Here is a 123802-nt window from a genome sequence, read left to right as displayed (position 1 = left end):
TTCGGAGGGACATTAATTCATCTTGGTTTCCATTATATATCTCCTTATTGATACTTATATCGTAAAGACGTAAAGTATACATTCTGAATCATTTTATAATTGCCTTAAACAGCAAGGCGTATGAACGACTTCCTAGATTAACATTATGATTGCACTAGTATACCATTAAAGACAACTTTGACATCATTTTCATTGTTGAATGAAATCTAAATATTTGGTCACCTTTTACGCAACAACTGTATTTTGTTTTAAAGTTTGTTGCAAAGTTTCTTTGCCACTCTAACGTCTTAACATTCTTGTGGAAGATTACTTGCGTCAAATAGTGTAAGATGGTCGGTTCAATCTCAAGCCTAATTAAGGTCAATCTGATTGAAATGAAGATTCCGTGCGTGTCCATGGCATACTAACTGCCCTTGTAAGCGTAGCGTGGAAATAGTATCTGTATTTCAACCAGTTTGGATAAAAGCAAAAATGGCATTTGCTTCTTCTCCGTAAAGTATACAGTATCAAAAGTGAGATAGAAAATTGATCGGATCGGAAATAGAACTAGATTTGCCATTGCAAGCAATAGCGGATGTCACCCTTCCCCCATTGCCACTAAGTGGCAGCCATTTCAAAAATTGTTTAACAGTGAATGCACATATATGCATAGCTATACATCTTTCCGTAAATTTCCATTACATTCAGAGTATCAAAAAAAAAATCACATTTTTGCCGTTTCCATGGCAACGGCAGCCATTTTGAAAATTTCAAAGCCAAAAGTCACATCTATACTTGCCAGTTAACAATAATATCAAGTTTCATTAAGTTTGAAGCATTTTGAAAGTGTTTGACATTATTGCAGTTTCCATGGCAACGGTGGCCATTTTGGAAATTTCAAAGTCAAAAGTCTCATCCAGACTTGCCATTTAACAGTTATATGAAGTTTCATGAATTTTGGAGCATTTTGATATTTTTGAAATTTTTGGTGTAGTTTCTATGGCAACATAGTAGTTCCAATGATTGCCAAAATCATCCAAAACCAGTATATAGTGGGCACCTACATTGTATTAAAATCTAATGATTTTAAGTTTAAGCATTCTCAAATAATTCACCGAACTCCAAAATTATATTTTTTCACCATTTTTCAGTTTCCATGGTGATGGCAGCCAATTTTTTAGTTCCAAAGTTGCACTGCAACTCGGAAGTCAGGGTTCCTTGTTATAGTGAACCATCATTTTGATTGGTTCCTTTGGCTCTGAGAAAGCGGGCGGACAAAATTAGGTGGAAGAAAAATAATAATAATAATAATAATAATAATAGGGAAAAAGAAACAGAGGAAAAGCAATATGTCACCCGACATTGTCGATCGGGTGACATAATTATGTATCGAACCGGGGTTACATGTCTGCCTGAGGTCTGTTATCTCGTGAGCTATCAGCATTTTAAATATCCTCCTTATGCAGTTTGTCGGACTATTACAAAAATCATATAAAACATTACAATAATGAATATAGATGAAAGTTAATGAACCTTTGTGAGCACGCTCACATACACCATACCCCCACATTGTCACTGGACAAACAAAATATCACAGAGTCCTAAGTTCAAAGACTCATAACTGCCACAAAAGTCAACTGATAAACATTTCTTATGGATATGCACATCTATAAAGTATGTCCTAATTATCTACAAAGTTTCATGAAATTCTGTTGTGTGGATTCGGAGGAGTTTTGATGACAAACTGTATATATTAAGGCCAAGATTCTAAGTTCAAATGGGAATAACTACTAGAACAAAAACTTGAATCATAATTTCCTGTGGATATGCACATTACCATAGTATGTTCTTATTATCTACAAAATTATTAAAAATGTTCCTTCTAGATACTATCTTTTGATTGTAAGAAGCTTCTGTTTAAGTTTTGTAAAAATCAAGGATGGTTTATGAGTCTAATAAATGTTTTAAAAACTTTAACTGAACACTGTATGTAATGTTGACTGGAAGAAAGACTAAGCCCATTTATAAGTAATATACGGAAAACAGGATTTTTTGTACAAAATTTACTTCTGGATACTATCTTATGATCATAAACAAGCTTCTGTCCAAGTTTGGTAGAAATCCAGGATAGTTTGAGAAAGTTATTAAAATTTCAAAAACTTTAACCACAGAGTGAATATTTGTGGGCGCCTCCGACGACGACGACGGAATGTATAGGATCGCTATGTTTCACTTTCGCGACAAAAGTCGCAGGCTCGACAAAAATGAATCATAATTTCCTGTCGATATGCACATCTAAATATAGTATGTCCTTGTTATCTACACAGTTTCGTGAAACTCTGTTGTGTGGTTTCAAAGGAGTTGTGATGACAAGAACAGTACTGACGGACGGACTGACGGACAGACGGGTCAAAAACATTATACTCCACGGAACGAATCGTTCAGTTGGGTAAACAAATGTCAACCGTATGTTTAAAACACATCTACCAACCCATTCAATCATCTCCTTCACAATTATCGGATACTATAAGTAACAGAATCTTATTTACTTTCAAGGCAAGATTTTGCCAATTGCCAATAAAAAACTCATTACGCAGATTCGTGTACATCCTTTCTTGTAATGTTACTGAACGCTCAGCTCGTTCATTGGTAGCGGATTTGTGATAAAAATATTGGGAAATTTGCTCTTCCTCCATATGACATGTGTGATGCACTACCTTTTATAGTACCTTTCAAAATTCACAATCTCATCAATATAACTAGATAACAATCTAGGTCACCATGGTCACGTGTTCTTATATCACATGATTAATAAGTGTGATATAAAGCAACTGAAAAGCTCTCAATAAAACCCCTGTCAATTCCTCACAGCAAATAAAGACCTGTTAAACCATGATAATCTGAATGAGCGGCAAACGTTTAAATACTTGAGTTCACTGACATGCGCAATCAAATAAGAAGTGTTCAATGGTTTCTTTACATGCACGTAATGCTAAAGTGTCAGTTTGTATCTAATAAGTATGTTGATTTTGAAAAACAATTGATTTTGAATATAAAATATTTTATGTTTATGAAATATATAGATGTGGTTTTATTTCCAATGAAACCATTTTGAGACCAAACCAGTGAAAGTAAGTAACTATAAATCAACGCATGGCATCAATAGTGAAAATTTTCTTGTCTCTTTCATGACATATGGTGTATGTTCTTATATATTACATCTTTGTAGATTGAAACATCAGCGAAGCTAGCTGTAACTGTTGTCGAAGTAATCACCAATGGTCTGATGATTACAATCCTGGCAAGACACTATTTTTACAAATCACACTTTAATACTAATTCCCGGCCACCGTGATGGTTGCGGAAGTAATGTCTGACCACCTTTTAGTTCTGGTGAATGTCTATTATTCTGTTGATTTCTGAAAAATAGATATGTATATAAACTAGTGTTCTAATTAAGTTAGCTATTTAACTGGTATGTCATGTATATTGTTGTAAGAATGAAAAAAAAATAGATATTCAAGTGAAATTATAAGCTTTCTACGAATTAAAAACTCGGCTACGTTGCCTGAATAATTTAGGTAACATACGTATTCAATAGTGAGTTTTCCTTTTCTTAAATATACGTAGCTGCTAAAATGCAAAAGCATGCATGCATACGTACGAAAATGTAGCCTATACATTTAACTATATCTAAACATTTGAAATTTACAATGCCACCCATGTCCAATCATTTGTGAAACAATTACTTCCTTCGTTTGAATTTCCACATGCTTTGGTTTCAATTCTTCGATAATAAGCTATGAATACTCGTCAAATTCGAATAGACAGACAACAATAACAAAACTAAAGACTATAAGCAACACAATAAAATCCAGGATGATCTCATGTGCTCCGGAAGAGGGTAAGCATGTGCCCCGTCATGTTGCTCTTCTTAAACTTTGAATTGATTGCGGTTGCGAGAGCCTTGCAGATGCAACTTGAAATAGGGTAGTCAATTAGTGTGTCTCACTTTCTATTCTGATATTGGTGTCTTTGAAGACTTTTTAGTGGTCGAACTTACTTAATTTATTATATACACTGTATCATCGTTCGCTGATATAGTAAAAGTCGTACACTTGAGTTTTCTTAGTTCCCAATATAAAAATAAATTTTGCGATTTCCATACAAATGATGGCGCCACAGTATACTTTCTGGAGCTCTGTCTACAGTGTTAATGAGTCTCTTATGTATTGACTTCATCTCTTTTTTTAATGACAAATAATATATACGAAGTTCGTAACGTAAAATAATGTTACTGGATCACTGCATTCATTTGGCCATACGTACCTTACTAAGTGGAAATAATTAGGCATCTTCTGTAACATTGAATACAATATCAAAAAGATAATGTATAAGATGCTCTGTAGTAATCCTGAGTTTGCTGCTATAGCGTTATAAAATCCCTCAATTTTGTATCTATACATCCAGTTCATGATATGCAGAGCACGATATGATCCCATGGCGAACAAATAATAACCGATCATTCTTTCTACTTCGCCGTTCTTGATAATCATGAAAAACTGTGGCAGCATTGCGACAGACTCTAAATATATTGAAAAAGTCCAACAGAACTGCAAAAGTTGAACTGGTTATTAGTGACAAAAACAATATTATACAATCTGGCTAACATTAGTAAATACTAACATTGAAAATATAATAATAGTTATACGTACGAATGATATGAACATAAATGTTTATAAGTGAATAACAAAGAAGGTAACGATCTAATTAACCGCCGTAATTTCAAACATATCTGCATCAGCTTGTTTCGTACGTCATAGTCATCAGACGGGACTCGGGATGTGGCTGTTATATAGTGTTGACTCGTTTGCAATTTAAGTCTTTAACGTATATAGGAACTTGTCCTGTACTGATAAATTCGAATATTAGGAAAACCTAAATAGTTTTGAGTTTTCGACTTTGGAGTTGTCCTGTTAACACCTTTATTTAGGTCTTTAACTCCAACGCGACGGATGACACTAACTGGGAAATAAATTCGCGTACCCATCCGAAGCACCTATTTGCACACCGGTTGTCTGTGAGGTTCGTTCTGCGCAGTCTGTAGTTTTTTGTGTAGTGTTTTTTTTTTATCTTTATTGTTTTTATAGCGTGGTGTTGTCTGTCTCTCTTTCACACTATGAATTTCAACAGCTGTATCGTCTTACCATTTTCTTAGAAGCTTTATTAATGAACAACTGAACCAAAACATGCAATGGATTTTTAAGAATTGTCTGATTATAAAAATATGAGATTAATTTTTAAAATGCATTCATAGACTCACCTCTGATAGTGACAACTCATAATTAACGAAAAGAGCCAGTACACTAGACGACACCATGAGTATTTCTGCACGAAATGTATCATTACTTCTGTCGTAGGTATATCTGAACTTGATGTAAATCAAATATAAGGTGACATATGACGTAATGATGTAAATGACTTTTAAAATGGTGTTGTATACAGAAATAACACTGAAGAGATCCAAGTATCTTGTGGTGTATACTAAGGCAAATAAAATCAGACTTTTACCAGAAATACCTGAAAAAGATTAACAAAGGTCATAGATTTTCCATGTTTTTGACAGTGTAAAAAGCGTAAATATAGGCTTATTCATTAGTCTTTAACGCACAATTATAATTAAGAAATTTATAAATCATTTTGTTAATTCATTTTCTAAATTAACTTATTGTCATAGTTACGATCATAATATTATACAATGACTGTCTTTTGATAAGGTAAATATGTGGTTTTAGTGACTTTTGATATAAACTGATATTTTCACTAAGGCCGAAGTGAATATCAGATTTTCAAAAGTCACTAAAACCACATATTTACCGAACAAAAGACACTAATTGTTTTATTCCATATTCCTAAATAAAACGATGTATTTAATGACCCAAATCAATTGTACATCAAACATTTTACCATAACGTTACATGAAAAAAAGTTTAATCAAGTTATTGTTATGAGAAATTTCATTGATTTTTTTGTTTGTTCAAAATGGTTATTGTCATGATTGGTTTTAAACGATAGCAAAGATTTGCTTCGATTACTGAATGGTAAATTATATATCATAGTGGATTCATATCCCATCCCTTATTTTGGAGATGACAAGAGTGTTTTCGGTAGATAAACTCATCAAATTCCAGGCTTAAACTTTTGTATGCCAGACGCGCGTCTGATACAGAGGGGACAAACAAAATCACAAGCCAAAGAATGACAGAAAACGGAATTGTCAAAATAAAAAAAAGACAGAAAAGACAATTGAGCGACACGAAACCGACCACATACAATTTACTTCAAATGAAGACACTATTTCAAATTGTTTTGTGGACTATTGAAAGTGTATTCATCTTCAGCGTTTTAAATGTGTTTTTTTTTACATTTTATGAGTGAACTAAAATTGAGAATGGAAATGGGGAATGTGTCAAACAGACAACAACCCGACCGAAGAGCATAAAACAGCCGATGGCCACCAAAGGGTCTTCAACACAGCGAGAAAATCCCGAACCCGGAGGCGGGCTTCAGCTGGCCCCTAAACAAAAATGTGTACTAGTTTCATTGAAAATGGACGTCATACTAAACTCCAAAACATATAAATGAACTAAAATTTAAAACACATACAAGACTAACAAATGCCAGAGGCTCCTGACTTGGGACAGGCGCAAAAATGCGGCGGGGTTAAACATGTTTTGTGAGATCTCAACCCCCCCTTTATACCTCTAGCCAATGTAGAATAAACAAACACATAGCAATACGCACAGTAAAACTCAGTTTAAAAGAAGTCCCAGTCCGATGTCAGAATAAGTAACAAAAGAAACTAAGAAAAATGACAATGATACATAAACTAACAAAGGACTACTAGCAGTTACTGACATGCCAGCTCCAGAACTCAATTTAACTGATTGAAAAATTATGTCTTCATCATATGAAAATCAAGCACAATCCCTCCCGTTAGGGGTTTAGTATCATACCATCATAAAATATATGAGAACAAAATAATCCGTATTAAGCCAACAATTGGTTTTAGAATAAATGTGTTTATTTCCGATGCAAAGACCCTATGAGTGAATCAATATCAATACATAAATATGCCATCTTTAATGACCTGACAACAGTATCTCAACTATATCCCTTCTGAAAAAGTCTATTTAAAGGTTTGGTTAGCTTTTGAGGTGAATGCCGACATTTTTGTGCTTTGTATAGAATATTACCATAAAAGATTGGATGTGAAATACCTGAACGTATAAGATGTCTGCATGTAGATTTATATTTACGAATGATGTCCTTGAACCGATGATAAAGTTTAGTAAATGTTTTGACTAGTTTGCGATATCGAAAACCCTGGTGTAATAATTTTTCAGTAATACAGAGATTTCTTTCGTTAAAATCAAATACGTTGTAACATACACGAGCGAATCGAACAAAATGTATAAACACCATAAGATGGTGAGAAGGGAACGTCACCATCTAAAAATGGATAATTAACAATAGGAAATGAAAAATCATCTCTTTTATCATAAATGTTGGTATTAAGCTTCCCGTTTACGATATAGATATCAAGATCCAGGAAAGGGCAGTGATCATTGTTAGTATTAGCTTTATTTAAAGTCAGTTCAGCAGGATAATTCTCCTTAGTGTACATACTAAAGTCGTCATTATTGAGAGCCAATATATCATCCAAATATCTAAAAGTGTTATTAAATTTTTGTATCAGATGTTGTTTTGATGTGTCTTTGCTGATTTTAGTCATAAATTGTAACTCATAACAATACAGAAACAGGTCCGCAATAAGTGGTGCACAGTTAGTCCCCATTGGAATTCCGATAACTTGACGATATACGGAATCTCCATAGCGAACAAAAATGTTATCTAGTAAAAATTCAAGGGCAGTTATAGTATCAAAGCAGGTCCAATTGACATAGTTCTTTTGTTTGTTGTCACAGTACTAAATAAAATGCTCCGCAGGGCGCAGCTTGATACGACCGCAGAGGTCGAACCCTGAACAGTTGGGGCAAGTATGGATACAACATTCAAGCTTGATACAGCTTTGCATTTGGATTGTGATTAAATATTTGACACAGCATAGGTTTCTGACACAGAATGAATGTGGTCTAAGAACTTAAAAATTTTAAATTGGACATTCACCTATTATGGTCCAATATCCAAAATCTAAATACATGGTTAGATTCAGCATATCAAAGAACCCCAAGAATTCAATTTTTGATGAAATCAAACAAAGTTTAATTTTGGACCCTTTTGACCTCAATGTGGACAAAGTTGATAACGGGGCCCAAAAATCAAAAATCTAAATACATGGTTAGATTCAGCATATCAAAGAACCCCATATATTCAATTTTTGTTGAAATCAAACAAAGTTTAATTTTGGACCCCGATTTGGACCAACTTGAAAACTGGGCCCATAATCAAAAATCTAAATACATGTTTAGAATCAGCATATCAAAGAACCCTAAGAATTCAATTTTTGTTAAAATCAAACTAAGTTTAATTTTGGACCCTTTGGACATTAATGTAGACCAATTTGAAAACGGAACCAAAAATTAAGAATCTAAATACACGGTTAGATTCGGCATATCAAAGAACCCCAATAATTCAATTTTTGATGAAATCAAACAAAGTTTAATTTTGGACCCTTTGGACCTCAATGTGGACTAATTTAAAAACGGGGCCCAAAATCCATAACTAAATACACGGTTAGATCAGCATATTAAAGAACCCCAAAAATTAAAGAATAAAACCCCATTGAAATTGGTCAAGAAATAAGCAATTTATACGAAGTATCTTCTTTTGCACAATACTGTGCAATTAAATATTTCTTGCTATTGTGCAATACTGTACAATTGACAATTTCTTGCTATTGTGCAATACTGTACAATTGACAATTTCTTGCTATTGCGCAATATTGTGGTATTTGATATTTCTTGCTATTGCGCAATACTGTGCAATTGAAGATTTCTTGCTATTGCGCAATACTGTGCAATTGAAGATTTCTTGCTATTGTGCAATACTGTGCAATTGAAAATTTCTTGTTGCACAATACTTATTATATAATAATTTACACATCCGGTTTGGTGTGTATCTCCTACCATATCATTATTATTTGCTTTTAAATATAAATCAGAAATAACCAACTTAAAACTTATATACTCAATGTGGACTAATTTAAAAACGGGGCCCAAAATCCAAAAACTAAATACACGGTTAGATTCAGCATATTAAAGAACCCCAAAAATTAAAGAATAAAACCCCATTGAAATTGGTCAAGAAATAAGCAATTTATACGAAGTATCTTCTTTTGCACAATACTGTGCAATTAAATATTTCTTGCTATTGTGCAATACTGTACAATTGACAATTTCTTGCTATTGCGCAATATTGTGCTATTTGATATTTCTTGCTATTGCGCAATACTGTTCAATTGAAGATTTCTTGCTATTGCGCAATACTGTGCAATTGAAGATTTCTTGCTATTGTGCAATACTGTGCAATTGAAAATTTCTTGCTATTGCACAATACTTATTATATAATAATTTACACATCCTGTTTGGTGTGTATCTCCTACCATATCATTATTATTTGCTTTTAAATATAAATCAGAAATAACCAACTTAAAATGGAAAATTTTAAAAGAAAAAAAAAAGGAAAAAAAGAAAAAAAAAGGAAACCCCCCCCCCAATTTTTTGAACCCCCTTATGATTCATCACCCCCAAACTTAATCCCAGCCTTCCCTTTGTGGTATGGTACCTTGCAGTACAATTTCAGAGAGATCCATACACTTGAACACAAGTTATTGTCTGGAAACTAGGAAAATGTGTTTTTTGGCCCCTTTTTTGGCCCCAAATTCCTAAACGTTTAGGGCAATTACCCCCAAACTCAAACCCAGCTTTCCCTTTGTGATATGGAACCTTGTAGTACAATTTCAGAAAGATCCATACACTTACACACAAGTTATTGTCCTGAAACTAGAAAAATGCTTGTTTTTTGCCCCTTTTTGGCCCCTAATTCCTACAATATTGAGGCAATTAACCCCATCATCAATCCCAGCATTCCCTTTGTGGTATGGTACCTTGCAGTACAATTTCAGAGAGATCCATACACTTGAACACAAGTTATTGTCTGGAAACTAGAAAAATGCTTATTTTTGGCCCCTTTTTGGCCCCCAATTCCTAAACGTTTCGGCAATTACCCCCAAACTCAATTCCAGGTTTCCCTTTGTGATATGGAACCTTGTAGTACAATTTCAGAAAGATCCATACACTTACACACAAGTTATTGTCATGAAACTAGAAAAATGCTTGTTTTTTGCCCCTTTTTTGGCCCCTAATTCCTAACATTTTGAGGCAATTACCCCCAAAATCAATCCCAGCATTCCTTTTGTGATATGGAACCTTGTGGTACAATGTCAGAGAGATCCATACACTAACACACAAGTTATGTCTGGAAGTTACAATAAAATGCTTCGCTGGGGCGCAGCTTTATACGACCGCAGAGGTCGAACCCTGAACAGTTGGGGCAAGTATGGACACAAAATTCAAGCTTGATACAGCTATGACTTTGGATTGTCATTAAATATTTGACACAGCATAGGTTTCTGACACAGGATGAATGTGGTGTAAGAACTGGAAAAAATTTAATTTACCTATTATGGTGGAATATCCATAAACTAAATTGTTTGTTAATTTCAATATATCAAAGAATATGTAGAATTCAATGTTTGATGTAATGTAATAAAGTTGAAATTTGGACCGTTTTTGTTCAATGTGGACCAATTTGGTAACATGTATAAATAATCAAAAATCTAAATACATGGGAGCCCATTTAAATACATCATAAAGGTATTAAAATAGAAAGTGACATCATAGTCATGGCTAAAAATAAACAAAAATCCTTAATCAGCAACATTTAAAGTAATATCTAAAAATAAAATTCCTTTGTAACCATAAAAGCCCATTTAAATACATCATAAAGATATTAAAATAGAAAATGACATCATAGTCATGGCTAAACATAGCAAAAAACCCTTAATCAGCAGTAATATCTAAAAATGGAAATTACATCATAAAGGTATTAAAATAGAAAATGACATCATAGTCATGGCTAAAAATAAACAAAATCCTTAATCAGCATCAGCAACATTTTATAGTAATATCTAAAAATAAAATTCATTTGTAACCATAAAAGCCCATTTAAATACATCATAACAGATATTAAAATAGAAAATGACATCATAGTCATGGCTAAACATAGCAAAAACCTTAATCAGCATCATTTAACAGTAATATCTAAAAATAAAAATTTCTTTGCAACCATAAAAGTAAAATAGAAAATGACATCATAATCATAGCTAAAAATAAACAAAAATTTTTTTTATTGGCAAATTTTAAATGGAGTTTATTATACTAAAACAATAAATTTGCAACCATAAACATGATAAAACCCCATTTGAACACATCATAAAAGTATTAAATAATTCAACTACATCATAAGGCTATAAAAATAGAAAATGACTTCATAGTCAAGGCTAAAGGTAAACAAAAAACCTTCATCAGCAAAATTTTATATTGGCAAATTTCCAATGAAGTTTATTACACTAAAATTGTTGGCAAATTTCCAATGCATTTATTAACAATAAAGTTATTGGCAAATTTCCAATTTACATAATTTAAAAGCAGTGTAGATGAGATATTTAAATGAGTTTGAATTACCAACCTTACACTGCTTTTAAATAATGTTCTTTACTCAATTATTTGTCTATTAAAATGGAAACCCTTGTTTTTTAACCTTTTTTCCCCTTATTCCTTAAACATTAGAGCCATAACCACCACCCCCCCCCTCCAAAGCCAATTATTACTTTCCAATGTAACCTAAATTTCCAATATACATAATTTTAAATTTCAGTTCCTCATGATATATAACCGTATCATTATTATTTTCTTTCATATATAAATCTGAAACAACCATCTTTAAATGGAAAATTTTAAAGAAAAAAAAAGGAAAAAAAAAAAATCCTACCCCCCACACATTTTTTCAACCCCCTTTTGATTCATCATCCCCCACCTCAATCACAACCTTCAATTTGTGGTATGGTACATTGCAATACAATTTCACAGAGATCCATACACTTGAACACAAGTTTTTGTTGCAAACTAAAAAAATCCTTATTTTCGACCAATATTTGGCCCCTTATTCATAAATGTTTGAGCAATTAACCCCAAAACTCAATTCCTACTTTCTCTTCGTGATAAAAAATAACTAACTTAAAATGTAAATTTTAAACAAAAAAAAAAGGAAAAAAAAAAATTACCCCTTTTTTGACCCCCGCCCCCCTTATGATTCATCACCCCCACCCCCCTTTCCCCCCAAACCAAGCTCAATAACAGCCTTGCCTTTGTGGTATGGTACCTTGTAATACAATTTTAGAGAGATCCATACACTTGAACACAAGTTATTGTCTAGAAACTAAAAAATGCTTATTTTAAACCCCTTTTTAGGCCCCTTATTACTAAACGTTTTGGGCAATTACCACAACACTCAATTCCAGCTTTCCCTTTGTGAAATGGAACCTTGTAGTAAAATTTCAGAAAGATCCATACACTTACACACAAGTTACTGTCATGAAACTAGAAAAATGCTTGTTTTTTGCCCCCTTTTGGCCCCTTATTCCTAAAATTTTGAGGCAATTAACCCCAAAATCAATCCCAGCATTGACCCTTTGTGATATGGAATCTTGTGGTACAATGTCAAAGAGATCCATATGCTAACACACAAGTTATGTCTGGAAGTTACAAAAATGCTTATTTTCGGCCCCTTTTTGGCCCCTAATTCCTTAACTGTTGGTACCATAACCCCTAAAATCAATCCCCACCTTCCTATTGTGGTATTGAACCTTATGGTAAAATTTCATAGAGATCCAATCACTTAAACTAAAGTTAGAGTGCGAAAACCATTGTGTATTCGGACGACGACGCCGGACGACGACGCCGGACGACGACGACGACGACGACGCCAACGTCATACCAATATACGACCTCAAAATTTTTTTGCGGTCGTATAAAAATGCTTATTTTTGGCCCCTTTTTGGCCCCTAATTCCTTTACTGTTGGTACCATAACCCCCAAAATCAATCCCAACCTTCCTTTTGTGGTATTGAACCTTGTGGTAAAATTTCATAGAGATCCATTCACTTAAACTAAAGTTAGAGTGCGAAAACCAATGTGTCTTCGGACGACGCCGGACGACGCCAGACGACGACGACGACGACGACGACGACGATGACGCCAACGTCATACCAATATACGACCACAAAAATTTTTTTGCGGTCGTATAAAAATGACCTAAAAGAGTTTGAACATATATATTCGCATTCTGATTTTTTAAATGCCCATTTAATTAGGTGTGTGATTTTTTCTTAATAAGATTATGAGGCAAAGTGGTATATAGGGTAGAAAAATCAAAACTTTGAACAGATTCGAAATCACCAATTTATGCATGCAATTTATCAAGTACTTCCAACGAATTTTTGACACTCCAAAAGTAATTAATTCCACTATTTTCAAAGGCCTTATTTGAACAATTTATTACCAGGTTTTTGATTGTACCAAGTGTACTAGTAAGAAGAATAGACAGTTTAGTAGAGGAACAATGGCTTGAAGACGAAATAAATCTTAATATATATTTGTAAGGTGTTTTGTGCAGCTTCGGAAGCCAGTACATAGTTGGAACTTTCATTGTATTTGGTTCTGCTTGTAAAGAGGTAGCTAAAAGTTTATGTTTGTTACAGATGTCATTTTCCCATAATGGAGTCAGTTGGAATGTTGGTGAATTCGTGATTTCCTTTTGCAGAACCTCAATGTAAAATTTACGTCAAACAATAATGATATTATTAGCAGCCTTATCAGCCGGGACAAAAACAAATTCCTTGGCGAGTTTTTTTAGCTTATGTTTGATACGAGTTATATGGCTATTATGGCTGTTGTTAGGAGTAAAATGTTCTTTAAAATGTTTTATACGAATATCAACTATGTTCATTACTGAATTAAAAAAAGAATCTAAGGATTTCTCGTCAGCTTTTTCTCGTTTTATCCATTTCGAGCAGTAATAACGGAGTGAGTCGTGGATGACGTTACGACACACATTCCAATTAATAATTGACGGGGGACGATATTTATGTCCTTTACTGAGGAATGATTTCAACTCTCAGTCATGAACGATGTTAAGGTCTCCTGTTATAACATGGGAACTGGGGCCATAACTGTATTAGGAATTACTGCAATTTCATGACGTAGGTGTATTGTCACTGATATTAACATCTCTACACATTTCGCTATAATTAAACACATATTTCCGCGGGTATATTTTTTGTAAACATAATAAATAAGAGGGAGTTCAGTTTTATCAAAATAGCCAGGAATTTGTTCTTTAACAGAATGATCATTAAAAATACCGGCAATATTTACAAAATCAAAACCTTTATTGATATATTTGATTTTAATTAAATGATTTTATGATCTTCATGGCGATCAATTTTGGGAAACAGTTTAGAATAACAATATGCAATTATAATTTGGACGATTTCATACTTAGGACTGCAATATGGAATTGTGTTGCAATCCTCTAAAATTTGATGTAATTTATTAATAGGTATTAAAGAGCTTGGTTAGCAGATACTGTCTGCCGTTGTTTTTTGAAATAGTAATTAGGTTTTGTTGGTACGAAATTTTCTTTGATTGCGATTCATTCTACGCCCATGAGAACGGTTTTTACGAACAGTTTTAGAAACTATATCCAAAATGTTAACAGAATCGGTTCTTGATATGTAACCAATTCCCATGATATTATCATTAAGACCGAGAGGATAGACTGTCTGTAATTTTTTAATCCAATTTAATCAGTCAATTATTTTCCGTGATCGTACAAACTTTGAATGAGATTCCCCAGGCTGCTTATGTACTACTTCTAAAGGTTGAACTGTTAAATATTTAATAAGATGATTGTGCTTCTTAAGGTGTTGATAAATGATACTTTTGAATTTATTGTGTCTTTTAAAACGATAAAGATGTTCTTGCGTGCGTTTAGATAAATAGCGTCCAGTTTCACCTACGTACTGAATATCGCATCCCGGCTTGTTTCGTGTGAGTAAATAGATAATACTGTCAGTTTTTTTCAATTTATATCAGTTTCAAAATTTAAGGAAAATGTGCGACCATTAAACGTGGACCTTACCGTATTGTTGGAAAAGACGGGGACAGTATACTATAGCTTACACATATGAATAAAAGGGAACGAAAATGTCAACGAGTCAACAACCCCGAAACACAAGAAAAGAAAAACTGTTCATATGTCATCGTCTTACATGAAACACAAATGTCTTTGCCAAATGTCATGCTCTCCTTTACTCTAACTTGAGTTGCCGGGCTTCGGTCTAAATGAGGGTGTCTTCATTTCTATATTTCTTTAGTTTTTCAGGTCATTATTCTCTCTCTTATCTTTATATCAGAGGCACTTATTATTCTCTATTCTTTATTTGTTTGTCCATTTTTCTGAATTCTGTAAACCCCACCAAGACCCTAAGATATTGTTTGGGGTACCTGTATTATTCACGAAGTGAATTTGTTACTCGGAGAGTCCAAGTACTAGAAGCAGGCAGTATTTTAACTTAACTCTGCGTGCATACATGTACCTCAAATTCTAGATTCAAGATTCAAGATTCAAAGTTTTATTATCCTCAGACACAACAGTGTACAAGAGGTCAATATACATACATACATACATAAATAAACGAAATATCTATACAGTAATTATAATACAATTATGAAAAACATTACATGTACGACAACAGGAGCTAACACACATTTAACAATCACGTGATTCTCGTGGCACTTTCATTTGTATACAATACAGTCAGTTTAAAGTATATCTGTCATTTGGATTTAACACAATGTCATGAATTTGTGAGTATTTAAATAGGTATTAATAAGTGAATAATTATAAATACTTGATAATGTTTTTGATATATCTGCAAATATTACGATGTAACTTTACATTGCAATTTGACAGCATTCCAATCATCTTGATCTCTGATGGATTTGTATTGTAATAAGGTGGAATAAATTTTTTGCGCAGATCCACGATTTGTGGATATGTACAAGTAAACATATAATGATATTCATTACCAATGTTATTTTTACATAAATGACATATTCTATTGTGTTTAGGGATCTTTGCCCATCTTCCTGTCTCTATGGGAAATTTTAAATTTGAACATCTCAATTTACACATATATATTCTATCGGATAGAGCCAATCTAAGTAGATACGGTTCAAGTTTAAATTCATGTTTAAAAAGACCATAAAATTCCCCCCTAGATGAGTTATTTATTTGCGAAAACCAGTTTTGAATAAATTGATCAGTCAAGTTCTGTTTTAGAATAGACTTGAGAACAATGTTATCCATATGCATTTGATCATTCCATATAAAACTAAGCCCTGTTTCATCAAAAATAGATTTAACATAAGCAACCCATTTAAAATGTCCTTGGTTACTCTCGTGAAGTTTAAACATAAGTCTATACAAAATACTAGATATTTTGTTACTACTGGATAAAAGGTTGTTCCAAAATAAAGCCATTCTCAATTTAATGACAACTTCCATTGGAGAACGTCCGAGTCCTCCATATACCATATAGCTAGGAGTATTGTTTCTTAAATTGAGAATTCTCTTACAAAATTGCAAGTGTATTTTTTCTATACCCTGTTTATTTTCAAATCCCCATACTTCACTTGAGTAGACAAGAATTGGAGTAATAAGTGAATCAAACAATTTTAATTGCAAATCTAATGGAATTGACATATTTCTTGTTTTCTGCAATAAGGCATACAATGCTTTATTTGCCTGATCCAATAATTTCTTTTTTGCAGTACAAAAACTACCATTATAATTGAACATAACACCAAGATATGAATATGAATCTTGTACATCAATATTTTCACCATAAATGTTAAATACAATTTTTGGTTTAAATTTTCTCTTACTAAATATTACAATTTTTGTCTTGTTTGTATTAATACGAAGTTTCCATAAATTACAATATTGTTCAAAAGTTACCAAAGCCTGTTGAAGACCTTCTTCTGTTTCAGACAGTAGTACAGTATCGTCTGCATACAAGATAATTAGGAGTTTAAGGAAACAAGACAATTCTTCTTCACATTTTGCATAGACCTTTTGTAGACAATCGACTGTTGTCTAACAAGAAACTTTCAAGGTCATTTAAAAATAAAGAGAAGAGGAAAGGAGACAAATTCTCTCCCTGTTTTACTCCTACATCACAACTGAAAAACGCTGAAACTTCGTCTCCTTTCCTTATACATGTTTTAATATTTTGATACATATTATATATAACTTTAAAAATTTTACCCTGAATATTTGATTTCTGTAATTTTTGCCACAGTCCCATTCGCCAGACTGTATCAAAAGCACTTTTAAAATCTACAAACGAACAAAACAGTTTTTTTCCAGCAGAAAAATATAATGATATAAGGGCATGTAAAATGAATATATTGTCTACAGTTGAGAAGCCTTTTCTAAACCCTGCTTGGGCCTCAGAAATTAATTCAATTTCCTCTGATAATGTGTTTAATCTACAATTTAATACGGCAGTAAATGTTTTACTAAGGCAGGAGTTAAGAGTTATACCCCTGTATGCACTAGGATCTAATTTAGATCCTTTATTTTTGAAAATAGGAATCATAATTCCCATACCCCAGCTCTCAGGTATAAGACCCGTGTCCAATATGATATTAAATAGCAAAATATATATAGGCATCATATCATCTAATGTAGTTTTAATATATTCATTTAGTATAACGTCTTGTCCGGCAGATTTGCCATTTTTTAACTTCTTTACAACATTTATTATTTCATTAACAGTTATAGGATCATTCAATAATTCATTTAATTCTGGTGATATATCAAAAAGGTTTACATCTATATCATTACTACATTCATCCATATCATTCATATTTAAGTCTTTAAAATAATTGTACAAAGATTCCATAGATATAATGTTTGGATCATCGTTGCCCTTTTTATTAAATTTATTCAAGATTTTCCAGAATTCCTTGCCATTGGTTTTTGACGTATTTCTAATCTTGCTCTCAAGATTAAACTGATAGTCATTGTAAGCTTTATTGGTTATCTGCTTATATTTTTTGCTAAAGTCAAGTAATTTTTTATGATTTGTTTCATTTTTGTGTAAATTGTATTGTTTTCTTGCTTTGTGAAATTTTTTTCTAGCATCGTAACATTTTTTAGTATACCATGGTTTCTTGTTAGTTCTTTGAGTTGTAGTGCGAGGATTTTTAACAAATGTTTCGCTCGCAGATGATACGAGTATTTCGCCAATGTTATCAACGACAGTGTCAATTTCGTGTTGAGTACAATGATCACTCGAGTGTAAATTGTGAAGGTCGTTTAGTATTGCCGATAACTGTTCTTTTTTATTATGAACTGTATTGACAAACTGGTTTCGTTTGTTATCTTGCCACCTTGTTTTTGATGTATTGTCTGACGTAACAGAGTTGTTTTCATGTGACGTACTTTGTGACTTTAATGTAATGTGTATTGCGCTGTGCACATCAGATAACAATGGATCAAACTCTTGTATTTCAAATTTTTTGACTAGTGTAAAAAGCTTTGACGATAACAGTAAATAATCTACTACACTTGTATTTTTACAAGTAGTTTTACCAACACCTTTATCTACACCAATACGGGAATTAGCAATATACATATTCAATTTTTTACAGCAATTAAGTAATTTATACCCATAAGTATTAGGTTGACAACTACACTGTGTCACTCTTTGTAATGGAATATTATAAGACTTAAGATTTTCATAATCTAACATATATGAAATAATTTCGTTGTCAGTGTCTAAGTGAAAAAGATCTAAAAGAGTTTCATCAGCTAATACAAAATCATTCAAAATACCTGTCTTTGCATTAAAATCGCCAATAAGAGCCGTGTGTACATCTGATACTTTCTTAAAAGACATTAATTCATTCTCGATTTCATCAAAAGCTTCTAGATTTGAATATTTCGAACCTTCAGGTGGTATATAAATACAACCTACAATTACATCATTTTGCAAACCAAAAATGCTTTTTGATACTTTCATCCACTGTACAAATTGACTTTCACTCGTTATAAATGCTAAACTCGTTTTTAAGCTTTTCTTGTAAATAACTGCTATACCACCTGATTTTTTACACATTTTTTTTCTATTTTTTGTTACATATGTATAATCTTTTGGAACATCTAACACATCTAGATTATCAAGTTTGCTTTCTACAAATATTGAAATATCATAGTTTTGTATATTATCTGTAAATTCTTTAAATTTCAACTTAGATTTTAGTCCACACACATTTAAGAAAAATATATTAAGATCATTATTTACACATTTATTGTTTTTATGAGAGTCTTTGTTCTCAGTGTCAATACTCTGTCCTCTTGTACATCTGTCTTATTCACCATTACCATGATCCATTGCTACAGGAGGAGGAGGATGTTGACTAGATGTCCTAGGAAAGAAGCGTTTTTTGTCTATATACAATCGGTCTTCCTTTAGAACTGCCTCGTGTCCTTTAGTTCGGGCATCCTTCAGTATGGGAACTAGTTCTCTTCTCCGCTCAATGATTTCAATGGGATACTGTTCATGCACAACAAATTGCTTTTTGTTTTTCAGTTTTTGAATTGCAGCACTTAACACCATATTCCTGTCTTTTCGTCGCTCAAATTTAGCCACTATGCCCCTTGGACTCTTGTCCTTTTTTGGTTTAAGTCTGTGAACAACATGAAAGTTTATTTCCTCTTCTATTTGTATTTCACTCTTAATAAAATCTTTCAGAATTGCTTCAGTGTCCTCATCTGGATTGTAATCATCTGGGACACCTTTAAATATCAAATTTTCCCTCATAGATCTTGATTGTTGCTCTATTACTTTCTCTTTTAATTGTCTGTTTTCTTCAAATAGAATGTAATTTTGTTCACCCATGTCCTGTACTTTGTTTGACATTTCACTTAGCCCTTGATCAAGGTTAATGATATTATTAGTATGTGTCTTTATCTGTTCTTTCATGTTAGAAACTTCACAGTCTATTTTCTTGCAGTGTGTTTCCATGGAGACAACCCTTTGTAATATGTCTTCTAGCATATCTAATTTTTTCAGTCTTTCTGTCACTTCACTCATAAATTTATTTAAATCTGGATTTGTGTATTGGTATGGTGATGGTGTTAATAGTGGCATGGTGGACAGCATAGCAGGCAATTGTTGATGATTACTCTGCATCAAATTAGCTGGTGTAGTATGAGGGGCTGGTGGCTGAAATGGTGTAAACGGATAGCCGGGATAAGTCCCATACAATGTTTGGTGGGCAGCAGAATAAACATTACTGGTTAAAGGTGACTGGTTCGTTTCCTGATTAGTTTGTGGTTTTTGAGGTATGGAACAAGCTGGGCTTTGTTCTTTACTATTTGAGTTATGTGGGTTTGAGTTCTTTGAGTTTTTTTTGTCAGCCATCTTTATCTTTTTGTTTGAAAATGGCGACCCTGTTTGTTTTCGTTTTCGTTTACTTTTATTCTTCTTTTTCTTACTACTTGCCATCAATAAATATTGTTGTTGTTGATGAATTGATTTCAAATAACATCTGGGAACATAATATACGTGTTTGCTGTGACATCTTTCAGTTTAAATCCAAAAAAACACAAAAATTTCTACACTGGTAAAATGTTTCGACTAGCTCCTGACGCCATTATTTCCTAGATTGTACGAGAAACTAGGATGGGATCGAACCTTTAAATTAGACCGAAAAGCAAGTAAATCCTATAGGTTAACATGTTTCTAGCCACTAATATGATCTTATTCAATCTTATGGGGAAAATGTACATACATATAGCCTTAGGGAACACACATCTAGGAAAATTTTATGCTACTATTTTGTTTTAGTGTACTATATATCCGAGTAGCACTGACGAGCATTATGCTGACGAAACGAGCGACTGGCGTACTGAATAGTAAGCTTGGTATCTTTGATGATATTTTAAGATATGAGTTTGTATCTGGTCCCCATGATACACTTCTGCATCAACACATTTTCATTTTTAATAATGTTTGATAGTGAGAAAGTAAATAAATTCCACTTTAAGATTCCATCACTTAAAATAGTATTTAACAACTACTTCAAATGAAAGTTGAATATCTCTGGTACGCTTTGTAATTTTCAATTTATATATATTTAATAAAGTTTCAAACATTTTTGTCGTAGTTTTTAATATCACATTTTATTCATCGTTATCTTTAATTTAAGAATAAAGAAAATTAAAAAAATAATGTTTCACTGTATGATCTATTGATTTCATTGAAGGTTATTTAATTGTTTTTATCTCGAATTAGTGATGTCATTTTCATGTCAAATATTTATGCACTTTTGGGCCTTAATTGGAATAAAATATTCTTGGTTTTCTTAAATTAGTACTAAAGAATGAACAATTAAATACTGAATATTTATTTTGCGAAATATTATTGACGTGATATAATTAGAGTTATTTCCCTTAGAACTTTCGTTTTGCTTTGAAATGGAGAGGATGTTATTATAAGATTAATATTTCATCAACTGATTTTATCCTGTTTTTAAAATGTATTGTTCTCATGACACGTCTCTCGTTTTGACAAATTTTGATTGTATAAATGTAGCAATGTCCCTCGCTCATGTCATTGACCCTTTGATCAGTAGATTGGTGGTGTACAATGTATCTAGAATATCCTGGTATCCGATTTCTGTCAAAGAAAAAAAATTAAAAATAGCCTTTCATGAAGTCATAATTATTTTTAATTTCAGCTACTTCCTTAATAAATTAACTTCCCATTCCACTAAATTTGAAGTTGTCTCATTGGCAATCATATCACATCTCCTTATTTCAAGTTTTTTTTATATTTAAATTATATTGATAATTATTTTACATAAACGATTAACAAAAGAAATGAGTAAAATGGAAAATGAATAAAAAAAGATCGAGGGGGGTCATATGACTTACCATTCACGGATTGAGATTTCCATATATATCTCAACAAAATGAGGATAGCGACAACATGTAGCATGTCCCCACAAAATCCAAAACTGTTCAAATTTCCGATTATATTTACCATTTTTACAAATCAGGTGAAGAAGCCTAGCTCAGAGCTACATAGTGAAAGTTAAAGATAGATAATTCATAATAGACCTTTTCAACATCTCTCGACACCGACTAATGACACCTACAGTTTACAGGTAAAATGGAGGGGTCGTCTCAAAAATAGAAATCATTCATGAATAGTACTACGTTTGATTAAAGAACATATTTCAAACAAATATGGATATCTCTCTCGTTCATAGATCTTCATATGATATTCTTATTACATGTATGGGTCATGTATTAATACGACATTTCACCACGTTGAATTTATAAATTTCACATCGTGATCTGCTTTATTTCTTTTTAAAATGTATGATTATGAGTATTTAGATTAACGAGTCTGTCAACGAAGATTGTACCACATGCCGATCGTCACGTCACGTGGTGTACACATTCAATTTTGGGACATTATGGTTCACCCTCATATTTGATTCCTTGTTAGTCGATCAAAGATCGCTATTTTTTTTAATTTTTTTTTGGGGGGGGGGGGGGGGGGGGGGGAGTAAGATGAGGGTCTTTAACCATAATGCAGATCACAAGCGACGGCACCGTAAGCCGAAAATTTAAAGATAAAGAGTCGAAAATTGAATTGCTTTGTCGCTGAATATCGAATTCAAGTTGATCATCAAAATTGGCGAATTGAAAAGAAATAAAGTAGTGAGTACATTGAGGCACCCGAAGCCAAAATTAAAAGACATTGTAGAAATATGTGCCGCCCTAGTCAACAGACATAAAACATTGTTTAATTAAACCTCTAATACAAAAATACAGGTTTTTTTTTTTTTACAATTTCCATCTCGACGTCTAAAAAATGAAATTTCGAAGCCTTTCTTTTCATCAAAAATAACTTTAATTTTAATTAGCAAATACTTAGTAAACAAAACAAGGTACGGTACACAATAATTGCGTAAATACGCACGTGCACGTCATGTTGGATAGTTGTCTCATTGGCAATCAATATAATCATATGCGATCAATAATAATTTTTTCAATTTAATTTTTGAGACGACCCCCTCATATCTCACCTGTCGTAGTCGTTCTCAACTGTAGGTGTAGACAATTGTTGAAAAGGTCTAATAGTAGTGCCGGTAGAATGTTAACAGGTGTGTCTATTAATTCGTAACCATAACAAGCACACAAGTTGGTTTTAAAAAATGCAATACGTGAACCATAGAGGACTTTTTTGAGCGTGTTTTTAATTCAACAAAAATCTGAATTACGAAATTATGTCCATTACTGGTCACCTAGTAGTAGACTAGTTCTCGCCAGGTACTCTATTGAATTTCAGGTCAATTCACCAGAATTTTCGAATGAATTGTTAATAAATTTTAAAGGATATTCTTTGCAATTTATAAATTCATCAGTAAAGACAAAATTATGATTTTTTACCAACGATCAAGTACCATATCATTGTAGAACGGTAAACGTGAAAACGACGAAAATCGAAATTCACTTTTTGTTTAGTAGTATAAAACGTGTCATTTGAATTTCAATTAATTTCAAAACGTGTTAAAATAAAATTGAGAATGGAAATGGGGAATATGTCAAAAGGAACAAAAACCCATCCAAAGAGCAGATAACAGCCGAAGGCCACCAATGGGTCTTCAACGCAGCGAGAAAATCCCGAACCCGGAGGTGGTCCTCAGCTGGCCCCTAAATAAAATTGTGTACTGGTTCAGTGAAAATGGACGTCACACTAAACTCCAAAGCATATAAAGGAATTAAAATTAAAAAAAAAAAACATACAAGACTAACAAAGGCCAGAGGCTCCTGACTTGGGATAGGCGCAAAAATGCGGCGGGGTTAAACATGTTTTGTGAGATCTCAACCCTCCCCCTTTATATTAAGCTCTAGTTTAATGCCTATGATAATTCATTTATATGGTAAGTAATGACTGCATCAAGTCAGGAATATGGCAGTTTTTATTACATGTTCCGTCGATAGTGTTTGATTTTGTCAGTTTTTATGGATTTCCTCTTTTTGAATTTTCCTTGAAGCTCGGTTATTTTTTTTAATTTATTTTTTAAAATAGTCGGAGATTGCTTGTTCAGAAATCAAATAATATCATCATGAAGTCATCAAGCAGGTGACCATAACTATCTATTTTTCCATGGTTTAGGATTATTGTCAGTGTGTACAGTTCTTGAGTTCTTCTCTGATGCTAGTGACAGGGAATGCAAAAAGTTGATAATGTCAATTTGGTTGTTTATTTGATGTCTCAGATGTCTGTATAAAAAAGTGAATATAAAATCTAGCATTTCATTTGTTGTCTCAGATACCTATATAAAAAAAGTTAATACAAATTTGGTGTTTCATTTGATATTGTCTCAGATGCCTCCATAACAAAATACTTTGTTTATAGGGGGTAAAATAGCTTTCTTCCAAGAAAATTATAGTTGAATGGTGCAACCTGGAGCCAAACATATCATGTTCAAAGACTGTCCTAACAGTTAATCTTACTTAAAAACTTTCCTTCCGCTGTAGAAACATGTATATCCGATGTTTGATCTTGGTGTGTGTACTTTACAAATACTCACGGCCTACCTACAATCCCATAACTTAGATACACCTCAAAGCATGAGAGAGTATGACAGCATACTTACATTTCATGAGAACCAATTTTATTATGTCAAGTTTTACATTGGAATAAAATTCGTAAGGGTTCCGCGGAACCCAGTGTCTCGCCTACTTTTGCTGTTAATCGCAGGCTCAACAAAAATGAGATGAGGAAAAAATTTAATAAAAATATTCCTCTCGATACAATTTTTTTATTGTAAGAAGCTTCTGTCCATGTTTGGTAAAAATCCAGGATAGTTTATGAATCAAATAAATGTTTTAAAAAATTTAACTGCAAACTGTATGTAATGTTAACTGGAAGAAAAACTAAGTCCATTTATAAGTAAAATATGGATAAACAAGTACAAAATTTTAATAAAAATTTCCTTCTAGATACTAGCTTTTGATCATAAACAAACTTCTGTCCATGTTTGGTACAAATCCAGGATAGTTTAAGAAAGTTATTAAATTTTAAAAACTTTTAACCACAGAGTGAATGTAATGTTTCCTGGCAGAAAAACTAAGTCCATTTATAAGTAAAATACGGAAAAATAGGATTTTTTTTTTAAAATTTACTTCTGGATACTATCTTATGATCATAAACAAGCTTCTGTCCAAGTTTGGTAGAAATCCAGGATAGTTTAAGAAAGTTATTAAATTTTAAAAACTTTTAACCACAGAGTGAATGTAATGTTTCCTGGCAGAAAAACTAAGTCCATTTATAAGTGAAATACAGAAAAACAAGATTTTTTTTACAAAATTTACTTCTGGATACTATCTTATGATCATAAACAAGCTTCTGTCCAAGTTTGGTAGAAATCCAGGATAGTTTAAGAAAGTTATTAAAATTTCAAAAACTTTAACCACAGAGTGAATATTTGTGGACGCAGCCGACGACGCCGACGGAATGTAGGATTGTTATGTCTCGCTTTTTCGACAAAAGTCAAGGCTCGACAAAAATGTAACCTATAGCTTTATGTCATGTAATTTGAATGATGGATTATTTGTTGCTTGCTTAACGTCCAATGCCAAACTTTTCAGACACATTCAGGACAAGAACAAATTAACAATCAATACAATATAGATAATATAGCTAGATAAAGAAAATGATACAGGAATCTCATCAGTAGTCATCTTGTGTCATATATTAGTCACATTGTGTCATATATTAGTATTCTTGTGTCATACATTAGTCACCTTGTGTCATATATTAGTAGTCTTGTGTCATATATTAGTCACCTTGTGTCATATGTTAGTCTTGTGTCATATATTAGTAACCTTGTGTCATATATCAGTAGTCTTGTGTCATATATTAGTAGCCTAGTGTCATATATTAGTGGTTTTGTGTAGGGATGTCAACGAGTACTCGAGTATCGCTCGGTAGTACCGAGTATCGAATACCACAATGAAACTCGACTAATTGGTTTTCTGTTAGATTGTTGTTGTCTTCTTAAAGAAAAATATTTTTATTAAGAGCGCCTCCCGGGAAATTAAATATCAATCAAAAATTTGATTAAAATTAAAATACGTTTCAAATGTTTGCGTTTAATTGTCATTTAAAATCCCCTCGAACAGAGGTAGGCTATGAACAAGAACACCTTTCCGGGGCTTACACTTTTAGCTGAACATATGTTAGTCATTCCACCACCTCTGTACCATCATAGCAAATACTTTCATCATTTTAGAAATCGACTCGTCCCATAAAAAGTTGACAAAATAATATTTCTAAATAAGAACAAATTCGTTGCACCCTGTGTCGACCCTCAGAAAATGGTTAAAGGCATCAGTAAGTTCTAATCATCACCCCTTTGTTGATCATTAAATGTGTTTTTTTACAATTCCCAAATACTGTTGTTTGAGTAATCATTTGTCTATAGATGTTTATTGGTCAATTGATTAAATAATTGCCAGTTTATATAATTAGTACTTGTAGTAAATGAACTATAAATTATGGAACGAAATTCTTGGGACTGTTATCTAGGCATTAGGTAATAATGTTGAGGGTTTTACGTCCATAAGACAACGATCCACAATACGTAAAATGGGTATAATTTTGTGTTTCTATTTTGTAGATGTTGTTCCGAGCGAGTACTGGAGTATTGCTCGGTAAATCCAACGAGTACTCGATTACTAAATCTTCACCGAGTTGACATCCCTAGTTTTGTATCATATTAGTCGTCTTGTGTCATATATTAGTAGTCTTTTGTCATATATCAGTAGTCTTGTGTCATATATATTAGTAGCCTAGTGTCATATATTAGTAGTCTTGTGTCATATATATTAGTCACCCTGTGTCATATATTAGTAGTCTTGTGTCATATATATTAGTCACCCTGTGTCATATATTAGTAGTCTTGTGTCATATATATTAGTCGCCCTGTGTCATATAATAATGTTTTGTAATTTTGGAGAATTTGGTGTTGATAGCAGATCTTAGATATAGTATGTTTACTTTATTTACATTTGTTTGCCTTGAGGGAAATTAAGAACCTTATAAATATTGCACAGACATACAAAAAATTTGGGGAATGTACTAGTAATGGGACATTTATTGGTAAAAGAAATACCGACAAAAAAATGCCCCCCAAAAAAACCATGAAAAAGACAAACATACTTCTTGTGGTATGTTGTTTTTGTATATGATTATTCTCTTTTAAATTGCTCTTTTAAAATTTGTCAGGTTGCGCCTCCCCTAGCTTGCTATGGGATATGGGTTTTGCTCATTGTTAAGCCTTACTGTGGTCTCTGGTGGAAAGTTGTTTCATAAGTATTCATAACTCATCTTATTTTCATTAAAAAATAAAGACACTACATAGAAAACTAAAGACTTAGCAACAGGTACCCCACACAAAATTAAGATTACGTCTAATTCTAAGAACTGTGTGTTGACCTCTAGGTGTATTTTGATTTATTGTGTCTCAGTGAACCTTTGACCTTGGTGAAAGACTCAAAACCCTAATGTTGCATATTTTTTTTTAAAGTTCACATTGTCATAATGAACATGTAAACTAAATTTCAAGTTGATGTGGCCACAATTGCTTGTTAAATTGCAATAAACCAAAACTTTTACTTGTTATGAGATTGACTGACTGACAGATGGACAAACAGACTGAAAACATAGTGCCCCCTACTATTTTTAGCAGGGCATAATGAAAAGATTTATTATACTCTCTTTTGGTGTGTATAGTATGCAGGTTTTTACACTCGGATATATTTTTGAAAAGGGTGTGTGTATTATGTATGGCTACACAGTTCTTTCAACTTTTTTTCAGGTCCAAATTCTGACGTGGAAACCAGTTAGTCAGGAGGAAAATGAAAATGAACACTAACTTGATTGTTGCTATGTTTTCATGTATATTTGTATCTGATTTGTAATGTTATATGCAAATAAAAATCATTTAAGGTAGATGGGGTGTCTAAATTATAATCCATAGAATTTTTTAATAATTTCTCAAAATGTAGTTTATATCATGCTTTTAAAAAAAAAATAATAAAAAGAATGGGTCACTGGGCTTATTTTCACGCTACAGGTTGTGCAAAATTGACAGATTTTGTATGGATTATGCATGGAAAACCCAATTTTCTGCCATAAAACAAAAACTACACCATAGAATTTTGAGATAAAATATGAGAAGATAGCTTTAATAGTATGCTTTCAGATAAGAAAAAGAAAAAATGGGGTCACGGGACCCGTTTTCTTGCTACATAATAAAATAGGTAAATTCCTAACACATTCCATTGTAAAAGTAACTTTATCTGAATTATCTGCCCTTACATTTGAGTTGCCTCCCCTTATGTGGCAAAGTTGGAAAAAATAGAATCAAACAAAAATATTCTGTTTTTTTGTAAAATACAACCATAAATATGTCATTTCCTATATTGAAATGAAAATTCTTACAATGAATTAACTACTACTCTCAAAATTTGCACCTTTTATTAAAGATCCAGACCGATTGTTTTCTGGTATTTCAAAATCCAAGATGGAGGAAGACACCCTATCTACCTTAAATGCTTCAGTAGCTGTTTTTTGTGTTTTCTTGTGTCTCTTCTCTGTGCCACAAGTAATCATGAGGTATGTTATTATAATATAAACTGAACAATTACAAAATATTATTTAATGATAGATTTGTTTAAATCACACAGAATAAAGATTACTAACGGAACGTAACAGATATAAATAAGTAAAATAACAGTGAACAAACTTGTCAATTTCATTCAACAGTGAGCAAATCTATTTTACTTTTTACAATTGTATTATCCAAAGAAAAAATACAGAAAAAGGTAAACAATGACCAATTAATTCATAAATTATAATTTTTGTTAACAAGAACTAAAGGTTGAAAGACCTGAGCTAACAGGTAACAATATTCATCAAAAGAAAATTGGAAAAGAATTGTGTTTTAATTAGGCAAAAAAAAAACTGTTACAAAAAACAAAGCCAACTTCTAGATATAATCACAAAACAATGTTAGGTCTTTTCCTATGCATTTTACTTCATTTACAGTATGGATAACATTCCTTAAATTAATCTTAAAACAGAAATCCATGCAGAAATACAAACTTTAAATTAAATACTTATACAATTGTAAATGATTATATTTCACATCTCTTTTTTAATGAAAAAACAAGTACATGTAACAAACAAAAATAATTTGACTACCATTCTGAGGTTAGTAACTAAAAATATTTTTGTTTTGACCAATGATTGTTGTTCTATGCTGTAGATGAATGTTTACCCTACATGAGGCTCAATTATATGTCTTAATGCCATTAGTCATATCCATTATTTAGGACATTTTTTCCCAATCGTACGATTTTGAAAATGCGTTACCATAGTGCATTATATTTTGAACTGGTGAACTATTAGACAAATCTTTGCATTAGCGGTGGTAATTTTTTGTTTATAACTTATGAAAATAAGCATGGCAGCATTTACAATATATAAAACATATCATACAATAACTGCTTCCTTTATCAAAGCCTAAAAATTAGATATGTATATACTACTACAGAACCAAAGAAGAATGGTGAATTCTGGTGGATGGGATGGTCTTATGAGTAGGGTGGTTTTCATTTTTTTTTTGGGGGGGGGGAGGAGAGATGGGTGGTCTGAATCAATTTTCACCTACCAACCATGCATAAAATCTAAATTGATAATTTCCTTTTCCGCTTTCAGGATTATTTTTTTTAAGAAACAAGAATCACCCATGACTTTTAATTGAACTGTATTCAAGTCCCCTATAAATCTACTTCTATAAGAACCTTAAAATGAAAACTAATTTTCAAATAAAGCAAACTAGATATATGTTTTTCAATGTAAAGCAAGTATATGTATATAAGCTTATTTTTCATATATAAAATGATACAATATTTTGAAATCAATAGACTTTATTATACTACAGAAATGTTTACAATCTACATCCTTTTTTTTCATGACATTATAACACCAAACTGACCAATAAGATGAAGCCATGAATGTCACATGTGTGATTATGTTCAATTGCAGAAAAAAATCTAACATTTTCCCACCATTTACAATCAGAAATTCCAGAACAAATTAAAAATTGTTTGAACATAATGATGACAATAAACTATTTGTGTGATCCTCGAAAATAGAAATTTCGCCTGAAAACATTTAGTTTACTGCACACAACATAAAAAAGGCTCATATGTTTCCCTGGCATATACAAAGAGTTATTGAATTACAAATTGATAACTTTCAAATAAGATGAAAAAAATACAGTGAAAACATTGCAAATATACAACATTATGTATACAGTAGGTATTATCACAAATCAGTGTTTATCTTAATTGTCTAAAGGTTTCAACATTTTTCTAAAATACTTAGAAAGACTATTCAAAAACCTTTCATACAACTTGAGCAATTTGCCAAGATAAATGGTGAATAAGCAAATTGGACAAATAAAAAAATGCTGAAAATCCATATACAATACTGTTTTGATATGTTTTGAAAAGAAAGACCTACATCTATTCCTTTCAATTTTTCTAATAACTTTCTTCTTCATAAAAGCATTGGTTAAACAAGAAGCACTAATCTACCATCACAAAAAAAGCACTATTTATTCTCTCTCTCTAAATTCATGTAAAGCAAGAGTTATTTCCCTTCATGGCAAGTATTTTGATGGATAAGTTTTAGCTGTTATTTTTTTCCCTGATTTATTTCGACTTTATTTATTTTCAAATAAGTTTTATTTTTTCCAGGAGTTTAACCTTTCACATAAAAAGAAGACAAATGTTACAAAAGTTTGCAAAAGAAACAACTTCTGGAAAACAAGGATATAGTAGCCAGTGAGTTGGCAAGCCAAAGTAAATACTAAGTAACTTCCCTTCCTATGTATCAAATGATTTTCTTTTTCTTAACAAATTTTGAAAGGATATAAACAAACAAAACTGATTCTACAAAATATTGTGACCTTTTTTGACATCTTGATCATAAGCATAGCATGACCTATTAACAGAAAATGAACAATAAGGCAATGTTAGTAAGCAAACACGAGGTAGCCTGGATATTGGTAGATTAAGTACATTAAATACTTTCTTTGGTACGAATGAATCAAGAACAGTATCAAAATATGACATTATTATAATTAAAACAAGAACACCTAACAACAAAACAAAATAAGCACTTTTACCCAGTGAAGTAGTTGTCTGACAATAATTTACACTATAAAGAGGCCTATCATAGAGGATATAAAGAGGCCCATCATAGAGCCTATCAAGAGGCCCATCATAGAGGTTATCACAATACTTACAGATATTTTATAATTTATTCATCAAATAATCCAAAATGGACATTTACTCTTTAATCACTTTTTGTATAAAAATGTCAAAACTGATGTTTCGTATCTGCCACCCAAGAATAGTTACATGTTTTAAATGTAATCAGAAGATTTCTCAAAAACCAATAAGCAGCCACCAAATAACTGATCACTATTTTTAGTAAAAAGGGCAAAAAATCTGAAACCATATTTTGTATATACCTTTTTGCTTCTAATTTATTCATCAAATTGGCCAAAGTTCAAGAACTTCATTTTTCCAGTAAATATACCCCCCTTATCTATTGGTTGATTTGACCCAAACTTATTCTCCCTCCTTTAAATATGGACCAATAACCGAAAGCAAGGGGCAATAAAAGGAGGGTCTATATGGGGGTTTAAGCAACATGCTTGATTGTCCTTAAAAGAACAGCATCTTAAAAAGCTAGGCAGGCAATGAAATGATTATGAATCCTTGGGAATGAATTCAGCAGCATTTAAGATGATTTTGAACAAATTTTGAATAAGCATAAATTTAAAGCAAGGAACAGTTGGTTTAGTTCACTTCCTGAAAGAAACAAGAATTTTTTTACACCTACATGTATAAGAAACAATCTTAGAACAATCAAAAGGATAAATTTGATAAAAAAAAACACACAAAATATTGACACTTCTAAACTTAAGTATATATATTTTTTCAGTTATAAACCTTACCTCTTCAATGCTTGCAGGTCTAAAAAATATAATGCCCAGCAAGCAGATATTTTTCATTGAGATTCAGAATTTATTGAGAGTATTCATTTGCCAATATTGTTATATGTGAGGTCTAATCAGCAAATTCAAGATAAAATGCCAACATCTATTCAATAATTGAGAATAAATTTATTCCTTAACATTTTTGCCAAATAAAAGACTTATCGATCTGTTTATATATCTGTTTTCATTTATTCTTTTGTCATAAATTAGGCCATTGTTTAATAGTTTGTCATGCCTTTTAAAGCTTACTGGTTTTGTGTCATGGTTGAAGGCCATAAAGAGACCTATAATTGCTTAAATCCATGTCATTTGGACTTGGTGGATAGTTGTCTTGTTGGCATTCATACCACATCTCCCTATTTTCTATAATTAACTTTATTCAAAATGTCACATACATAGATGTTTCAGCTTTGACAAAATATACCCATGTATACATTTCATTGCATTTATCCTTGTAAAATTCTGTGATTTTTAAGTAAAATTTATCTTGCATTTGAATGAATAAAATAGCAGGATTGATTTTTACTCTTTTTAACATTGTATGCTGATTATGACAATACCAAGAAATCAAATATTCACGAAAACATGATTTATACTCAATCCACGAAAATAGGTATCAATGAAAATACAATTATTTCTTCAATCCTCGAAAATTGGTACTCACGAAAATAAATGAATCCACAGTAATTATTTATATAATTTTGAACATGAAAAAAGTAAATTATCAATAAACCACAAGGATACAAACATTCTTTAATAAATCTGTTGCTTTATCGTAAATTATTTATCACCATGAACAAAAATATGACTGTCATTTCAAAACACAGAAGAGGGGCAGTAGGAGGGAGTGTCATCCCAAATTCCTGCAAAAAATAAAGAATTCTTTCCTAGATTCCTTAAATTAATCATTTATTCCGGAGTCTGGATAGGTATAAATCCTGAATTCCCTAAAAAAAATAATAGCCTAATCCAGAACTCCCCAAAAAGCAAGGCCCAATTTTCATGTCCAGAAAGGTTTTTTTTTCAGCCCCTCACATAAAGAATTCATCAATGTTTACCAGGACTATAAATGACTATCATCAGCCCATTTATTCACACAACCCAGTCCTGGATGGCCAATAAAATAAGCATCTTGTTTACAATGTGTAACTCACAGTCACTGACATGACTGACAGGACTGGGTAAAAGTTACTAGAGATGGTGGTAACCATCAAAGACGAGTTGAAATCAGTTATTTCAAAATAAAACTCAACTGCCTGTAGGGCATACAGTCCATTTATTTGTTCCTAGTGTATATTTAAATACCACAAGTATTTGTTCTATAATTCTTACACTCATTGCATTTTCTTCTGTCACAAAAAGGGGGAAAAACAATTTTTCTACAATAAATTACATAAAGAACCTTCAAATAACATAAAGGAAAACAATATTGTAACCATGGAAACAAAAGATATAAATTATACCTAAAAAAGTGGAAAAAGTAACAATAACGATATGGTTGACTATAAATATGAAGAAAAGTCTATGTCATCTTAGTCATATGTATTCTTTTATTGATCCTGATCAAGTATACTCTTTTATTGATGAATGTTTATACTGGCATTGCGAAGAACTGGTACAGCACTCATGTTTTGCTGTAGTTCAGATTTTGGTGCTTTAATTTGTTCATGATATATTAATGCACCTATTTTTTTTTGGGGGGGGGGGGGGGGGGGGGTAGATATTCTTGAGATCAAGTATTTAAAACCTTAGTGACACTTGTTTTACTTACACAAACATTACAAAAATATAGACAACAATTCTTGGTAAGAGAAAAATGAATATAGCTTGTTTTATCTTTAATGTGCTTTTACATAACTATATGGTGGAGGACCTATAACCAAAAACCCAATGGAAACAAATATTCCATGTATTATAAATCACCAAAGATGGTATAGGACTAAAAGCACCGATGATGAAAAGTACCTTTAGTCAGAAAACCAATAAAAGAATACATAAACCTTTTACACCCACCAACAGAAGTTCTGTTACTTAATATACATCTACATAGTGCTATAAATTTTATAAACTATAATAAAACATATTTCTAATATAATTGTCTTCATTGCTCTGGTTTGTTTTCGATTTCTCTCATTGGAACTCTAAGCTGTAGAGGGTCTCGTAATCGTTTGATATCATATTCTACTTTAGCAATTTCTTCCTTTAGCTTGTTGTATGTTTCTACATTCATCTTTGTCTTCTTTGCATTTTTATGAAGTGATATTAAATATTGTCTATCACGTAATGTTTCGTAGTTGTATTCCTAAAATGAAAATAAAATGTTCTTTACTAATAAATGTTAAAATATGACATGATTTATAACACTGATGGCATACCGTTCTTAAATTCTTAGTTGACAAAATTAGAAATTAAAAAACATCCAAGGTTCAAACTAGTTTCTATTAAGTGTACAATTATTTGTCATTTATTGAGTATATTACATCTTCAATGTTTCTTAAGATCTTATTAAAATTTCATAAAATACCTGTCTGGTGAGGACGAAATAAGCAAACATGGCCACAGAGGTACCGTAAGTGATGAAATACGTCACAGGTTCCATGATATCCCAGGAGTATTCCCACCAGGTCAGACGAGCCAGGACACCAAACTGTAGACTCATCAAACCCAATCCAACCCATGCCAAACCTGTCGTCCTTTTCAAAGCTTTCCCTTCTAAATCTCCTTTTATCTGAAAAAAATAATTCTTCATGTATTATTTAGAAGACATAACAGATTTTTGTTTTTAACTTCAAAGAAACTAATAAATCACATACACATTGAAGTTTAGATAAAAATGTGACTTATGCTTCTGATGTTTACCAAAAGTCAAATTTATTTATGCAATAATACCTTAATTTTCATCTTTAGATTCTAGTATAGGTTGATTCCCATGTTTAATCTCAGAGAGACACAACCTGGGAATTTACCAGTATAGATACAATTGGACAGCAGTCAAACTGAATTGATTTTCTACTTGTTAAATAGAGTTGTTCCCCTTTGCCTATAAAACATAATTTAAGGTATTCTGACAAACATACAGCAAAATATCAAGTTAGATTAGTTTTCTTTGAAAACATGTTTAGAAAATGAAAAGAAAATTTCTATAGTTTTCTTGCAAAGAAACTAATTTTGAGGCTGGTATACTATGTGAAAAAATACTTGAAAATATTTAAAATGTTTGGACAAATGAATAGTGGAGTATTTCTACCAAAGGTTGACAACTTATTTTGAAACCACCTTTCTCCAGATTAACCCGAATAATTCAGTCGTTATATTACACTGATCTACGATTACTTCATTAACGCCTGAATGCATAGACAATGAAAAATCTTCAATCAATCATTAGGAATTAGCTTGGGATTTACCTATCTTGATAAAATTGAGCTGATTACTGATTGGTCACCTTTTCTACAGGGCACCAATCACAATCCAGGATTCGTGAAGAGTTTTTATCGTGTTAGGAAAAGTTATATGTTTTTAGAAGAAGGGTTTTTCACATCTTTTCAAAACTTATACTGTGCAAAAAAATAAATGTATTTTTCTAAACAATTTCATTACAAAAGGAATGGAAATTCTATTTTCTTCATTTACCAGACTTTCTAATAGTACATTTTGTAACTTTTTTGGTTTAATTGGAGTCATTCAAATATTCTAATATTTAAAAAAACTACATTATGCCAATATAAATGTTATTCATGATAAAAATAGTTCACTGGAGCAACCATTATTAATGTGTCATGTTTTGAAATCAAAGAGCCAATTAATGGCTTTCTTAATGGGGGAGACCCCAAAGTTACAACTTTTCACATTTTTTAAAACTTTTTCTTTATGAAATCAGACAAAATTAATTGGAGTACAGTAATAAATTGAAAAATTTAGTAAGATATCGAAACATTCATTTTTTCAGATTTTGGAACTGGCTGAATGTAAATATGACCAATTAAAAATGTTCTATGCTTATTGCTGGTGGTATAAAAACAAGATATCTGTATACTTTTTCATAAGGCTGCACTTGAAGTTTAAGATCCTCTAATTTCTGGACAAGAACTTTCTCTTGTTCAAACTGATGCTGGTCAACATTAAGTTGAGAGTAAAGCTGAGCTATCAATGTTTTCACATCAGATAATGTAGCTAGGTCTTCATTTGTCATTGTTTCTGTAAAGAGAAAATAAATTCACCATATTTGGGAGTTCTGTAAAAATATTCCCTTAAAGAAATTTGTGTAACTATCAATTTCAAACTTATTTGTCTTTTCAACTTTTTCATTTTTTGCCTAATATTGTCAGTTTTTCTTTGACTTATGATTTTTTATTGTCCTATCCATGTCTTCTGTCTCTTTATTTCTAGACACAAGCTAATTTAGAGTATGACATACTACCTAGACAGTGGTGTATTTATAAAGACTTATTTTCATCTCAAGACATATGGCGTGTAACAGTCACATTATAAATCAGACATTTTTGTCTCACTGTTGTTCAACAATATTACCAGTAATCATATAAGAACACGAATAGTGCTTTTGAGCATCTAAGGGCTATTCCATTAAAATGTATGTGGGAGGGTAGGAAGGGACTTTCAAAATATACCTACAACCAAGAACCATTTTTTAGATAATTTTGCATAATGGTAATAGACGCATACTGAAAAAAGACCCATGACCCACATTCAAAAATTAAACTTCCCTTCCTACCCTCCCACATACATTTAATGGAATAGCCCTAAACTAGCAAAAATCACCTTTCCCGAACCCCAATATGGTAACAATAAAACACTTTAATATTGAATCTTGCAAATATGCAAGAAATATTGATAATCTGATGGAAACTTTATAAATATTTTATTCTATATCATGTTGTGAATCAGCATTGTTCTGTATTTTATTTTCATTTTAATGTCATATTAAATTCCGTGCATTGTAATTAGTGATGGATAACAATGTAGAACTTAAACTGTTCAGCAGGAAACTTTATTAAATTCAGTTTATTGAATAATTAGGCCACATGACATGTAATGTTTTGTTCTGAAAAATGAACTCCAATTACAGTTGGTTCAAAAAAGGGAACTCCAATTACAGCTGTTTTCATGAAAAGAATTAAATAAAAATTGTAATACTCACATCCCTTTTTGTAGCCCTAAATTTTTATTAAAAAGTGTTGCCTTATTATTGAAAGGAAACAAAAGAATCTCCGGTTATCAGTTTTATAGTTTAGGCTTGTGAATTCATGCCAAGGATGAATGCTGTTTCATTCATATCTACTGAAATGTTTTTTCTTATATATTTGAAGAATTTGCTATAATAATAATATTTCATAACTTGGATCTTCATTTTATCTAGTTTTTCTGCTTGCACAGTGACTGGGTGAAGCCATTTTTCTAAAAATACTTATTTACACACATTACATTTCCAGTTAAAAAATATGCTAATAAAGCCATTTAAAAAACAAAAACAAAAAAGGATCAGTAGATACCAAGGGAACATTCAAAACTCAAAAGCAGAAGACAATGCCATGGCGAAAAACGAGAGAGTGAAAAATCCTCAAAACAGTTCATGAAAACATAAAGACTGGGGGATAATCTCATGTGCTCAGGGTTAGCAGTTTTGTGCTCCACTAAGGGAACCTGCCATTACAACCCAACACAAGGTGGAAGTGGTTCATGGCTATACAAACAAGAGGCTCTCAAGAGCCTGAATCGCTCACCTGTTTTTCAGAGGAGAAGATTTTAAATGTTAGCAAACTTGCTGAACAAATTGTGTAAAATTGTCTTGAAAGGGCAATAACTCCTTAAGGGGTCAATTGACAATTATGGTCATTTTAACTTTTTTGTAGATCTTACTTTGCTGAACATTATTGCTGCTTACAGTTTATATATATCTATAATAATATTCAAAAATAATAACAAAAAATTGCAAAATTTTGTTAAAACTACCAATTCGGTGGCAGCAACCCAACAATGGGTTGTTAGATTCGTCTGAAAATTTCAGGGCCAATAGATCTTGACCAATTAAACAATTTTACCCCTGTCACATTTGCTCTAAAAGATTTAGTTTTTGAGATATAAGCCAAAAACTGCATTTGACCCTTATGTTCTATTTTTAGCCATGGCGGCCATGTTTGTCGATGGATACAAACTTAGGATACAATTTATAAACAAGATACCCTAAGGAACATTTAGTTAAAGTTTGAAGGTAATTGGCCAAGTAGTTTCAGAGGAGAAGATTTTTAAATGTTAGCAAACTTGATGAACAAATTGTGTAAAATTGTCTTTTAGGTGTAATACCACCAAATCATAGTACGTCACATCCAGTTGCATACGAAAATAGGTCGAAAAAAAATATTCCCTTGAATTTGACAGTTGTAGGTAATTGATCCTACATTTCATTGCAGTAAAACATTTCTGAGTCATAAACATATATCTTGGGTATTTCAAAGCACCATTATTTCTTTATTTGGGGTTTCTATAGAATATTTTGGAAACTTGAGGTTACATGGTTACTAAAGCTTGTACACAGGTTAAAAAAGGGGGAAAATTTGATTGGTTAACTTCCAATGATGGCTATTTTCTTATATGCAATGAAATGTTATGTGAAATTTTTTCTATAGTACTGGACAGGATAAAACTTTAATCATGCCAAGTATTTCTTAATTTGAAACAAAGATAAATTCTGCACAATTTTTTGAAAAGTGCAAATTTAACAAAGACTAATAGGGGAAAATCAATGGTGGTATTACACCTAATATGGGAAGCTGTACATGCACCTTTGACCTTGTGAGTACTCTCATGTGTTAAAATTTCTTGCTATTTAAGTGAAATATTACAAATAATGAAATATTCTGAGTGGATTGAGTCTCCAAAATACATTTTATGAGAAAATTTCCTTGAAATTAGGACTTTACCATGAATATTAGTTGACAGAACAAGCCATACTTAGAGTCTTGGGGAGCTTTTTCTCCTTATTTCTTATATTCTGCTATACTAGAAAATTTTTCCTAAGAAATACTTTAATAAATATATAGTTTTAAGTAAATGAAATTATTTTAAAAGCAGTAACAACAAATTATTCACCAAAAGAGAAGTTTTTTATGTCCCTCTCTGGAACGCGGCGTAAATTTAAGTTTTACGTTAAGGACTTATTGAAACCTCCTTGGAGACAGTAAACTTTTATACGGATAGTTCATTCAGCTTGAATACTTCAATTAATCATTTATGATAACATTTCTATCATAAATGAGTGAAAGTAACCCCAAAAATTTTTATTTATTGGCCTAAAAAGTAGAAATTTTGAGGAAATGAGAGGTATAAATGGACCAAAAGAGACCTTATAAGGAAGACAAAGAGGTCCATTAGTAGTATTTATCATCCTAAAGTCATCTTGTGTATCATATTCAACTGTTTGTAGGCAGATGAGATGAATATTTGATCATTTATTGGTCCACACTATATTCTATCATGATGCGGCTTGGTTTGAATTTTTCGAAGAAATTTTGCTCAAATCGCTGTTGATGTCGTCTTACATCATACTAGATTTTTCTCAAACTATTGGACTGATTATGACAAAACTGGACAGGAATGCTTGAAATAACCAGTATTACAAAGGAAAAAAGTCACATTCAGTTTATTTAACAAAAAAAGTCTTCTTTAGGTGTAATACCACCAAATCACAGTATGTCACATCCGGTTGCATACAAAAATAGGTCGAAAAAAAATATTCCCTTGAATTTGACAGTTGTAGGTAATTGATCCTACATTTCATTGCAGTAAAACATTTCTGAGTCATAAACATATATCTTGGGTATTTCAAAGCACCATTATTTCTTTATTTGGGGTTTCTATAGAATATTTTGGAAACTTGAGATTACATGGTTACTAAAGCTTGTACACAGGTTAAAAAAGGGGGAAAATTTGATTGGTTAACTTCCAATGATGGCTTTTTTCTTATATGCAATGAAATGTTATGTGAATTTTTTTCTATAGTACTGGACAGGATAAAACTTTAATCATGCTAAGTATTTCTTTATTTGAAACAAAGATAAATTCTGCACAATTTTTTGAAAAGTGCAAATTTAACAAAGACTAATAGGGGAAAATCAATGGTGGTATTACACCTTAAAGGGCAATAACTCATTAAGGGGTCAATTGACAATTATGGTCATATTAACTTTTTTGTTGATCTTACTTTGCTGAACATTATTGCTGCTTACAGTTTATATATATCTATAATAATATTCAAAATAATAGCAAAAAACTGCAAAATTTTGTTAAAACTACCAATTCGGTGGCAGCAACCCAACAATGGGTTGTTCGATTCGTCTGATCTTGACCAATTGAACATCCCATGTCAGATTTGCTCTAAAAGCTTTAGTTTTTGAGATATAAGCCAAAAACTGCATTTGACCCCTATGTTCTATTTTTAGCCATGACGGCCATGTTTGTTGATGGATCAAAACTTCGGATAAAATTTATAAACTAGATACCCTAAGGAACACTTATTTAAAGTTTGAAGGTATTTGGCCCAGTAGTTTTAGAGGAGAAGATTTTTTAAATAGTTTACGACGACAGACGACGGATGCCAAGTGATGGCATAAGCTCACATGGGGCCCTTTGGGTCCCGGTGTGCTAAAAACAGGAGGAGGAGTTACTTTAACGCAGTATTAACCTGCGCAATGTCACATTTTCTCATCTAAAATGCTATTCTAACAACATTTATGTAATTTGGTCTCTGGTGGGGAGTTGTCTCATTGGCAACCATACCACAACTCCTTATTTTATAGAAAGTCTGTGGTACTGTTTTTGGGCAATACTAACCAACACTGAGTGGTATTATCTCAAGGCTTTAAAACCACCACCAGATGGAGCTATATTATAGTGATACTAACCTACACTTGGTGGCACTACCTGGTACTTTTGATCATTGAGGACAAGCTGGAAACTGTTATATCTCAGCAGTGTATCTATAGTGGTTGATTGGGCCACTCGTGCTCCTTCTGAAAAAAAAATGAGATTATTAAGATGACTGATGAATACTCTGCTCACACCAATCTTGATACCATATTTAAGAAAGCTTTTGATTTGTAGCTCCTGGGAAAATGTGAAGAAAATTTCAACCATGGCCATTATGTATAAGAAAACATAAGTTTTTTTAAGTAAACAGGAAGGAAAAATAAGCAATGAATATGAAAACACATCACATAGTATAGCATGCTCACATGAAGCTTGATACCAACATTCCAGGAAGCTCCGAGGAAGTTGTGGCATGTAATATCTGGGAAAGAACAGATGTAAGGTGTGTGCACTTGAGACTTTCTCATGAATATTAGAATCATTAGATAATGATCACTTTTATTGTTGTTCTTCTACTTAAATGTTGCTGGAAGGTCTTAACCCTACAATGGACCTGTCCCAAGACAAAGATCTCAGTGTTTTGTCATTTAGTAGTGATGACAGCTCTTACTCTTTTTTGAATTTATTGAACACTTTTCTAGACCAGCTGTGATTGAAAGCTGTACAGTTATTTATTGCTACATATGTATTACATATATAGGGTATGTAGTAATAGATACTAGTCACTATAGTGACTACACATGTCTTTAGAGTAACCAGATCCAAACATGGGTAAAGAAGTTTATTTTACCGCCTCCTTCAGACCCCGAGATTAAATACTTACAAATATTAGCTAGGAAATAAGACTGATTGATTGATTGGTGGTGTTTTACACCACTTTCAGCACTTCTGGCTATATCCTGGAGGTCAATTTTTATTGATTACAGGTTAATCAGTATACTACTGTGCCCAATACATTACTCAGTGTCCTCACTTATACTTATTAAAATGCACTTGTTTGACTTTTCTTTGTTGAAACTATGCAGATATATCATCTGATATTATAATTTTTATTGATTTTTTAAAAATATTGTCATCTTCCTTTACAGAATTCATTTCACATCAGACTAAAAACATAGAAACCTTAACCAATAGGAATTGTTGTATTTGTATATAAGTTAACCTAAGGCAAACAAACTCTAATTTAATTTTATAGAATTATTAGCCTGCTGTGTAAAACAGAAGTTCATGAAATTCATTTTGTGAAAATTGAGATTTCAACTTTTTTTTAGTGTACCGTAATTGCTTTGTCAGTATTATTTTTTGTGAGGGGCATGACACGCTTTTGGGATTTGATGAGAAATTACAAAACAAAGCAAGATTAGGAAATAAGCACCCCTGTGTCACCCCCTCTGTTGAAGAGTACTTATTTTCATTGATTTATCTTCTTGAGTTTTCTTCATTCACCAAATGTTTTAAATCTGCAAATTTATATTCTTATTTTAAGTTAACAATTGCATAAAAAGCACGATTTTTTTTGTCAGGGAAGTGCTACTTTTACCTATGTTCAAAATTGGAGTGGGTGGATTAGTGGTCTGAAATCTAAAAGCCAGAAACTGACAAATGAAATTGACATGGAAACAACCAAAAGAGTTATAACTCAGTGTCCACACTTACTTATTAAAATACACTTGTTTGACTTTTCTTTGTTGACATGATGCAGAGATATCTTTCTGCTAACTCACTTAATTTCATACTTTATATTGATTAATTTTTCAGTATATTATCATCTTCCTTTACAGAATTCACCTCACATCAGACAAATAACATGGAAACCTTAACCAATAGGGAATTGTTGTATTTGTATATAAGTTACCCTAAGGCAAACAAACTCTAATTTAATTTTATAGAATTATTAGCCTGCTGTATAAAACAGAAGTTCATGAAATTCATTTTGTGAAAATAGAGATTTCAATTTTTTTTAAAGTTTGCTCTGTCAGAATTATTTTTTGTGAGGGGGATGACACACTTTCTGGATGTGGGATTTAGGGGGTAAAAAAATGTACCTAAAAGCCAACAAGTTTGAGCTTTCTAAAAAGCTGTGGACTGCTTCGCTCTATCATAATTTAAGGTAATATGTGTGCATGTGGTTGTTGAATTAGTATTCTGGAGGTGTGCCTCTCTGGAGGTGTGCCAAGATTGGCAGAAGTTATAAAATACAGATAATGCATTTTTGTAAACATTGTATAGGAACATTGTTTAGCAAAAACAAATCGTGCACATTGCAGATTAACAAAGCAAATAAACACGTATTAATAATTGATATTTCAATATTGAATTTCAGTGTGCAATATATGCATAATAAAACAAACATGAATTAATGACAGTTGATCAGAACTGAAATACACATAGTTAATTTTCCGGCATTTGATGTCTTATCCTGAGACGAGAAAAGTCTGTAATTCTTTATCTCATTTAAGCCAATAGCTGTTGCTGTATCTCAGCCGCATCATAAAGCTACCAATCAGAATCTATATGTGATTAGTAATTATTTCAAGATGGCGTGTATATCGACTGAAACTAATAGCTCCGCACCGTGATGCCAAGCAAATAATCACAAAATAAATTGACATGGAAACAAACAAAAGAGTAGTAACTCAGTGTCCACACTTACTAATTAAAATACATTTGTTTGGCTTTTCTTTGTTGATGAAATACAGCCATATCTTTCAGCTAACTCTTTATTAATGTCATACTTTTTCAAATATTATCGTCTTCCTTAACAGCATCACCTCACATCAGACGAACAACATTATGGAAACCATTGACCAATAGGGAATTATTTCATTTGTATAGTCAACTTGGGCTAAACACAACTCTAATTCTAATTTTGTAAGAGTGTAAAGCCCGCTGGGAAAACTTGAGGCTTTAAATTTCCGAGTGTTTGCTGTGTCAGTATTATTTTTTGTAAGGGGGATGACATGCTTTTGGGATGTGTGATTTAGGGGGTAAAAAAATGTAACGATGTGAGATATACAGGGAAAAAATAGTATCTGGGAAAAAGAAAGGAAAAAAAATCAGAAAAAAATTACAAAATTGGGAAATGGGCACCCTGGGTCACCCCCTCTTTAGTGGTTTACCAATTTTCATTGATTTACTACTGGGTTCCCTACAATAATGAAATTCGGTAATCAATCAAATAAATATTTTCTGTCTAGCGGAAATGAAACAAAAATAAACCTTAAAATAATGAATTTTAATTTATTATATAATAAAATGCTTCGCTGGGCGCAGCTTGATACGACCGCAGAGGTCGTACCCTGAACAGATGGGGCAAGTATGGACACAACATTCAAGCTTGATACAGCTCTGAATTTGGATTGTGATTAAATATATGACACAGCATAGGTTTCTGACACAGAAAGAATGTGGTCTAAGAACTTCAATTTTTTTTAATTTACCTATTATGATCCAATGTCCAAAATCAAAATACATGGTTAGATTCAGCATATCAAAGAACCCCATATATTCAATTTTTGTTGAAATCAAACAAAGTTTAATTTTGGACCCCAACTTGGACAAACTTGAAAACTGGTCCCATAATCAAAAATCTAAACACATGTTTAGATTCAGCATATCAAAGTACCCCAAGAATTCAATTTTTGTTAAAATCAAACTAAGTTTAATTTTGGACCCTTTGGACCTTAATGTAGACCAATTTAAAAAAACGGGACCCAAAATTAAAAATCTAAAAACACGGTTAGATTTGGCATATCAAAGAACCCCAATAATTCAATTTTTGATGAAATCAAACAAAGTTTAATTTTGGACCCTTTTGACCTCAATATGAACCAATTTGATAGCCGGCCCACAAAATAAAAAAATCTAAATACATGGTAAGATTCAGCATATCAAAGAACCCCATATATTCAATTTTTGTTGAAATCAAACAAAGTTTAATTTTGGACCCCAATTTGGACCAACTTGAAAACTGGGCCAAAAATCTAAAATCTAAATACATGTTTAGATTCAGCATATCAAAGAACACCATATATTCAATTTTTGTTGAAATCAAACAAAGTTTAATTTTGGACCCCAACTTGGACCAACTTGAAAACTGGTCCCATAATCAAAAATCTAAACACATGTTTAGATTCAGCATATCAAAGAACCCCAAAAATTCAATTTTTGTTAAAATCAAACTAAGTTTAATTTTGGACCCTTTGGACCTTAATGTAGACCAATTTAAAAACGGGACCCAAAATTAAAAATCTAAATACACGGTTAGATTTGGCATATCAAAGAACCCCAATAATTCAATTTTTGATGAAATCAAACAAAGTTTAATTTTGGACCCTTTTGACCTCAATATGAACCAATTTGATAGCGGGTCCACAAATAAAAAATCTAAATACATGGTTAGATTCAGCATATCAAAGAACCCCAAGAATTCAATTTTTGATGAAATCAAACAAAGTTTAATTTTGGACCCTTTTGACCTCAATGTGGACAAAGTTGATAACGGGGCCCAAAAATCAAAAATCTAAATACATGGTTAGATTCAGCATATCAAAGAGCCCCATATATTCAATTTTTGTTGAAATCAAACAAAGTTTAATTTTGGACCCGATTTGGACCAACTTGAAAACTGGGCCCATAATCAAAAATCTAAATACATGTTTAGATTCAGCATATCAAAGAACCCTAAAAATTCAATTTTTGTTAAAATCAAACTTAGTTTAATTTTGGACCCTTTTGACCTTAATGTAGACCAATTTGAAAACGGAACCAAAAATTAAGAATCTAAATACACGGTTAGATACGACATATCAAAGAACCCCAATAATTCAATTTTTGATGAAATCAAACAAAGTTAAATTTTGGACCCTTTGGACCTCAATGTGGACCAATTTAAAAACGGGGCCCAAAATCCAAAAACTTAATACACGGTTAGATTCAGCATATTAAAGAACCCCAAGAATTCAAGAATAAAACCCCATTAAAATTGATCAAGAAATAAGCAATTTATACGAAGTATCTTCTTTTGCACAATACTGTGCAATTGAATATTTCTTGCTATTGTGCAATACTGTACAATTGACAATTTCTTGCTATTGCGCAATATTGTGCTATTGGATATTTCTTGCTATTGCGCAATACTGTGCAATTGAAGATTTCTTGCTATTGCGCAATACTGTGCAATTGAAGATTTCTTGCAATTGTGCAATACTGTGCAATTGAAAATTTCTTGCTATTGCACAATACTTATTATATAATAATTTACACATCCTGTTTGGTGTGTATCTCCTACCATATCATTATTATTTGCTTTTAAATATTAATCAGAAATAACCAACTTAAAATGGAAAATTTTAAAAGAAAAAAAAAAGGAAAAAAAAAAAAAAAAATCCCCCCCCAAATTTTTTGAACCCCCTTATGATTCATCACCCCCAAACTCAATCCCAGCCTTCCCTTTGTGGTATGGTACCTTGCAGTACAATTTCAGAGAGATCCATACACTTGAACACAAGTTATTGTCTGGAAACTAGAAAAATGTTTATTTTTGGCCCCTTTTTGGCCCCCAATTCCTAAACGTTTAGGGCAATTACCCACAAACTCAATTCCAGCTTTCCCTTTGTGATATGGAACCTTGTAGTACAATTTCAGAAATATCCAAACACTTACACACAAGTTATTGTCATGAAACTAGAAAAATGCTTGTTTTTTGCCCCTTTTTTGGCCCCTAATTCCTAAAATTTTGAGGCAATTACCCCCAAAATCAATTACAGCCTTCCCTTTGTGATATGGAACCTTGTGGTACAATGTCAGAGAGATCCATACACTTACACACAAGTTATTGTCTGGAAGTTACAAAAATGCTTATTTTTGGCCCCTAATTCCTTAACTGTTGGTACCATAACCCCCAAAATCAATCCCAACCTTCCTTTCGTGGTATTGAACCTTATGGTAAAATTTCATGGAGATCCATTCACTTAAACTAAAGTTAAAGTGCGAAAACCAATGTGTCTTCGGACGACGCCGGACGACGCCAGACGACGCCGACGACGACGACGACGACGACGCCAACGTCATACCAATATACGACCAAAAAATTTTCAATTTTTGCGGTCGTATAAAAAGCCCCTACAAAATCATATCCCCAGAGAAAATACTTCCACATCTGTCCATTTTTGAATAATTGATTATAATCTCAACATAAACTGATACAGCAGTTCAAAGATGATCTGAAATCAATTGCTTCAGATATAATTATACATTAGACAAAACATACAACCACAAGTCATGCAAGCCAACACTGTTAAAGTTCTTATCATCACTTTATGTCAGACATAACCATTTAGCCTGTTATCTTGTTTGATTTATTTTCTAACCCAACCATTTCTTTATTTAACCCCAATGGTATATAAGCAAGAAACTGACAAATGAAATAGGCATGGAAAAAAGCACAAGAGTTGTAACTCAGTGTCCACACTTATTTATCAAAATACACTTGTTTGACACATGCTACTAACTCTTTATTAATTTCATACTTTTTATTGATTAATTTTCAAAATATTGTCATCTTTCTGAACTGAATTCAACTCACATCAGACAAAACAACATTCAACATATGTTCAATAGGGAATTAATAGTATAATTTGAATAATCAACCTAAGGTAAAACAAATTCTAAATTTATTTCATACAATTCAACCTGCTGTAAAACAGAAGTTCATTTGGGTTGGATTGTCGGCTGTGTCAGTATTATTTTTTTTGTGAGCGGGATGACATGCTTTTGGGATGTAGATTGTGGATATAGGGGGTAATAAAAAGTGGGAAGTGGGAAAAAATTACCAAAAAAGGATTGGGGAAATGAGCACCCTGTGTCATCTCGGGGCCTCTTTTGTGGGGTTACAATTTTCATTGATTTACTACTTGGATTCCCTCAATTAATAAGTTTCAATACCCAACCAAATAAATATTTTCTTTCAAGCAAAATGAATTGAAAATAAACCTTAACATCATGAATTTAAAGCCCCTACAAAAATCATATATCTAAAACTACCACATTTGTCCATGTTTTTAGTAATTGATTGTAATCTCAACATAGACTAACACCACAGTTCAGATATGTTCTGAAATCAATTTCTTCCTCACTTAATTAAACATTAGACAAAAAGTACAACTCAAAGTCATGCAAACCAACAATGTAAAAGTTCTTATCAGCACTTTTATGTGAGACACAACCATTTAGCATGTTATCTTGTTTGATTTATTTTCTTACCCAACCATTACTTTGTTTATTCCCAATGGTATATAAGCAAGAAACTGACAAATGAAATTGACATGGAAACAACCCCAAGAGTTAAATTTGTGACATGGAAATTGACATTTCTGAAAATTACATCATCATGAAGAAAAATTAACTGAAACAAATGTACCAAACTAATTCAAATCTGCTTCTACCAATTTGTATTTGGTGATGGAAAGACTGTACAAAGGTTAAGTTTGGCTTTTATCAAATAAATTGAAATATTAACTTAAAACGAGCCTAAAATTTGTAGTATAATTAAATCTTTTATCAGCATAAAAAAAAATGTATCCGTTCAATTTGAAATTCAACAATATCTATTTTGTGATATCATATTGGGAAGCGCATGCACAATAATTGTATTCTGACAAAGCTTAAATGATTTTCAGAGAGGTAAAAGGTAAAGAGGAATATAATTAACTAAAACCACTGGAACTGTAAGTCAATATTGATAATTGGTTATGAGAACTGAGTTTTTTCATTCTCCTTGAATGAAACCTTTTTATTTTACCTACTTGCAGATTAATAGATTTTTGCAATGGAGCAAAATTTCAAATCCCATTTTTCCCCTCTTAACATAGTGACCTGAGAGTTATTTCCCTTTGAAGGCAGAGTTTTTCCCACTGTATGTATGAATTTTGGATGGTTCACTTTTTAATTTTCTTACACATTTTGCAAATCTTTACCTCTGTGATACTTACGTACAAGTTCAAAATATGTTTTGTAATATAAGCATGATTATCAGTTCGGAGATGATCTGAAATCAATTGCTTCAGACTTAATTAAACATTAGACAACCAAAAGTCATGCAAGCCAACAATGTTAAAAGTTCTTATCATTACTTTATGTCAGACAACTATCTAAGGTTGTTTGATTTATTTTCTTACCCAACCATTACTTTGTTTAATCCCAATGGTATATAAGCAAGAAACTGACAAATGAAATTGACATGGAAACAACCCCAAGAGTTGTGACATGGAAATTGATGTGATAATATCAAAGTTTCTGAAAATTACATCATCATGAAGAAAACTAACTGCAAAAAGAGTACCAAACTAATTTAAATCTGCTTTTACAAATTTGCATTTTAAGATAAGGTTAAGTTTTAAGAAAACTAACTGCAAAATGGCAACAAATGTAACAAACTAATTTAAATCTGCTTCTATTGATTTGTAATTGGTGATAAACAATTTGGTCTCTTGTGGAGAGTTGTCTCATTGGCAATCATACCACATCTTCTTTTTTATAATAACTCTACAAAGGAAGGTTAAGTTTGGCTTTTATATAATAAATTGAAATGTTAACTAAGCAAGGCTTAAATTTGTAGTTATTTTATTTTGATCTTTTATCAGCAATGCATCTGGATTTGAAATTATACAATAATTATTTTGTGATAGCATAAACAATATATATATACGGTTAATCATACTGTATACAGACAAAGCTTACTGGGAACTGTAAGACTATATAGATTATTGCCTTTGTAGGACCTTGGTTTTGATAATTGAGACTGTATTCATTCAGAAACCTTTGATTTTAATTACTTGCAGAAAGAGATGAGTTATTTCCCTTTATAAGCAGTGTTTTTCCAAGTGTACTAGAAATTTTAAATGTATATTTTTTTTAATATTTTCCCCTAATATTTAGCAAACCTTAACTTCATTGACACTAAAAAGTTCAAAATATGTTTTGATAAATTAGCATGAACAGAGGTTCAGAGATGATCTGAAATCAATTGCTTCAGACTTAATTTAACATAAGACAAAAAGAACAATCCAAAGTCATGCAAACTTGAACAATCTTAAAGTTCTTATCAGCACTTTATGTGAGACACAACCATTTAGAATGTTATCTTGTTTGATTTATTTTCTAACTAGACCATTACTTTGTTTATTCCCAATGGTATAAAGCAAGAAACTGACAAATGAAATTGACATTGAAGCATACAAAAGAGTTGTGACTTGGAAATTGACGTGATAATATAAAAAATTCTGAAAATTACATCATTAGAAGAAAACTAACTGCAACAAGAGTTCCAAACTAATTTAAATCTGCTTCTACTAATTTGTATTCTGTGATAAACCAACTCTATAAAGGTTAAGTTTGGATTTAATCATTTAAATTGAAATATTAACTTAAAACCATGCAAGCCTAAAAATTTTCATCAATGCATCTGAATTTGAAATCATACAAAAAAGTTATATTGTGATATCTTAAACAATATGTTGGCAAGTGAATGCATAACCTACAACATAGGTGTATGCAGCCAGAATTAAGATTTTAAGGATTTCAAAAACAATCTGGAGGACTCAGATTATAGAAGATGGCAGATAATATTTATTGTTTCATTTGTTGCATCCAGATTTTGAGAATCATTGAGACTTAATTATATATTCTTAAAATATCAAATTCCTCTCTTTCTCATAGAGGACTTTCACATTCGTGCATTTTCAAGTACATTTCCCATGTTGCACTGCTTTATGTTATAACTTCACAATAAGAGTCAGTTCTTCAATGACATATCATTTGTCATTTATGCCAGTGTAACACATTCATAAAAAAGAACTCAAAATTGGTCTGTTGACATATATTCCCCGCCTACCCCAATCTTCTTCTATTCATAACCTATCAAATATGTCAGCTACTTTTTTTCCACAACACAAGTTCTTCAATATAGACAGAATTCCCTAATGAAGCAATATTTCCACTTACTGGATGCATGATTACGTAGATGGAAAAACATTCAATTTGATGACTTCTAAATCATTTGCCAAGTCAGCATTAATGCATCCTTAATCATGTTCTTTGATTCTACAACATTGTCACCAAAGTAATAATTCCCATAATGCATTTCATCAATTGGTTTTTTGCAGAGATTTGTGTCATAATTTAGTTACTTCTAAGTTGATATACATTTACATACACCCATAGGCCTCCTAAAAAGCTTTTATATTGACAAGCAATTTTCTGTTCCGTGGATAATTTGTAACTTGTTTTTACTGAATAGAGTTTATTCATATTACATTTAAGGGGCATTAGCTACGAAATATAAAATAAATAAAATAAAGTATCATTTTTTTTGTTCAATCATTAATGAAAGTGAAATAGTGAAATAATAATTCGCTTTTAGCAGCCAGTTTGGTTCAATTTTGTCAAAATAAGCAAAGAAACATTGCTGATGAATTAATCACTTGCAAGTGAATAATTCGACCCATTGAATCTGTATTCATGTGACCTTCAATTCAACCTCTAAGCTAGAGATGGGTTATGCATAAGCTAGGCGTGTTCAGCTATTAAAAGGTAAAGGATGTCAACATTAAAAGTGAAACAAGGGTGAACCATTTGGTTGACTGATTCATCCACAAAAACTTATTTTCATGTAGGTAAAAACGATGATTAAGATATTTTTCAACCTATAATACGAAATCAAACAGATCTAGAAAAATCCAATTGCATGTGTTTGCTATCTATTTATATCTATATCTATGTTTATATCAGGTTATATGACCGTCCGCAGTCTTCAGCGGTCACCTCGATGGTCAATTAGATGGCGTCTGGACTAAGATACACACAAAATGTTGATACATATCATCAAGTCCATGCAGTGTAAGTTGTTCATTTTAGACTTTTTATAATTTGGATATATGTTTTAGTATGTTATAAATCAAATATGAGAATTTGAGTCAAATCAGTGAACATGAATTCGACAACTAATGCCCCTTTAAAAGAAAGACTATCACAGATATTGCATTTTTGTATTAAGTAATGACTTACTAATGCATAATAAGGATATAAGGGTAACCCCCCCCCCCCCCCCCCCCCCCCCCAAAAAAAAAATATGGACAGACTGGTCAACCAAAATCTAACTCAGAAGTGAAAATAAACAAAATAACTTTGACCAATGAACCATAAAAATGAGATCACTGTCAGATAAACCCTGTCAGATGGACATGTTCACTTTATAATCATTCCATGCATACACCAAATATAGGTAACATATTGCTTATCGTATCTGAAAAACGGACCCTACCACAAAAACTTCACTTTCACCAATGAACCATGTAAATGTCAGATGAACCATGACAGACAGACAATTTTTTTGTACACCGTACAATCTATCCATACACCCATTGGCAGCCTTCGGCTGTTTTCTGCTGTTTGGTCTGGTTGTTGTCTCTTTGACACATTCCCCATTTCCATTCTCAATTTTACCAAATACAAAAATGCATAGTTTAAGTTGACCCCTATTGTCAATAGCATCTTAGAAACAGACTTGACCACAAAAACTTAATCTTCAGTTCACTGATCCATAAAATAAGGTCAAGGTCAGGTGAACCTTAGTCCTTGCAAAGATTCTACATTCCAAATATAGTTATCATATTACTCATAATAAGTAAGAAAATCATTTGATAAAAAACTAGTATTTGCTGAACCATGAAAACTATGTCAATTTCAACAAACAAAGGCCAGACATCTGTATTCAAAGTATGAAGTATCTTCTATCTTTTGAAATATTAAGCTTTATACAAATAGTTTACACTCTCTCGTTATTTTGAAAATCATAAGTTACTAAGGTACTAAAAATAAAGTGTTAGTCTTTCAATTTGCAAATCAAAATTTGAATATGAGTTTTTTGTTTAATACAAATATTCATATATATATGGACAATGAAAGTGCACTCATTTATTTTCAATATAAAAAAAAACCTTATACATAAATTTCCAGATATTTTCATAAAGCTTTGTTTTTATTTCCAAACAAATTGACTTTATTTGTTTGGGTTTGTAAGTACTGCACAATCTAAAATTACACATATAGTCCTGTCTGTCAAATGTTACAAAATGAAATAAACGTTACAGACAAAGAAAGATGAAACAGACAAAAATTAATAAGTATTACAAGTTATCTGACAAAAAATAATTCTCCTGTCAGGTCAATTTCCTGAAAAGTGTTGTAAAAAATAATGATTTCATTGCCAGACGATCATGAATCTCCTATATGTAGTCATAAAAGGCTTCATTTCACAGACAGAAATTCAAAATCATCAATTTAGCAGCTCCAGTAACTTAAATAACTCACTATAATATAGATCAAACAAAAATTCGATTAAAGTATATAGATTTCTCATCAAGACAGAAGTTAAACGACAAACATAGGGTGAAAATGAAAAGGAAATTTACACTTCATTAAATATTTCATGGATAACTTTTAGCTATAGATGAAATATGAGGATTTATATGGGGGCCAAGCAAATGAGAAATTTGTCTGATAGTTCTTTCATACAACTAAAGTACTTATACACAGACTAAGATTGAATTGTAATCTATAAATTCAGAAATTTTATAGTGAATTTATTATTGCCATTGATGAAAAATGGACAAAAACGAGAGATTAATGACTACGATTTCAGCAAATGCTGCATTCAAATAATATGCTATTAAAAGTAATCTTTTTTACAACACCTCTCTGGTCACAATTTTTCACAATAATAAAAATGCCAAAATTTCAAAATTTGCAGTATCAAAGAAGCACTGCTGCTATGATAATATGATGTAATTTATAAATGATCATGCAGTGGTATAGGAGTGGGGTGAATAGTAGGTGGGGGCAATCATCTATTTTTTTGCAAAAAAGTGTGTGTGTGGGGAGGGGGGCTTCCTTGCTTGTTTTAAATCCATCCATGACAAATATTAAATGAATGTATTCATGACAATATAATGTTACTGTATTATGATAGATTTCCTTCTTGTCACTGTCACTAGACTGACACTGAGTCAGAGTTTGAACATGTTAGCTCTCAAGGTATCATGTAGTCTGCGGGAAGACAGCTCATCAATCTCTGCTCTTACACCTAAATCATGTTAAATGCCATGCATTTTTCAGAAAAGCAGCAAATACCAATTTTAAAGTGTTTGGTTTGACTTATTCAGGGATTGAATAGCAGGCAAGATCTTCTACATTTGATGTCAGTGTACATACTACTGGTAGATTGCTTTGCGTGACTTCCTTCGGTCCCAGCAAATCCCCAAAAAAGGTCTTTAGAGATCAGATCAATCTCTTACTTACATACTACCAAGGGAACAAGGAGGCACTTAGATTTGTAAAAGTAGATGTCCATCTATCAAGTATCAAGACAATTCGGCCACAAAGGTCTAAAAAAGAAGTCCCCAATAGGCCAATGAATAAAACATGTTAGTACTATTCCAACCATAATAATATAACATCATTTAAAAGGACCATTTTAAATCACTATAAATTATTATAAATAATACATGTTTTTTTGTTTTTGTTAAATAGTCACAGTAATGATTTTCTGTTGTCTATGTGCAGAGCTTCCTAAAATTATTCTTGTACCCGAATTATATATATATGCTTAAGTATGCAAAATTGAGAACCAGACGAATTTTAATAAGCTCTACACTAATTGATGAACCAGACCTTGGTTACAAAGTTGATTCCATTAAAGACCCTTTGATATGATTTTTACTTAAAAGTGTGAATATGGTAAGAAAATCAATAAGAAAACCAAATATAACATTCACACTAAATTAAGCTGAATTTAAACATGGCATACGCCTTAAGCACATACAAGTAAATCACAACTCTGTAAATAAACCAAGGTAAATTCAGTGCACTAAATCACAATTTAAAATGTGTTTCAATTATTCAAATAATTTCATATAAATCATCAAATGCAAAGCACATATGCAATGCTGCAGTATTGTAAGACTAGGGATAAATTCTTTGTTCATAAATTTACAACGCAGGAAATATCAGAAGCTTTTTTAACCTTAATAAGTTCTTTGAATTTTTAGTACATTGAAGCACCTACTAAGTAAGTTTAAATAAAAGAAATCTTAAATTATTGCAAGGTTTGGTAATTAATGCAACTGGGTGAGTATCGCAATAATAAGAACTGTCATTCTGATATTGGATATATATATCTGTATGCAGATTTTCATGAAATCACAATAATTAATCTTGTATTTTTGTTAAAAAATCACAATAATAAATACATGCAATAATTTTTGAAATTGCAGTAGTTTTCATTAGAGCCCCCTCCCTTATGGAGCTTCATTTATGGTTAATTTAGACTTTTTACCGGTTCTACTACAAATTTTGTCTAGTTTGGAGGCCAGCACGCCCCCCTTTTTCAAAATCCTGGATCTGCATCTGATTACATGTACTTTTGCTTCAAATCATACTTGTAGTTTCTTATGGCACAATTAATGAAGTCATTGTAAATGTCGAAATGATCATTGCTAATTAGTGATGTGTATAGCTAATCAAACTATGGGATATAGACTTAATGAGAAAGCATGGGGTAATGAGACAATTAAACATGCTGTATTAATTATGTTAATGATTGTCACATTTATGACGATGAAGAATGCATGATTGAAGCACAATTTTGTTCAAAAGATTTCAGGATATTTTGATTTCTATGCTAGTAAAAACTAATCAAAGATACCAGGCTAATTTTGTTTGCTAGACAAGCTGTTTGTCTACCGGTATATAAAACTCATCAGAGTGAGTAAGCAAAGAGTTAAAATATTTTATTCAGGTGTTCAATATTTGGCTCCTTTGAATTTTCTCTTAATTTCTCTCAAATTAAAAAGTCAGTAGGCTTTTAAACTTATTGTTATTACCACAAAAGAGTTTCCTTAGATTTAGGCTATTGGAGCTACTTGATCCTGCTCTATGATGTGGGTTCTTGAGATTATTGATGGAAGCCTTCTTTTAACCGCCACCATAAAATAATTCAACTTCTTTTAAAAGGATTCTTTTTTGGAAGTACATGTATCAGTAAGCAGTGCACTCCCTTAAGCAATTAAAGATAGTGTTACTATACATGACATATGCTTCATATTTGATTTTTTTCAATTTTATTTTTATATTAAAAAAAATTAACATCAACGATGACATTTTACATTAGAGCAGCGCTTTTTCCAGATTCATAGAAAAAATAATGACTAGCTGTAAGTATCTCTCACGTTGATTTCTCAATATGGAAAAACATCTTTAATTACTTTCGATGATTTTCTACATGAAGGCTTTAATAACACGAATAACACTGTGAAAGCTGATTGTAAAAAGCTCTGCAAAATGTGCTTAATCAGCAGAAAGAGAAATTAAGTAGATTGTCAATTATACAGCTGATTTTTCTCTGGAATTTACACATGACAGGACTAATGAAGAATGCAGCATTACAAAATGGTTTACAAATATCACAGAGGTCAAAATAACAAAACACTTATTCATTTATTTCATCTCCTCTTCATAATATTTTACAAACTTGTAAAAAAAAAAAAAAAAAATAACATTGGTTTCCTTTTGTTATTGGGTTGTTGGATCAAAGATTTTAAAGACATCGATATGTTTAAATTAAACTTTTTCATTTTTTAATCTTTCCATTTGAAGTCATTTGGCCTGACCGAACCTGAACAATCCCATATTCAAACTAAACTAAGGTTATCAACATGTTTTCATAAACCTTTCAGTCCTTTGCATGCACATCCATCTTGAGATATTATAACAGTCTGGATAGGATTTACAGAATAGAAAATAATGAGCAAAAAGTGCAGAATAAAGGGACAAAAATACAAATGGAGAAAATAAGGCAAAATGAATAAAGAATAGAGAAAAATAGACTAAAAGGTTAAAAAATAAAGAATAGAAGGACACTCATCCAAACCCTCTTATATCAACAACAAGATTTGACAGGCTACCTGTACTTCAGATACCTTAATCAGGACCTAAGTACAGACAAATATTGAACAGATATTCATCATCGGTCAACATGTTGCTGACCATTACAACTTATTTCTTGTGCCTGACTAAAGCCTGAAACCTTTTTCATTGTTGTCCTTTGTTATATTAAATTTGCTTAGCCATTTAGAGAATTTACTGTTTATTTCAGATCTTGGGTTGTAATATCTGTAAAAATATTGGGTCTAAGGCAATTTATAGCTTGCCATATTGTATAAACACTTGTCTATTATTGAAGATCCAATGTTCATGGTGCCTTTTTGTTTTTGGGTTGCTCTCTCTTATTGATGTATTTCAGGGCCTACATCTTCTTTGATTCATGTTAGGAAGCGAATGAGTTTAATGGTTTCAGATATTTTATTGATGTTGGACTGCTGCCTTTTTGGAAGTATATATAATCTACTTTCCTCATTATTGCTATCCCTTGTTTAATGACATCAATTTCCATGTATACTCCCCTTTTTAATGATTTTTTGTTTTCATATAAATTTCTGCCTAGACATACTGCCCCTCTTTTTTCATTGCCAAAAATACACCACAAGTCTAAAAGGTGTCATTATAACAAGGGGGCACTGTTATAACTACATATATATCAACTGCTTCCTTCATACATAAATAAATACAAACATCTACCATGAAAATCAAATTAACTTTCTGTTACGATTTCTTCTGAATAGAAATAGATCATTGTTCTCCCCAATAAACACTTCTGTCCTAATGAGAAAGGTTCCGTGGTGGAATCAAGATTGGCTACTTTAGGTAACAGACCAGAATTTGATTACTGTTTTTGTAGGCCTGTCACGTTCTCACATTAGGTTTATAAAGACGTTTTTATCTTCTATTGTTATGCCATCTATCACAATCTCCGAAGAAATCCCTAGAATTGTAAAATGAAGAAAAGATGATAAAGCATGGGATCAATTTGATTAACGGGTTTTTTAGACTTCAGAATTCATGAAGATTCTGTATGATAAAATACTAGCTAATGGAAGGATGTAAAATTGGTTCAATTTCAAACATAATTTTACAAAATTTGATGATCTCATTGATAAAAAAAAACAAGTGTCTTAATTCACATGACAAAATATCCCTGTGTAACACTTCACAAAATCAAAAGCAAAGAAATGGATAGCTTAAAGACAAAATGAGGCCTACAACCTGGATTAAATTAAGCTCACAACTCACTATAACATCAAAACAACTCCTTATAATCGTCTGTTTGAAGGGAATTCTTGGTTGAATTTCAAACTATGGTAAAACGTTTATAATTATTTCGATTTTTATGTTGATATTTGTCTCTTTAATAATCAAACATCTCTGCCATTTCATATTGAGGTTAATCTTATCTCTATCCAAAGAAAAAAAAACTAGCATTAATTATCAACCATACTTTTCCCTAAATCTAGTTTAATCAGTTTTGAATTATACAGAAATGAGTTTAACAACCAGATTTTCAAACCAGACTTCATAAATTTTCTCCTCACAAACTACATTTTGTAAATTACTACTAAAATTACTCCTTTCAACAAAATATCTGCCATGTAATTGGATTTTTATTTTACCAAATAAGGGTTTCCATACTATTTTTAATCAAACTTCAATTTCCCTGTAAGAAATTGTACAATTTCAATGTAATTATATTGAAGTGATTTCAAATTAGATTTATCAAAATGAGTTTCTTTTCAATTTGTAAGAGGACAAACAAGTCATCATGTTAAGATTATAGAACCAAATGATGCTAATCCTTAAGTTTTTTAGTACAGTATATTGAAACTGTATTCTTTGCTATAAGAACTTTTAAAAAAAAGCAGAGAATCTATGAATTGATAAAGCCTTTTAAATTAACTTTTTCCTTTCAAAATTTGTTCAAAATTTTCATCATTTATAAAAATAAGAAGATGTGGTATGATTGCCAATGAGATAACTCTCCTTCAGAGACCACATGACGTAGAAGTTAGCAACTATAGGTCACCATTTGGCCTATGAGCAAAACCCATAATGTATAGCAAGTTATAAAAGGCCTCTAAATGACAAATGTAAAACATATCAAACTAGAAAACTAACGGCCTGATTAATGTTCAAAAAGTAGACCAAAAACAAATATGATATACAGCACCAAATGACAACCACTGACTTAAAGGCTCCTGACTTGGGACAGGCACATATGGAATGCTGAAGGGTTTTGCATGATTTGTCGTTTATTGCAGAGCATACTCTTCTTTTAGGAAAGATTATTATTTCTAGCGCAATTGATAGATTTAAAGACATTTACTTATGTCTTTATAATTTATATATTTACATATCTACATCAGTTATACTTCATATCTTAGGCAACTGACTGGAGAACTTTACTGACACAATTTTATCTCAGAAGAATCTCCTGGCCATTCAAATTCCTTGGACATTTTCCCAACTCTACATTTTTCATTTAGAACCTTTGTAAAATTGTATGATACCATGTATTGTTTTTTTCCCAATCTCATAGGATTGCATTGCATGTACTAGTATTTCCGGCAAAGAATTCATTAATACTAAGTTACGGAATCAACTATTTATATAAGCCATTGACAAGACAGCCGTGATGGATGAAACAATCAAATGTAATACATTCCTGTAATGACATCTCATTTCCCTCTTAATAACCGGCTTTGAGATCTATCAATAACCGTCAATATATCCCTATTGTAATACATCCTGTTTTGTTTCTGTCTGACAATAAATCTACTAAACAGTGTACAATTAAGGGGCAGTAACTCCATAGCTTTAACTATATAGAGTCTTTCTTCTCTATAACTGGCGAGAAATTATTCATCAATCTATATTGATCATTATATCAACATTGTAATACATCCTATTTTGTTTCCGTCTGATAATAAATTTACTAAACAGTGTACAATTAAGGGGCAGTAACTCCATTGCTGGAACTTATATATTGTCTCATTTCTTCTCAATCAATAGCCAGAAAATATTCATCAATATAAATTGATGAATATTATCAACATTGTATATTTGTTTTGTAATATATCCTGTCTTGTTTTCATCTGAAATTCAATCTAGTACTAAACATGGCACCATTAAAGGGCAGTAACTCTTCTTTTTATAACCACATATTGTCTCATTTTCTCTCAATCAATGGCTACAAAATATTTATCTATCAATATTGATCAATATATCAACATTGTATTACATACTGTTTTGTTTACAACTGAAATTCAATCTTTTATTAAACAGTATACAATACAGGAGCAGTAACTCCATTGCTATAACTATTAATTTTATACATGTGTAATACTTCATACATGGCAATTGTGCTGTATCAGCCATTCAAGATTTATCAAACACCTAATCTGAATTATGTCATGTGAAATTAAAGTTTCAATGTTCCCTGTTTTGCAAATATTTTATCTGCTCTGTCCAAAAATAATAACTTAAAAAAGATTTTTTTTGTTCTTTAAAACTTTTTAAAATTATCTTTCTAGAGTTGAAGACTTGAGAGCAATTTCTGATATATTGGATATTTCCAAGGGAAACTCATTAAAAACATTTGATCGGCAGTTATTTTTGAAATTGTCTGAGACATTTCTGTTATATACCTTTGATAAGAAACTGATAAAAATCTGGCAAAAATTGTACATGCAAGAGCACTTGTTACAATGCAATTTTCCATATAATCAATGTTTCCAAGGGGCATAACTCTTTTAAAAATAACTAATCGGCACTGATTTTCGAACTCGTTAAAGACATTGCTGATATAAACCTATGATTTTAGTTTCATAGAATTCTGGCAAGAAATGTACACATTAGAGCGCTTATTAAACAATGCAATTTTCAATATAATTAATGTTTCCAAGGGGCATAACTCTTTTAAAAATAACTAATCTGCACTGATTTTTGAACTCGTTGAAGACATTGCTGATATAAACCTATGATATAAGTTTCATAAAAATCTGGCAAGAATTATACACATGAGAGCGCTAACGATGCAATTTTCCAAATTATTAATGTTTCCAAGGGGCATAACTCTTTAAAAAAAAAAAAACTCATCGGCACTGATTTTTCAAACTCGTCCAAGACATTGCTTATATCAACATATGATATAAGTTTCATAAAAATCTGGAAAGAATTGTACACGTGAGAGCCCTAACAAGACCGCACGCCAGGTATTTCTATGTCCCCCGCAACACGTTGCTTGGGGGACAAAAATGTCTACTTGGGTTATATCATATAAGAATATGTATTGGCTTTTTTAATATCACACACTATATCATTTCTCAGAGCCCTTGGGATTATATTGGGGTCTCCAGTTGATACAGGTGTGATATAGAAAAAGTCTTATGATATTCTCAATATATTGTCCCAATTTCTCTCAATTTCTAGCATGAAAATATTCATCTATCAATTCAATCAATATATCAACACTGTAATCATGGTAATACATCCTATTTTGTTTTCGTATGACAATAAATCTACTAAATAGTGTACCATTCAGGGGCAGTAACTCCATTGATGTCTCATTTCTACTCAAACACTGACAAGAAAATATGCATCAATCAACACTGATAAAAAAATTAACATTGTAATACATCCTGTATCATTTTGTAAATATACAGGGACAAATTACTCCATTTGTATATCTGTACTTTTTCTCATTTCCTTGCAATTATAAGCCAGAAATTACTGTAATTTCAGAAGTTTTTAGGCAAAATAAAGCCACTTTTCCTGAAATTGCAATAATTGATAATTTTTGTCGATTGTAAATGCATGCAAATATTTCTGAATTTACAGTACCCTGCTCAACTACATTATTATATCATATACTCCGTTTTCTTTCCTTCCTAAATTGCATTTTTTTATCTATTGCAAAATCAGAGGTGCACATTCAATGCATGCTTTCTTTATTGTACTGTGTTGTATCATGCTTATTCCTCAATGATAATTGAGATACTTCACATTAAAAGGAATTCTGTTTTATAATTTTCTTTTATAAAAAATTTCTACATAAAATAAAATCAAGGGAAATAAATCCATTTCCTTACAGAGAAATGTCTTTTCCTTTGAACAACTCAGGTCAGGAAATCTATCAATGATAACTTACATATTCTCCATAAAAATGTATCCTGTTTTACAATCTTGTATGAAATAAAACTAAACATATATGATATCGTCAGGGGAAGTAACTCCACTTCCTTACTGGATATTGTCTTATTCCTTTTGAACTACTGGCAAGGAAATTTAACTATAAATAATTAAAAGTGTCCTGTTGTAATGCACTGGTTTTGTGTCTATTCATGTGAGAGGCCTCACTGTGACTTTAAGATGAAGAACAGCAATAAAAGCTCTCTTCCTTTGCTTTTGTGTGTTTTAAGATGTACATGTACTGATTTTGTGTCATTGGATTGATACCCCATATCCTTTGTTTTTCTTTTGTACAGCATGTTTATTAAGCAAAACTGACAAATTAAACAATTGGGGTCAGTTAGTCCATTGTCAAGTGTTATTTACAATTTTTCATCAATTAATCATAGAAAATCAAGGGCAGTAACTCTATTGTCAAATATTTGCAAATCCTGAAAATTTTATAAAATTAGAGAAATTCCCTCTTACCCTCTGTAAATATAGCTGCTCTGTCAATCCCACCATCCTCTTCTTTCAGAAATGACAGGAATTTACCAACTGTATGTGTCACTGGTTTCATGGTAAATTCACAACTTTGTCGTCTGGACGGTAAAGGCACTGAAAACACCGGCAATCCATCTCTATATACAACTGTCGCTTCTGAAAATAGTACAATCTTGTCATTTAGGAAACTTGGTATGGCAGATCTATTTTCTATCAAGTATTAAAATTATTCAGAACTAGACCTGTGTTGAATTAGAGCTTGACATTTTGTGTTTTATTATACACTTAACTTGTTGAAGCCTAATAATAGAAAATGATAGGATATGGAGTAAATGTACATGGGACAAAATCGCACACAATACATAGAAAACATAGAAAATTATCAATGAACAGGGCTTTTATTCCTGTTCTTCATCTTGAAGTTAGTATAGATGTTTTGAGGGTGTTTGTGTAGTTATTCCATCATAATTGTGTATACCCTACTTCTCCTTGACAATTTTTAACATCAAGTGTAATCAATTCAGCATTATCATAGAAGAAAAGACATCAGATTTTTTTGTTTTTATAACTATTGTTTTTTATATGAAAGGATGATAATCTATTTCAGTCATATAAAGAAAGATATTGGCGCATGCTCCTTTCATCTTTTATTTTTTGCTCTATAAAAACGAAATTGATGATACTTGAAGAAAGCTGACTTTTCTGTCTCAAAATTAAAACTGAAGGCAGAAAATTTTGCAGAATTTACCTCTAGAAAAGTTTATTTTTTCAATATGAAACAAAGAGATACTTTATATTTTTGTACACTGACCCTGTCTTAGGATGTACTTATGTCAGGTTTATGAATTTTTGTCAAATGTTCGGATTTCTTTGATTTTGTCCTACGATACGGGGTAAAATATTTTGCCCCATATGACCCACTTTTCTTTTCATAGAAGAGTTCAATAGCACATTAAAAGGTATTTACCAAAATTTAATAAATTCTAGATATTTTTTCTTACGATTTGAGACCCAAATAATGCCAATGAAATTTAAGGTAAAATTCCCAGTCAGCCTTTTCCCGCCATTTTTAAAAAATCAAATATCACAAAAAGGAGATCCATAACCTATCAATAATTTTAGCTTATTTTGTTCCTTTACTTATGCTCTTCTGACTTATAGTATCAATTTTAAATTATAGATTTTTTAAACTACATCCTTAACCCTTTAGCCCCCAATCCCGCCTGTAGGCGTGATGGCGACAACCATTCTTTGATGGCCCGTATGACCCTCCATACCATTTTTGAACTGCCCCAGCTGAACTGTCATGATAGCAGGGACTTCAACCAAGCAGTTCATGGTCCATAAACTCTTCTCAGATGTCTGTTCATGAAAATATGGCACTTTGAAAGCCGTTTGAGAGTTCAAAATCGGAAAAACGTGAAAAGTAGCCAAAATCAGGTGGGGGTGGGCATCTTTTGATGGCCACTACGTAACTGGTAGTGACTGTAGGTATAAACTATTATCATAAATGCATGCATAGGTGGTACAGGAACACAACGAGGTATAATATGGCCAATAGGAATCTAGTCCGTAAAATCTAGGTCACCGTTTTGTCAAAAATCCGTAAAAACTGACATTTAGGCAGACCTGACTTGACAATAATAATTCCCCAGCAAGACACTTAAGTCCAATATACTCCCAGTTAGCTTGAATGGACTGCTGTAACTATAGGGTAATACTTGAATGACAAAGAAAAACAGTCTGGTCAATGTTTACCTCTCAAGGTTGTTTTAAAATCGGAAAATAGACGGAAAATTAACATTTTTCAGTGGGGGTGGGTTCAAACCCACGAGAAAATATTCCACCTCCCACCCCACCCCCCACCCATGCCATCCGCCCCCAAATCTCAATACATAGCTTAATAGATGAGCATCAGTTACAGCATCAAGAGTCTGCTAATTTGCATATAATTTGCATGTGATTGCAAATTTTCGAAAATGCCTGATTTTCCAGAAATCTCTTGGGGGCGAATGAGTTAAACTAAAAATATTTTTTTCCCGATTTTCAACCTCTAAAGAGTGTTTTGGTCAGTTTTACACCCCAAAACGACCCTCAAACCCAACAGAAGTCAAATTTAAAAATTTTGATCAAATCGTTTAACCCTTTAGCCCCCAATCCCGCCTGTAGGCGTGATGGCGACAACCATTCTTTGATGGCCCGTATGACCCTCCATACCATTTTTGAACTGCCCCAGCTGAACTGTCATGATAGCAGGGACTTCAACCAAGCAGTTCATGGTCCATAAACTCTTCTCAGATGTCTGTTCATGAAAATATGGCACTTTGAAAGCCGTTTGAGAGTTCAAAATCGGAAAAACGTGAAAAGTAGCCAAAATCAGGTGGGGGTGGGCATCTTTTGATGGCCACTACGTAACTGGTAGTGACTGTAGGTATAAACTATTATCATAAATGCATGCATAGGTGGTACAGGAACACAACGAGGTATAATATGGCCAATAGGAATCTAGTCCGTAAAATCTAGGTCACCGTTTTGTCAAAAATCCGTAAAAACGGACATTTAGGCAGACCTGACTTGACAATAATAATTCCCCAGCAAGACACTTAAGTCCAATATACTCCCAGTTAGCTTGAATGGACTGCTGTAACTATAGGGTAATACTTGAATGACAAAGAAAAACAGTCTGGTCAATGTTTACCTCTCAAGGTCGTTTTAAAATCGGAAAATAGACGGAAAATTAACATTTTTCAGTGGGGGTGGGTTCAAACCCACGAGAAAATATTCCACCTCCCACCCCACCCCCCACCCATGCCATCCGCCCCCAAATCTCAATACATAGCTTAATAGAGGAGCATCAGTTACAGCATCAAGAGTCTGCTAATTTGCATATAATTTGCATGTGATTGCAAATTTTCGAAAATGCCTGATTTTCCAGAAATCTCTTGGGGGCGAATGAGTTAAACTAAAAATATTTTTTTCCCGATTTTCAACCTCTAAAGAGTGTTTTGGTCAGTTTTACACCCCAAAACGACCCTCAAACCCAACAGAAGTCAAATTTAAAAATTTTGATCAAATCGTTTAACCCTTTAGCCCCCAATCCCGCCTGTAGGCGTGATGGCGACAACCATTCTTTGATGGCCCGTATGACCCTCCATACCATTTTTGAACTGCCCCAGCTGAACTGTCATGATAGCAGGGACTTCAACCAAGCAGATCATGGTCCATAAACTCTTCTCAGATGTCTGTTCATGAAAATATGGCACTTTGAAAGCCGTTTGAGAGTTCAAAATCGGAAAAACGTGAAAAGTAGCCAAAATCAGGTGGAGGTGGGCATCTTTTGATGGCCACTACGTAACTGGTAGTGACTGTAGGTATAAACTATTATCATAAATGCATGCATAGGTGGTACAGGAACACAACGAGGTATAATATGGCCAATAGGAATCTAGTCCGTAAAATCTAGGTCACCGTTTTGTCAAAAATCCGTAAAAACGAACATTTAGGCAGACCTGACTTGACAATAATAATTCCCCAGCATGACACTTAAGTCCAATATACTCCCAGTTAGCTTGAATGGACTGCTGTAACTATAGGGTAATACTTGAATGACAAAGAAAAACAGTCTGGTCAATGTTTACCTCTCAAGGTCGTTTTAAAATCGGAAAATAGACGGAAAATTAACATTTTTCAGTGGGGGTGGGTTCAAACCCACGAGAAAATATTCCACCTCCCACCCCACCCCCCACCCATGCCATCCGCCCCCAAATCTCAATACATAGCTTAATAGATGAGCATCAGTTACAGCATCAAGAGTCTGCTAATTTGCATATAATTTGCATGTGATTGCAAATTTTCGAAAATGCCTGATTTTCCAGAAATCTCTTGGGGGCGAATGAGTTAAACTAAAAATATTTTTTTCCCGATTTTCAACCTCTAAAGAGTGTTTTGGTCAGTTTTACACCCCAAAACGACCCTCAAACCCAACAGAAGTCAAATTTAAAAATTTTGATCAAATCGTTTAACCCTTTAGCCCCCAATCCCGCCTGTAGGCGTGATGGCGACAACCATTCTTTGATGGCCCGTATGACCCTCCATACCATTTTTGAACTGCCCCAGCTGAACTGTCATGATAGCAGGGACTTCAACCAAGCAGATCATGGTCCATAAACTCTTCTCAGATGTCTGTTCATGAAAATATGGCACTTTGAAAGCCGTTTGAGAGTTCAAAATCGGAAAAACGTGAAAAGTAGCCAAAATCAGGTGGGGGTGGGCATCTTTTGATGGCCACTACGTAACTGGTAGTGACTGTAGGTATAAACTATTATCATAAATGCATGCATAGGTGGTACAGGAACACAACGAGGTATAATATGGCCAATAGGAATCTAGTCCGTAAAATCTAGGTCACCGTTTTGTCAAAAATCCGTAAAAACGGACATTTAGGCAGACCTGACTTGACAATAATAATTCCCCAGCAAGACACTTAAGTCCAATATACTCCCAGTTAGCATGAATGGACTGCTGTAACTATAGGGTAATACTTGAATGACAAAGAAAAACAGTCAATGTTTACCTCTCAAGGTCGTTTTAAAATCGGAAAATAGACGGAAAATTAACATTTTTCAGTGGGGGTGGGTTCAAACCCACGAGAAAATATTCCACCTGCCACCCGACCCCCCACCCATGCCATCCGCCCCCAAATCTCAATACATAGCTTAATAGATGAGCATCAGTTACAGCATCAAGAGTCTGCTAATTTGCATATAATTTGCATGTGATTGCAAATTTTCGAAAATGCCTGATTTTCCAGAAATCTCTTGGGGGCGAATGAGTTAAGCTTACAGTAACACACACACTTTTGATCGAAAAATTGGTTCCAGACTACTTCTACTAAAAATTTAGAAATAAAAAACCCTGGATACCTCTTTTGAACCTTCCCAATATATTTCTTTCCTTTGCCCTTTCTGAATATTACTCTTTCATTTGTCCTTTTCCTATATAACTCTTTTCTTCAAATGCCCTTTTCCAATATAACTCTTTCCTTCAAATGCCCTTTTCCAAATGACTTTCAATTCTCTTTCTTACTCCACCATCCCGCTAGCACTGCTCTTTCTTACTCCACTATTATCAAACTCACATTGTCACTGCCTTGCACTGACTTTTAAAGGTCTATTGAACTTTCCCCATTATTTTCTAATGATTATAACACCATACATCTCACAATCATAACACAGTATCTATTTATGTCCTCATATAGGGAAATAATGGGAAGCGATATTGACAAAGTCCTATTATACATTTCTGCTGATATTATGTAATGTGATATAGGAAAATTATAGTAAACATAGTATAAAATTTCAATAGGAAAAATTATTCTTTTCTACATATACCCTAATATATAATATATATGTAATAATCTTTAATACATTTTAAAATATCAGACTGAAATAACAACGTGCTGGTCTTGTTGTAGTATTACCACCTAGAGTTCAAAAGATTACTATGGGTTGGATCCCAAATGAAGAGTTTAAACTGGTACATACTGCTTCTATGAACAAAATTTTATGGACCTATAAAGCAATTACTAGCATGATTTGTGACAAAATAAACAAAACATAGTATATCAAACATGTACAAATGACAAGTTAGAGCTATAAAAATGGTCAGCTCTGTCAGAATATTGGGTCTGAAAAGTGTGACATGTCTACCTGTGGTTTGCTAATTTATAACCTTTTTTTATTTTAATTGATGTGTGAATGTAAATGTAAGATTTCAATTTCTTATTTGCCTTAAATGTGCCTATTCATTTATCATTTATCAATCAAAAGTATAACATCTGTATATAATTTTCCCTGTAAAAACATTCATTGTAGAAAGCAGCATAATTTCAAAATGCCAAAGTCATCATTCTGGGGAAAACTTAATAAGTGCAGGTTGTTATTTTAAATTAATGTAGAGTTATCAAGCACTTGTTTGTTTTTCATCAAAGAATCAATCTTCCTGCATGCACTTTATCATGACAAATACAGAGGAATCTTTCCTTTATGTTTACCAAGCTATGTAACAAGATGAAATCTATCCTTTTATCATCATGCATTGCAGGGTTCATTTACAAATAGGCATTTTATGTAAACAATATTGAGTTGTATCTGCCAATGTTTGTGTTGTCAGCTCACTATTGCAATTATGATAAATCTGGACTAAGATAACCTCTAAATAATGTTCTATGTCTTTAGTACATGTAGAAGATGTAGAAATACCAAAACACACTTACCACTATCGAAATCCTTAAACTTTATGTAAATTTTAGATTGATTGATTGGTGTTTTAAGGCCACTTTCAGCACTATCATGCTATTTCGTGGCATTCAGTTTTTATTGGTGGAGGAAGCTGGAGTGCCCTGAGAGAACCACCACCCTTTGGTAGGAAAACTAACAATCCTTAAGTCAATTACGATTGGAGTTGAAAGCACCTGCCATGTGTGAGATTCGAACTCACAACCTTAGTGTTAACAGGCTAGAGATACAGCAGTTCGACTTCTTAGACCACTTGCCCTCTGACAGATCACTGTACAGCCTTCAACAATAAACAAAACCCATACTGTATGTATTAGATGTAGGCTTCTCATATCTGTGGGACGTCAGCCAGGAAGATATGATACAACTTCATCTTATTTACATAGAAGTAAAACATAATTATTTTATCTTTTCTCTTGTTCTTAAAAGAGCAGTTAGTTTTGATAAAACAAGAATAGTTTTATTATCTCAAATTTTCCAGATGCAGTAAGATATTTCATAGTTATGGATTTGGAATGAAATCTAATTGCACCAATTTTTCTGTCATCAAATTGATACCTTATCACTGTTTTGACAATATGAATCACTGTACCAACTTGTCTTTTTCTGGTTTAATTGACAAAACCTGAAATTTTTGCTGTTAAATGATAACACTTCTATGTAAATTTGGCTATAAAAGGCCCTGACATGACAAAATGTGAAACAAGAAAACCAATGGTCTGATTAATGACAAAATAAATGGTGAATGTGTCCATGGGACAAAGATGATGCCCCCGCTTGCATATCATATAAAGTTATAAAGGGACATAACTGAAGAACAGTAAAAGTGACGCTACCCAAATTTGTACTTGATCTGAGTTTTGTGGTAATAAGTATTGTGTATACATTTCATAAAATTTGGTTGAGGCTAACTTAAGTTAGAGAACGGAAACGAAAAATTCAGCAATTTTTCCATTTGTAAAGGGGCATAACTCAATAACAATAAAAGTGACACCCCCAAAATTCAAACTTGATCTGTATTTAGTGGTAATAAGCATTGCGTATAAATTTCATAACATTTGGTCGAGGCAAACTAAAGTTAGAGAACGGAAAAAAAAAATTCAGCAATTTTTCAATTTGAAAGGAGGCAAAACTCTAGAACAATAAAAGTGACACCCTCAAAATTCAAACTTGATTTGTATTTTGTGATAATAAGCATTGTGTGTAAGTTTCATAACATTACTGGTTGAGGCTAACTTAAGTTAGAGAAGGGAAACGAAAAATTCAGCAATTTTTCAATTTGAAAGGAGGCAAAACTCTAGAACAATAAAAGTGACTCCCTCAAAATTCAAACTTGATCTGTATTTTGTGATAATTAGCATTGTGTATAAGTTTCATAACATTACTGGTTGAGGCTAACTTAAGTTAGAGAACGGAAACGAAAAATTCAGCAATTTTTCCATTTGTAAAGGGGCATAACTCTAAAACAATTAAAGTGATGCCACCAAAATTCAAACTTGATCTGTGTTTTGTGGTAATAAGCATTGTGTATAAGTTTCATAACATTTGGTTGAGGCAAACTAAAGTTAGAGAACGGAAACCAACTTTGGGACGTACGAATGGATGTACAGACGGACAAGGGTAAAACTTAATGCCCCCTCCGCTATGGCGGGGGCATAAAAAAAATCAACAAAAACAAATATGACAAACAACAACAGTGACAACCACTCTATTATAGGCTCCAGTCTCCGTCAAAATCATTTCCATCTACTAGTCCGAAGACCAATGTTCAGACATTTTCCTTATGTGTCTTAAACAAAGTTTTGCAAAAACTTACTAGTCAAAATAATATTTTACTAGTCTGAGGTATAGGACTAGTGGCTCATGGTGCAGACTGAGGATCCCACTTTAGACAGGCGAACAAATAATGTGGAAGGTCAAAATGTTTGTGTTCTTTTATAATTTTGTGTTGAGTGTTCTTAAAGTTTATGTGAAAACTGCTAAGATGCACCCCCAACCCATTAATGACTGAAAATTTGTAGGTCATTTTGGATACATTTTCCTGATTTAAAACTGCTGGGTCCATCTATTTAGATAAATATTCTAATGGACCTTCTAGATTTTCTGATTTTCTTATAGATGTTGGATGCTAATATTTTTCATAGATCTGAAAATTATAGAAAATATTCAAATGCATTTCATTTGGAACGACAACCTTCATTGGACGTTGACAAATGTTTCTATCAATCCATAACTAAGGAAAGCCTCCATTGAATTCTGAAGTTTTTTTGGTACATATGTATGTAATTTCTCAAAAAATAAACAAAAGAGTCACATTTTGTGCCACAAAATCTTCTTTTTGTCTAAATTTAAACTATTCAGAAGCATACGAAAAGTGTGCATATGTCTAGTATATATGTTTGACATCTGGAGTATACCTATGACGTCACATTGTTCAGATGCCAAAGACGATGTAACAGTTTCTGAGACTTTTTCATTTATGGCATTTTTAAGACAAAAAATTTACTTTAATGGAATTTATTTTAATATGTGGCATTAGAATGGAGACATCTGTATTGTATTATAAGCTTGGCCTTCACAAAATCTACGTTTTATGTATGACAAACTTAAAATGCAATCCAGTTGTCTCCTAAAGGGTATGTATTTATATATACAGCTAAACTTGTGGAAAATACATGTAACAGGGTATAAAAAGCACTTAATTATAATCAATCAATAAAAACTACTGGTTTTTCTATATACAGCTTAATTTACTTTAAAAAAAAATTTTGTCAGATAACTTAATAATGCATCATCTCAATGGAAACCATTATGATTGAGAAGAGCCATTACACCTAAAGGCTAAACAAACAATTATTTTATAATAATTATATATAATTGACTATTCAATTAATAATTCATCTATAATAATCAATAACTTGCAGGTTATTGCTTTCAAATAAAACATATATATAGAAATGGTTTGTGTAATTAATATAGTGCATGAAGGTAATTTAAAAAACAATTTCTCTGGGATCTTTGTTTCATTCACAACCTCAAATTTGTTAGATCCTACTGGAATATAAATATTAACAAGTCTATAACATAAATTTAAAACATTTTTCAACAATTCTAAATATTTCCATAAAATCAATATGTTATTCAGTGCCACATATGTTGCTGTTCAAGGCCAACTCATACAATATTGCAAGTGTTGCATATTTTGTATAACTTTAATTCGAAGGCATCTATATATACATATAACTAGCATTGCGGAAATGAATTAAGTTGTAGTCGAAATACAATATATAGAGTTAATTTCAACAGAATTATTTTTTTGGTTCAGGATGTCCTTTTTATAATATAAATTGTGGTTCTGTTCAAGAGTTTATAATTTGGTGATATACTTAGAAAGATTAGTAAAAATAATATCTAGAACCTCAAGTATACACACATGAAGCCGTGATGTCACTGTATGCTACTGTAAATTTTAGTTTAAATTCATTAATAAAGACTTTTTGAAAAATAGTCCTGGAGTGAAGTTTCTGTAATTCAGGTGAAATTGTTCCTTCTTATTTCATGACTACAGTTTCACATAATATCACTTGTTTGATAATTGCATAAATTTTATAGAAAATGAAATCGAACTTGCAGGGCTGTTGAAAAAAAATTCTCTGCCTGCACACAAAAATTTTTTACTCCAATTTAATGCTTGAAAGGGGGTCCTTCATTTCTGTATTGTTTAATTTTCTAGGTCATTTTTCTCTATTCTTTATATTTTTTGCCCATTATTCTCTATTCTTTATATTTTAGCACCTCATTATTCTCTATTCTTTATATTTTAGCACCTCTTTATTCTCTATTCTTTATATTTTTTTCCCATTTTTGTCTTTTCTTTATATTTTTTTCCCATTTTTCTCTATTCTTTATATTTTAGCACCTCATTATTCTCTATTCTTTATATTTTAGCACCTCATTATTCTCTATTCTTTATATTTTAGCACCTCTTTATTCTCTTTTCTTTATATTTTTTTCCCATTTTTCTCTATTCTTTATATTTTTTGCAAATTATTCTCTATTCTTTATATTTTAGCACCTCTTTATTCTCTATTCTGAAAACCCCATCCAGACACTTAAATATGATATTGACTAAGTGTGAAAATTTGTAGTCATCACTATTCACAGACGCAATAAAACAAGTAATTCAGTTGTTGTTGTTTGGTTGCTGTCTGCTATATCTACTTTCTGTTTATTGTTTAAGCATGAATTAGGAAGTTGGTTTCTCTTTTGAATTGTTTCACACCTGAGGCCCTTTTGTAGCTTACTATATATTATGGGTCTTGGTGATTCTTGAAGGGAATACAGTGCACTATAGTTGTTAACATCCTAATCCTTTGGCCTCTGGTGAAATGAATAGTTGTTTCATTGCAATCTAACCAGATACCTTCGAAGTCTTACAGATTTTTGAAGGTTTTATCGGGTGTAACACTACAAGTGTCCCTTTTGGAGCAGAATTGCTAACTCTTCTAGATTCCTTAAATTCAACCCCATAATAGGGTGGGGTTTGTGTTACATAATCTTTAGGTTTCTGTGTATTGTTTTATATACTGTTGCTTGTCTTATCTTTTTACTTTAGGCCATGGTATTGTCTGTCTCTCTTCTACTAATAGAATTTGGATGCCACCCAAAGTATCTTCTCACTTTTTTTCCATGTAATTCAAATAAACGGAAAAGGTGATAAATACATCATTCAAACATCAACTTTATTACTCAATGAAACCAAATTGACATTTAAGATATCAAAAAATAATAGTTTACAAGACAAGTGTCTATATGTACATGTAAAACAAACTTTTTTTTTCATCTAGGACCCAACCTAAAACAGTATTAAAGATAAACATAAGCACTACAGACATTTTCAGCTAAAATCTTGACTCTGTCATAAACATGGTAACCTTGGCTACTGGAACCCAGCTCATCTTTTTCCCTGAGTTTAGCCAAATTCTAAATCACTCTGAATGGAAACAAGTTGAAAATATAAGTACAAATTAATGGTCTGCCATCAATACCTGAATCAACTTGTATCCAATTACTAGCTGTCAGCACTGAAATTTTATCCTACAAAGTACTTAACAAAACTTATCATATTTCCTTTAGTTTTTTTTATCCCTGATCATTCATCAAAGTTAAGCTAAAATCGATAAAACTTCAATAACACTGTAATAATGCTATTTGTATGGATTTACCAGACAAATATCAGGTTATGCAATACCATATATAATTCTATTACATCATTGTTAAATGTTATCTCTTGTAATGACTTTCAGAGCTTCCCTCCCACTCGTGTAATGCCAAATTAAGCCATTATTCTCCAAAAACATACAAATCAAGAAATCCATGGAGATTAGTTTGTAAAGTTAGCTCATAATTCTTTGTTAAAACTTCATTTTGACTCCACTAATGTTTGTTCGTTCCTTTAAACAAATCTGCAGCAACTCTGTATTAGATCAGGCAATGGTTTAATACTATAGAGAGTTATTTAGTGAAATCATTCAAACAGTACATTTAGTTAATTGCATTGCAAACACAACATTTGTTAGGCTGCTTCATATGATGTTAACTTCCATGGTGGTCTCATTAAAGAGTGCTCTCTTCCAGCGCCAAGGGTCATGGGTTCAATCTCCAACCAGGGCAAATCAATAACTTAAAAATTAGTATTTGTCACTTCTCACCATAATAGGAAGCATTTGGGAGTAAAATCAAAAACGGGTCCTTTCAGAGTCAGAATAATCTGTCCCTGAGCTCTGAGGAAGTTGACATCTCTTTTAACAGACACTTATACCTTGTGAGCTTACATACAATGTATAACCATGTATAAAGTAGGTCTCATTGGGGTCTAAGCGTGACCTGGAATTGCGGTTTTTTTTGTAAGCGTGACACGTAAAAGTCAAATTATTGTGCCGTGAAAACAGGAAATGAAGTCTAGCGGGACACAGGAAATTACAAAAAGATGAGAATTGCTTACGTACATAGTGTAAGCGGGATACGGGAATCTGACAAAACAATAAGCGGGATCCGGGATCAGAACCCCCCAATGAGACCCCCTATAAAGGACAAGAACAAAATGAACAAACCATGGTACATGTAATAACAATTTGGTATGTTATTTTAAGTAAGTTGACAGAGTCATTGGAAAGTGGCAGCTTCGGGAACCCTCGTCTAAAAACTGAAGTACTTCAAACAAGTTTTTTATTTTTGCTTTAAGATCATTGATATGTACGTGCAAAGTATGAACAGTAAGGATTGTCATAAGAAGCTGGCACACACATGTATCATATTTATTTTGCCCATCTGTTAAATATTGTACATGTATTTCAAGCCAGAATAGTACAATGCTGCTACATGTGCACAAAACAAGTTTTGACCTTTCAAATGGATTGATCTTGCTTTGATATGGAACATTTCAAAAGGACTATTGAATCTGTTAAATTCCTTTATAATTCTTCAAATAACATGAATAACATTAAGTGTATTAGGACAAATTTTTCCTATTTAATATATGTTTAGAAATGAACATTTTGTGACAATGTTTACTGCTTAGAAAAAGGGGTAATTTCTGTTAGGAATTAGAAAGTGATAGCTTAAGTATTAATACAAGTGCTTTAAAAAAGTTCAAGACGCTTACCTTCTTTCTTACCTTAAAATGAAGAAAATATAAATTTACACGGTAGAGAAAATTGATATCAACATACTCAAAACCTTAACTCATGATAAAAGTCTCCTAGTCAATATGAAATAGGGGAAATAAAGAGTCTAGACTAATTTTCACGAGTCTAGATCTCTAGGACCCTGGGATGAACAAACGAAAGTTTAAATCACATATCTGAGTTTGACAAAAGATAACAGACTGCACCATACTTACACAAAGAAACACAGTCTAAATAATTTTTTTTTTACAATTGTTTTTGAAGTCAGATTGTTAAGTTATGCTAACAGCTACTTACCATCTTTAAACAATGCTGTTGTACAATAAAAGCTACATGGACACACTGGTTCAAACTGAAAAAGAGAACAGATTTATTACAGGTACAATTTTTTCTAAAAAAAACATGGAAATACTTAGCAGTAGTCAGTGGTTCTGTCAGGTTCACTGACTGTCATGAATTTTTTAACAAATTGTATACTGCACTCTAAATATAGATTTCAAAGATTTTTGGAACGAGAACTCATAAATGCACTCTGCCTTTTTTTGGGGTCACCTATGTAGAGTTCAGAGATAGCTGTTGTTGTACAATCCTTACAAGTTTAATATTTAATCATACTGTAAACCAACAAATTTTCGTGGATACATTACTGTGGATTCATTTATTTTCGTGGGTACCAATTTTCGTGGATTAAGGTAAACTTGCATGTTCGTGGATTTTTGATTTCGTGGTTGTACCGTAGTCTGCATACAAGCCAATAGAAAATTTATTATTCGTTGTATATTTAATTTCGTGGTTCACCTATACCCACAAAATCCATGAAAAATGGCATCCAACGAATAATAATGAAACCACAGTATCTGGCATTTAGCCCTTTCTGGCCGAAAACACGTAGATCTATTTTTCTTGATTTTCTTGATTCGTGTACATCATAGGTGAAGATTCAAGTTTCACATATTCATGACAATTTATTTTCCCCTTGTTTTTCAACTCGTGAAAAATAAATCGTTAATGAAAACTAGTTTGTTTACATTTTTTTTCTCACTTTTTTACTTTAACATTAACAAAGAAATTTTGACATGGTATACATGTATTTGTTTTCTGTCCTCATTCAACCTCTAATTGTACCTGTTCCTCTCTAGATTTTACACTGATACTGTTTAAACAAATGTTAGTCCAGTTATTGTTAGTATTTAAGTTAAGAATGAGCTTTCAGTTTTTTTTCTTTCTACCTTGTGCCTATTTTGCAGATGGCTATTGTTCCAGCTGCTGACAGCTAATACCAATTTCTCTCATTAAAGTATGCCAGTTAAATAATGAAGTTAATAGCACATCTGTTATATATATAACACTTCAGAAGCATGAAAAGATCATCATTAATTTATAAACTTGTAACTTATCATACTTGATCAAAGCTTTATGAAGTAATAATTAACGTAACACTTATGTCGGACATCAAGATAATTAATAATTCAACTACAGATTTTCTTGATTAAAGGTGAAACAATAAGCTTTCTTATCAGTGCAGAAAATACCTTTATACTAGATCAATCTTAGAGCGAGATTATACCTTGTCAAGATTACTTATATCTCACCTATATCAAAACAGAAAGTGAAAAATATAGCATGTCTGCAATAGTTCTAGACTAATCAATGTCTTTTGTTTCAGAAATAACAGGTTCATGTCGGGGCCTTTTAAAGCTTACTAAACATGCTATAGTGGATGAGATTTATTCATTGTTCAGCCTATATGATGACCTATCATTGTTTTAACTTAATCCTCCTCTGCTTACTGTCTCTGGTGGATAGTTGTCCAGGGTTTCTACTGGCGGTCAAAATAAAATTGTGCCTTTTTTTTTTATTGTAAGCGAACGCTTTTTGCTACTTGCCTCATTAGTAAACATACCACATCTCCTTATTTTCATAATGACATAACAATAGCAGAAAAAGGACTTGCTACATGTACTATATACATGTATGTTGGTTGTGATATTCATGCATCAGTATCTATATAAACAGTTACAAAAAAAATATTAAGGATGTTCGCTTCTCTGTTTCAAAATAACAAGCTTTTTAAAAGACTGTTATAAATTGAAATTATGTAAATAAAGGAACTGAAAAATAAGAAAAAAATTAAGGGTCCGTGTGCTTGTTTTTGAGATATAAGCCATTGAAAATTTGGCGGGAAATGATTCTCTCTAGATTTTTCATACATTTAACAGTGACACCTTTTTTCTCTCAAAAACAATGAAAAAATAACAAGGATTTTATAGGATTTTCAAAGATGGCTTTTTAAACTATATGTTATAAAATTATGAAAAGAAAAGTAGGGGTTAGCGAGCAAATTTTTTAATGGTACTACATGGATAAAACCAGAGGATTCCAAATATCTGGCAAAAATTCAAAAACAAGAGGAGCAAACATCCTTAAGCCAGAGTATCAATTTATCATCAGACTTTGTCAAAACTCATTACCACATGTAGTTATAAGGCATCTTAAACTATATTCAATGTATGGTCACCAAGTACTCTCGACCATCCTTTTCAAATGAACAGGTATACAAATGGTTACAGTATAAAAATATTTATATAAAGATTATCAGTAGTGTTACTGTATGAATGAACTTTTTGTCGCCCTTAAGCTGTTATCTTTCTTAATGGTATTTTGAAAAATTGAGACGTTTTTGCAATATTTTTATTATCGAGAAAAGTTGTGATTGGATAGTTTCGCTAAAAAGCGATGGGGAGTTTTGCAAAACTTAAAACTCAATCACATTTCAAATTTTTGATAGCATAATATTTTTATGCAGCGCTAGCATTTCCTTAATCATAAAAAATAATCTCTCATTTCTTTCAATTCTTCAACAATGCCAATTATTGATGCACGCCAAAATTTCTAATTTTTCAATATCGTTTTTTGTAATTCTGAAATTTAAATAAAATCTAATTGGACAATTACATCAAAGTAAACAAATATATTTTTAAATCTCTTTACTACCTTAGCCAATTACATATATAAATGTTCTTCATTAATGAAACTTTATCAAGAAATATTAACTATTTTCAGTTCAAGAACTGATAAAATCACACTTTTATACCAGGGATTTGTATAGTAAGACTATACAAATCCTTGTTCATACACAAGGATTAAAGAAATAGTATTTTTGTGGTTACTTGGTTTGGAAGTGTTAACAAATTATGCACACAAGCCGATACATTGTACATGTTGTACATGTATGATATATATATTTTGTTGAACAAAAAATTTGTGGGTCAACCTTTACTAACAAAATCAATAAAAATTACTGAAATTTGCAACATGAAAACTCTTGCAAAAGTAAAAGATACCATTTCTAATTTTGATAGCATTATTGGGTTTGAATGTGCAGTATTTCCTGTGTGTATACATGAACCACCAATTTAAAGTGTCCAATGGAGTGCTAATTTCCTACAGACTTGAAATGTATGCAGACTTTGTCAAAACCCTGAAATCAAGCTTAAGTATCCACGAAAAATGACACACTATTTTTTTCTCCATCCACGAAAAATAAATGAATCCACAGCTATAGATATCATTCAAAGAAATAATCATATAAAAAAGAATTCTGCAAACTTAATGGCCATGTCCTCATATAACTAAAATTTAATATATATCTGTTTATCTAATTCAATTAAGATACCTAAAGTCATTTTATATGGTGAGCTATAAAATGATGCGTTCTCATTATTTGATAAGTTTAGCTGTATTAGCATTCCATTGATAATTTAATGATAGAAACAGACATGATATATTGATTTGTTTGTAAACATACACCACATGGTATTGTCTAACATACATTTATCTATACCAATATTTACACATGGTCACAGTGCATATGACCTCTAACATCTATTCATATATACATATATATTTACCCAAAAATGTCATTGAATGTAATTGGATATCCTGCATTTATCATGTTCTACCATAAATAAGATCAAATTGCTGAGAGCCCCCCTTCCTGAATTACTGAAATTTATCACTTTGCATTAACCATAATATCTTTTTATTCAACAGTTATATCCCCAACAGACCCTCCATTCCAAAAAGTATATTGTACAAGTTTTATTTACACTTCATTGACTTTGCACAAGATAATGAAACTAGAAATAACTTTCACTGATGTTGAGGAGATTCCTTGAGCAACAAGAAGATTGGAGGTCAGATAGGAGATTGACAACCATGTACAGTTGTCGTGGTTGGACACCAAAAGTATCCCCAACCCATCTACTGGTATTTACCACCCTGGTCAAAACTAGCCTGGGGTCCGAACTACAGGATTCCAGGCTAAGTCAAAACTTCTCAAGTGTTCAATACATATAAATATAGCGTTTTTGTTTTCAATACTGACTATATCACAAGAATATCAAGCTAGACAAGGAAATAAACTGATCTTATCACAAAACTTAAACAAAGTAAACTATGCTAAAGTCAATAGGCTATGACTAAAAGGGTAGGGTCAAATACTCTCCATTACAATTAGATATGCCAATGCTTATACAACTACATACCAAATATTATATGGCTTTGTTCCCCTTAAACTGATCTAATCAAAAATTAAACATATTAAATTTGCTTAAGTTTCAACGTGAATAGACAAATAGAGAAGGGGGGGTTCCAAATAATTTCTATAGACATGAGACATCCCAATGAAGTACAGCTGCATACCAAAAATCATTCACTAACAAAAAGTGGTTCCCCTTATACTAACCTAATGACAAGTTTTTTTTTAAACGATCTTGACTACCCAAGAGGGTCTTGCAGGGTCAGTTACTGACCTAATCAGAAACTTTGATAACATTTAAACTATTGCTTATTAAAATTGTTTTAAAGTCAATAGACCTTGACTGAGTGGGCAGGGAAAAAATCATCTCCATGTGAAATGTGCCAATGCATATAGAATTCTGCAAACCAAATACCATTAACTCATCATAAGTAATTCTCCTTAAACTGACCTTATCACAAACTTTAACTAGCTAACTATGCAAAAGTTTCAAAGTCAGTATACCATGACTGAGGGGGCAGGGTCAGATTATGTCCATGGAAGTGACATGTGACACTGTTTGTACAAATGCATATCAAGTATCACTGATTAACATTGTACCATTAATGGTTCCCCTTAAACTGACCTTATCATAAACTTTTATATTGTTGACAACACCATCAGTCTTGGCAGCTGTATTCGCTTGCCATTCATTACTTCATGTTCATATTTTGCTTGAAACTTTAATTCATTAATGCTAATGTAACAACACAGCAATAGAAATTGTCTCTTAAAAATTTGTTCTAATTGGAGTGTATGCAACATCATATCAAATTCAAAGGTATATTTCAATAATGTATCAAAAAAGTATTCAAAAGTCTCTTCAGTTTTTTCGTTTCAATTTTTTTTCATTTTTAAAAATATTTAAATGTGTAAATTTGTTCTTTCCACGGAAAGAAAAGAGAACTATAAAACTTTACTTCCACACCTTTTAATGTCTTATTTTCAATTTACAGATTAACATGCTAATGTCTCAATTTCAAGGAATCCATTTTTTTTTTATTTCACTTATTCACCAACATGATAGAAATTAAGAATTTGTAAACAGTAAACCCAAGTACAATTTATTTAAGTTTAAATTCCGTCCTAATTTAAATTATTGTTCATGCATTAAGAGATCAATGATATATATGTTTAAAATTACATCACTATTTGAAGTTTTGTTGTGACGTGTTTTATAGACATACGTTTATTTCAAATGTGTATTGAAGTATGTCCTTATGTATATATATATACTCCTACACATAGGTCACTGTTAAATAGTAAGGTAAATAAAAAATAAAAGGCATGCTGTAAAATTTAAACTCAAGATATGATAAATAAATGTTATCAATATATATATATATGTATAATGCCTTTGAGATACAAGTCCTGTCTAGTCAAAAGAGTCATCTTGATAAAATGTTTTGGAAATACATGTATGGTATTATATTAAAATTCTGCTGCAAGCCACAGACTTATAACAGAGACATAAAATTGAGAATGGAAATGGGGAATATGTCAAAAAGACAACAACCCGACCAAAGAGTAGACAACAGCCGAAAGGCCACCAATGGGTCTTCTATGCAGCGAGAAAATCCCGCACCTGGAGGTGGTCCTCAGCTGGCCCCTGAATAAAATTGTGTACTAGTTCAGTGAAAATGGACGTCATACTAAACTCCAAAACATGTAAATGAACTAAAATTAAAAAACATACAAGACTAACAAAGGCCAGAGGCTCCTGACTTGGGACATTTTATATATATATATAAATATATATGTCTTTGCTGATGGATATCTACTCCCATTTTTTTATCCAACAGCTACACATATATATCCCCAATAGACCCTCATTGAAAAAGGTATATTGTACATAATGTTCATTTACACTTTGCACAAATCAATCTACATATAGCAAAAAACTTTTACTGATGTTGAGAGAATCCTTGGGCAAAAAGATGATTGGAGGTGATTGGGGATTTGCCTCATTAATTTCTAAAAGAGTGGTGTGTGTAATCTTCTGTATGGTTTCACATAAAGATATTTTTCAGAGTGAATCAACTACAATTTTGAGGTTTAGATACACACATGCTATTTTCAAAAATATAATAAAAAGTATGAGTATGCACTTTTTTTCTTCAAATCTACAAGTTGTGCAAAATGTGCTTTCAGAAAATAACAAGAATTACTGTATACTTTTTTTTCGCAAATACTTATCTTTATAGAATTTGGTATTGCCAATGAATTTGTTTGTATTGTATTTTTGTTGTATTTTCGAAAATATCAAAACCTTGATAACCGACTTAAAATATTTAAATGTTAATTAAGTTGGTCTTCATTTGTTAAACAATATGTAACAAAATAAACAAAGATTATTTAATTATCAGATCAGTGGTCTGCTAGATTGATGGTATTATGCGATTAAGTCGTTAGTTACACAATAAAGGGTTTTGGCTTGTGGCATTATTCATTACCTTTTGTCCTTATATTCTTAATTGGTTTTCTGTAGTTGTTTAACAAGTTCACAGTTCAATTAAGAAGTTATGTAAGGTAAACAAGGTGACCATGCGTGTGCAGTTGTATATTCTGGTGATATTTATTCAATGGTAACTTTAAATGATATGAAAATATACCCATCGCAAAACTCTTGAAAAATATATACAAAGCTAACATAAAAACATATGCAGTATTTGTGTCGCTATACTTCTTTTCTTGCTAAATGGTGATCATAACAAAAAAAAAAATTTACTGTCTATTCCTTGCAGAAAATAATTTTATTGAGTTATCTCCCCTGACAAAATGCCTGATATTTCAAAGTTTTTAAATTTTGAATCGATGTTGGGGGGAATGCCATAAGAAAAATTTATGATTTTCTATTTCATTTAAAAGAAAAGTCTTTCGAATGAATTCCATGTCTGCATCAAATTTGCTTATTTCAGTATCATCTAGACCATGAGTCATTTGCAGGTATTTGCAATAAAAAAATAATCTATATTCAGGAGCTTTGGGATAAGTAGATGTTTCTTTTTGTGTTCTCCACAGGGCTGAATAGGACCATTATAATTTTGACCCAAAGTACAATTTCCTCTGTGGCCCCTCAATACTAGATATTCCAAGTTTGGTTCACAACATTTATATTTGTTTAATGCAAGTCAAAAAGAAAAAAAGATGAAATGACAAACAAAAGTTTTTTTCCCAACTTTAAACCATAAAAACAAAGATTAAGCATTACAAACCCTTTAAAAATGGGCAATTTTCTGGAATTGCAGCAGTTACTGTTTCAATTGTGGGTTGCATTTTGTTATTCTGAACAAAAATTCACAAATAGAGATGTATGTTGGATAAAATACAATGAGAGCTTAACAACACCACATTTGTCAAATTTGAACCAGTCAGGGATATAAAACACTAACTACAAGGTGAGTAAGATACTACTAAGATGATGGTGTTGTAGAAACAGGATATAGTGCAATGGCTAATGAAATAGGTGCAAAAAAAGTTTGGCAAATATAGAAAAGGTCAACCTATTCTTATTATATGAACAATTACTTAAAGAGAATATTTTACAGGCTTCTCAAAGCTGGCAACAATCATGTGAAGTATAAACATGTTGATCATATGCACTGTATATATTTCAAAATGCATTTTCCAGAACAAAAATACTTGATACTTGACAAAAGTCTATCTACAATATATAACAGCCATTTGCTTGCAAAGCATTTTAATTTAAAGCATTAAAATAGCAAACAAGTCAACCGAACAGTTAAGAAATACATGTATACAGCTTCCTTATGAGCACTTAATAAAGTAGCTGTTTATTCAACAACCGAACAGGTGGACTTCAATAGACAACACATAAAATCAGTAAATAATCACATGAGTGCAAATAATGAAATGTCAAGCCTTCTTTACTGATTATGATCGAATTTATGTTACGTCTTAAAAGATGATTTTGTACAGAAAGTACCGAGGTCAGTTGAAACCTTCTAGGACACAGAGGTTCAAATTAACATTTGGTACTGGCCATGGAAGGTCCAGGACCGTTGACACTCCGAACTGAAAGGTCCAAAACCAAAATCCCAGGTCCTACTTTTAAATGAATTATTTCATAACTCATTAAGATACAAAATGTATGTGCTTCTGGTGTTAGGTTAGCTTGTTTCATCATATTTGATCTGCATGTAACCATATAGCACCAAACTGTCGGTGTCACTGTAGTATAACGTGTAGGATAATAAATGTAATTGTCTTGTATATTATAATTTTTGGTATTGGGGAGGGTGTCACTGTTGGTGTGTGTGTTGTCTCAATCATTGACATATTATACCATAATCTGTTATTGATGTAAAAGTTTATTTGCCTTGTATCTTTTGTCCTTGTCATATTTCATAGTCACTGAAGGGTTTCCCTTTTTTGCAACACTGTATGCAGTGTTGATGAGAACCTTATACCTATTTAACTGATCAGGCTTACATTGCTGCTTGAGAATACATTGTCCAAGTTAAGTGTCTGACAACAAATCTTTAGACTTAAAATTTGGGTCACTTTCATGGACTCACTCATAATTAAATTATAAATGCTGGGGTGTCACATTGTTTTTTTTATTGGTTCTATTTTAAGATTTTGTGTTCCCCCTACAAGTGCACTTTCTTTTTCTGAATTGGTGGGGAACTTATGGTAATATGTACACAACATTAGACCAGTTGATTCATCAAAATCTAGCCACGGTCGATCAATTTTTCAGTGGGGCTTAAATTTCTGATCCCGTTCACGATCGTTGTTTTGGTCTTTAGTGAGCTCTTCGTTTAATTTCTTTTGTTTTGTTCCCAAGGAAGACGTTAAAGACGTCTCAGGCTTTCTCTTGGGAAGACATATCACCAAAGCAAAACAGACTCATTTTGTTCGAAAATGTCTAAATGATTTGTCACGTGACTTCTCGCAACTATTTATAACCTTGTGTTTCCAAGAAATACAAAGTTAAAAATAACTTTTATCACTCGTTGGCAAGGTTTGGGATGAAACATTTTATTATCTCAATTTCAATAATAATATGGCTGTGAAATGACGGTACTGATGGTTAAAAAGGTCGGCAAAATTAATTTTTATTTACTTTCAAATCAAACAAATTGAAGGTACCTAGTAACCAAAACTAAAGTCTGATTGCAACAGTGGAAGGTCAAGGACCTCGGACCCCCACTAATTTGAACCCCTGGGACATATATAACTTACAATCATTACACACACACCAATATACAATGTAGTTGACCTATTGTTTATAATTTATAAATACATTTATAGTATCTAAGAAACAAGGCCAAACCATGAAAACTTACAATTGACCAAATTATAACAAAACAATTTACGAAAAACAAATATGACAGACATGAACCAAAGACAAGCACTGAACTACAGCCTCCTTACTTAGGAAGGCCAACCCTCCCCTAACCTGGGATAGTGGTGTTAAAGCACAACAGTATATTGTCAAATATAAAAACCTTAAAAGAGGGAGACCTCCCTCTGAAGAAAATTAGAGGAAAATTCATTGTAGGACCTACATGTTCATATTTCACATAGTTTTTCATAATAAATTTAATACTCAACTTTACTTTTTCCAGTTCAATACTTCAATTATTAAATTATATTTAAAATATATTTACAATCAATACTTAAATGAATACAGTTACATGTATTAATGAAATTGAATTACCAGTAATTAGCTTAAACAACATATCATGTTACTGGTGCATTCTTTATTGTATAAATAATGCTTTGACAATAATTTGTCATTTTTTACATGACACACAACAAGTAACATTGTCATGATTGTATAATGAAATAATGTAGAAAGAGGCAGAAATAAGGATATATATTTTTTTTCTGCAAAGTGAATGATACATGTATGACCTACTAACCAACCCTTAAATAATTTTTTTTAAATTCAACAGATGTGTAACAGGACCACAATCATTGACAGTTGTGATATAAAGCACAAGAAAGGAATGCTTGTAGTTTAATTATTTATATTTTTGGAAATGCTGTATACAAAAGAAGGCTAAATGCATATTTATTAATTGTGACAACTACATGTATCTGGTCATAATTTTCGCCATAATAAAAACATTGCAAAAATTTCTGAATTTACAGTATTAAATGTTGGAGAAATTAATTATTACAATGTATTCATTGTTTATGCCAATCTTGCATAATTTTTTTAGTTGACCATAGATCATTTAAAAACATTTTCACACAAATTTATCTTAAAACTTAAAGCGTTATTAAAGATTACATTTTTTTTTTTTACTTTAAGTAAATAAATATTACATGTATTGGCATGTGTTATTATTACAGTTTGACAAAAAAACCAGGCAGACAAGAATCATATTTCTTCCATTTATTTTATAACAAATGCATGATATTTTCTGTAATATTATAACTCTGCATGGTTATGCACTGGACTGTTCAATGAGGTTTAAATATGACAACTACTGGTAAACTGATCAGACTAAAGAAAATAATCCATAGATTGTAGTATGTGCTACTTTTAAAGACCAAAATTCAGCCAGTTATGTTTTTGGGACTGAAATTTTACAAGGTATTTGTCCCCTTGATGACAATGATAGATTTGTGAAAAACGAAATGCGTTGGGTTAAGCTTTCTGATAGGCTTTTCAAGTATAAAACAGAAAGTAAATGTATCCATCAAGTTTTAAAAAACAATACAGGTTGGCTGTATGGTATGCTCCCCCTATACTCAAGGATATTATTAACTGGTTGTTAAAAAGACATTTTTTTTCAAATGTTAGGAGGCTCCCATTAGATATATAACATAAACAGATCCCAAGTTGACAAATATGTATTTTGTAAAGATACATGTATTTCCATAATCTGGTTCTATTGTATATTTGTCACATTGATAGCTAAGGAAAAATCTGTCTTTTGTTCATACTGGGCAAAAAAAATAAATTTGAAAGTTAAGGGATTCTTACATGTACCTCAAAATAATAAGGGGTTGTATGAAGTTGATATTTTTTGGGGGTAAAAATTCTGAAAATATTGTATTTTCACCTAGGTCCTGCTTTAGGGCTCAAAATAAGGGTTGGTCAAGAAAAACCCTAAACGAACCAGTGAAACACGTTCCCTTTTTTGGGCCTCATGATTTAAAACTTTTACACATGCTTCGACCTGTAAAATTTAATGAATAAACCTATGCTACTCTAAAACATTAATAAATCTAAAAATCTGCACAACTGAAAAGGACCTTGTCCTCATAAACCAAATGTTATGTAAGATATGTATTAAGATCTGTTAAAGTCATGAAAGTAAACACTGTAAACTTGAGTGACTAAAGTCCAAAAACTCAAGAACAGACTACAAATCTGGAAAATTGTCGAATTCTTAATCAAGATTTTTTCTTGGAACAAAGCATAACTAATAAGAATGTGTCCATAGTACACAGACGCTCCACTAGCACTATCATTTTCTATGTTCAGTGGACCGTAAATTGGGGTCAAAACTCTAATTTGGCATTAAATTAGATAGAAAGATCATATCATAGGGAACATGTGTACTAAGTGTATTAAGTTTCAAATTGATTTGAATTCAACTTCATCAAAAACTACCTTGACCAAAAACTTTAACCTGAAGTGGGACAGACGAAGGGAACAAACAAACGGACGCACAGACCGAAAAACATAATGCCCCTAGGTGGGGCATAAAAATATTCATGAAAGTCTAAGAAAGCAATCCAGGTTTAATGGATTATTGCAAACTAGTTTCAGGGTAGATAACTGTTAATGTACAGATAAAAATTCAATGTCCTGCTGTTTCAAGTTTTATTTATAATGGTGGCAATAGAGGAATATAGCTATATATAAATTATACATGATGTACATGATAATCTCACACAGGAAAAAAGATTTTGGAAATAGCACAAAGTTTAAACACATTTGTAGATTCTATAAGCCTACAGGTAGAGATGATTTTTAGAGAACCAACAGCATTTTTACAAGCCTGGACTGGTGAACCTGTGGTTGAGTGCAAAGACTGTGTACAACGGTTTGCCCATGGCAACAACAAAAACAATTTGGTGAGAAAAAGTTCAATAAAGGTGGCAATCTTTATCTTGAAAGGGACCATTTTTACGACTGTGGTAAAGTACAACTGGGTGCTGATTTTCTGCAATACAAAGCTGAATCTGTAGTTTTTTGGTGTACTAACAAAAAAATATGCATCTGAACAAAATAAGATGTCTTGAAACTTTTGCTTTCTTGACTATCCCCTGCTTAATGTCCAGTGGCTTTTAGAAAGGATGTGATGGTAATTGGAAGGGTGACCATTAACACAAGCACTTTTTTTATTTTGGCTTAACCATGGTTGAAAATTTGTGTACGTATACATTGTATATCCATGTTTTATGTTGAATATTCCAAACAAATTATGGAGAATTCATGAAACTGTCATCAAAGAATGTAAAACAACAAATTTATTTGGATAAAGTTCAAGATTGTTATTCTATTTTTAATAGGTTCAGCAAATTCTAGCTTATATAGCTCAATTGGGTTTTACATGTATATGCTGAGGCTCTGGTGCTCAATCAGGCTTAAAAATATTCTACCTTGGTAATGTTCAATGAAATTTCTGTTTCTTGTTATTTGGAAATGCATTACATAACATGGAAAAGGAAGCACTGCAGAATATTTTTAATGCAATTATCTTTTTAACCTCTACTGTGAAAAATAACCATGATAACCCCAATACATGTAAATCATGATAAAAGATATAAAAAATTACACAGAAAAAATCAGTCATCGATGTATCAATCTATGATTCTTTATAATGCCTGAAAAAGTTTCATACAGCACTTCCAAATATTTATATAAAAACCGTAACCTGCCAATAATGCTCCTCTTATATTGTCAGAAGTTTTTTTATTCTACTACTATATAGTCTGAATGGGTATGTATGTGCTTATATACATTGTACCATTTTTACTCATTTGAATGCCTGTTTTGAGGTGTTTAGTTTATGTAATAAAGAACTTAAAAATTCAGGTCAACACCTCTCATGGGGGAAATCCCCCATAAATAGTGAAGGTTGGCCAGTCTGAGAAACTTAAACATGTGTGTTTCATTTGAAAAACGTCATAGGGAGATAATTTTTTAGTTCAATCGTGCTATTTACATGATGTATACAAGCTAAAATTAGATTGTAGAAATTTGCCAAAACCTGCTTGTGTACCCTGAAGTACAATTATTTTCAGTCCACTTCACTTACATACATATATAGCATGTAACACTGAATGAATGAACTTTAAGAGAAAACAAAATAACAGTCCAGCCTGGTATGAGGGGCCTGATGGGTTATTTTCGTTCTTCGTGATCGGCGCAATTTCACTATCGTGATCCGTTTTTCTACAGATTTATTTTTTTTTATATTTTCGTGATCCGTGATCATGGAAATTTATTTTCTGTGAATCGTGATTGACAAAAAAGTCAACTCGTGAATCGTGATGAGACCCCCCCCCCCCCATCAGGCCCCTCTGGTATGAGGAAATGTGCTAAATATTTATTACTTCTGGTCAATTAAACATAACTAGTTTCGTAATAAGAAACAACTTTATTCTATCAAAATAAAATAATGAATTCGTTTTCACTCATGTTAGGTGGACACAGGTTTATTCTATGTATTTCAACTGATACTGATAGGGATTTAACCTCTTCAAAAATAACAAGACAAGAACTTCAACTATGCCCAAATACTGTTTTGCAAGTTGTGACAATTCAACAACTACTAGCAGGGTGCCTAAATGCAACATTTACTGATGCATACACAACACTTATCAAGTCACCGATAAAAAAATTGAACTTTTATCGTAACTTTTGCTTACACATAGTTTAGTGCATGGAGGAAATAGACCGGATCACGAATCAAGGCTAAAATGGGACCTAAATGGAGCTTTATAGTGTGCGTTGCAAAATGTAAAATTTGAGGATATACCTGTACAATTCTGTGCAATGATGATGATTTCACTAGTTTCTTGTGGTGCAGAAAAACTCGCCTGACAACCAAAGACAGTCCTCGAGTAGCCATCGCAGGAAAGTTTTGCATCACTGTGTAAAACAAGAACCCAATGACGGAATGGAAAGGACAAAAAATACGATTGTAACAAATTCGTTAAATGCGGATGGAAATTGTACTATGTAAGGTTGGCGGTAACTATTGTCCTCAAAGACTAATTATGTAAGGTTGACGATAACTATTGTCCTCAAAGACTATAAATAAAATGTTCTTTGTATTTTATTTTTAAAGTAAAGAGACATAATACAATTAGGTACCACATTGCCTCTGAAAAACAACCCAATTTTACTTGACGGTTTTCAAGGTAGTTTTGTCAAAACCGTCAAGTGGGAAGCCGGCTATTGAATTTTATACTGACAATACAACATAATAAAATAAAACAAACACAAAAACGCGAAAATCAAAACAGATCTAAACAAAACAAAACAAAACATAAAAAAAATCATACCCTTTTATACAGTTAAGAGATATGGGGTGCCTTTAAACCAATGTCTGCTAAATTTAGAACTAGGATCGTTTCATTTGACCATATTTACTCTAAATTACCTGCTGAAAAAAATCATACTAAATTCTGTAAATCTATTCTTGGAGCTCCAAAAATGAGTACCAACTTTGCTTTGTTAACTTAGTTGAGAAGACTGCCAATATATTTTAACATGATTAAAGCAGTGATTATATACTTTTACAGATTAGAAAAATCTGGCACTAAATTCCCATTTATTTATGCTTTTTTAGAATCTAAGAAAAGTTATTGTATAAGACTTATTTTCTATACTATAAGTTAAAGAAACCGTCGTGGTACATGTCGTCTAAGGAAATTTTTTCACTGATCAATAGTTGTCTAACATCCTCTTACAGGGATAAACCAAAAGACAACAGAAAACTTATAAAATTGCCATTTTGATAGATTAGGGGAAAACATCTCAATGACCACTCAGAAGGGAAACTATATACATATGTTACTTTTAAATCCAATTTTGGTTGTGAAAAATATCTCGATAAAGTTCAAAAATTTGAAGAAAGACAGAGTCTAACAAGATTACGCATGTCTGCTCACCATTTACTTATATATATATATAGAGAGAGATATAACTACTCATCGACACAATAGAGTATGTCAAAGATGCATGTTGTTACAGTAGTAATGAGGTCGAAGATGAAACACATTTTCTTTTTAACTGTTATCGTATATCTGACCAACGAAAAGATTTGATAAAAATGATGAATAATTGCTGCAACAATTTAAAAAAAACATAACTAGACTCTACCAAAAAAATTATATGATTAATAAATAATGAAGACGAGAAATTGTTATCAGATTTATGCATATTCATTAAAAAATATGAAAACTTTTGTAGGGATTAAGCTCCGTTTTATAATTTTCCACTTAGTGAGTTCTAGAGTACCGTCCCTTGATGAATCTTGCAAAGTAGCAATGTCCACCCCTTGCTGATGTGCATTAGTCATGAGGAGAACAACTATTGGGGATAATCTCATTATAATATTTGTATCTGTTTCTGAATGACCGCCCCTTGATGACCTCTGCATTGTGGTGATGTAAAGTTCCTTACTGCTCTGAACTGGTCATGATGAGAACTTCTACAAAAAAAAAGAAATTATATTTCTTGTTCTATCATTTCCTGTCAATATATCATATATTTTTTGTAAAATCGACCTCATTACACTATAAACACTTTATACCGTAATAATATCCTATATATTGCTAAAATTTTACTTTATTTCTTTGTGTATTGTGTATTTTCACTACAAAACTCGCATGTTTTATAATAATTATTGTATTATGATGTTTATATATCTTGCCTGACAAGGGCCCATGATTGGTAACATAAAATGATGTCTGATGTCTAAACTAAAGTAATGAAAAAAAACCAACTTGATTATTGATTAATGTGTTAACGGCAACGCAAAAGTATAAATAAACTCAAAATACTGAAAAATATCACTACAGTACAGTTCAAAAATAAGCAAAACAAAAATAAGCAAATGAAAAAGAGGCAAAAAAGGTTAAGAAAATAAACTTGTAAGACAAAACAAACAACTGTAAAAATTGCTAAGAGGAAAACATAAAAGAGATATTTATACACCCCCCTCCCCTCCCCCCCCCCCCCCCCCCCCCCCAGGAAAAATACCAACCATTAATATGTCATTTACTCACGAATAAATGAAAATGAATGGTCAAATCGAGGCGACTTAGAGCTTGACCAAGAAAACGCATCTGCCTAATTTTGAGTGCTGTATCATTGTTGTCCTCTAGACGTCTTTTAATTATTTGTCTTATTGAGTAAGATCTCGTTAACGAATACACCCACATCCACAGTCACTTGTTTCTATCAATGAGAAGATGTATCAAGACAGGAATATGACAGTTTTTTTTCCATTCGTTTGATGTGTTAATTGAGCTTTTGATTTTGCCATTTGATAAAGGACTTTCCGATTTGAATTTTCCTTGGAGTTCGGTATTTTTTTTATTTTACTTTTTTCTATCAATAAGAAGATCGACTATCAATATTATATACATGATTATACATTATCAAAATAATGGTCCGAATGCAAAAGTGTATAAGAATAAAATAAATAAAACAACAAAAACAAAAACAAAAACAAATGAAAATGAAGAAATTTACCCAAAGGAACTTACTTTGAATAAATCAAATATAAACGGTAATAACTGTCCTTTCCTAGATTTAGACATTTCAGTTTTACACGGGAAACACTACACTAAAATTTCGTTCCTATTGTTAATTTTCCTTCTTTGGGTGATGATGTTACTTTGGCACCATCTTACAGTGTTTATATAATAAAATATATCACAACTCGTTCGCTATGTCCGTGTCTATTGTGACGTTTTGGATTCTAATGAACGTAATCTATGTATTACTAGTAAATTATTCAGTCAGGGATTTCGTTACCACAAATTACTTAAAACTTTACTAAATTCTTCCATAGATATAAAGATTTGGTTTTGAAGTTTGGTTGTACCTGTAGAAAACTTATTTCAAACGGGATAGCACATCCTCATTTTTACGGAGATGTTTTCCGAGCCCGGAAATTTAGAAACGATCTGGGTAAACTTATCGATCCTTTAAATAAACTTATTCGAAAAAGTTACCAATTCAACACTGTAATTAGATCTTTGAATATTGTTTTAATTGGTATTAATATTGATTTTATTCTAAGTAAATTAAAATCAAACTACATATTATTGTTATATGCATATTCACATTCATGGCTTAACAAGCTGTCGATACCTGTATCTTGGCATTGCAAAAGATCATGTTTTTCTCTGACTGTTTATGACGTCTTTACACTAAATCCATTGGATGTTAGATGCGTTCTGATTGATAATTTAGTCTTAGATGCATGATTTTTTTATTAGTTGTTATTGGCTTTGAACTAGCTGTCAGTAACTGCGAGTACTCTCAGATCTGTACTTAATGTCTTTTTGTTGTTAGGATGTACAAGTACTCGTCCACGTCCACTTTGTGTTTTTGTTAGATGTATTTCTATTTGTATCCATCTGATGAGTTAATCCTTTTTCAACTGATTTTTACAGTTTGTTCTTATGTTGTACTGTTACACCACTGTCCCAGGTTAGAAGGAGGGTTGGCGCCTTCAAACTAGTTTAACTCCGCCATATTCTGTATGTGCCTGTCCCAAGTCAGGAACCTGTTATTCAGTGGTTGTCGTTTGTTGCTGTGTTACATACTAGTATTTGTTTTTCGTTCATTATTTTGTACATAAATTAGGCCGTTAGTTTTCTCGTTTGAATTGTTTTACATTTGTCATTTCGGGGCCTTTTATAGCTGACTATGCGGTATGGGCTTTGCTCATTGTTGAAGGCCGTACGGTGATCTATGATTGTTAATTTCTGTGTCATTTGATCTATTGTGGAGAGTTGTCTCATTGGCAGTCATACCACATCTTCTTTTTATAAATAAAATAGAACTGGACTTGGATAGTTGTTTCATTGGCAATCATACCACATCTCCTTATTTCTATATTGATAAATAAATCAATAGCGAATCAAAGGCAAAATGATAGACATTTTCCGTGGAGATTTTTATACAATATATATGATTTTGACAAAACAGTATGGCGCTGATCCTTCCGCACAGTTATTTTTCCTTTCCTTAAAGGGAAGGCTCTTTTCATATTGCATAATAATAAAAAGGAGTTGTTTGATAGATGTCCGTCACCCAGAGACAAGAACAACAAACAATAACTAAAACATAAACATATACATAAACATAAACAAAAACAAAAACATCAACATCAACATCAACACCATCAACAACAAAACCAAATGAATTCAGACTATCTGGACTATTTATTGCTCGTTTTTTTGTTTATATTTGATGTTATTCTATTTTCTCAGAGTGGTCCGTTGGTGGGTGTTTGTGTGGTCTGTTGTAGCCGTCCAGATATTTTTGTTAATTCCTGTTATTCCTTTTATCTAAAAGACATGATCATCTAGATGTACATATAGATTCTACATACATGTATATGATCTTCAGTTGTAAACAAGCGTCAAGTTTGGCTGTACCTGTAAAAAAACTTATTTCAGACGGAATAGAATATCCTAAACTCTACGGTGATGTTGTTTCCCGAACCCGAAAATTTATATACGATCCAGCTTTAAATAAACTTATTCTAAAAGGTTACCAATTCAACACCGTAATTAGATCTTTGAATATTGTTTTTATTGGTATAAATATAGATTTTGTTATCAGTAAATTAAAATCATACTAATAGTTTTGTTATACACATATGCACTTTAACGGTACTACAATCTGTCGATCCTTTATTTTGGCATTGCACAAGGTCATGTTTTTCTCTGACTGTTAATGACGTCTTAACATTAAATCCATTGGATGTTGGATGTGTACTGATTGATATTTTAGTCTTAGATACATGATTTTTTTATTAGTTTTTATTGGCTTTGAACTAGCTGTCAGTAACTGCGAGTAGTCTCAGAACTGTACCTAGTGTCCTTTTTGTTGTTAGGGTTGAGGGATGGATAAATACCCTGCCACGTCCGGTCTGTGTTTATGTTTGATGTATTTCTGCTTTATATCGATCTGATGAGTTAAGCTTTTTTCAACTGAATTTTATAGTATGTTTTTATGTTGTGCTGTTACACCACTGTCCCAGGTTAGAGAGAGGGTTGAGCGCTCACAAACGTTTAACCCCGCCACATCCATTATGTGCCTGTCCCAAGTCAGGAGCCTGTAGTTCAGTGGTTGTTGTTGGTTCATGTCTGTCATATTTGTTTTTCGTTAATTGTTTTATTATAAATTAGGCCGTTAGCTTTCTCAGTTAAACTATTTCATATTTTTCATGTCGGGGCCTTTTATAGCCGACTATACGGTATGGGTTTTTCTCATTGTTGAAGGCCGTACGGTTGCCTATAATTGCTTACATCCACTTTATTTGAACTTTGGTGGATAGTTGTCTCATTGGCAGTCACGCCTCATCTCCTTAATTTTATATCAATACCGTATGTCAAGAAACTATAAATTTCAACTTTTCTAAACAAGCTGTAATTGTATTCAAGATCTGCCATCAGCGCCAAATTCTAAATAGACTAAAAAAAAACAAACAACCATGCACTGCAGATGCAAAAAAGAATACATTTTCCTATGTTAAATGGCTGGAACGCCGGGTACACCCGACTGCATCCGTTCCTTCATTTTTTATCATAATCAGTGGCATAAAAAAGGGTACAGGGGGAAAACACAATGAAAAGCTGTTCAAAAACGGCAATAACGTAAAAAATTTCGCTATTTAAAGAAAACTCTTACGATACCGTATTAAAGAATACTTTAAAGCTTCGAAAGCCAGTTCAAAGTATGTATATACATCATGACCTTTAACACTTCATACCAGCTGCTATCCTTCTGAAAATGTTTCATGCAGCATGCAGTGTCATAGACATTTAAGAAAACTATTAATAGAATAATGTGCAATGCCCAAAGTATGGTAGATGGTATATGATTACTGTAAGCCACCTTTGTTACTTCCTGAATTCGAAAATCACAAAATATTATTAATACAGTTATATCAAATAACAACCAAACGATGTTCAAAACGCATTAGTTGGATATCAATATTTTTATATTTGAATTGTGTTTTTCATATTTGCTTTAGGGCTTCAAACGGATGCCATTTAATGCAAAACTACATATATATTTACACTGGGACTATTATATTAACGTCGATATATTATGTCCCAGATTTACACTAAAAAATCACCACATATATGCATATGATACAGATCGATATATTGTATATTACTTTTGTTAAATATATCTTTTTGAGGTTGTCCTTGACTCATATCTGATTTCCCCCAACAGCAAAATAAAAAATAAAATAAAAAACAAGTGTAAAATGGCTGTGTAAGTAAAATATGTCAATTTCAGTATGTTATGCATGTGGAGTATAATATATCTTCCAGTTGATACGATATTCCAGGGCTTGTATTTCCTGTCATGATTTCCATGATTGAGGGTTGCTGCTCACAAGGATGCTATTAAACCAAGAGTTCCAAGTGGGGAAGTTAAAATCATCCCTTCGTCAAGTTTACGGACGCCATCACGAGTTGGTTGACCGTTCTGGAATATCTGTTTCAAGGATGACGACTTATATGTTCCAATTGTCGATCGTAACTGCAATCCTGTCCCGTTTTTCCCGAATGTGACCTACCGAATTCGATTTTTCACCGGGTTTGTACTTACATGTGCAACACGACAGGTGCCACATGTGCAGCAGGATCTGCTTTCCCTTCCAGAGCACCTGAGATCACCCCCAGTTTTTGACGGGGTTCGTGTTGCTCAGGCTTTAGTTTCCTATGTTGTGTTTTGTGTACTGGTGTTTGTCTGTAGGTCTTTGTCTTTTTTAGCCATGGCGTTGTCAGTTTATTTTCGACTTACGAGTTTGAATGTCCCTTTGGTATCTTTCGCCTCTCTTTTATGTTGACCTCTACAGATGTTTTTTTGTGTTGTTGAATTGCTGTCTCATCTGACGTACAAAATTGTAATCCTGGTATCTATGATGAGTTTATTCAAATGATAAACCTTAATTTCATAAAAAGAATAACCAACGGATCACCACCTTAACGAAAGGAAACTTTACAATGTAGAAGAAGTCATACCGTTTGTCATAGATTTTAGTACCAGATCATTGACAATAAAAAAAAAGATAAGTCGCTATTCAAGCGTCTTTCAAGAGTAATTTCATGCAGAGTTCCGAATGGATTTTTTTCAACATGTTCAATCGTGAGGTGTTCGTTGATCGGTAAGGGAAATGTAAGTAAAGTAATCTGTTAGTTTTCACTTTTATTGTTTCACATGTTGCCATGCCGCCGGAGTCAGGATCCTACATTGCAGCGATTGTCGTTTTTTCATTTCTGTCATATTTGTATTTCGTAAATTGTTTTGTTACAAATTAAGTCGTGAGTTTTTCTCAATTGAATTGTTTTATATTTTTTTATGTCTGAGTTTTTTTAGCCGACTAGTATACGGTATATGTTTTTTTCTTCTCATTGTTGAAGGCCGTACGATTGTTTATAATTGCTTACATCTACTTCATTTGAACTTTGGTGGATAGTTGTCTCATTGGCAATCATACCACATCTCCTTAGTTTTAAATGGATCAACTGTTCCATCATCCCCCTTCTTTTTTAGAGGCTGTCAAATTTTCATTGTAGTCGATCCTCTTTGCAGACATATCAAACTTATTGTTGATGTGTTCTCGTCCTGAATATGATTGAAAGATTTTGCACTAAACATTAGAAAAGTGAATTGTAGAATTTTACTATAGTCTCAGATGATCGATTCAATGCATCGATCTTTTAAATCTAAACAATGCTCATAATCGATTAGAATCATAAAAAAAGAGTTCTGTCAAAGTTCCATAAAGTTCTATAAAGGCGTAACAAAGCCATTGATGCATATTAAAAACTTAAACTTCAAATCAGACTGTCTCTTATTAATGTTATCTGTCCCAAAAAGTCCCTTTAACTGAAGAATATGGAAAATAATGAGAAAAAAAAATCTTTTCAAAATTTTACTGTGGATACTGTTTGTTGATCATACAAATTAAAACTTGTGTACAAGTTTCATAAAATACCATGAAGGATGATGTCTGAAAAATTTCAACCTAAGACTGTATCTTATGTAAACTGCCAAAAAATCTAAATCCATTTATCAGTAAAATATGGAAAAATAGAAAAATAAACCTATTTTCAAAATTACTCTGGATACTGTCTTTTGATTACAAAACAGCTTCTGTCTGTTAAAGTTTCGTACAATTCTATAGAGTGTGACAAAAAAAAAACACTTTAACCACATACTAAACTTAATGTTGACGACGCCAGAATGTAGAACCGTTATGTCTCGCTTCCGTGACATTTTCGCAAGTTCAACAAATATATAGAAGCTTAAATGCGGTTTTCCAGAATACTTTATATGTACTGATAATCAGGTTGTCTGCATATTGATATCGTAAAATATCAGCTGCGAGTCACAGTATGAATCTTTTTCAGTGTCGAGTGAGCGCAGCGAACGAGATCAAAAAGGCTTCATATTTTGTTGAGCAGCTGATATTTTACAATATATAAATATACAGACATCCACATAATCGATTTATCGGGTTGACTTTGCGTATTTTGCATTTTAGAAACAAGTGTTTTCTTTGTTTCACCAGCAAACAAGAAGATGACGTGATAAGTTCGAGTCGACGGGTACCATGCACATGTGGAGCAGGATCTGCTTACCCTTCCGGAGCACCTGAGATCACTCCCTGTTTTGGTGGGGTTCGTGTTGCTTAGTCTGTAGTTTTCTATGTTGTGTTTTGTCAGTTTATTTTCGATTTATGAGTTTGAATGTCCCTCTGGTATCTTTCGCCCCTTTTTTATCAACGTCGGTTCATATATTATGACGTTGGTGATATGTCCGGGTCAAAGTTATTGAGGCAGGGTCAACGTATTTGACGTCACAAAGCCGTGATATGCAATTTTATTAAGAGCTGAGCAGAGTAATATAGACAGTGGGACGACCGATAAAACACTGTACAAGGAAAGAGCAGCTTAGATCTGTACATTTTGTTGTTAGGAATGTATAAATACCCCGCAACGTCCGATCTATGTTTTTGTTATATGTTTTCTTTTCTGTTTTGTATCAATCTGATGAGTTAAGCCCTTTTCAACTAATTTTTATGGTTTGTTCTTATGTTGTAATGTAACACCACTGTCGTAGGTTAAGGGAGGGTTGAGCACTCACAAATATGTTTAACCCCGCCACATTCTTTATGTGCCTGTCCCCAGATCAAGAGCCTGTAGTTCAGTGGTTGTCGTTGGTTCATGTCTGTCATATTCGTTTTTTCGTAAATCGTTTTGTTATAAATAAGGACTTTAGTTTTCTCAATTGAATGGTTTAATATTTTTTTATGTTAGGGCCTTTTATAGCCGACTATACGGCATGGGTTTTTCTTATTGTTGAAGGCCGTACGGTTGCCTATAATTGCTTAGATCAACTTCATATGAACTTTGATGGATAGGTGTCTCATTGTCAATCATACCACATCACCTTATTTTTATAAGAACTTAAAAATTTGAAATTGGACATTTACCTATTATGGTCCTATATCCAAAATCTATATACATGGTTAGATTCAGCATATCAAAGAAATAAAATCAAACAAAATGTAATTTTGGAACCTTTGGTCCTCAATGTGGACCAATTTGATAACGGGGCCCAAAATCCGAAATCAAAATACACGGTTAGATTCCATATATCAAACAAAGGACCCCATTTTCATTTTTTTTTCAATTCAAACAAAGTTTAATTTTGGAACCGATATAGACATTTTGGACCAACTTGAAACTGGGCACAAAATCCAAAATCTAAATACATGTTTAGATTCAGCATACCAAAGAACCCCAGATAATCAAATTTTGTTGAAATCAAACAAAGTTTAATTTTGAACCCTGGTTTGGACCAACTTGAAAACTGGGCCTAAAATAAAAAATCTAAAAACATGTTTAGATTCAGCATATCAAAGAACCCCAAGAATTAATTTTTTGTTAAAATCAAACTAAGTTTAATTTTGAACCCTGTGGACTTTAATGTTGACCAATTTGAAAACCAGGTCCAAAATCAAAAATCTAAATACACGGTTAGATTCAGCATTTCAAAGAACCCAAAGGATTCAATTTTTGTTGAAATCAAACAAAACATAATTTTGGATACTTTGGACCTTAATGTTAACCTATTTGAAAACGGGGCTCAAAATTAGAACTCTAAAAACACGTTTAGATTCGACATCTGAAAGAACCCAAATAATTCAATCAATATAGACCAATTTAAAAACGTGGCCCAAAATCCAAAATCTAAACACATGGTTAGATTCAGCATATTAAAGAACCTCAAGAATTCAAGACTTTGAATTAAACCCCATTGAAATTGGTCAAGAAATAAGAAATCTATACAAAGTTTTAGAAAAGTATTATTTTTGACCCCTTTTTGTCTCTTATTCATAAACGGTTAGGGCCATAATCTCCAAAACCAATCCCAACATTCCTTTTTTGGTATGGAACCTTGTGGTACAATTTTATATAGATTCACACACTTATACATTAGTTATTGTCCTGAAACAAGAAAATTACTTGTTTTTCGGCCCTTTTTGGTCAAAATTTCTTAAACGGTTAGGGCCACATCTCTTGAATGTATCCCAACCTTCTTTGTGTGGTATAATTTCATAGAAATCCATATACTTATACTCAAGTTATTGTCTGGATCCCACATATCTTCGGTCGTATAATAAACCAGAATACAGTTATTCCGGTTCGCCTAAATTGATATTTAAAGAGCGTTAACTCGAAATTTTTGTTCAATACATTTCCACATATCAGACACACACACATACAGGCACAGCGCAGAATGTTTTTTTTTTTCAACCATTGCATACATATTTCTTTAAAAGTAATATGGTTGAATAATCAGAAAATCTTTTTTGTCTCATTTCAATTCTATTTTCACCATATAATTACCGTAGAGATCAATTTAAGATTTTAAATTATACGTTTATTATCAATGTACAATATGTCATCCACATCCATAAATAGCCTGGCATCCTGAATACTTCGTCGTCTACTGTCGAGCAGTGAGCCAGAATCCTAGGCTAATCCATAAACTGAAAACTTGACAAACTGGATATATACGAAAACAACTACAACTATTGAAACATTCTTGCCAGTAAATGAGCACCTAGTTGTGGTTTTAAATAGTCTTAGGTCCCAGTCTCACACCAGACTCATATAAAAAGATTTAAGTCACCTCTCAAAATTTTAAGCCTGGTATCTATGATGATAGAATTAAAAATTACACTGAGATTCTTATGGTTTTAAATCTCAGTATATATTTTTGTAATCTCAGTATGTAATTTTCAATTTTCAGTGTGGGTCTTTTTGAAATCTCGGTGTGACATTTTCAATTCTTATATATAGTGTGTTTTTTATTTTTTTTTTTATTTCAGCGTGTCTTTCAGAAATTTCACTATTTTTTATGCAACATCTGTCTGTTGGAATTTATGAATATCCTGTTATATCTTCAATCTACTACCGGCTATTTACTACGGCAGATATAATGTCGTGTGTTCGTGATTGCTGTTAAAACATTTTTTTTTCTTTTAACCATGTGCATGGTAGAATTTGATCTGTGTAACCTACTGCAGCTGCTGGCAGATAATCTGTAATAGGGTGTGATCTCATATACAGCTCTGAATTTGGATTGTGATTGGCTAATACCCTGTAATAGGGTGTGATCTCATATACAGCTTTGAATTTGGATTGTGATTGGCTGATACCTTGTAATAGGGTGTAATCTCGTATAACAGCTCTGAATTTGGATTGTGATTGGCTAATAACCGGTAATAGGGTGTGATCTCATATACAGCTTTGAATTTGGATTGTGATTGAATGATAAACTGTAAAACGGTGTGATCTGTAAAAAAACATAGTTTTCAATCGAAGTCTCTATCATCGTGCAATGGTATAACAAGATGGACTTCCATCTACCCCTAGTACATTCTGAACTTAAAGGCGAGTTGAAAGAATGAATGAATATGTCATGCTGTTTCATAAAATAAAAGAATGGCCAATGTTTATACAAAATCTTTCATTAATGATTATTTTTGCTTTTCAATATATATTAATGAGTGGCTTAAAAATGCCATTTAAATGTTCTTTGTATCTGTCACATTTTCTTCAGAAGCAAAAAAATGCATTTTACCCCATAGTGGCTATGTTTCTTGACGTACAAGGAAATAAAATACAAAATTTATACTGGATACTCTGAAACTCATTCAGCCTAAGTTTGGCTGAAATTGATTCAGTAGTTTCAAAGGAGAAGATTTTTTAAAGTAAGCAAACTAGAAGAACAAATTGTGAAAAATTGTCTTTAAATTTGGTTGATAATTTCAGGGCTGGTAGACCTTGACCTAATGAATACTTTAACTTCTTGTCTGATTTGCTCTAAATGCTTTAGTTTTTGAGATATAAGTCAAAAACTGCATTTTACCCCTATGTTCTATTTTTAGCCATAGCGGCCATGCCTTTTTGACGAAACAGAAAATAAAACACATACTTTATTCTAGATACCCTAAGGATCATTCAGCTTAAGTTTGGTTGGAATTGGTTCAGTAGTTTCAGAGGAGAAGATGTTTGAAATAGTTTACACCGGACGAACGACGACGACGGAAGCCAAGTGATGGCAAAAGCTCACATTTCCTTTGGTAAGGTGAGCTAATAAAATGCTTGTATAATCCTTTAACTTAATATTCCCCTATATAGATGATGTCATCTCACTAAATAATTCCAAATTTGGTGACTTTGTAAATCCAATGTATCCCATCAAACTTGATATACAATCAAGTCTTCTTCATATATCGGACTAACATCTAAAAAATGACAATGGTGGTTGGTTGAGAATTAAATTTACGACAAAAGAATATTTTCAGCTTTCTCATTGTGAACTTTCCATTTCTTTTAAATAAGCTTGTTCCATGTCATCTACTGTGTGCTCGTGTTTATGCCTGTAACTTGTCAGGATTATTTGAAACTGTTTTCTTGCATATGCCATAATGTGTGTACCATATGCACGCCATTATTATAAAAGGGGACGACCATTTGATATTCTGGGGGGGGGGGGGGGGGGGGGAGGAGGATTTGTTTTGGATCGGTTATTTATTTTTGTAAACTAAGAGGACGGATTATTTATTTTCTGCACTGTTGAAGCAAGATTTTTCATTTTCATTCAAACAAGGGACTGGTTATTTATTTTCATAACTATATTAATAATATTTGAAAACATACAATTTTTAAATTCATGTTTTATTATAAATAATACATGTACAGTCAAGTCATTAATGTACCATTTTATCAGAATTTATCATCATCCTCTGCGGAAATGAATCTTCTGAATTCCAAACTGCATATACATGTATTGCATACATACACGGTATTAGAGTTAGGCTGTGACTAGCCTCTGTTAAAAGTATTGCCATATATATTCATGCCGAGCGGAGCGAGGCAAACAAATTTTGAAGGGTTTTGAAGCCGCTGAAGGCCCAAAGAAACTATAGAACAAATGATGCAAAATCGTGCTTTCTGGGCGTTCCCAGAACCTTTCTTATTCTGAAAGCGCAAGCTCTGTTTTTTGACAATATTTTGGTCTCAAAGCAAAATGTATAGATTCAGCGTAAGACTTAAGTTTTTATGGACAACATCAAAAGACCAATATGAAGAATAAAGTAAAAATGTAATTCACATAGTTAAGTATGTGGCTGCTGGTTTTTTTTTTTTTTGTTGTTGTTGTTGTTGTTTCGGCATGCAGAATTTAAATCTTTTATACCTGTAAATTATATGGGGTTTTATTCAAATTAAGTTAAGAGGGGGCTGATTGTCAGTGATATAACTATGTCAAGTAATTTTTAATAACACATTTCAATTACAACTTGATGTAGCTCTTAACAGGTATACAGTTTAAAGTAGTTAAGTTGTAAAATTAGCTAAAAAGTCTTAAATAAAATAAAACTCATGATCAAGCTGAAAACAAACTTACTAAATCACAAAAGGAATGCAACACTAAGAGAATACAGAAGGGCAATCAATGAACAAAAGACAAATTTAAAGAAACTTTGATCCTGAAAAAACAGGTGCTACGTCCAAGGGAGAACAGAACTTGCTTCTTGCAAGACACTTGCCGTGAAAACAATTTGATATGAAGACAAGCTTTTGGTTTTAAAATTTCCTACATAAAGGCATTTGCCTCAATGTACTTACAGCCCTGTAATAAAAGTGAGGTAAGTGTTCCTGAGCCAATATACCTCAGGTTAAATGAAACCCATTTTCAGACATTTCAAGTATATTTAAATAATATTTATACCTTTATTATTAAAAGATCTGGGAGGTGTTTCCCGAATTTTTTTTTTGAAAAAAGATGAATTTTATGAAGAATCTGGTGCCACCTCATACTTACGGATAGCATTTATAAAATGGCTCAAAGACCTGCCGAGTTATTCATTTTCAATACATTGTAAGTCAGGTTATTTATTTTCGAACTACCACAGAACAAACCATTTATTTTTGTGATTATCAAGGCTGAGTTATTTATTTTCTAGGTATTTCCCTGTTATATGAAATAACATTTTGAAGTTGTTTTCATTTCAATCTTAGGATGTACTTCACCAAATTTCGTAAGGAAAGTTGAGCCCTGTAATTTCCCCATTTGGATACTCACATGAATCATTTATTCCCCTACTATATGATGTATGACTTCGTGAACAACTACTTGTCTATTTGACAAAACTGTCTAGTGGACATAAAATAAATCATTCCATTTTGGGCTTGTGCACTGTATCTCCATCAGTTATGCTCAGGCGAAAAAATGGTTGCGCTGTAATCAAAGACCTAGACTTCATTAGAAATGTACAAAAACAAAAGGGCCCAAAAATATTTCCAAATAAAACATTATGCAACTTATCAATTATTTGGACAAAACTGTCTAGTGAACTTTCTGTTCGGTGTGAGCCAAGGCTCCGTGTTGAGGCCGTACTTTGACCTATAATGGTTTACTCTTGGATGGAGAGTTGTCTCATTGGCACTCATACCACATCTTCTTATATCTATAAAATAAAACGTTCCATTTTGGCTACATTCAAAGAGCATTTTTGGACTTATGCACTGTACAACATGTACTATATCCATCAGCAATGCTCAGGTCGAAAAACAAAGTTTGAGCAATCAAAGACCTAGAATTGCATACAACTTTTGATAAATTAAAGGGCCCAAAAATATTTCCAAATAAAATGCTCCGCGGGGCTCAGCTTGATACGACTGCAGAGGTCGAACCCTGAACAGTTGAGGCAAGTACGGACACTACAATCAAGCTTTAAACAGTTTAGCTCTGAATTTGAATTGTGATTAAATATTTCACACTTGGTGTTTGAATATTGCTACAAGTGGGGTACAGATTGATATGTATGGTAGTTGAGGTTAATTCTTAAAAACATTTAAAAATAAGATAACAGTTTCTCATTTGCATATCACCTTATAGATAAGACATAAATTATAAGCTAAAACATTGTAAGGGAGGTAGCTCTTAATGTAAAAAAAAACAAACAAATGAATCTGATCAAATATAAGCAATTCAGCACAACAAAAACCCCTACTATTCAAATTTTGTTGAAATCAAATAAAGTTTAATTTTGGACACTTTGGACCCTAATATGGACAAATTTGAAAAATGAGCCCAAAATCCAAAATCTAAATACATTATTGATTCAGCTTATTCAATCAAAGTATAGTTTTGCACCCTAATTTGGACCCATTTGAAAACACGACTCAAAATTAAAATTCTAAATATGCAGTAAGATTAAGCATATCAAAGAATCCCAATATTTCAAGTTTATTTAAACCCCATTGAAATTAGTCAGAAATAAGCAATTCAAACAAAGTTTAAAAAATTGCTTGTTTTTTACCCCTTTTTATCCCCTAATTCCTAAGCAGATACATATAAGGCCATAACCCCTAAATTCAATCCAATCTTCCTTTTGTTGTATGGAACCTTGTGGTACAATTTCATACATTTATACTCAAGTTATTGTCTGGAAACCAGAAAAATGTTTGCTTTTGGCCCCTTTTTGACTCACAGTTCTTTGCTGTAAATGTTTTCGGTTGTATAAAATTTGATTACTCTGCAAATGTCACATCTGGAGCATGACCTGAGATTGGTAGGTGTTTATGGCTTGGTTCGTGTTGCTAAGTCTTTTGTTTTCTATGTAGTGTTTTGTTGTGTTTATGGCTTGGTTTGTGTTGCTAAGTCTTTTGTTTTCTATGTAGTGTTTTGTTGTGTTTATGGCTTGGTTTGTGTTGCAAAGTCTTTTGTTTTCTATGTAGTGTTTTGTTGTGTTTATGGCTTGGTTTGTGTTGCAAAATCTTTTGTTTTCTGTGTAGTGTTTTGTTGTGTTTATGGCTCAGTTTGTGTTGCTAAGTCTTTTGTTTTCTATCTAGTGTTTTGTGGATTGTTGTCTTTTCATTGTTAAATCCACGGTTTTGTGGATTGTTGTCTTTTCATTGTTAAATCCACAGTTTTGTCTGTTTTCTCTTCCACTTATAAATTTTGAATGTTTTTTTTTTGTTCTAGGAAGTTGTGTATAACTGAATTTTTCAGATTTCTATAAATATGATTATTTTTATACTCTTTTAAGCATAATAAGATCTTATAGGACGGATGAACAGCACAAGCATTTGTATCTGAATTTTCTTTCTACCTATATACCTATATACTAAGGGTATACATAGGTAATTTGTTTTCAGAGACAAGTGCCTGTGATGAAAAGTCGTCTTTTTGATATAATTATCTTAATTCTTTTATACATATATTTGTTTCATTATGCAATTTGGTAAGGATATCAGATCTTTGATAGAGTTAAATTTGTTTAAATATCATATTGTATAGACCCTAGTCTGAATACTGGAAAACTGTACATACATGTATGTTGAACTCTAGATGTATTTTAATTAATTGAGTTGTTTGGTTGCTGCCATCTCAGATATCCTTTCTTTTACTTATTTTGTGTAATTCTCAGATTGTCAAAGTTGTGTCAACTGTATTCTGAGATATTCACTGAATAATGTGTAAATCTTTCTAAATGAGTATTTAAATAAAAGTTTAATTTTAAACAAAAAATATTGTGCATGTAGCTTTAATACTGATCTTGACCATTTGTCTGTGAATCGAAGAAATCCTCCCTTACAATGATACAAAACAGGTAAAAAGTTAACACAGCAAAAAGATTCCCACCAAAAACTCCAAAAAAACTTCAATAAATGTATATTTATAAGACAGTTGTCGTTGAAATAAAATTTTTGAGAAGACTTTGCTAAGGTGAAAAACTTTATCTAATCCATTTGTCCTTTTGAACAATAAAATATGTTGAAACTAACTTATAGAATAAATAACATGACAACAAAATCTTATATTGCATGATGATGATTATAGATTTTTTCTAACATTTCAAAGAGCCTAATTGACCAAGCCTACATGTCTTAACAAATTGAGGGTAATTAACCTGTGCAAAATGAGACAATCATTAAATCAGTAATCAGGTTGTATCACCTCATGTTTAGTGAGTCGACTTAAGCACTGGTCCCCTTGCCCGAGGCCAGTAGAATTTCGAGAGGGCTAGTTGAACATAAAGACTACTGGCCCCATTGGCCATTACATTTGACTATATTTTCACTTAGATAGTATTATAAGGGCTAATTTTATTTGTGTAGGACCAGTAAATTTACGCTCTAACTAGCCCTATTGGCCATACTTTTAAATTTTGTTAAGTCGATCGCTGAATGCCCAAAACCTGTGACTTAAAAACAGACATATTCATGAAACTACAAAAATACACGATTTTCCACTGTGAAAACCTTCCAAAGAAAGACAATTCTTCACATACATGTACATGGGAGATAACTCAAATTATTTGGTGAAAATAAATTAAAGAACCAAGGGTTAGTACATTACTATAATTTTAAAGTGTGTCAGTTCTGACCTATTGTTAAACTCATACAACAACTAGGTCAGATGGTTTTAAGAATTTGGTTACTGGTTAGCAACACTTTTAGATTGATTTTTTGTATTAAAATATCTCCTTTTTATTGATAAATGTAATCTGTAAAACAATAACAGATGAACACCACTATCTACAAAACTGTCAAAATAACAAATTTTAACATATAATTCTTTTCAATCAGATTGCTATAGATACACTCATGTAAATCTATGATTCCGAAACTTTTCTGATACAGAAAAATAAGTGGTCCTGCTAAAAATTCTCTCAAATCTAAACAAAAAAGTTGAAAAAACAAGTTGCTTTATAAATCAGTCTTTAGAGCTTCAGACTCATAATTGTTTTTTGCTTGTTTAATATATGCATTCAAATCAGTTTATTTTTTTCTAATGATTTGACACAATTATTATTATGTATGCTTATATGATAATTAAGACTAATCTATAGCTAATTATATAATATTTACAAGAAATAGAGCAATTTCATAGAAAATTTTCAAAAGATATATACAAAACTATATTAATATTCTGCTAAATCTTTTTACATATATAATATTAATAATCCAAACAACTCCCAATATTAAGATATTCAATCCTTAGTGTGTGTTCTTAAATGTCCTTTCAGAGTACTATTATGTTTAAAACATTTACCACACAAACTACATTTAAATCTTCTTTCACTATTATGTATTCTCATATGCATATTTAAAGTGCTATTCTGACCAAATCTTTTACCGCATTCAGCACATTTATAAGGTTTTTCACCAGTATGTACTATCATGTGCTTCTTCATGTCGCTACTCTGACAAAACCCCCTTCCGCATACATCACACGAAAATGGCTTATTGTCTGAGTGTCCATATTTCAAATGCCATTGCACATGAGACTTCCTTTTGAACTTTTTTCCACAGAGATTACACTCAAAAGGTTTTTCACCTGTATGCGTTCTTAGGTGTACTTCTAAGTAATTACGCTGCACCTCTTTCCCACACACTTCACATCTACATTTATAGGGCTTTTCATCGTGTATTTTCTTGTGCTTTTCCAAAATATCCACGCCCCGAAATCTTTGACTACAAACTTCACATTTGTATGGTCTTTCCTCTGTATGTATTTTCATATGCTTTTGTAAAATTTCAGGTTCACAGAAACATTTGCCACACATATCACATTTATAAGGTGTGATGATGGTGTGTTTGCTCATGTGCACCTGTAATGCCTCAACTCGACCGAAATCTTTACCGCATTCTCCACACTTATATGGTTTACTGTGTATTGACATGTGTCTTCTCATGCTTCCACAGCTACTAAACTCCTTGTCACACACTTCACACTTGTATTTTTTTAATTTGCCTTTCTCATTTGCCCCTTTTCTACCTGCAGTACTTTGATCTGATTCTTCACATTTACTTTCCTGGCTTAACTTTTCAATTATGTTTTTCACATATTCATAAGAATCTAGACTAATGTCTGTTTGTACAGGTCTTTTGCTATCTGTGTCTGTTTTAGATTGCAAAGGGTTGTCACCATGGTTACTTTCTTTAGTGTTTTTATTATCAAGCTCTTTTTTGCCTAAATCAGTTTTAGATCCTGACTGTTTACTACTGTTATAGATGAACATCTCCATGCCTTCACTGGATCCCAGTTTCTGATCCCTGTCTGTACTGATTCCTAATTTCTTCTTCTTGCCTGTACTGGTTCCCAATTTTTTATTTGTGTCCGTACTGGTTCCCAATTTTTTCTTTATGCCTGTACTGTTTCCTGATTTCCTTTTGGTGCCTGCACTGGTTCCTGGTTTCTTCTCCATGTCCTTTGAAAATGTCATCAGAGGTCAAACAAATATCCCTTCCATTATTCTAATAGTTGTTGAAAAGCAAAAATCTTTGATTTCCCTAAAAAACAAGTCTTCCACAATCTACATGTATATTCTTCTGGTGTCTATAAACCTGTAATCAAAGCAATGACATCCATTAAATCTAAATCAAGATTAGTTTCATTATCCGAAACAGGTATCACAAAGCCTCATGAAAATATACCATGTTAATTATTATTTCATTACTGTCTATTAAAATGTCACAATTAGAATTTAATTTTGATCTTTGAGAAGCATATATATCTCTTTACTAATAGTAGGTAATTAAAACATTCAGCGATTTTTAAAGAGTTAAATCCCTTTAATGTTCTGTACTCCCTTAACAAAATATGATCCGTCTGATGATGTGTCCCTCTTCATTTTGGTTTAGTTGCCCCCCCTTCCCCCTTTGTTCAATTTGGCACATTCTGCCACCTTTTTTATAAGTTCTTGATCCACCTCTACTAGGTGCAAAAGGACAAAGAACAAAGCATCATATGGTACAGTATAGTAAAACCAATTTGCTAAGAAAAGGGAGATAACCAAAGCTTTACATAGATGTCAACATTGCTGATAAATGTTGAACACTGAATTGTAATTTGAAGTTATTCTTTTATACCATACCTATAGATTTGTCTAAGTATTGATGGATTGTTGCTTGCTTAGTGTCCCGTGGCAAATATTTCATGCCTATTGATTATATCTTGTGTGTGTAAAGAAAAAAATAAAATTAAGTATTACAATAATTGAAGCTCAGTTTCTTTGTTTAATATTGTGCATAGATGTACAGATATACATTGTATATGTAATACAAGCTAGCAGATCAGATAAATACCTATTGTATACATTTGCACCTCCAATCGACATGACAAAATGAGATTACAAAATATTTTAATAGAACAAAGTTCTCATAATCTTATGTACATCAGGTAGAAGGGTCTATAAACATGATAAATTCTTCATATTTTTTTTAGATAGAGATTTCATTTTCGTATTGATTTAACTGTTTTTGTCATTTGTTTTTCTTCTATTCTTTATATTTTTTAGGACTCATTATTCTCTTGTCCATTTTGTGTAAAATGGGGGTGGTCTCAGAGTTGTGGATAGTAAAATGGGGGTTGTCTCAGAGTTGGTAAAATCACTCAAAAATAGGTGAGACATGCACAGTAGTGATAGATATGTAGTATAAATATAGAAAATTGAATATTTTAATCAATAAAAAAAAAATCACCCAAGCGCCTGTGATTTTCATGTATGCCATCAACTCCATTGGGGTATAATAGTGCATTATTTCAATTTTATCTGTTAACCCAATTCAGACCCTCATATGATACAACTAATCATCTTTTTTTGAAAATTAAAAATAACAGATGCATACTTCTAAATATTGGAATTTGTAGGAAGTATTATTGGTAGCAAGATAATTTTAGCAGATTACACCAAGTTGTGCTTTGATCAAGTCTCATGTTTTCTCCCTATGTTTTAATGAGTCTTGTTTGCTAGTAACATTGCTACCCATGATGCCAAAGTTCTGACTTCAATAGCCATGTTTTGTGACAGAATTGAATATTCTTACTCAACAAAAAGCACATCCATTCTTTTCAATTCTCAATTTCATTTCTGAACAAATGTCAAGCAACAATCACTTTTTTCAGTCAAATCTTTTAAATTGTGATGTCAAATTTTATGGGAACTTACAAGTGTTATTTAACGTATTAATGGCGGAAAAATTTGCATACAAGTGTACATACGTATATTGTGTATGGATAGTATGAGTGTCTGTATGAGTCCTAGTATGTATATAGTTGTATGTGCCTGTATGTAAGTATTGGTTTTCCTAGATCTTGAGTCTGCTTAAGTGTTAGTGTGTTAGATGGAATAGCAACAAAATGATATGATATCTTGTACATCATATAATTACCAATCTTGTTCGTAGCTAGTCCAAATAATTATGACGTCTTGAATGGCTATTTTAATTATTTGCTTGACGCCTTCCTACTTATTTGGACAAGTGTACTAAGCCTAGGTTCTGCTAGTGATGGTAATTTTTTTGTTTTAAAAATATTTGTAACACTACTTGCGGTACCTCGAATGACACCGTTATTATCCAAATAACACTTGTAATGACTGAATAACACTTGAAATTTTAATATTAGCACATATTGGTGACTTTTAAATCTTGATTAATAAATAATAGTATATTATTAATGTATTTTATAACTTAAAAATGATTTACAGAAAGCAGGTAATGTAATATCTTCGAATATTCCGGGAACGTTACGCACAAACATTTGGGACATTAACTTATTACGTTACGTCGCTACGGCGATGCCAATTGTATATTTCGTAGTCATTATTAAAATACCATCTGAATATTCAAGTCTTGCTCGGATCTTTCAGCATCCACAAACACCTGAGGGGCGAAGCAAAGGGCTACCACACAATTAAATTACTATCTGAACTATCAAGTCTTGCTCCGATCTTTCAGGTAAGTTCATAAAGATTATTTTAAATATAGTGTGTACATCAAACATGGCGACCAAGGAAATCACAATGGTCGCCATGTTGGATGACCAGGATGTACACACTAAATTTAAAACAATCTTTATGAACTTGCTTGCTTTCTGTTAATCATTTTTAAGTTATAAAATACACTTAAAATATAATATTATTTAACATGTTTAACAATCAATGTTTAAAAGTCACCAATATGTGCTAATATTAAAATTTCAAGTGTTATTCGGTCATTACAAGTGTTATTTGGATAATAACGGTGTTATTCGGTCATTCGTGTTACCCCACTACTTGTGTTGTGGTACAAATGTATCTGTTGCAGATATAGAGCAACTCATCGTTGGACAATCTCAATTTTAGATACCGATTCAGCATGTTCAGTTGTGTGACATCCCAACAATACAAGAAAATCCAATTTTATTTCGGAAGAGTGCTTGGTATGACTTGGTTTTTATATGTTGATATAATTTGGTTCTGTCTATTAGTTAACCGTTAAAACGAGGTAACCATCTAGGGTAGGTAATGCATATTCATGACTAAGCGATGATTGACAGATATTTAGATAAAAAAAAGATTCATAGTTCCGATCATAACCACATTCAAAGAAGGAAAACAAAGTAAGGGCAGATATAGATATACTAATAAAGAAGTAATAATTATAGTTAAAATCAATGGAAATACATCAATTTAAAATTAAAATAAGGATAAGCAGAGACATGTTACAAGAACTTTTTGAAAAATATTGCTCCGACGGGTGTGTCAAAATTAATCTGAAAAAGAAAAAAAATTGTGTTTTTGATAAAACTGTGAGACGTTTCTGTCGGCGCTTTGTTTAATTCAATCATTCTACTATGGAATGTGTGTCCAGTAACAAATATATGAATATACATTTTTTGGCATAAAGATTGATTGATTGTTTGTTCCAGTGACAAATATTTCATGCATGTTTAGGACGATCGGCATGAAGAATTTGTACGTTAACTAAAATGATCTATATAAAAGAATGCATTGAAAAGATATAAGAAATTAAGAACAAGAATTAAGTATAAATCCAGGAAAAGACTAGTCTACCGTGTATGATGTATTAGAGTTTCTTCTTTGTTATATTTAGTAAAATAGATTGAGGTAACCACCAGCATGAGGTTCTGTCTAATACGGACTTCCACATTCTGTATGTGCCTATCCCAAGTCAGGAGCCTGTAATTCAGTGGTTATCGTTTGTTGCTGTATATGTACCAGTAAATTCAGTCCGGTAGTAAAATTTGTAGACTTTTCTTCCTTGGTAATTAAGTCCGTGACCATAATTTAACTAGGAATGTAAGTCTATAGGAAAATAAGTCCATAGCTATTGAAATATGTCTGGCACTTATTTTCCTAGGAAAAGTTTTATATATCCGTATTCTCATTTTTTTTCTATGAAAAAGGTCCCTTTAAAATTAATCAATGTTAAAATTAAGAAAGGAACATTCGTAATTATATATATATGTACATCATAAAAGTCTGTGATATCAATTTTCCTAGGAAAAAAAGTCTGTTTAATTATCAAAAAAACCCATATTTTAATACAATAGTGAAATATTAACGCACAACTGTTAAACAATTTAAAAACATATACGAATTAAAAATTCAATTGTTTACATATAAACTATTTCTTTCATTACAAAATATCCCATAAAATAAGGGACATGGACGTTTTTACCTAGGAGCCCTGGACATGAATTCCTACTAGGAAAATTAGTCTTGGCACCTAAATTTTATTAAAAGATTAATGCATTTTACTAGTACCCTTCATATATCTATGCCTGATTTGGCTTTTTCTTTGGTTGAAGTTGAAGAGAAATTGAGATTTAAGCCATTGTATACATATATCAAAGATATCTCATTTTACATAAATTTGCATATCTCTGAAGCTAAAATTAGGTTTTTGGTGCTTGTTATACTTAGAAAATGCCTTTATATAACATTTCTTTCCTCAAAAAGTCATTTTAGAGCTGACAAATTGAATGGGTTAACGGGAAAAATTAGTTTGAGACTTCTTTAATCAAAATAAAATATTGGCTGAAAATATGCTCTTTTTGGTGTGTAGGGGTGGCCTATTGTTTCTAGCTATAAAATGCACAAAACAAAGACTTCGACATAAATAAATTGATTTTATTGAAGATAAATGATTTCTTTCAGCAAATAATATGGTTTTTCTTCTTTTCGAGATGATCATCAGGTCTCATAGGAATAGGATCCCAGTTACAGGATACCAGTCCAGTACCCACGAATGAAGTCCCTTAAAAAATCTACCATCTTTTAAATGGGATATTATACCGAGATGAAAATTATGTAAAGATTCTTGAATTTGTAGTATATCCAAAGGGTATTCATCAAACTTTCAAATTCTGTTTAAATTTAAATGATTCTGAAATGTATAGGGTGGATGATTGTCTGAGTAAATGGTCCAGATTTTATTTTCGATTTTAACCAGGAAGTTAATAAAAAGACACTATTAATACTCAAAACAGTATTACTCTCTTAAAAGCCGGTCATGACCCTTCAAAAATTCTCCAAGATATCATGGAGGGGCCACTAGTTAAAATAATTGAAATTTTGCAGTCTAATATACGGAATTAAATATCTGCCCCTCAATTATGATGAAATTGCATTCAAGATTTAATTGGTTGTACCTAGTAAAATAGGTTGCGGTAACCACCAGGATGAGGTTTTATATGATAGGAGCCTTTTATTGGTTGTACCTAGTAAAATAGATTGAAGTAACCACCACAATGAGGTTTTATATGTAAGATAAATAGAAGTAACCACCACAGTGAGGTTTTATATGATATGGTCTTTTTATTGGTTGTACCTAGTAAAATAGGTTGCGGTAACCACCAGGATGAGGTTTTATATGATAGGAGCCTTTTATTGGTTGTACCTAGTAAAATAGATTGAAGTAACCACCACAATGAGGTTTTATATGTAAGATAAATAGAAGTAACCACCACAGTGAGGTTTTATATGATATGGTCTTTTTATTGGTTGTACCTAGTAAAATAGGTTGCGGTAACCACCAGGATGAGGTTTTATATGATAGGAGCCTTTTATTGGTTGTACCTAGTAAAATAGATTGAAGTAACCACCACAATGAGGTTTTATATGTAAGATAAATAGAAGTAACCACCACAGTGAGGTTTTATATGATATGGTCTTTTTATTGGTTGTACCTAGTAAAATAGGTTGCGGTAACCACCAGGATGAGGTTTTATATGATAGGAGCCTTTTATTGGTTGTACCTAGTAAAATAGATTGAAGTAACCACCACAATGAGGTTTTATATGTAAGATAAATAGAAGTAACCACCACAGTGAGGTTTTATATGATATGGTCTTTTTATTGGTTGTACCTAGTAAAATAGGTTGCGGTAACCACCAGGATGAGGTTTTATATGATAGGAGCCTTTTATTGGTTGTACCTAGTAAAATAGATTGAAGTAACCACCACAATGAGGTTTTATATGTAAGATAAATAGAAGTAACCACCACAGTGAGGTTTTATATGATATGGTCTTTTTATTGGTTGTACCTAGTAAAATAGGTTGCGGTAACCACCAGGATGAGGTTTTATATGATAGGAGCCTTTTATTGGTTGTACCTAGTAAAATAGATTGAAGTAACCACCACAATGAGGTTTTATATGTAAGATAAATAGAAGTAACCACCACAGTGAGGTTTTATATGATATGGTCTTTTTATTGGTTGTACCTAGTAAAATAGGTTGCGGTAACCACCAGGATGAGGTTTTATATGATAGGAGCCTTTTATTGGTTGTACCTAGTAAAATAGATTGAAGTAACCACCACAATGAGGTTTTATATGTAAGATAAATAGAAGTAACCACCACAGTGAGGTTTTATATGATATGGTCTTTTTATTGGTTGTACCTAGTAAAATAGGTTGCGGTAACCACCAGGATGAGGTTTTATATGATAGGAGCCTTTTATTGGTTGTACCTAGTAAAATAGATTGAAGTAACCACCACAATGAGGTTTTATATGTAAGATAAATAGAAGTAACCACCACAGTGAGGTTTTATATGATATGGTCTTTTTATTGGTTGTACCTAGTAAAATAGGTTGCGGTAACCACCAGGATGAGGTTTTATATGATAGGAGCCTTTTATTGGTTGTACCTAGTAAAATAGATTGAAGTAACCACCACAATGAGGTTTTATATGTAAGATAAATAGAAGTAACCACCACAGTGAGGTTTTATATGATATGGTCTTTTTATTGGTTGTACCTAGTAAAATAGGTTGCGGTAACCACCAGGATGAGGTTTTATATGATAGGAGCCTTTTATTGGTTGTACCTAGTAAAATAGATTGAAGTAACCACCACAATGAGGTTTTATATGTAAGATAAATAGAAGTAACCACCACAGTGAGGTTTTATATGATATGGTCTTTTTATTGGTTGTACCTAGTAAAATAGGTTGCGGTAACCACCAGGATGAGGTTTTATATGATAGGAGCCTTTTATTGGTTGTACCTAGTAAAATAGATTGAAGTAACCACCACAATGAGGTTTTATATGTAAGATAAATAGAAGTAACCACCACAGTGAGGTTTTATATGATATGGTCTTTTTATTGGTTGTACCTAGTAAAATAGGTTGCGGTAACCACCAGGATGAGGTTTTATATGATAGGAGCCTTTTATTGGTTGTACCTAGTAAAATAGATTGAAGTAACCACCACAATGAGGTTTTATATGTAAGATAAATAGAAGTAACCACCACAGTGAGGTTTTATATGATATGGTCTTTTTATTGGTTGTACCTAGTAAAATAGGTTGCGGTAACCACCAGGATGAGGTTTTATATGATAGGAGCCTTTTATTGGTTGTACCTAGTAAAATAGATTGAAGTAACCACCACAATGAGGTTTTATATGTAAGATAAATAGAAGTAACCACCACAGTGAGGTTTTATATGATATGGTCTTTTTATTGGTTGTACCTAGTAAAATAGGTTGCGGTAACCACCAGGATGAGGTTTTATATGATAGGAGCCTTTTATTGGTTGTACCTAGTAAAATAGATTGAAGTAACCACCACAATGAGGTTTTATATGTAAGATAAATAGAAGTAACCACCACAGTGAGGTTTTATATGATATGGTCTTTTTATTGGTTGTACCTAGTAAAATAGGTTGCGGTAACCACCAGGATGAGGTTTTATATGATAGGAGCCTTTTATTGGTTGTACCTAGTAAAATAGATTGAAGTAACCACCACAATGAGGTTTTATATGTAAGATAAATAGAAGTAACCACCACAGTGAGGTTTTATATGATATGGTCTTTTTATTGGTTGTACCTAGTAAAATAGGTTGCGGTAACCACCAGGATGAGGTTTTATATGATAGGAGCCTTTTATTGGTTGTACCTAGTAAAATAGATTGAAGTAACCACCACAATGAGGTTTTATATGTAAGATAAATAGAAGTAACCACCACAGTGAGGTTTTATATGATATGGTCTTTTTATTGGTTGTACCTAGTAAAATAGGTTGCGGTAACCACCAGGATGAGGTTTTATATGATAGGAGCCTTTTATTGGTTGTACCTAGTAAAATAGATTGAAGTAACCACCACAATGAGGTTTTATATGTAAGATAAATAGAAGTAACCACCACAGTGAGGTTTTATATGATATGGTCTTTTTATTGGTTGTACCTAGTAAAATAGGTTGCGGTAACCACCAGGATGAGGTTTTATATGATAGGAGCCTTTTATTGGTTGTACCTAGTAAAATAGATTGAAGTAACCACCACAATGAGGTTTTATATGTAAGATAAATAGAAGTAACCACCACAGTGAGGTTTTATATGATATGGTCTTTTTATTGGTTGTACCTAGTAAAATAGGTTGCGGTAACCACCAGGATGAGGTTTTATATGATAGGAGCCTTTTATTGGTTGTACCTAGTAAAATAGATTGAAGTAACCACCACAATGAGGTTTTATATGTAAGATAAATAGAAGTAACCACCACAGTGAGGTTTTATATGATATGGTCTTTTTATTGGTTGTACCTAGTAAAATAGGTTGCGGTAACCACCAGGATGAGGTTTTATATGATAGGAGCCTTTTATTGGTTGTACCTAGTAAAATAGATTGAAGTAACCACCACAATGAGGTTTTATATGTAAGATAAATAGAAGTAACCACCACAGTGAGGTTTTATATGATATGGTCTTTTTATTGGTTGTACCTAGTAAAATAGGTTGCGGTAACCACCAGGATGAGGTTTTATATGATAGGAGCCTTTTATTGGTTGTACCTAGTAAAATAGATTGAAGTAACCACCACAATGAGGTTTTATATGTAAGATAAATAGAAGTAACCACCACAGTGAGGTTTTATATGATATGGTCTTTTTATTGGTTGTACCTAGTAAAATAGGTTGCGGTAACCACCAGGATGAGGTTTTATATGATAGGAGCCTTTTATTGGTTGTACCTAGTAAAATAGATTGAAGTAACCACCACAATGAGGTTTTATATGTAAGATAAATAGAAGTAACCACCACAGTGAGGTTTTATATGATATGGTCTTTTTATTGGTTGTACCTAGTAAAATAGGTTGCGGTAACCACCAGGATGAGGTTTTATATGATAGGAGCCTTTTATTGGTTGTACCTAGTAAAATAGATTGAAGTAACCACCACAATGAGGTTTTATATGTAAGATAAATAGAAGTAACCACCACAGTGAGGTTTTATATGATATGGTCTTTTTATTGGTTGTACCTAGTAAAATAGGTTGCGGTAACCACCAGGATGAGGTTTTATATGATAGGAGCCTTTTATTGGTTGTACCTAGTAAAATAGATTGAAGTAACCACCACAATGAGGTTTTATATGTAAGATAAATAGAAGTAACCACCACAGTGAGGTTTTATATGATATGGTCTTTTTATTGGTTGTACCTAGTAAAATAGGTTGCGGTAACCACCAGGATGAGGTTTTATATGATAGGAGCCTTTTATTGGTTGTACCTAGTAAAATAGATTGAAGTAACCACCACAATGAGGTTTTATATGTAAGATAAATAGAAGTAACCACCACAGTGAGGTTTTATATGATATGGTCTTTTTATTGGTTGTACCTAGTAAAATAGGTTGCGGTAACCACCAGGATGAGGTTTTATATGATAGGAGCCTTTTATTGGTTGTACCTAGTAAAATAGATTGAAGTAACCACCACAATGAGGTTTTATATGTAAGATAAATAGAAGTAACCACCACAGTGAGGTTTTATATGATATGGTCTTTTTATTGGTTGTACCTAGTAAAATAGGTTGCGGTAACCACCAGGATGAGGTTTTATATGATAGGAGCCTTTTATTGGTTGTACCTAGTAAAATAGATTGAAGTAACCACCACAATGAGGTTTTATATGTAAGATAAATAGAAGTAACCACCACAGTGAGGTTTTATATGATATGGTCTTTTTATTGGTTGTACCTAGTAAAATAGGTTGCGGTAACCACCAGGATGAGGTTTTATATGATAGGAGCCTTTTATTGGTTGTACCTAGTAAAATAGATTGAAGTAACCACCACAATGAGGTTTTATATGTAAGATAAATAGAAGTAACCACCACAGTGAGGTTTTATATGATATGGTCTTTTTATTGGTTGTACCTAGTAAAATAGGTTGCGGTAACCACCAGGATGAGGTTTTATATGATAGGAGCCTTTTATTGGTTGTACCTAGTAAAATAGATTGAAGTAACCACCACAATGAGGTTTTATATGTAAGATAAATAGAAGTAACCACCACAGTGAGGTTTTATATGATATGGTCTTTTTATTGGTTGTACCTAGTAAAATAGGTTGCGGTAACCACCAGGATGAGGTTTTATATGATAGGAGCCTTTTATTGGTTGTACCTAGTAAAATAGATTGAAGTAACCACCACAATGAGGTTTTATATGTAAGATAAATAGAAGTAACCACCACAGTGAGGTTTTATATGATATGGTCTTTTTATTGGTTGTACCTAGTAAAATAGGTTGCGGTAACCACCAGGATGAGGTTTTATATGATAGGAGCCTTTTATTGGTTGTACCTAGTAAAATAGATTGAAGTAACCACCACAATGAGGTTTTATATGTAAGATAAATAGAAGTAACCACCACAGTGAGGTTTTATATGATATGGTCTTTTTATTGGTTGTACCTAGTAAAATAGGTTGCGGTAACCACCAGGATGAGGTTTTATATGATAGGAGCCTTTTATTGGTTGTACCTAGTAAAATAGATTGAAGTAACCACCACAATGAGGTTTTATATGTAAGATAAATAGAAGTAACCACCACAGTGAGGTTTTATATGATATGGTCTTTTTATTGGTTGTACCTAGTAAAATAGGTTGCGGTAACCACCAGGATGAGGTTTTATATGATAGGAGCCTTTTATTGGTTGTACCTAGTAAAATAGATTGAAGTAACCACCACAATGAGGTTTTATATGTAAGATAAATAGAAGTAACCACCACAGTGAGGTTTTATATGATATGGTCTTTTTATTGGTTGTACCTAGTAAAATAGGTTGCGGTAACCACCAGGATGAGGTTTTATATGATAGGAGCCTTTTATTGGTTGTACCTAGTAAAATAGATTGAAGTAACCACCACAATGAGGTTTTATATGTAAGATAAATAGAAGTAACCACCACAGTGAGGTTTTATATGATATGGTCTTTTTATTGGTTGTACCTAGTAAAATAGGTTGCGGTAACCACCAGGATGAGGTTTTATATGATAGGAGCCTTTTATTGGTTGTACCTAGTAAAATAGATTGAAGTAACCACCACAATGAGGTTTTATATGTAAGATAAATAGAAGTAACCACCACAGTGAGGTTTTATATGATATGGTCTTTTTATTGGTTGTACCTAGTAAAATAGGTTGCGGTAACCACCAGGATGAGGTTTTATATGATAGGAGCCTTTTATTGGTTGTACCTAGTAAAATAGATTGAAGTAACCACCACAATGAGGTTTTATATGTAAGATAAATAGAAGTAACCACCACAGTGAGGTTTTATATGATATGGTCTTTTTATTGGTTGTACCTAGTAAAATAGGTTGCGGTAACCACCAGGATGAGGTTTTATATGATAGGAGCCTTTTATTGGTTGTACCTAGTAAAATAGATTGAAGTAACCACCACAATGAGGTTTTATATGTAAGATAAATAGAAGTAACCACCACAGTGAGGTTTTATATGATATGGTCTTTTTATTGGTTGTACCTAGTAAAATAGGTTGCGGTAACCACCAGGATGAGGTTTTATATGATAGGAGCCTTTTATTGGTTGTACCTAGTAAAATAGATTGAAGTAACCACCACAATGAGGTTTTATATGTAAGATAAATAGAAGTAACCACCACAGTGAGGTTTTATATGATATGGTCTTTTTATTGGTTGTACCTAGTAAAATAGGTTGCGGTAACCACCAGGATGAGGTTTTATATGATAGGAGCCTTTTATTGGTTGTACCTAGTAAAATAGATTGAAGTAACCACCACAATGAGGTTTTATATGTAAGATAAATAGAAGTAACCACCACAGTGAGGTTTTATATGATATGGTCTTTTTATTGGTTGTACCTAGTAAAATAGGTTGCGGTAACCACCAGGATGAGGTTTTATATGATAGGAGCCTTTTATTGGTTGTACCTAGTAAAATAGATTGAAGTAACCACCACAATGAGGTTTTATATGTAAGATAAATAGAAGTAACCACCACAGTGAGGTTTTATATGATATGGTCTTTTTATTGGTTGTACCTAGTAAAATAGGTTGCGGTAACCACCAGGATGAGGTTTTATATGATAGGAGCCTTTTATTGGTTGTACCTAGTAAAATAGATTGAAGTAACCACCACAATGAGGTTTTATATGTAAGATAAATAGAAGTAACCACCACAGTGAGGTTTTATATGATATGGTCTTTTTATTGGTTGTACCTAGTAAAATAGGTTGCGGTAACCACCAGGATGAGGTTTTATATGATAGGAGCCTTTTATTGGTTGTACCTAGTAAAATAGATTGAAGTAACCACCACAATGAGGTTTTATATGTAAGATAAATAGAAGTAACCACCACAGTGAGGTTTTATATGATATGGTCTTTTTATTGGTTGTACCTAGTAAAATAGGTTGCGGTAACCACCAGGATGAGGTTTTATATGATAGGAGCCTTTTATTGGTTGTACCTAGTAAAATAGATTGAAGTAACCACCACAATGAGGTTTTATATGTAAGATAAATAGAAGTAACCACCACAGTGAGGTTTTATATGATATGGTCTTTTTATTGGTTGTACCTAGTAAAATAGGTTGCGGTAACCACCAGGATGAGGTTTTATATGATAGGAGCCTTTTATTGGTTGTACCTAGTAAAATAGATTGAAGTAACCACCACAATGAGGTTTTATATGTAAGATAAATAGAAGTAACCACCACAGTGAGGTTTTATATGATATGGTCTTTTTATTGGTTGTACCTAGTAAAATAGGTTGCGGTAACCACCAGGATGAGGTTTTATATGATAGGAGCCTTTTATTGGTTGTACCTAGTAAAATAGATTGAAGTAACCACCACAATGAGGTTTTATATGTAAGATAAATAGAAGTAACCACCACAGTGAGGTTTTATATGATATGGTCTTTTTATTGGTTGTACCTAGTAAAATAGGTTGCGGTAACCACCAGGAT

General features: G+C 32.3%; 3 protein-coding genes across 4 annotated transcripts; all 3 read right to left on the bottom strand.

The window, feature by feature from the left end:
* Positions 1-3023: 3023 nt before the first annotated feature.
* Positions 3024-22383, bottom strand: LOC127708002 (ER lumen protein-retaining receptor-like). 2 transcript variants are annotated; one of them, XM_052212789.1, is made up of 4 exons: positions 22135-22383; positions 5303-5559; positions 4309-4592; positions 3024-3398 (listed from the first exon to the last, which is right to left on the bottom strand). In XM_052212789.1, exons 1-4 carry the CDS (start codon positions 22244-22246, stop codon positions 3302-3304), a joined length of 750 nt encoding a protein of 249 aa, XP_052068749.1. In that variant the 5' UTR covers positions 22247-22383; the 3' UTR covers positions 3024-3301. The 2 variants fall into 2 exon arrangements, with proteins under 2 accessions (XP_052068749.1, XP_052068748.1); XM_052212788.1 differs by lacking the exons at positions 3024-3398; positions 4309-4592; positions 5303-5559 and adding an exon at positions 18078-20893 and having other exon boundaries at positions 22135-22260.
* Positions 22384-28928: 6545 nt separating this feature from the next.
* On the bottom strand, positions 28929-90708 carry LOC127708003 (calcium uniporter protein, mitochondrial-like). Its single transcript, XM_052212791.1, has 7 exons — positions 90454-90708; positions 76198-76252; positions 62904-63074; positions 41276-41383; positions 36394-36554; positions 34885-35088; positions 28929-34662 (listed from the first exon to the last, which is right to left on the bottom strand). The coding sequence occupies exons 1-7, from the start codon at positions 90562-90564 to the stop codon at positions 34462-34464; spliced, it is 1011 nt and encodes a 336-aa protein (XP_052068751.1). The 5' UTR covers positions 90565-90708; the 3' UTR covers positions 28929-34461.
* An 18103-nt stretch (positions 90709-108811) lies between these two features.
* Positions 108812-110484, bottom strand: LOC127708330 (zinc finger protein 235-like). Its single transcript, XM_052213183.1, has 2 exons — positions 109920-110484; positions 108812-108819 (listed from the first exon to the last, which is right to left on the bottom strand). Exons 1-2 carry the CDS (start codon positions 110482-110484, stop codon positions 108812-108814), a joined length of 573 nt encoding a protein of 190 aa, XP_052069143.1.
* Between the last annotated feature and the right edge of the window lie 13318 nt (positions 110485-123802).

The sequence above is a fragment of the Mytilus californianus genome, unplaced genomic scaffold (genome assembly GCF_021869535.1).
Source record: "Mytilus californianus isolate M0D057914Y unplaced genomic scaffold, xbMytCali1.0.p SCAF_7, whole genome shotgun sequence".
In the NCBI taxonomy this organism is placed as follows: Eukaryota; Metazoa; Mollusca; class Bivalvia; order Mytilida; family Mytilidae; genus Mytilus; species Mytilus californianus.
Note: the sequence above shows the minus strand (reverse complement) of the source record. Positions and strands in the feature narration are given on the sequence as shown.

Excerpts from the sequence above, each read along its gene's own strand:
- LOC127708003 (XM_052212791.1), bottom strand. The coding sequence starts at position 90,564 with ATGCAAAACTTTCCTGCGATGGCTACTCGAGGACTGTCTTTGGTTGTC. Across the intron at positions 76,253-90,453 it reads CATTGCACAGAATTGTACAG|TTTGAACCAGTGTGTCCATG; the intron begins GTATATCCTCAA and ends TCTCTTTTTCAG. Across the intron at positions 36,555-41,275 it reads GGTAGTGCCACCAAGTGTAG|AAACAATGACAAATGAAGAC; the intron begins GTTAGTATCACT and ends TTCTCTTTACAG.
- LOC127708002 (XM_052212788.1), bottom strand. The coding sequence starts at position 20,704 with ATGGCAAGTAGTAAGAAAAAGAAGAATAAAAGTAAACGAAAACGAAAA.
- LOC127708330 (XM_052213183.1), bottom strand. The coding sequence starts at position 110,484 with ATGGAGAAGAAACCAGGAACCAGTGCAGGCACCAAAAGGAAATCAGGA.